Source organism: Dendrobates tinctorius, unplaced genomic scaffold (genome assembly GCF_039654945.1).
Source record: "Dendrobates tinctorius isolate UK_male_01 unplaced genomic scaffold, ASM3965494v1 ptg000098l, whole genome shotgun sequence".
NCBI classification, from domain to species: domain Eukaryota; kingdom Metazoa; phylum Chordata; class Amphibia; order Anura; family Dendrobatidae; genus Dendrobates; species Dendrobates tinctorius.
Genome location: NW_027361766.1, coordinates 31,911,860 through 32,056,038, shown reverse-complemented (window position 1 = coordinate 32,056,038; position 144,179 = coordinate 31,911,860). Strand labels below are relative to the sequence as shown.

General features: G+C 44.2%; 1 long non-coding RNA gene across 3 annotated transcripts; it reads right to left on the bottom strand.

Annotated features, from left to right (window-relative positions):
* Positions 1-49,288: 49,288 nt before the first annotated feature.
* Positions 49,289-143,118, bottom strand: LOC141099199 (uncharacterized). 3 transcript variants are annotated; one of them, XR_012234449.1, is made up of 4 exons: positions 141,545-141,769; positions 95,242-95,359; positions 92,681-93,141; positions 49,289-49,538 (listed from the first exon to the last, which is right to left on the bottom strand). It is a non-coding gene; the product is annotated as an uncharacterized lncRNA (long non-coding RNA). The 3 variants fall into 3 exon arrangements; XR_012234450.1 differs by lacking the exons at positions 92,681-93,141; positions 141,545-141,769 and adding an exon at positions 143,103-143,118; XR_012234448.1 differs by lacking the exon at positions 92,681-93,141.
* Positions 143,119-144,179: the final 1,061 nt, after the last annotated feature.

Here is a 144,179-nt window from a genome sequence, read left to right as displayed (position 1 = left end):
AATAATGCTCCATATATAATCTGCCCAATTTAGAATGCTCCAGTATATGATGGGCCCCAAGGATGATGCTCCAGTGTCTTATGGGCCCAAATAATGCTCCATATATAATGGGCCCCATTTCTAATGCTCCAGTGTATAATGGGCCCCGTAATTGCTGCTCCATTGTCTGATGTCCCCCATTTGGAATATTCCAGTATATGATGGGCCCCATGGATGATACTCCATTGTCTTATGGGCCCAAATAATGCTCCATATATAATGGGCCCAATTTCTAATGCTCCAGTGTATAATGGGCCCCATAAATGCTGCTCCAGTGTATGATGTCCCCATTTGAAATGCTCCAGTATATGATGGGCCTCATGGATGATGCTCCAGTGTATGATGGGTCCAAATAATGCTCCATATATAATCTGCCCAATTTAGATGCTCCAGTATATGATGGGCCCCATGGATGATGCTCCAGTGTCTTATGGGCCCAAATAATGATCCATGTACAATGGGCCCCATTTCTAATGCTCCAGTGTATAATGGACCCCATAAATGCTGTTCCATTGTCTGATGTCCCCCATTTGGAATGCTCCAGTATATGATGGGCCCCATGGATGATGCGCCAGTGTATGATGGGCCCAAATAATGCTCCATATATAATGGGCCACATTTCTAATGCTCCAGTGTATAATGGGCCCCGTAATTGCTGCTCCATTGTCTGATGTCCCCCATTTGGAATGTTCCAGTATATGATGGGCCCCATGGATGATAATCCAATGTCTTATGGCCCAAATAATGCTCCATATATAATGGGCCCAATTTCTAATGCTCCAGTGTATAATGGGCCCCATAAATGCTGCTCCAGTGTCTGATATCCCCCACTTGGAATGCTCCAGTATATGATGGGCCTCATGGATGATGCTCCAGTGTATGATGGGCCCAAATAATGCTCCATATATAATCTGCCCCATTTAGAATGCTCCAGTATATGATGGGCCCCATGGATGATGCTTCAGTGTCTTATGGGCCCAAATAATGCTCCATATATAATGGGCCACATTTCTAATGCTCCAGTGTATAATGGGCCCCATAAATGCTGCTCCAGTGTCTGATGTCCCCCATTTGGAATGCTCCAGTATATGATGGGCCCCATGGATGATGCTTCAGTGCCTTATGGGCCCAAATAATGCTCCATATATAATGGGACGCATTTCTAATGCTCCAGTGTATAATGGGCCCCATAAATGCTGCTCCAGTGTCTGATGTCCCCCATTTGGAATGCTCCAGTATATGATGGGCTTCATGGATGATGTTCCAGTGTATGATGGGCCCGTTATATCATTCTCCAGTGTATAGTGCTCACCAAAAATTGCTCCCAACATTTGAAAAAATTAAATACCTCTCCTCGCTGGGCACTGCTCTACTCTGGACTCCTCAGTGTCGCCATCTTCCAGCTCTCTGCACTTGGACTGTTTAGGCAGAGGGCATACAGATGGGATGTCATCTCGCTCTCTGACCTGAATGTCAATGTCAGGAAACGCGGAAGACGTCACGACGGTGGAGCAGGTATAGGTAAGTATTGTAAGTGCTGTAGCCCTGAGTAAGCAGGGGGGTCTACTCGTGGGCGACGGCACTGGCACAGGGCCCCTCATAGTACGCCGGTGTGTCTGACGGCGAGTGGGCCCTCCCTCCAGCAGAAACACTTTTGCATACTATGAGGGGCCCTGTGCCTGTGCCGTCGCCCACAAATATGCCCCCCCACCTGCTCAGGGAGCCAACACTTTCATCAGCACCTTCCTCTGTGTCACTGTGTAAGGTGGTATAGTATGCGGGAAGGGGCACCTGAGTTTCATCAGGGTCAGATTAAGGCTCTGTAGAGTGCGAGGGGAATGTAGTGCGGTGGGTGAATGTACCAGCAGAATCATCTCAGTGGCTGTGCATCAGTGCACTCCATCTCTGATTCATGTTGGACTGGGGAATTCAGGATTTGACTTGATAACCCAAGCATGGTATGTGAAAAGAGCTCCATGGAGTAATCTGAATTGTGGGCTGCCGCAACCTTCACTTTTGGTGGGGGTGAAGGACACAAAGAAAGGGGTTGTTCCTGACCAGAAGCCTGCACTGACCACTCAGTGCTTTTTAAACTTCAGAAGAGGAGGAGATAGAGCTGGATGCTGTTTTGGCAATGTAAGCCATAACCAGTTCCTGATGCTCCGGCTTTAAAAGCGGTTTACCTACTCCCAGAAAAGGGAGCCTTCCAGGCCTTCCGGAGTCAGACCATGCCGCAGTCTCAACACCTCCTGCCTTAGCTGCTATTGTGCTTTTGGCACTACCAGCAGATGCACCACCACCACCATCAGTACCAGCTGCGCCTCCCCGCCCACATACGTGGCTTCTTCCTCCATACTTCCTCATGTTTGGGAAAATGTACCAAAAATACCAGCAGAGATATGGTACTGTATGAGGAGCGTACAGCTGTAAAAGGTGCATGGAAAAATTAAAATCTCCGTATATATTTCCTTAGTCACAGATGCTCTCCCAGTATGTATTTGACCGTAATCCAACCAGTAGATATACAGTGCTGTATCAGAAGTGTACAGCTGTTTACGTTTTTGGGGAAAATGTCAATCTCCGTATATTTGTTTCCGGAGTCACACACAGATGCTGTGCCAGTATGTATTTGACTGTAATACAACCAGCAGATATACGGTACTGTATCAGAAGCAGACAGCTCTATACAGTGTATGGAAAAATGGAAATATCCGTATATGTATTTCCAGAGTCTCACACACACACACGCTGTCTCTGTATAGATGTGACAGTAATCCAAACAGCAGATATAAGATACTGTTTGAGAAGCGGGCAGCTTTATACAGTGTATGGAAAAATGGAAATGTCCGTATATGTATTTCTGGAGTCACACACACACGCTGTCTCTGTATAGATGTGACAGTAATCCAAACAGCAGATATACCATACTGTTTGAGAAGCGGACAGTGCTATACGGTGTATGCAAAAATGGAAATGTCTGTATATGTATTTCCGGAGTCTCACACACACACGCTGTCTCTGTATAGATGTGACAGTAATCCAAACAGCAGATATACGATACTGTTTGAGAAACGGACAGCTCTATACCGTGTATGTATGGAAAATTTTATATCTCCGTCTATTTTTTTCAAGAGTCACACACACGCTGTCTCTGTATAGATGTGACCGTAATCCAAACAGCAGATATACAATACTGTTTGAGAAGCTGACAGCTCTACTTGGTGTATTTATGGAAAATTTTAAATCTCCGTCTATTTTTTTCCAGAGTCACACACACACACTCTCTCTGTAAAGATGTGACCGTAATCCAAACAGCAGATATATGATACTTTTTGAGAAGCGGACAGCTCTATACGGTGTATGTATGGAAAAAGGTAAACCTCCGTCTATTTTTTTACGGAGTCACACACATATATAGTAGCATGTATTTGTCCATGATACCAGCCGGTACACAATAGTGTGTGAGGAGCGAACACCTCTATACGGTGTGTGAAAAAATGAACGCTCGGTAACTGTGCAGAAAAAAGGAATAAAAATATTTTTGCTTTGAAAAAAGCAGTCTGCACAGCAGTGTGCACACAGCAATGCAGCTATCAGGTAGCCTTATAAGGCAGCCTAATAACCACCAGCGCTGCTGCACACAAAAAATCCTCCCCTGTCACTGCACACTAACTGTACAGTAAAAATCGCTATCAGCAGAAGCACAGATTTTTTTTTCTTTCCTGCCTAAACACTCTCCCTATTGAGAACGAGCAGCAGCAACCTCTCCCTATGCTAAGATCGGCAGAAGTAAGATGGCGGTCGGCGTTCAGGGCTTTTATAGCCACTGTGATGCCACACAAAGCAAGTCAATCACTGCAAGCCCTTCTCTAAGATGGTGGTGGCCGCTGCCCATGTCATCGCGTTGCCCACAGTGTGCGTCCTTGCTCATTGGCAGAGAAAAGGCACCTGAAAGCATTATGGGAAACGCGACTTTGGCAGTCGAGTCGGTGACCGCATGGCCGACCTCACGCTATGGTCGGGTTTCGATCGGCGAAACCCGACTTTAGCGAAAGTCGGCGACTTTTGAATTTGACTCACCTGTTTCTCTCAACTCTAGTGATAATGGATGAGGTGGGAGCAGTAGGACCAATTCACACCGTTTTCAGGCCTATCGTCCAAACATGGCTCGGAGGGTTGGTTACTGTGCCAACAGTGACCAGGGGACAGTTTGGGAGGATGAGAAGGAGGTGTCCGTGTGCTGCTTTCAGTACCACTTTGCTGTGAATAAGGTTGTTCCTCATCCTCCTCCTACATAGAAGTGGGATAGTAATGAGGATGATGGCGTCATCAGTGCTGGCCACGTTTGTGGGGTACTAGAAACAGTGCAACATGGCACACACATCCCTCAAAGAGGCACACTCATTGGTTATGAAATGGTTTGTTCCGCAGAGCGACTCACCCATGCATGCTGCAGCTCAAACTCCAGTATCGCCTGCTGCTTGAACAGTCTCTCCAGCATGTGCAAGATGGCGTTTCAACTTGTTGGTTCTTCACATATGAGGTGGCGAGCACGAGGGCAGAAGTGAAGCTGTAGCACAGAAAGGTGAGCAGCAACAGGATGAAATCGACAAAAGCATACACAGGCGGCCTGCACTTTCAGCAGCAGCTCTAAACTTTATGTGTAATTAAGAAAGCTCTGCACCACCAAATTCAGTACATGTGCCAGGTAAGTGATATAGGCGAAACTGGCTAGGCCCAGAGCTGCTACAAGATTTTGCCAGTTATAGCACACCACCAGGCCGGGTATAGGTTTATGGGTCCCAACCACACAACTCTGTTGTTTGATCCCCATCCATACTGTAGCTCCTGCACAGTCTGGGTTTTTCCCACAAGCAGATGAGTTTCAAAACATTATGATGTAGTTTACTCCTGGCTGAACTGAAGTTGGTGGTACACGTGTTACACTGAATAGATGAAGAAGCATTAGAAGAGGTAGAGTAAGAGGAGGAGGCAACATGGACAGAGATATATCCAAAAAAACTTACAGCAATCTTCTGTGGTGGTAGGACATGCACTCAAACACTTTCTGCCTCAGGCCAACCTGCCACAACATTTAACCAGTTAGCAGTGAGATATAACGTCCCTGCCCATTTCCACAATGTATCCACTTCAAGCTACAAACACTGACCTACTAAGTCGTCCACAGCTAATCTTCTGATATCTTACACCATGTAATCTCTAGTGCTCCCAAGACCTCCTCTCCTCCACAATCATACGTTCCTCATCCAATTGACATCTCCCAAGTATACCCATTCTGTAGAATTCTGTGATTAAACACATCCGATTATCCCCTACATTCGAAAATTCAAGTGGAACTTGAAAACCCATGAATTCAGAAGACCTTGCAATGATCCCACTGCCACCTCACCAACATTAGATATGCTGCAACCCTTGAACCTAGTGGACCGGGCTGCGGACACCTGTACTGTGCCGGGTCCAGAACTGTCGAGGCTGCATCCCAGGATGTGCGGGGGAAAGAATAGGGGACCAGACAGACCTAGTGTCTCTTTCCCCATTATCCTGTAAAATGTAAGGCCGCAAGGCAAGGGTCCTCTTCACTCTGTACCTGTCTGTCACTGTTAGTTTGTTTATTATAATTTCTATGTGGGTGTTGTATTTAACCCCTCCTCATTTAAAGCACCTTGGAATCAATGATGCTCTAAAGAAAAATAATAATAATCCTCCTTCGCATGATGTTGAACCCAGTCCTCACACCTGCCCTCTTTGCCAGACTACAAACAGCAGATAGATGCAGTATTTGGCGCCTGTGTTTCATCATCACCAGAGATCTGCTGTGGTGTGGTTTGCTGACCGTTTGCATTGTATTCCCCCTTCCACATACTCATGCTTTAACAGAACAAGTGGTTGGGCATCAGGGTATAAGGAGGAAGACCAGGCTGCAGGCACCTGTACTGTGCCAGGTCTGGAATTGTAGAGGCTGCATCCCAGGATGGCAGGGGGAAAGAATAGGGGACTGGACAGACCTTGTGACCCGGAAGCGGGGGGCACGGCAAAGACGAAAACGCATGAAGCAAGGGGCAGATTCCCGCCGGCAGAGACAGGGCAGGGAGGTGCGCAGCAAGCTCCGCTGGATGTGCAGCAGCCCCGCAACGTACTGCAGATGGCTGCACACGAGTGCGCTGCTGAGCCTAGCAGCAGAGAAAGAGCCGTGGGCTCCAGTAAGTCTAGTGCCGCGCACGGGCATAGGTACAGGGGCCATGTGAAGGACTGTTCTTTGTGCCCCTCTTTGCCGGACAGCACACCTCAGACCCCCCTTGTTGATGGACTGTAAGCAGCTCCCTTGATTTTGGCTGCACAAGTTTGTGGACTAATTGTCTCATCGGGTAAAAACCGGAGACCGCCCGTTGCAGCCAGAAGATATACCGTGAGCTGTGGAATCTCCCCTGAGGACACTGCACCAGCCATTTCTGGGACTACCGCCCTCATCGGATCATCTGTGACCAAAGAAGCCCCAGACGCGATAAGTTAATTGCGTGGATTGTTGTCGCACTGTGGTTATCTTTTTCCCGATCATTTGCCCCTTTTATTGTTTATCTCCCTGCAAGGAGTATCTTGACTGTTAAATTAAATTGTTAAGTAACCCTTTGCCTTTCTTGCGTTACAGCATCCTGTAACCTGCTTACAAGGACACACAATCTCTTCCAATTGTTGACCAGGGACAGGTATATGGCCCACAGAGACACAGCCATTAGAGTCATAAAAAAGTGAAGTGACTGCTGCATGACTTCAGGCTTAGAGTGTTTACCTGATATGCAAGGGAGTGAGGTGAAAGGAAGATGCACATGGGCCTCAGTTGCAAAATTTGCACTTTCAGCAGGGGCCTGGGTGACAGGCATAGTAAAGGAACTGAAGGCACCATCAGCCAAACAATCTAAAACCACTTCTACTTGTTCTGACCTCACCATTCAGCCAGTGCTACAAAATTACACAGAATATCCTGTTGCATGCTTGCTCCAGAGGAGGGTGTTTAATTTGGGCGCACAGCAGACACAGATAGACCACACTCTCTCTCTCCCTACATCATCACCATCAACAAGGCCATGTCCCTTATTTGAAGCTCTCCTCATTGTTTTCAACCCAAAAATGTGCCAAGTATTAGGCTGCCTGTGGGTCGCCCTCCCAGGGCTGTGGGGTACTCGGTACCGGGCCGGTCTCTCAGAGGAGATTGTCACAGCAGCGGTGACCCGGTCCGTGGCCCTGGGCGCCCATATAAAAGGGGTTGAGTTGGGAATAAAGTTTATAAGTGATTCGTGATGCCACCTGTGGTGTTCGGCAAGAGAGGTGTTAAGCCGACGCTGCAGACAGATCCTCTGGGACAGACGGTGTGGTGCAGCAATGATGTTGTAGCCCTCCACAGGTACTGTAGGGCTGTTGGCCCAGGGCGGTGTAGCGGAATGTTTAGGAAGAGGGTGCAGTGTTTGGCACAGAGATGTAGCAGTGCTGAGGATGTTGCAGGAAGGAGGCAAGGACACAACAGGGTGCAGTTTCTTTACCTTTACTTGGCAAATGCGCAAATGCAGTCCAGGGTCCTGATTACAGATGGCACAGGAGCAGGCTAGCCTGGAAGCAACTCAGGAATCTCTATCAGATGGGTTGTGTAGTCTCCTTCCTAGTGCTGGCTTGAGGTACATGCAGTACAGTGTTACACTGAAGTTCCTCCTTCTTATCGTCTCTTAGAACTACCTCATATGGCAGACAGCTGTAGCCCTCTATCTCTCTTGGCTCACCCGTCTCTGTTGTGCCTCCGAGTCTTAGTTGGGAATAGAGCATTTACAGCTTCCTATTTCTCTGGTTTCTGTTGCAGGACCTTCAGTATCCATACAACTGTGGAGACCAGGCTCCAGATCATGCGCTATCACTGGGAGGGAGCGTTCCTTCCTCAGCTCAACCTCTAGCTTCTCTCCACACGTCTACACTCGTTGCCCTCCTCACACTAACTAATTTCCCTTCCTAGCCCTCAGAGCACACTCCTCCCCCAATTCTGGTTCAGAGCTCCCTCTGCTGGCCTGGAGTGGGAACCGTGTTGCATGAAAATGATTAACTGCTAGACAGACCCTTCATTGCCCCCAAGCATGGCATCACCCTCCCTGGAGGAAGGCAAAGCCATTGTGGCGACCATACTCCTGGGGGCGCCACACCTGTATAGAGAGATAGAGTGGCCAGCACATTATTACACTGCCTGTTTTCAGAGTAACCCCAAAAAACATTAAAAAAACGCTAAAACAGTGTTCGATACCTCCTCCTCCTACACTTCTTCCACTACACCTCCACCTCAACCCCCTCCTCAATCTCCTCCTCTACACGGACCAGTGCCTCCTGGTTCAAGATTATTATTAATTTTTGTATTCTATGTTATTTTAAGTTACTTCCCTATCTCCATTTGTTAGCAGTGCAATTATTCTGCTATTACTCCCATTTAGCTTCCTTTTGCAGCCTCCTAGGCCTTTCTATAACCATTTTAAAGCCATTTTAAAGCACTGAAGTTCGGGTTCCCATTGACTTGTATTGGGTTTGGGTTCGGGGTCAAGTTCACATGTCAAACCGAACTTTTAACTCTAGTTCGGCAGAACCTGATGAACCCGAACATCCATGAGAAGAGTCAAGCAGAGTAAAAAAGGGAATAAAATGGGGGTTGAGAAAAGAGTCAAAACTATCTAGAGGTAAAAGGTAAAACCTGGATTTAAAGTAGCATTAGATTCCAAGATTCATTGTGTTTGTTCTTGGACTGATTTGGCTGGTGAGGAATGTCTTCCCATTTTGTTATACAGAATTCTTTCCGTGTGATTACCTGAACAGGAAATTCTTTGGTCTTGCAGCATCTGTGTGAGAGGTCGGAGGGCCTTGCATAGCTGTAGATTATGGTGTGCAAAATCTTGGCTGAGAAAGAAAAGAGATTGCTTATTTCTAACAGCCTGTAAGGGTTTGTGTGTTTGAAATCAACATGAAAAAATGATTACGAAATGCTATGAAGAATTAACATATGTACTGTCAGGGTCAGCCTTATGCTAACTACTACCCTGTGCAAAATTGCCTTTGATGCCCCATATGCCAATGTTTTCTTTACTCAATATGCCCAAGACACCTGTATGTGATTTATTCCCTTTGAAGCTTTCTTTACATATGGGAGCCTATTCATTGAGATTGGTATTTTGTAGATTTTGTATGCCAGTCACAGTGAAGAAAGAATTAGAGTACAATGCACCTCATTCATTAAAGTGTTGCTCCAATTCTTTTACATTGATAATCCTAAAAATAGGTAATTAATATTAACACTAGAACTACCGCATGTTTCATAATACCTATAACTACCATTAGGGGTCATTTTGACCCCCATTCAAAAGTACTGACTCTGGAGTAAAAATAACTTTTTTGTTGCCAACAAATTAAAGAACATTTATTTTAACTTAGCAGGAACAGTGTTAAGATCAAGTACAGCACGCATTTTCCTTTTACATGGTCATAGCATGCAGTGTCCAACAGTTAACACAAAACAGTACTTTCTTCCACTTTCCCAGTGCATTTTCCACAAACTGGTTTGTTACAGCTTGCGCAAGTTTTAGTTGTTTTGTTTTCGTTGCATCTTCCAACTCCACATTTTCGACGCTTGCGGATTTCTTGTCCTTTTGTTTGTGGTTCAGATGTTGCGGATGATGGGCCACTTCTTCTGACTCATTTTCAGAAAAATTCTGAAGACATTTCAAAATTTCTTCACTTGTCAGACACCTCTGCTTACTCATGCTTCAAATATACATCGCAAAAAGGGACTTGTAAGATCGCAGAAGTAATTAAACGACACTGTACAAACATGCAGAGTTGTAGCTTCAACTGTAATGTTTGCTACTGAAGTGCAGCCAGAAATCGCTAGAAGAAACATGGATCAAACATGTTCAGACAAGTTTAGACAAAACAAAATGCTGAATCATCCCTGATATGCAAAGATACAATTACACTCTACAACTAGGGAGAAGCAATGTGATTTTCTGTACTCTGTAATATTAGGTGGCTTGCCTACTACTACTTTTATGTATGGGGTCAAATTGACTCCTTCAGTACTTATAGGTATGAATTGTAAAATCCGGGCCCCTGAAAAAGTTACAATTCATTTTTGTGTCATAAAATAAACACTACATGAATAAATAAAAGTCACAAAAAGTCAGAACTCATTTGTTAAAATTTTAGAAATTATAGGAAAAAGAAATAGCAAAAGGGTCAAAATGACCCCTCCGGTAGTTCTAGTGTTAAATTCCGGGAGTTCTGACCCTGAGTATCTCCACTGATGAGCTGTTTTCAATGCCAGCAGCCTGATGTTAGTAGTTTTGGAGCGAAACAGCACAACTTCACGGACTGTTCAATATAGTGACCATTGCTGAGTACTGCAGATTCGCTCCTATTAGTTTGAATTGGAGTAGATCTGCAGTACCTGAAAGCAATCTCTACAGAGTTGATGAACATTTAGTGTTCTGTTCTGCAACTGGTAACATTCAGCCTCCGGCTCTGACAATAGCATCGATGGGGATGTTAAACGTTGGGACCACAGTGATCTGATAACAGTAAAAGTAGTGGACAAAACCCACAACAGGTGTGTGCATCTTAATGAATAAGGTGTACTGCTTCACCACAAATATAACTCAATCCACCAGCTGCAGTGCATTTCTTGTATAATTTACCCCTCCTTAATGGCATAAATTATGATAAAACCTGAGCAGTAGGCTTCATCACTTCCCATACACCCCACATTGCAAACATACAGTGCTGTGCAAATTAATTGGGACAAAGCATTTTTTTAAGTAAAATCGTAAGTTGGTTACCAGTCAGTGATTCACACCAGTTTTAATTGCTTTGAACAGGCACTCACACCTGTTTGTCCCAATTAATTTGCAGAGCACTGTACCACTCACATACTTGCCATATATCATGCACAACTCACACACTGATCACATACTGTACATAGTACTCACACACTCACACATATAGAGCACACAGCACACACACTATGACTATATACTGCACACAGCACTCTCACACTGGCCATATACAGCACTCAATCTGGCCATATACCACACAGAGCCCTCACACATTTACTGTTTATCTCACATAGTATTCATACACTGACCAAACATCACACACAGCACACACACTGTGGCCATGTGCCGCAAACAGCCCACCCACACTGGACGTATACAGTCATGGCCAAAAGTTTTGAGAATGACACAAATATTATATTTTCACATGATCTGCTGGCCTCTGGTTTTTATGTGTGTTTGTCAGATGTTTTTATCACATACAGAAATATAATTGCAATCATATTATGAGTAACAAAAGGTTATATTGACAGTTAGAATGAGTAAATGCAGCAAGTCAATATTTGCAGTGTTGACACTTCTTCTTCAGGACCTCAGCAATTCTCCCTGGCATGCTCTCAATCAACTTCTGGATCAAATCCTGACTGATAGCAGTCCATTCTTGCAAAATCAATATTTTTATTTTGTCTGAATTTGAAGGTTTTTGTTTGTCCACCCGTCTCTTGATGATTGACCACAAGTTCTCAATGGGATTAAGATCTGGGGAGTTTCCAGGCCATGGTCCCAAAATCTCTATGTTTTGTTCCCTGAGCCATTTAGTTATCACCTTTGCTTTATGGCAAGGTGCTCCATCATGTTGAAAAAGGCATTGTTGATCGCCAAACTGCTCTTGGACGGTTGGGAGAAGTTGCTCTTGGAGGACATTCTGGTACCATTCTTTATTCATGGCTGTGTTTTTAGGCAAGACTGAGAGAGAGCCCATTCCCTTGGCTGAGAAGCAACCCGACACATGAATGGTTTCAGGATGCTTGACAGTTGGCATGAGACAAGACTGGTGGTAGCGCTCACCTGGTCTTCTCCGAATAAGCCGTTTTCCAGATGTCCCAAACAATCGAAAAGGGGATTCATCAGAGAAAATGACTTTACCCCAGTCCTCAGCAGTCCACTCCCTGTACCTCTTGCAGAATATCAGTCTGTCCATGATGTTTTTCCTGGAGAGAAGTGGCTTCTTTGCTGCCCTCCTTGAGACCAGGCCTTGCTCCAAGAGTCTCCGCCTCACAGAGCGTGCAGATGCACTCACACCTGCCTGCTGCCATTCCTGAGCAAGCTCTGCACTGCTGGTAGCCCAATCCCGCAGCTGAAACACTTTTAAGAGATGGTCCTGGCGCTTGCTGGTCTTTCTTGGGCGCCCTGGAGCCTTTTTGGCAACAAGGGAACCTCTCTCCTTGAAGTTCTTGATGATGAGATAGATTGTTGACTGAGGTGCAATCTTTCTAGCTGCGATACTCTTCCCTGTTAGGCCATTTTTGTGCAGTGCAATGATGACTGCATGTGTTTCTTTAGAGATAACCATGGTTAACAGAAGAGAAAGAATGATGCCAAGCACCAGCATCCTTTTAAAGTGTCCAGTGGTGTCATTCTTACTTAATCATGACAGATTGATCTCCAGCCCTGTCCTCATCAACACCCACACCTGTGTTAATGGAGCAATCAATGAAACGATGTTAGCTGGTCCTTTTAAGGCAGGGCTGCAATGATGTTGAAATGTGTTTTGGGGGATAAAGTTCATTTTCTAGGCAAATATTGACTTTGCAAGTAATTGCTGTTAAGCTGATCACTCTTTATAACATTATGGAGTATATGCAAATTGCCATTAGAAAAAATGAAGCAGTAGACTTTGTAAAAATTAATATTTGTGTCATTCTCAAAACTTTTGGCCTTGACTGTACAGAACACAGCACTCACTGTGACCACATACCACAAATAGCCCTCACACAATGACTGTTTACCGCACATAGTACTCCTACACTGGCCATATATCTTAAACAGCCTTCTCACACTGGCCATATACTGCACATAGTCCTCACACACTAGCCATATGCAGCACACAGCACTCATATACTAGCTGTATAATGCACGTGAGCCATATATCATATACAGCCCTTTCATACTGGCTGTATGCCGCACACTGCTCTCACATACTGGCCGTATACCTTACACAGACCTCATACACTGGCCATTTACTACATACAGAACATATACACTGCACACTGAAATCACATATATATATATATATATTATATATGGTATATATTTATGGTAAATGTAAATAAAAACACACAGCTCAGATATACTTTACATGCCTGCTGCTTAACTGTCCCTGTGCCAGCTATTACATCATGTGCAGCACAAGTTCCTGAGGCTCCCTGCCCCTTTAAGCATAATGCCTTGATGCACTACTATGCCATAGGTCACGCATTATGTGGTGTGCAGATGGTATCATTTTGCTATGGCAGGGAAAAAATTAAAGAAAGCAAAGTTTGTGACGCCAGGGTGCACTCAATTAACCTCTGATTCTGGGTAGTGTACTGTAATGTGGTGCACTCCAAATAGTCCAGAAAACATTGAGGCCAGAGAGACTGTTGATAAACTTTACTTGTTGCATGAATGCACAGGTACATGCAGATAAACAATGATTGAAAAAAATCAATTCCAAAGCAGCAATCACAATTACTTTCCAGTATATTCGTGCAGATATAACAATGGTGCAGTGATTCCCGAGTTTCAACTTCTTCTAATATGCACAATTATTATCACACAGCTGTCTGAAGCAGAGGCTGTGGTTCTCTTTTACAGGAGTTCTGCTCATTTCCTACCTGCTCCTTCAGTTTTATAGGTGACTCACTCATGCGCACAAAGTGTCTCCTTCTCTCTCAGTGCTAAGCCCAGAAACCGGTCAAGTGGTCTAACCATATGACCTTATGGCCAAATATGGAAAGCAGGGCTGCTTTGTTAATTCCTAAGAACCTCTTGATAGCAGAACATAATAAATACATCACTTTACACATATATGAACCACTTCTATGCAACTAGCTCTGGGGAAGAGGCCGATGAGATGCCCGCTAGCACCTTGAGAAAGTCGCAGAACTCAACTCTACATCTTGTGAGTTTCTCACGGTGCTAGTGGGGATCTTACCAAGGTCACCACAGTTCAGCCCAGTTGGGAACACAGCCTCAGTAACATCAAAGCTAGTCACTGAGGCTGCACTCAAAGCAGCTGATTAACCAGTGGTTCTCAGCCTGGAGGGTCACATCTTTGCACCGTCCAGGTTGAAAACTGTTTGTCCCCTAGACATGGATTACAGCGTTGAACAGAATGACAGATAGGTGAGGGATATTGTTGTTTTTTATTTTATTACAGAAGACGAGGTATTCAGTGGAATTAGGTGTTTTGAGCAGCTGAGATGTGCCTGTAACAGCCTTAGGTGGAATCACGATCCACCCGAGGCTGTTAACCTGCTAAATGCTGCTGTTAATCTCTGACAGTGGCATTTAACTCGCGCTTCTGGCAAGCGCGCAAGAAATTCCACTCATCGGTAACCCGTCACGTGATCATGGGTCACTGATGGGTTGGCATGACAACCAGAGGTATCCAGCAGACCTCTATGGTTGTCGTAACCAGATTGCTATGTGCACCGTCCAGTGGTCAGGGCTAATAGCAAGTGAGCATTTCTGCTACACACAGGCGATTGGATCATCGCCTGTATGTAGCAAAGCTGATTGGACAACTGCAGCTTCTAGTCTCCCATAGAGACTATTAAAACAAGCAAAAAGTAAAAAAAAATTAAAAAATATTAATAAAATAGAAAAATATAAAAGTTCAAGTCACCCTACTTCCGCCCCATTTAAAAGAAAACAATAAAAAAATCAAACATACGCATATTTGGTATGTCCGCGTTCGGAATCGCCCCATCAATATAAAAAAAAATTAACCCGATCTGTAAACGGCGTAGCGAGAAAAAAAATTCAGAAAGCTAGAATTATGCTTTTTTGGTCGCCTATACATTGCAATAAAATGCAATAATGGGCGATCAAAAGATCATATATACACCAAAATGGCATCAATAAAAATTTCAGCTGGGTGCACAAAAAATAAGCCCTCACCAAGCCACAAATCATGAAAAATGGAGACTTTTTTACCAAAATTTGGATTTTTTTATTCACCTCACCAGTCACCACTTAAATAAAAAAGAACCTAGACATGTTTGGTGTCTATGAACTCGTAATGACCTGGAAAATGATAATGGCAGGTCAGTTTTATCATTTAGTGAAGATGGCAAGAAAAAAAAAAGCAAGTGTGGAATTGCACTTTTGTTTGCAATTTCACCGCACTTGGAATTTTTTTCTCGTTTTCCAGAACTCGATATGATAAAACCAATGGTGTTGTTCAAAAGTACAACTTATCCCACAAAAAAACAAGCCCTCACAAGGCCATTTTGACAAAAAATAAAAAGTTGTGGCTGTGGGAAGAAGGGGAGCAAAAAATGGAAATGCAAAAACAAAAATACCTCTGGTTGTTGAGGCCTTATAAAGTGGTGAAAAAAATTCCAAAGTCTGTTAAAAAAAATTGTGCCATTTTCCGAGACCTGTGGTGTTTCCATTTTTATTAATTTGGGGCTGGGTGAGGACTTATTTTTTGCAAGCCGAGCTGACATTTTTAATGATACCATTCTGTTACAGATACAATCTTTTGATCACCCATTATTGCATTTTAACAATGTTGCGGTGACCTAAAAAACATATTTCTGGCGTTTTGTGTATATTTGATTTTTTTTATTGTTTTATTTTGAATGGGGCATAAGAGGGGGTAATTTGAACTTTTATATTGTTTAATATTTTTCAAATCTTTTTTTGCTGTTTGCATGCTTCAATAGTCTCCATAGAAAGGAAAAATAAAGGGCGCATCCATTGTGTAAAATCCGTATCAAAGAACACATTAACAGAGAAAAAGGAAGGTGCTCACCTATTGGGGTTGTGAGAAAGTCACAACACCCATAAACGCATGAGAAGCAGCAGCAAGTCTGCACAGGGTCCTAGGACAAAATTGCAAAAACGGAGTAAAAGTGCAATGAGGACTGCGCTTGCTTCTGGTGGAGTAGAATCATAGAATCATAGAATCGTAGAGTTGGAAGGGACCTCCTGGGCCATCTGGTCCAACCCCCTGCTCAAAGCAGGATTCGCTAAATCATCCCAGTTAGATGTCTGTCCAGCCTCTGTTTGAAGACTTCCATTGAAGGAGAACTCACCACTTCTCGTGGCAGCCTGTTCCACTCATTGATCACTCTAACTGTCAAAAAGTTTTTTCTAATATCTAATCTGTGTCTCCTCCCATTCAGCTTCATCCCATTGCTTCTAGTCTTTCCTTGTGCAAATGAGAATAAAGTTGATCCTTCTACAATGTGACAGCCCTTTAGATATTTGTAGACAGCTATTAAGTCTCCTCTCAGTCTTCTCTTTTGGAAACTAAACATTCCCAAATCCTGCAACCTTTCCTCATAAGACAGGGTTTGCAGACCGGTCACCATTCTGGTCGCTCTTTTCTGAACTTGCTCCAGTTTGTTGATGTCTTTTTTAAAATGTGGTGCCCAAAATTGGACACAATATTCCAGATGAGGTCTGACCAAAGAGGAGTAGAGGGAAATAATTACTTCACGTGATCTAGACTGTATGCTTCTGTTAATACATCCTAGAATTGCATTTGCCTTTTTTGCTGCTGCATCACACTGTTGACTCATATTCAGTCTGTGATCTATTAGTATACCCAAGTCTTTTTCACATGTGCTGTCACTTAGCCCTATTCCTCCCAATCTATATATGCTTTTTTCATTTTTATTGCCCAGATGTAGTACTTTGCATTTCTCCCTGTTAAAAACCATTCTGTTAGTTGCTGCCCACTTCTCCAGTTTATTTAAATCTTTTTGAATCCTCTCTCTCTCTTCTCTAGTATTAGCTATCCCTCCTAGCTTTGTGTCATCAGCAAATTTAATCAGTTTACCCTCAATTCCTTCATCTAAATCGTTGATAAAGATGTTGAACAATACAGGGCCCAGGACAGAGCCCTGTGGTACCCCACTTGAGACATTCTTCCAACTGGATGTGCAGCCATTTACGACCACTCTTTGGGTCTGATCACTAAGCCAGTTATGAATCCACCTAACAGTTGCCTTGTCCATTCCATACTTAGTCATTTTTTCAATAAGGATTGTATGAGAGACTTTGTCAAATGCTTTGCTGAAGTCAAGATATACTATATCTACAGCATTTCCTTGATCCACCCAATCAGTAATACCATCATAGAAGGAAATTAAATTAGTCTGACATGACTTATTAGTTACAAACCCATGCTGACTCTGTTTAATCACTTAATTCTTATCCAGGTATTGACATACATGTTGTTTAATAATTTGTTCAAAGATCTTTCCTGGTATAGAAGTCAGACTCACCGGCCTATAGTTGCCTGGGTCCACCTTCTTCCCCTTTTTGAAGATAGGAACAACATTTGCTCTTCTCCAGTCTTCTGGCACTTCTCCTGTTCTCCAAGAATTTTCAAAGATTATGGAGAGGGGTTCAAATTCAGCCAACGCGTTTCCTGAGCCTACTGGCTCACTTCTGCCCTGATGAAGTGAGCCAGTAGGCTCAGGAAACGCGTTGGCTGAATAAAGAACTTTGTACTCCACCAGAAGCAAGCGCAGTCCTCATTGCACTTTTACGCCGTTTTTTCAATAGTCTCCATGGGAGACTAGAAGCTGCAGTTGTCTGATTGGCTCTGCTACATACAAGTAATGATCAGATCACCTGTATGTAGCAGAAATGCTCACTTGCTATGAGTGCTGACCATCCGGCGGCGCTCTTAGCAATCAGGCTATGACAACCATAGAGGTCTGCTGGAAACCTCTGGTTGTCATGCCAACACATCAGTGACCCATGATCATGTGACGGGTCACCGATGGGCGGGTTTAGTGACTCGCTTCCGGTAAGCACAAGTTAAATGCTGCTGTCAGAGATTGACAGTGGCATTTATCTTGTTAACAGTCATGGGTGCATCACAATTTTTGCTTTTGCAGGCACATGTCAGGTGTATATATCAGCTTTCATGTGTCCGGAAAGGTGAGGGCTCAGCACCAAAGCCCGCACCAAACATGGAGTCCGACTTCGGCATACTATTACGCCAAATGTTGGAAAGGGGTTAAAAAAGAAGCCTCTGGAGGCAAAATTGCAGCAAAAATGGCAGACCAAAACCAAAGAAGACACTTTAAGAAAAGCATCCAATATTTTCCTGAAACATTATTTGGTGGCATTTGAATTTGGGAGTGCAGATTTCACGTGATTTGGTTATGGGGAAGCATGTTGTCTTTCAAGAGCCTTTGTGCTACCAGTAGCATGGAATCCTCCTAAATTTCGGTTGACAGATGACAGACCTGTGTTGGGAGTTGTTTTTTCTGAGTTGAAGTCTTTATTATAATTTATTAGTACTAGAGATGAGTGGATCTTTTGAAATTTAAGCTGGCTGACGTTGACAAATTTCATGAAAAAAATTTGATTTACGAGAAATTAACGCAAATTGAATAATTAAAAAGCCTGTAATTGCCTGGAAATATGTTAACAATACAGTAAGTTCCCCTTGAAGTCAATTTAAAATTTAACATGTTTTGAGCTCTGACCAACAACCTAGTGAGAATCACTCACTTAATATTCAAATAGCGTATATGGATATTCATAGGAGATAATGAAAGCCTTCTCAAACACATATGAATAAGCCAAAATAAAGTCCAAATTAATAAAGACTTGAAAAGTTTTTACTTAATTACACAATAAAAGGAAACCCAAACAATTGTATGTAATACAATACCATAATATATCATAGTATAAGGAGATAGTTACATAATGAACACATGGGCCATGAATAAATATAGTGATCATAAAAAATCCATAAGCAATATAAAGTGCATATAATGAACAGACCTAAAGTCTGAAAGCTCAAATAAAGTGCATAGGAAATGTAATAAGATCATAAATACCCATGATCAGTGGCTCAATGTGTCTCAAGGAGTCTCCTTGAGAAAGCCACGGTAGGCGAAATGTACGTTGGAGGGAGCTGGAGACACATTGAGAAGGCTTTCATGTTTTGAGCTCTGTAATGCAAAATCAATCTTTTTAATGCCCAAATTGCTTTCACCTAACTGGCTAGGGAAAACAGATGGTAATTAGAGGTAGCCAACAGCGTTTTTCACAAAACACTGCAGTAAAAGACTTTTAAGGCTACATAAATTCTATAAATAGTCTAAAAATTATCCGTTTTGGAATGGTAGATGTATGCATTTCTGTTGTTTATAGACATTGTAGTGCAAATGGAAGAAGCCTCGGCTTTTTTACACGATTGAGTCCAACAATTTCTTTGGAGTTATAAAGAGCTTTTCACTCTGATAAATGAAGAACTGATAGCTTTTTGATAAGCCATCAAAAAATTATCCCTTTATTAGGGAGACAAACAGGTGCACTTTAGAATGTTGAATGTGAAGTATTAAGGACTTTTCAAGCAGAAAAAAATTGTCTCCTTTTTTGTGGTTCACAACTGGTTTATTAATCACAAAATCAAAAGACAATTACAAAAGCATTTTATACAGCCTTCCAAGAAACAATCCCCTTATTTTTCAAGACAAAAGAGAGGCATAGTTTTGAAAGTAAACTCATATCACAAGATATGGCCTTCCCAAAACCCTGTCTGATGACAAATGCATATATAGCAGGATGCAGCAGGCCTCCACTAATAAAGGCAAGGAGCAGCTCAGGTGCAAACTACTGATAAAAACAGCCACCCCACACCTACCAAACCATGGAGGGGATAGCTGCCTAGTAGAAAAAATGCACATAGATAAGGCTTGCATAGGACGCCAGTGCAAGCCAGACACTTTGCATCACACCTACATGTGTGACTGGCGTCCTATGCAAGCCTTATCTATGTGCATTTTTTCTACTAGGCAGCCAACCCCTCCATGGTCTGGTAGGTGTGGGGTGGTTGTTTTTATCAGTAGTTTGCACCTGAGCTGCTCCTTGCCTTTATTAGTGGAGGCCTGCTGCATCCTGCTATACTTTATGTGCATTTGTCATCATACAGGGTTTTGGGAAGGCCATATCTTGTGGTATGAGCTTTTTTATTTTTTTCTATGTTAATAGTTTTAAAAGTGAATAAGTTCTGCCTTGTTGTCATTAAATCTTTTTAAAAAATTAGCCCTATTTTCAGAATGGTTTCTTGAGAGAACAAAAACATGGATTATGCGTCTGAGCATCATTAGTACAATGAAGCACTATAAGGCAAATGATCAGCCAGGAGGTATGTTGTTGGCATAGCCGTGCAGTGGCTCTGGCAGTAGCACTACAGTAGAGCATTAGACAGGGCAAGCAAGGAGATGCTTGACAGTTTAGAGACAGCAACAGCAGCCCTGGATGCAGCAGTCTAGTCAAGCATCATGATGCACAGTGGGCAGCCATGAGGTAGGTCTGTAGCTGTGCAGTGGCTGTGGCAGGAGCAGCACGGTACATCATTAAGACAGCACATACAAAACTATATTTGGCAGTGTTTCAATTTATAGAGTGACATGTCCAATGTGATGTCAGTGAGCCTGGCGGATTTGTCACACCAAAGTGGATCATCTGCCTCAAGTGTGGAAAACCTAACATTTGTCAAAATAAATCAGACATGGATCAGACAATGGATGCACCAACGGCTGATGCCAATTATTAAATTAGGGTTTCACTGAAAGGTATATGTATCTCTAAATTGTTAGGACTTAATGGAAGGGATGATTAAACATATCTTTTATTCAAAACTAGCTGAAGAGCCTGGCGTTGCCTGGGCATAGTAACCAACTGTGGTTAGTTATAACAAATTATAACAAATTATAATGATTATATTGCACATGAAAACATTTCACATTATATATTCAACACTACAGGTTTGCAACATAAATTAACTAAACGATTACCAAAGTATTGATAGTATTTTATTTTCAACTCATTCAAGATTTTTGGTTTTTGCTTACGGTGCAAAGATGAACAGATTTTTGGCAGTTCCAACTCTTGAACAGACCACGTAAAGTTGACCATGAGAAAAGCATGGCGATTGCAAATCGATCCCTGCTACTTTCAAGGACTGTCCCTGAGCATTGTTAACTGACATTGCAATTAGCAGTTGAACTGGAAACTGGAGGCATTTAAAATCAAAAAACAAATCAGATGGAATGAGTGGAATTCTTGGAATGAAAATGTCCTCTCCTTTGGCACATCCTGTTTCTGAGCTAGGTACAGTGGGGCAAAAAATTATTTAGTCAGTCAGCAATAGTGCAAGTTCCACCACTTAAAAAGATGAGAGGCGTCTGTAATTTACATCATAGGTAGACCTCAACTATGGGAGACAAACTGAGAAAAAAAAAATCCAGAAAATCACATTGTCTGTTTTTTTTTCATTTTATTTGCATATTATGGTGGAAAATAAGTATTTGGTCAGAAACAAAATTTCATCTCAATACTTTGTGATATATCCTTTGTTGGCAATGACAGTGGTCAAACGTTTTCTGTAAGTCTTCACAAGGTTGCCACACACTGTTGTTGGTATGTTGGCCCATTCCTCCATGCAGATCTCCTCTAGAGCAGTGATGTTTTTGGCTTTTCGCTTGGCAACATGGACTTTCAACTCCCTCCAAAGGTTTTCTATAGGGTTGAGATCTGGAGACTGGCTAGGCCACTCCAGGACCTTGAAATGCTTCTTACGAAGCCACTCCTTCGTTGCCCTGGCGGTGTGCTTTGGATCATTGTCATGTTGAAAGACCCAGCCACGTTTCATATTCAATGCCCTTGCTGATGGAAGGAGGTTTGCACTCAAAATCTCACGATACATGGCCCCATTCATTCTTTCATGTACCCTGATCATTCGTCCTGGCCCCTTTGCAGAAAAACAGCCCCAAAGCATGATGTTTCCACCACCATGCTTTACAGTAGGTATGGTGTTTGATGGATGCAACTCAGTATTCTTTTTCCTCCAAACACGACAAGTTGTGTTTCTACCAAACAGTTCCAGTTTGGTTTCATCAGACCATAGGACATTCTCCCAAAACTCCTCTGGATCATCCAAATGCTCTCTAGCAAACTTCAGACGGGCCCGGACATGTACAGGCTTATGCAGTGGGACACGTCTGGCACTGCAGGATCTGAGTCCATGGTGGCGTAGTGTGTTACTTATGGTAGGCCTTGTTACATTGGTCCCAGCTCTCTGCAGTTCATTCACTAGGTCCCCCCGTGTGGTTCTGGGATTTTTGCTCACCGTTCTTGTGATCATTCTGACCCCACGGGGTGGGATTTTGCGTGGAGCACCAGATCGAGGGAGATTATCAGTGGTCTTGTATGTCTTCCATTTTCTAATTATTGCTCCCACAGTTGATTTCTTCACTCCAAGCTGGTTGGCTATTGCAGATTCAGTCTTCCCAGCCTGGTGCAGGGCTACAATTTTGTTTCTGGTGTCCTTTGACAGCTCTTTGGTCTTCACCATAGTGGAGTTTGGAGTCAGACTGTTTGAGGGTGTGCACAGGTGTCTTTTTATACTGATAACAAGTTTAAACAGGTGCCATTACTACAGGTAATGAGTGGAGGAAAGAGGAGACTCTTAAAGAAGAAGTTACAGGTCTGTGAGAGCCAGAAATCTTGATTTCTTGTTTCTGACCAAATACTTATTTTCCACCATAATATGCAAATAAAATGAAAAAAAAACAGACAATGTGATTTTCTGGATTTTTTTTTCTCAGTTTGTCTCCCATAGTTAAGGTCTACCTATGATGTAAATTACAGACGCCTCTCATCTTTTTAAGTGGTGGAACTTGCACTATTGCTGACTGACTAAATACTTTTTTGCCCCACTGTATATAGCCCTATCCTGTGTGATAATGTCTACTGAGCTGTGTACTTAATCCTCTCCTGTGTGATATTTTCTGCTGAGCTGTGTATCTAATCCTATTATGTGTTACTGACTGGTCAGCCGTGTATCTTATCCTATCCTGTGTGATACTGACTGCTGAGCAGTGTATCTAATCCTATCCTATGTGATACCGTCTGCTGAGCTGTGTATCTAACCCTATCCTGTGTGATACTGACTGCTGAGCCGTGTACCTAATCCTATCATGTGTGTTACTGACTGCTCAGCCGTGTATCTAATCCTATCCTGTGTGATACTGACTGCTGAGCCGTGTATCTAATCCTATCCTGGTTGATTCTCACTGCAGAGCCGTGTATCTAATCCTATTCTGTGTGATTCTGTCTGCTGAGCCATGTATCTAACACTAATCTGTGTGATACTGTGTGCTGAGCTGTGTATCTAATCCTATTCTGTGTGATACTGTATGCTGAGCCGTGTATCTATTCCTATCCTGTGTGATACTGACTGATGAGCTGTGTATCTAATCCTATCCTGTGTAATACTGACTGCTGAGCTGTGTATCTAATCCTATCCTGTGTGATACTGACTGCTGAGCCATGTGTATAATCCTAACCTGTGTGATACTGACTGCTGAGCCATGTGTCTAATCCTCTCCTGTGTGATACCATCTGCTGAGCCGTGTATCTAACCCTATCCTGTGTGATACTGACTGCTGAGCCGTGTACCTAATCCTATCATGTGTGCTACTGACTGCTCAGCCGTGTATCTAATCCTTTCCTGTGTGATACTGACTGCTGAGCCGTGTATCTAATCCTATTCTGTGTGATACTGTTTGCTGAGCTGTGTATCTAATACTATTCTGTGTGATACTGTGTGCTGAGCTGTGTATCTAATCCTATCCTGTGTGATACTGTCTGCTGAGCCATGCATCTATTCCTATCCTGTGTGATACTGATTGCTGAGCTGTGTATCTAATCCTATCCTGTGTGATACTGACTGCTGAGCTGTGCATCTAAACCTCTCCTATGGCATACTGACTGCTGAGCTGTGTATCTAGTCCTATCCTGTGTGATACTGACTGCTGAGCCGTGTATCTAATCCTATCCTGTGTGATACTGGGCTCCCCCCTGCAGTCTGTGTCAAAGTGTTGTCTGTGTTGGCACGGTAATAAATTGTGTTATTTCCAGCTTTACAGAAGGACGATAACACCATAGAAATGATAAGAATAATAGGCCTCAGTTACCACAACTGTCTACAAAGAAAACTGTTGCTGATAGCAACCAATCACAGCTCATTTTTCATCTGTTAAACAGCTCTGGGACAGCGTGGTGAGTTTTGAGTGGCGACTTTTGTGTTTCGACTTTTATGTGGCGAGGTTGGTGTATGTGTGGTGAAATGTGTGCTGAGGGTGGTATATATGTTGAAGCACGTGGTAGTGTGTGGCGCATTTTGTGTGTGTGCTCATATCCCTGTGTGTGGTGAGTAGAGTTGAGCGATACCGTCCGATACTTCAAAGTATCGTATCGGATGGTATCGGCCGATCTTTAAAAAAAGTATCGGTATCGCCGATTCCGATACCGGAAGTCCCATTCAAGTCTATGGGACTTCCGGTATCGGAATAAGAAAAACCCTTTCCTGCCCTTGTACAGCCTCTCTGGGGTCTGTACGGGCCTTTCGGGGGGCTGTGCCGGCCTGCCAGGGGGTCTGTGCAGGCTCCGGTGGTCTGTGCCGGCCTGCCGGTGGTCTGTGCAGGCTCCGGGGGGCTGTGCCGGCCTGCCGGGGGGCTGTGCCGGCCTGCCGGGGGGCTGTGCAGGCTCCGGGGGGCTGTGCCGGCCTGCCGGGGGGCTGTGCCGGCCTGCCGGGGGGCTGTGCAGGCTCCGGGGGTCTGTGCAGGCATCGTCCGATGGGACTACAAGTCCCATCGGGCGATGCCTGCTACCATGACAGTGATTGACACATTAGCCAATGATGGGACAGTAGTAGTCCCATCATCCGGCTAATGTGTTAAATGTAAAAAAAAAAAAAAAAAAAAAAAAATTACATGCTACATACATACAACATGCATACTACATACATGCTACATTCATACTACATACTACATACATGCTACATACATACTACATATATACTACATGCAACATACATACTACATATATACTACATGCATGCTACATACATACTACAAGCTACATACATACTACATGCTACATACATGCTACATACATACTACATATATACTACATGCAACATACATACTACATATATACTACATGCATGCTACATACATACTACATGCTACATACATGCTACATATATACTACATGCATGCTACATACATACTACATATATACTACATGCATGCTACATACATACTGCATGCTACATGCATGCTACATACATACTACATACATACTACATGCTACATACATACCACATATATACTACATACATACAATACATTCATACAATACATACATAGACATACAGTACATATAACATAGAGTAACATACTTACCAATACTTGTCACATTGTTCCCCGAAGCCATTGTCGTCTACGGAATAAATATTAACATAACAAACCACAAAAATACTCACCCACGATCCGAAGCAGTCCACGAGTGTGTCCCACGACGATCTTGGGTAGAGAACGGCAGCATCAGATGATGCTGCCGTTCTCTACGGGCTGAAGGAATCCAATGACGGAAGGTAGGTATCCTTCCGCACTGTATTCCTCCGCCACTTAAAAAAAAAAAAGTCCCTAGTCTCACTTTATGCCATTGCTGCGTGGGAATTTCCCACGCAGCAATGGCATAAAGTGAGACTAGGGACTTTTTTTTTTTTAAGTGGCGGAGGAATACAGTGCGGAAGGATACCTACCTTCCGTCATTGGATTCCTTCAGCCCGTAGAGAACGGCAGCATCATCTGATGCTGCCGTTCTCTACCCAAGATCGTCGTGGGACACACTCGTGGACTGCTTCGGATCGTGGGTGAGTATTTTTGTGGTTTGTTATGTTAATATTTATTCCGTAGACGACAATGGCTTCGGGGAACAATGTGACAAGTATTGGTAAGTATGTTACTCTATGTTATATGTACTGTATGTCTATGTATGTATTGTATGAATGTATTGTATGTATGTAGTATATATGTGGTATGTATGTAGCATGCATGTAGTATATATGTAGTATGTATGTAGCATGTATGTAGTATATATGTAGTATGTAGCATGTAGCATGTATGTAGTATGTATGTGGTATGTATGTAGCATGTAGTATGTATGTAGCATGCATGTAGTATATATGTAGTATGTATGTAGTATGTATGTAGTATGTATGTAGCATGCAGTATGTATGTAGTATGTATGTAGTATATATGTAGTATGTATGTAGCATGCATGTAGTATGTATGTAGTATGTAGTATGTATGTAGCATGCAGTATGTATGTAGTATGTATGTAGTATATATGTAGTATGTATGTAGCATGCATGTAGTATATATGTAGCATGTATGTAGTATGTATGTGGTATGTATGTAGCATGTAGTATGTATGTAGCATGCATGTAGTATATATGTAGTATGTATGTAGTATGTATGTAGTATGTATGTAGTATGTATGTAGCATGCAGTATGTATGTAGTATGTATGTAGTATATATGTAGTATGTATGTAGCATGCATGTAGTATATATGTAGTATGTATGTAGCATGTAGTATGTATGTAGCATGCATGTAGTATATATGTAGTATGTATGTAGTATATATGTAGTATGTATGTAGTATGTATGTAGTATGTATGTAGTATGTATGTAGCATGTAGTATATATGTAGTATGTATGTAGTATATATGTAGTATGTATGTAGCATGCATGTAGTATATATGTAGTATGTATGTAGCATGTAGTATGTATGTAGCATGCATGTAGTATGTATGTAGTATTTTTTTTTTTTTTTTTTTTTTTTTTTAACATTTAACACATTAGCCGGATGATGGGACTACTACTGTCCCATCATTGGCTAATGTGTCAATCACTGTCATGGTAGCAGGCATCGCCAGATGGGACTTGTAGTCCCATCGGACGATGCTTGCACAGACCCCCGGACATCAGCACAGCCCCCCGGCAGGCCGGCACAGCCCCCCGGCAGGCCGGTACAGACCCCCACAGGGTGCACAGACCACCGGCAGGCCGGCACAGCCCCCCGGCAGGCCGGTACAGACCCCGGGCAGTCCACACAGCCCCCCGGCAGGCCGGCACAGCCCCCCGGCAGGCCGGCAGAGACCCCCGGAAGGCCCGAAATGACGGCGCATCATGATGCGCACACACCGCGCATCATGATGACGTCAGGCCGTCAATCAACTGAACTTCCGATTCCGATGCCGAATTCCGATATTGAAAAAATATCGGAAGTCGGTATCGGAATTCCGATACAGCAAGTATCGGCCGATACCCGATACTTGCGGTATCGGAATGCTCAACACTAGTGGTGAGTCTCCCATGTCAGGGCCCCACCTTAGCAACTGTACGGTATATACTGTTTGGTGCCATCGCTCTCATTCTTTAAGTCCCCCTTGTTCACATCTGGCAGCTGTCAATTTGCTTCCAACACTTTTTCTTTCACTTTTTCCCCATTATGTAGATAGGGGCAAAATTGTTTGGTGAATTGGAACGCGCAGGGTTAAAATTTCGCCTCACAACATAGCTTATGACTCTCTCGGGGTCCAGACCCGTGACTGTGCAAAATTTTGTGGCTGTAGCTGCAACAGTGCAGATGCCAATCCCGGACATACACACAGACACACACACACATTGAGCTTTATATATTAGGTATTAAAAAACAACCATGGCATGGCGCATGGCAGAGCTCGGAAGGGAAGCAGCGCCATTTGACGTTTTTGGCTGGAATTGAGATCGGACATCATGTCACGATTGGAAAACCCCTGATGTACCAAAACAGTGGAAACCCCCCACAAATGACACCATTTTGGAAACTAGACCCCCTAAGGAACTTATCTAGATGTGTGGTGAGAACTTTGAACCCACAAGGGCTTCACAGAAGTTTATAACATACAGCCGTACAATTAAAAAATCATATTTTTTCCACAAAAATGATCTTTTCACCCTCAATTCTTATTTTTCCAAGGGTAACAGGACCCTAAAAGTTATTGTGCAATTTGTCCTGAGTACGCTGATACCCCACATGTGGGGGTAAACCACTATTTGGGCGCATGGCAGAGCTCGGAAGGGAAGCAGCGCCATTTGACGTTTTTGGCTGGAATTGAGATCGGACACATGTCGCGATTGGAAAACCCCTGATGTACCAAAACAGTGGAAACCCCCCACAAATGACACCATTTTGGAAACTAGACCCCCTAGGGAACTTATCTAGATGTGTGGTGAGAACTTTGAACCCCCAAGGGCTTCACAGAAGTTTATAACTTAAAGCCGTACAATTAAAAAATCATATTTTTTCCACAAAAATGATCTTTTCACCCTCAATTCTTATTTTTCCAAGGGTAACAGGACCCTAAAAGTTATTGTGCAATTTGTCCTGAGTACGCTGATACCCCACATGTGGGGGTAAACCACTATTTGGGCGCATGGCAAAGCTCGGAAGGGAAGCAGCGCCATTTGACGTTTTTGGCTGGAATTGAGATCGGACACATGTCACGATTGGAAAACCCCTGATGTACCAAAACAGTGGAAACCCCCCACAAATGACACCATTTTGGAAACTAGACCCCCTAGGGAACTTATCTAGATGTGTGGTGAGAACTTTGAACCCCCCAGTGCTTCACAGAAGTTTATAACGCTCGGGCGTGAAAATAAAAAATTGGTATTTTTTCGTTGTCCAATTTGTCCTGAGTATGCTGATACCCCATATGTGGGAGAAAACTACTGCATGGGCACACGTCGGGGCTCGGAAGGGAAGTAGTGACGTTTTGGAATGCAGACTTGATGGAATGGTCTGCGGGTGTCATGTTGCCTTTGGAGAGCCCCTAATGTACCTAAACAGTGGAAACCCCCACAAATGACCCCATTTTGGAAACGAGACCCCCTAAGGAACTTATCTAGATGTGTGGTGAGCACTTTGAACCCCCAAGGGCTTCACAGAAGTTTATAATGCCCGGGCATGAAAATATAAAAATCGTATTTTTTCCACAAACATGATCAATTAGTCCCCAATTTTTTTCATTTTCCCAAGGGTAACAGGAGAAATTGGACCCCAAAAGTTGTTGTCTAATTTGTCATGAGTACGCTGACACCCCATATGTTGGAGAAAACTAATGTATGGAAACACGTCGGGGCTCAGAAGGGAAGCAGTGACGTTTTGGAATGCAGACTTTGATGGAATGGTCTGCGGGTGTCATGTGCGTTTGGAGAGCCGCTGATGTACCTAAACTATTGAAACTCCCCACAAGTGACCCCATTTTGGACACTAGACCCCCCACGGAACTTATCTGTGGTGAGCACTCTGAACCCCCAAGTGCTTCACAGAAGTTTATAACGCTCGGACGTGAAAATAAAAAAATCATTTTTTTCCACAAAAATGATATTTTTGCCCCCAATTTTTTTATTTTCCTAAGGGTAACAGGAGAAATTGGACCCCAAAAATTGTTTTGCAATTTGTCCTGAGTAGGCTGATACCCTACATGTGGGAATAAAACACTGTTTGGGCGCATGGCAGAGCTTGGAAGGGAAGGAGCACCATTTGACTTTTTCAACTCAGAATTGGCTGGAATTGAGATCAGACGCCATGTTGCATTTGGAGAGCCCCTGATGTGCCCAAACAGTGGAAAACCCCAATTCTAACTCCAACCCGAACCCCAACACACCCCTAACCCTAATCTCAGCCCTAACCCTAACCCTAGCCCTAACCCTAACCCTAACCCTAGCCCTAGCCCTAACCCTAACGGAAAAATGGAAATAAATACATTTTTTTATTTTATTATTTTTCCCTAACTAAGGGGGTGATAACGGGGGGGTTTGATTTACTATTTATGGCGGTTTTTATTTTTGGCAGCTGTCGCACGCTAAAAGACGCTTTTTATTGTAAAAATAGTTTTTGCATCACCACATATTGAGAGCTATAATTTTTCCGTATTTTGACCCACCGAGTCATGTGAGGTCTTATTTTTTGCTGGACGAGTTGACGTTTTTATTGGTTCCATTTTCGGACACGTGACATTTTTTGTTCGCTTTTTATTCCGATTTTTGGGACGCAGAATGAACAAAAACCAGCGTTTCATGAATTTCTTTTGGGGGGGTGCGTTTACACCGTTCCGCGTGCAGTAAAATTGATAAAGCGGTTTTATTCTTCGGGTCAGTACGGTTACAGCGATACCTCATTTAGGTCGTTTTTTTATGTTTTGTCGGTTTTATGCAATGAAAACTATTTTATATAAAAAATAATTATTTTTGTATCGCTTTATTCTGCGAGCTATAACTTTTTTATTTTTTCGCTGATGATGCTGAGTCGTGGCTCGTTTTTTGCGGGACAAGATGACGTTTTCAGCGGTACCATGGATATTTATATGCGTCTTTTTGATCGCGCATTATTACACTTTTTGTTTGGCGGTAAAATAATAAATCATTATTTTTGCTTCGTTTTTTATTTTTATTTTTTAAGGGGTTCGCTAAAGGGGTTAACTAATGGGACAGTTTTATAGGGCGGGTCGTTACAGACGCGGCGATACCTAATATGTGTACTTTTATTGTTTTTTTTTATTTCCAAAAAATGGATTTATTTGGGGGAATATTTTTTTTTTTTCTAATTTATTTGGCGATTTTTTTTAAATTATTTTAACACTTTTTTTTATTTTTTTTTTTTTAACTTTATTAAATAGTCCCAGGTGGGACATCACTGTCCTGTGACAGATCGCTGATCTGTCACATCACAGATCACTGTGACAGATCAGCGATCTGTCACAGGCAGTGCAGAAGGCTTCCTCATGCCTGCGCTTTGCCGGCACTGAGGAAGCCAGCTTCCTGCAGGCCCCCGAAGGCCCCCGTCGCCATCTTGGATTCGGGGGCCTGCAGGAAAGGAGCCCCCCGCAGCAGCGCTGCACATTGCGCTGCCGTGGGGGGCTCAGGGAAGCACGGAGGGAGCCCCCTCCCTGCCGATGCTTCCCTTTAACCCCCGGTAAACCGCGATGTTTGATCGCGGTGTGCAAGGGGCTAACGTGTCGGGGGCGGTCCGTGACCGCCGCTGACACATTGTGCCGGGTGTCAGCTGTGATAATCAGCTGACACCCGGCCGCGATCAGCGGCGCTCACCACGTGGGCGCCGCTGATCGCAGTAGACGTACTATCCCGTCCATGGGCATAGGGGCCCGGGTCCCATGGACGGGATAGTACGTCGGATGTCAGGAAGGGGTTAAGCCATTCAATGTTTATGCAGCAGCAAATTGGTAAGGTGCATTAATTCAGGAATAGCCCCTAAGCACATTTATCTTTGCACTTATCAGTGTGCCTAAGAGGGACTACACATACATTGCCCCTGAGGGTTCAGTCCCTGAGGGTACCCCACCATTCAGGTAGGGTGGAGACGCCTGACCACGCTCCAACACCTGCATCCCACACAACACAGTAGTGTAGCAAAGCACCCTTTGGTGGATCCCTGCTTGGAACACGAAGCGTGCTGGGAGGCGGGTGGAGTTTAGTTGGCACAAAAGAGTGGGAAGATTTAGGATTTAGTCAGTCAGTTAGTCTGACAGAGGGAGTGGAAGAGTGAAGATCCCCTGAGTGGGATGGATGAAGGAAGTGCTGCAGCAGACCTCAGTGACCTGGGTCCACTGGCACAGGAAAGGAACATTGATGGAAAGCCTGACTCTCTCCATAAGGAAGAAGGATTACTACGGAACATAAGGAGAGGAGGACTAAGGATTAGGGTTAGAGCAGAACACTTCTCAAGTTCACAGCGCAAGGCGAGGGTCCGGTCCCCGAGGTGGTATGGATACTAATGGTCCTGCGACAGACACCGGAGGAATAGAAGTTGTCACCACTTTATTCCCACATAAGACTTGGGCGCACATCAGCAACGTGAGAGAGCCGGGACTTAGTAGCAAGGAGTCCCCGAAGCAGGCTACAGCTGTCTGCCATACAAGTAGAGTTCATAGGAACATCTGACAGGAGGAACTCCAGTGTAACTCAGTACTGTGAGTACTTCACTATAGGCACAAAAGGGAGACATTCAGAAAAGGCACATATGTTGGCGGAGTGTTGGAGCGGCCTACTTCATCTGGCCTGGAAGTTGACTGAGCTCCTGACCCGGAGGACACGGCATGGATGCGGGCACCTGTATGCACAACAGACTGTGAGTAAAGCTTTAGAACTACATGCCCTGGTGTCCTCCGCATATTCCTGCGCCAACACCCTCAGCACTGCTACATCTTTGTGCCTAACACTGCACCATCCACATCTCCCCTCACTGTTGTGAGTTCATTTTTCCCTTCACCAGTGAGGTCTGATGAACTCCCTCTTCTGGCGAAGGAAGGTAGTGAGGCTGATTACCAAACAGCTGAGCAGGTAGATGATGACTGGGTCACAGGAACTGATGACTGGATATAAGGCAGACGACGTCCTGCTGCCTTGCTGGTGATTTTCCTGCTGGATTCTTGGAGACCAGTCTGATTTCTGCTTCTCAAAGCTAAGTTTTGCTCTGCCTTTTGTACACTTTAGTTCTGGTTTTGTTTGCCTTGTTTTTTGGAGTTCAGCCATCCCCGGCCGGGGGTGAGCTGAATTTCATTTTTGTCTCTGATCAGTTTATCTCTGGCTCTGTCTTCAGAATATACCTGAGTGCTGATATAGTCTTTTGAAGCCTAGCGACTTCAGGGCCTGTTTTTCCTATCAGTCTGTTGGTTCATTTTTGGATAGGGTTTTTGCGGATTGCAGACAGCAGCTTTTCTATCCTGTCCTATTTAGTTAGCTTGGGCCCCATCATTTGCTCAACCTATCTTTCTATCCGTGTTATGCAAATTGCCTCTTCAGAAAGAAAGAGGACTTTTACTCTACAGTGCCACCTATTGGTAGTAGCGATCCTACAAGTCACAATCAACCCTTTAACGAGTCTTGTAGTATGACTTAGGATACAAGCCAAATCAGAATCTCAATTTGCAGACACGGTGTTTCGAGCTGTTGGCTCTCGTCAGTGCAAAGTATGAGATCTCCGTGTTAGTGTTTTTCATCTTGCTTCACAGTCATTATATGTTGGGGGCTGCCTATTGCTTTGGGGTCTGCTCTGGGGCAGTTTAGATTTCCCCTTTCTGTCTTTAGGCTAATTTAGTTCTCCGGCTGTGATCGAGGGGTCTAGGGCACCGTAGGAACCCCCCACGGCTACTGCTAGTTGTTGTGGATAGGTTCAGGGGTCTGCAATCCGATAGCTTCCAACTTCTCTGGTTTTCTGGACTTAGCTATTATTTTCGTTTTTTCCTCCTTCGGTGACTCATCCATAACACCTCACCGTCGCTTCACTACTCTGCCCTGGGACTACAGCCCTACCTGTGGAGGGCCACACCATCATTGCTGCACTACACCATCTGTCCCAGAGGATATGCTTGCAGCATCAGCTTAACATCTCCCTTGCCGAACACCACAGGTGGCGTCATGAATCCTTCACTCATAGACTTTATTCCATCACTTCATCCCTTTTACATGGGCACCCAGGGCCATGGACCGGGTCACCGCTGTTGTGAAATTCCCCTCTGAGAGACCTGCCCGGTACCGAGTACCCCACAGCCCTGGGAGGGTGACCCAACTTGGCGTCACGAACAGGATGACGAAGTCCGGTGCCACCGGGTTCTGTGTACCTGGGTTTCATTGGACTTAAACATTGCTGAAAATATGCAGAATAACCAAATTAATAGACTGTAATATGGACTCTCAAAATGGCCGCCGGCGCGGTGAAGAAGGGCGTGACAACATGGGTGGTCCTAAGAAAAGACCGCGAACAGTCGTGGGCCTCCCCTGCCTGAACTTCTGTGCAACTGCAACATGGCCCACCCCCGAGGGGTTCGTATACTGGCCTGGTATGGAGGAGTAGCAAGAAGACGCCGCCTCAAGAAGGAGGAGCGAGAGCCAGTGGCGGGAAAAGAGCCGAGGAAGGAGGAAGAACGCCATGATGGAAGAAGGACGGAGGCCAGGAGAACGCAATGGAGAGAAACCACTCACTCCTAAGCAGCCCCTATGGGGCTTACGGCCGCTGCGATATCATCTACAGCGCCCACCTCCACCTCCAAGCCGATGCTGCCACTGGATGCGGCCTGCCAGGAGGCGGTATATGAGAGTTCCGGAGCAAGCGGTAGAGCAGGGGCTGAGGCCCTACTTGGACTTGGCGCCACCGCGCAGGTCCATCCCGGAGGCTTTGGCAGGCGCCCATCCGGCAACAGCTTTGACTCAGCTGCCGGGCGCTCATCAGGCAGCCATCATCCGCCCCCCTGTGCCTGCGCAGGAGCCCGAGTATCACCGGGAATCACCAGGTAGGATCACTGCCCCTGCCATGATCCTGGTGTTGGGGACTGCTCCTATGGACAGAAATGGACCCGTGATTTCTCGGATATCGAGTAGCAGCACCCAAATTGCGCCATGCCAGCAGCAACAGGCAGCAGCACTGCTAACTGTAGTGCCACCTGAAACTGGGGAACAGCATCCATGGGTACCAGCTGCAACCCCTGCAGAATCATCGGCAGCAGAACTACCACCAGCAGCAGCTGAAATGCCACCCTCACAGTCAGCAGTTCCACCAGCTGCCATTCCATCTGCACAGGCAGCAACAAACCTAACTCTTTGGGAGAAGGAATACCTACAATTTGTGGACAATCAGCAAGAAGAGGATGTCCTTCAGTTCTCCCCTGGAAGCAGCCCAAGCGACCCGCTTCCACCACCCCAGGAGGGGACCATCACTAAGAAGTAATAACTAACTGTTACCCAGGAGGGTATAGGCACCGTTATGCCTTTTTCATTTTTTTTGTGTTGTTCATCATGTTGTTTTTCTTTTGATTCCAGTTTGCCCAATTTCTTAGGCAGCCTTTTATATTTGAACTGCAGAGATCATGGACAATGAATGGTCCAGAACTGTCCTGTAAATAGTTGCACCTTCTCTTGGTTTTACAAAGACCTGCTTTAATAGGGACATTTCAAGACATCTTGGCTGGATCAATGTCCACTTTACATAATTGCACTTAATTTAATGTTTAGCATTTTGATAGAAAAAGAAAATAGTGGTAGTGTTTAATAAAGAAATAGAACAGATTTTATATAGGAATAGTGAATGTTTTACAGAGTTTCGACTCATGTTAATGTGTGAATAAAGATGAAAAATTTGAAAATGCAGGTGACGAACCAGGCATCGGCGGTTGTCACCTAGGGTCTAGAAGTAATAGTAAAAAGGTGAATGTAATGTGCTAATGATGATACTTGAACTGGTAGTGAGTTTACTGCCAATAGCACCTTAATTAGGTATTATATTTCGACATAGATAGTTAAATTGTTTGCAATCTTTAAGAGTCAGTGCCTCCCACATTGGGAAGTTAAGATAAGTATTGTTTATTAAGCATTCAAAAAATTTTGTATGTTCCTGATTTTTGTCTAACTTTGTTTCACTTGCAGCCCGTGGACGTGCTGTGTTTAATGGGGGGGTATGTGGCACCCCTGAGGGTTCAGTCGCCACAGAGGTACTACACCTCCTCCTGAGGTGTGGTACCCCACCATTCAGGTAGGGTGAAGATGCCTGACCACGCTCCAACACCTGCATCCCACACAACACAGTAGTGTAGCAAAGCACCCTTTGGTGGCTCCCTGCTTGGAACACGAAGCGTGCTGGGAGGTGGGTGGAGTTTAGTTGGCACAAAAGAGCGGGAAGAGTTTAGGATTTAGTCAGTCAGTTAGTCTGACAGAGGGAGTGGAAGAGTGAAGATCCCCTGAGTGGGATGGATGAAGGAAGTGCTGCAGCCGACCTCAGTGACCTGGGTCCGCTGGCACAGGAAAGGAACATTGATGGAAAGTCTGACTCTCTCCATAAGGAAGAAGGATTAATACGGAATGTAAGGAGAGGAGGACTAAGGATTAGGGTTAGAGCAGAACACTTCCCAAGTTCACAGTGCAAGGCCGGGGTCCGGTCCCCGAAGTTGTATGGATACTAATGGTCCTGCAACAGACACCGGAGGAATAGAAGTTGTCACCACTTTATTCCCACATAAGACTTGGGGGCACAACAGCAACGTGAGAGAGCCGGGACTTAGTAGCAAGGAGTCCTCGAAGCAGGCTACAGCTGTCTGCCGTACAAGCAGAGTTCATAGGAACATCTGACAGGAGGAACTCCAGTGTAACGCAGTACTGTGAGTACTTCACTATAGGCACAAAAGGGAGACGTTCAGAAAAGGCACATATGTTGGCGGAGTGTTGGAACGGCGTACTTCATCTGGCCTGGAAGGTGACTGAGCTCCTGACCCGGACGACACGGCACGGATGTGGGCACCTGTATGCACAGCAGACTATGAGTAAAGCTTTGGAACTACATGCCCTGGTGTCCTCCGCTTATTCATGCACCAACACCGTCAGCACTGCTACATCTTTGAGCCTAACACTGCACCATCCACGTCTCCGCTCACCGTCGCTTCACCTACTCTGCCCTGGGACTACAGCCCTACCTGTGGAGGACCACACCATCATTGCTGCACTACACCATCTGTCCCAGAGGATCTGCTTGCAGCATCAGCTTAACATCTCCCTTGCCGAACACCACAGGTGGCGTCACTTCATCCCTTTTACATGGGTGCCCAGGGCCATGGATCGGATCACCGCTGCTGTGATTTTCCCTTCTGAGAGACCGGCCCAGTACCAAGTACTCCACAGTCCTGTGAGGGCGACCCACTCGCACTCAAATATCTTTGATAGATAGATTTTGCTTCTAATTCTTAATCCACATATTGCACCTTTACCAGAATAGCCTAATTATATGGCTTCCTATATCTATGGCTTATCCTTGCCATTCCACCTTGATGTCTCTGCTTATCTATGGGTCTCCAACAACTCATATATATTTCCCCTTAAGAGATACCTTCCCCCTGATACACAAGTCAGCAGGATGCTGATGGTGCCTCCTGATAATGTATTATTTTTTATCAAGTTTCGCCGCCAGAACACTTGGCTTCGCTCACACAGTGACATGAAACCCAGCTAATGACCAATAGAATCTAAGAGGTGGGGATTCTCCCATAATGCGTACACTGGGGGCTAGGCTTACTTAACCAATGATAGAACCAAGGGGCACTACACAGGTACATAGCGCCCAAAACAGATCAGAGGTGCTTACGCACTATACTGTAGTTTCTACAGCTAGATAAATACAATAATGCATGCACCAGTATATACATCAAAGCATTTCTAGATATAAAGCAATCAGCATATTGTCTCTGCACATAGATGGAAAAAAAATGCAGTATATCATTTTCATAAGTCTGCATATAGCCAACAAATTATTAAAGATATTCTGTGCATGGAGGGCGTAAAACTAGTAGGAAACAGTACAGTATGTAGGTTACATTGTTGCTCATATGGTTGACGTTATTGAAACTCTGCTCATAGATGGCAAAGCACCAGTAGGAAGCTGTGCTGTATGTAATTTACATTAGTCCTCATAAACCTGACACAATGGACATTATGGAGACTCCTAAACAGACTCCATATATAAAGGATGATACACGAGGAACAGATCAGAGTTTGTAAGCGCATCCACTGACCAGAAATATTAACTGTAAATCATAAGGTCTTGTATACTTGATAACCTGCCCCTGTCCTATTAGGTGGACAAGACAATATGTCAGTTTCATAGAATAATTCTTGAACACATTGGTGACATCAGTAGGAGAGAAGATAAACCTGTAGTCAAACATGTGTGGTCACACCATGGAGCAGATGCTAGATGCCTCCGTTTTCAAGGCATTGACTTTGGCGCCCTAAGCAGATTTATCCAATTGTGCCCCCCACCCCAAAGCAAAGGAATGCTTCAGAGACTAAGGTATCAGGACCCCTACTGCTCATCCCCCCTTCCCCTCCAATAGGTTAGGTAGCAAACTCTGATGACTAATTCCACTAGAATTGTTACCTTTTTCACAAAAAAGAGTTAAACAAAAGTAAACAAAAGCAGTGCACTTTAGGAATGTGACTTAGCAGGGAGTGCAATTTCAAACTTAGATACCGAATTAATCTTTTTTTGTGGACCCCAAATACAGGGGAAAAAATAGCGATATTCATCCCTGACATACTATAAATTAAATGTAGAACCAAAGGATAGTTATGGAACCTAATAAAGCAACTACCCTAATGGAAAATAAACAGACCCCCCATTATAAATAAAGGGATATGTCGGATGTTTTTTGCGTCCATCATGAGACAAATACAGCATGCACAAAACTGATCGTGGTTCTAGTGATGTATTCAAGTTCTAATGACACATTCACGTAGTGATGGTTGTTATAGTTCTGTACTTACAGTATGTTGATGGTGATGATTCTGTTGATATATTCATCACAGAACCATTATCAGTACATGAATATGAAGCCAAAATCATTATCAGCACATAATTAGAGCATCAGAGTCATCAATAGTACATGAATAAAGCACCAGAAACATCATCAGTAAATAAATACAACACCAGCATCACCACCAGTACATGAATGTGTCACCAGAACCACCATCAGTACATGAATGTGTCACCAGAACCACCACCAGTACATGAATATGTCACCAAATCCATCATTAGTACATGAATGCATCACTAAATCCATCATCAGTACATGAATACATAAAAAAAACCATGATCAGCACTTGATTATGTCACCACAACAACCATCAGTACATTAATACATCACCAGAACCTCCATCAATACATTAAAACGTCACAAGAACCACCATAAGTACATGAATACATGACTAGAACCAAAAGAGTACTTTAATACAACAACCAAGCTTAATACAATAATCAATTGTAATATCTAGTCAGCCCCATAAACAATTGTATTGCATGAACCTACAACCCTACAACTCTCATTATATCCTTAACAATGGTAAGGAGATATTGGAAGTCTTTAATAAGAACCATCATCAGACTGACGACCATAGAGGAACCACAGTACTGATGAGAATTAGTCAGTTGCACAAGTAAATATTTTTATCCAGGCACCCTAGAGACTACATCCTACATTTATTTGTTTGAATATGCTAACCCCTCAGCATATTGTGCCTCTATTTCACACTGTCCCCTCTCCATATCCTTTCTGTGCCCATTTTCATATTTTGCCCTCATACTACCCACCAAGCTGCCCTCTTCAAACTGTAACCACTCACTACACTGTCCCCCCTACACAGTATGATGGTCACCACACCCACCCATACGGTATGATATCCACAACTCCCCACTATATAGTATTGTCATCACCACATCCCCCATATATAGTATGATGTCCAAAACAGCCCCCATGTATACTATGATGATCCCCAAAACATTCCATAGAGTATTATGGCCCACAAACAACACTTCAAACAGAATGATATTCACCACATCCCACTCTCTAGTATGGTCACCACAGCTTCTCATATACTTTGCAGAACCCTTCACAGACCCTCATTTTATGACCCCCTGCACAGCCCCTTATTTTATTACCCCCCTCTGCGCAGCCCCTCAGTTTATTCCCTCTCTCTGCACAGTCCCTCAGTTTATTTCCCTCTGCACAGCCCCACATTTTATTTCCCTGCACACCCTTCAGTTTATTCTCCATCTGCACAGCCCCTCAGTTTGTTCCCCCTCCTCTATATAGTCCTTCAGCTTATTCCTTCCTCTGAACAACCCCTCTATTTATTCCTTATATCTGCACAGCCACTCATTTTACCCCCCTCTGAAAGCCCATCAGACCCCTGATAGACATGAATGCAATATAGAGCAATGAGGGAGTGACTACAGGGGCATAGGACAGAGAGAAGGCTGAGTGGTATCAGTGACTTACATTGCTCACTTCCATGCCTACACCTCGGCAGTCACTGTGCTGAATGTCTACAGCAGCAGGAAGATATTGCACGAACCCGCACACTTTCAACTTTTTTTTTTCAAAGTGTACCCCCCTTGGGTAGACAGTAGGTAGTACACTAAGTAGGTGCCTACCTTGCCTAGCCCTCCTCTCAGCCCTAGGTACACTGCTCTACTGTTCAGAGACACCTGCACAAATATGGTCTTCATGGAAGAGTCATCAGAAGAAAACCTTTCCTGCATCCTCACCATAAAATTCAGTGTCAGAAGTATGCAAAAAAACAACTAAGCAAGCCTGATGCATTTTGGAAACAAGTCCTGTGTACCGATGGGGTTAAAGTAGAATTCTTTGGCCACAATACTCATGTGTGGAGAAAAAAGGGCACAAACTTTCAGGAAAAAGAAACATCTTGCTAACCATTAAGCATGTGGGTGAATCAATCATGCTGAAAGGTTGTGTTGCAGCCAATGGCACAGGGAACATTTTACTGGTAGAGGAAAGAATGGATTCAATTAAATTTCTACAAATCCTTGATGCAAACATAACACCATTTATAAAAACAAAAATTGAAGTAGAAAAGAGGATGGCTTCTACAAATAGATAATGATCCTAAGCACAAATCAAAATCCACAATAGGCTACCTCAAAAGGTGCAAGCAGAAGGTTTTTGCAATAGCTCTCACAGTCCCCTGATCTGAACGTCATTGAAAATCTGTGGCTAAAATTCACAAGAGCAGTAAATACAAGACGACCAAGGAATCTCGCAAAACTGGAAGAATTTTTCAAGGAAGAATGGATGAAAATCCCTCAAACAAGAATTCAAAGACTTGCGGCTGGCTTCCAACAGCGTTTACAAGCTGTAATACTTGCAAAAGGGGGTGCTACGAGGTACTAACCATGAAGGGTGCGCAAACTTTTGCATCGCCCCATTTTCCTTTTTGTAATTTTTAAAATGTAAAAGATGAATATATATTGTTGTTTGAAAAAGTGTTTTCACCCTTCCTGATTTCCTATTCTTTTGCATGTTTATTATGCTTAAATGTTTTAAATCACCAAACAAATTTAAATATTAGACAAAGATAACACAATGAAATTCAAAATGCAGTTTTTAAATGCAGGTCTTTATTATTAAGGAAAAAAAATCCAAACCTACAGTGCCGTTTTGAAAAAGTGATCGCCCCCTTTTAAAACATAAATTATCTGTGCTTTATCACATCTTTGGAAGCTGAGTTCAAGTTCCCTAGCCACACACAGGCCTGATTATTGCCATACCTATTCTCAATCAAGAAATCACTTAAATAGGATCTGCCTGACATAGTGAAGTAGAGCAAATGATTCTGAAATGCTAGACATCATGCCTTGATCCAAAGTAATTCTGGAACTAATGAGAAATATTGCAATTGAGAACTATCTGTCTGGAAAATGTTATAAGGCCATTTCTAAAGCTTTGGGACTCCTGCGAAACATAGTCAGAGAAATTATCCACAAAAGGCGAAAAAAATGAACAGTGGTGAACCTTTCCTAGAGTGGCTGGCCGAGCAAAATAACCCCAAGAGCACAGCAGCAAATCATGAAAGAGGTCAGTTAAGATCAGTGTTCATGACTCCACCAAAAGAAAGAGACTGGGCAAAAATGGTCTGCATAGCAGCGTTCCAAAACTAAAACCACTGCTGAGCAACAAGACCATAAAGACTCATCTCAGTTTTGCCAGAAAACATCTTGATGATCCCCAAGAATTTTGGGAAAATACTCTATGGACTAACGAGACAAAAGTTGAACTTTTTTGATGGTGTGTATTCTATTACATCTGGTGTATAAGTACCACAGCATTTCAGAAAAGGAACATGATGCCAACAGTGAAATATGGTGGTGGTAGTGTGATGGTCTTGGGCTATTTAGCTGCTTCAGGACCTGTAAGAGTTGCTCTGGTAAATAGAACAATGAATTCTACCACAAAAACCCAAAGGAAAATGTCCAGCCATCTTTTTGTGACCTGAAGCTGAAGTGCACTTGGGTTATGCAGCAAGACAATGATCCAAAACACACTAGCAAGTCCACCTCTGTAAGCCTTAAGAAAAAAAAAAAAGGCTTTGGAGGGGCCTAGTCAAAGCCCTGACCTTAATCCGTTTGAGATGCTGTGGCATGACTTTAAAAAGGCGTTTCATGCTCGGAAACTCTCCAATGTGGCTGAATTACAACAATTCTGCAAATATAAGTGGGCCAAAATTCCTCCAGAGCTTTGTAAAAGATTCATTGCCAGTAATCGCAAACACTTGATTGCAGTTGTTGTTGCCAAGGGTGGCCCATCTAGTTATTAGGTTTAGGGGGCAATTACTTTTTCACACAGGGCCCCGTAGTTTGGGATTTATTTTTCCCTTAATAATAAAGACCTTCTTTTAAAAACTGAATTTTGTGTTTACTTGTGTTATTGTTGTCTAATATTTACATTTGTTTTTTGTGATCTGAAACATTTAAATGTTAAAAATATGCAAAAGAATAGGAAATCAGCAAGGTGATAAACACTTTTTTCACACAACTGTATATACAGTGGGTACGGAAAGTATTCAGACCCCTTTATATTTTTCACTCTTTGTTTCATTGCAGCCATTTGGTAAATTCAAAAAAGTTCATTTTTTTCTGATTAATGTACTCTCTGTACCCCATTGTGACTGAAAAAAAACAGAAATGTAGAAATTTTTGCAAATTTATTAAAAAAGAAAAACTGAAATATTACATGGTCATAAGTATTCAGACCCTTTGCTCAGACACTCATATTTAAGTCACATGTTTTCCATTTCCTTGTGATCCTCCTTGAGATGGTTCTACTGCTTCATTGGAGTCCAGCTGTGTTTAATTAAACTCATAGGACTTTATATGTAAAGGCATACACCTGTCTATATAAAACCTCACAGCTCAGAGTGCATGTCAGACTAAATGAGAATCATGATGTCAAAGGAACTGGCCAAGGACCTCAGAGACAGAATTGTGGCAAGGCACACATCTGGCCAAGGTTACAAAAAGAATTTCTGTAGTACTCAAGGTTCCTAAGAGCACAGTGGCCTCAATAATCCTTAAATGGAAGAAGTTGGGGACCACCAGAAGTCTTCCTAGATCTGGCTGTCCAGCCAAACTGAGCAATTGTGGGAGAAGAGCCTTGGTGAGAGAGGTAAATAAGAACCCCAAGATCACTGTGGCTGAGCTCCATAGATGCAGAGGGAGATGGGAAAAAGTTCCACAAAGTCAAATATCACTACAGCCCTCCACCAGTCGGGCCTTTATGGCAGAGTGGTTCGACGGAAGCCTCTCCTTAGTGCCAGACATATGAAAGCCTGCATAGAGTTTGGTAAAACACACATAAAGGACTCCCAGACAATGAGAAATAAGATTCTCTGGTCTGATGAGACGAAAATAGAACTTTTTGGTGATAATCCTAAGCCGCATGTGTGGAGAAAACCAGGCACTGCTCATCACCTGCCTAATGCAATCCCAACAGTGAAATATGGTGGTGGAAGTATCATGCTATGGGGGTGTTTTTCAGCTGCAATGACAGGAAGACTGGTTGCAATTGAAGGAAACATGAATACGGCCAACTACAGAGATATCCTGGATGAAAACCTTTTCCAGCGTGCTCTGGCCCTCAAACTTGGCCGAAGGTTCACCTTCCAACAGGATATTTCAGTTTTTCTTTTTAATAAATTTGCAAAACTTTCTACATTTCTGTTTTTTTCAGTCAAGATGGGGTGCAGAGTGTACATTAATGAGAAAAAAATGAACTTTTTTGAATTTACCAAATGGCTGCAATGAAACAAAGAAAGAAAAATTTAAAGGGGTCTGAATACTTTCCACACCCACATTCCACACCCAGGTGTGAGTGCCTGTTGAAAGAAGTTAAAACTGGTTTGAATCACTGACTGGTTACCATCTTACGATTTTGCTTAAAAAAATGCTTTGTCCCAAATAATTTGCACAGCACTGTATATACAGTATATATATATAGATATATATATATATCTATATATATATATATACATACACTAAAACAAAATGGAGAGGAGTCATCTTTAACTTTAGGCCTTTTAGAGATCATTTCATCCTGCTTAATTGCTCACAATAACAGAATTTTTGATCCAAGGTGCCCAAACTTTTACATGCCACTATATATTTAGATATTTAGACATGCGTGTATATACCAGCGTGTGCCTTATTGTATTTAAATAGCTGTAGTAACTATAGTGTGTAGATAAGCACCTCTGATCTGTTTTGGGCTCTATGTACCTGTGTACAGCCCCATCAGCTCTACCATTGGTTAAGTGAGCCAAGCCCCCAGTGTTTTCGTCACGGGGGGGGATCCTGACCTCCAAGATTCCATTAGTCACTAGCTGACCAATCAGGTTATGGCTGGGTTTGCACCACTGTGTGACTACTATGATTACCTCAACTCCATGTTACCCATCTGGTTCCCTGGTTGTCCAACACAGAATCATAATTTTCATATTCATCCATGATTCAGATTACAGGTGTGTCTATGTGTGAAATGGCCAGTGCTCCTTAAACAACCTCTGCCCACCTAATTGTCACCCTTAGTTTTGCCTTGTCTCAGAGTGCTACCACCACGGATAATATTTCTACCACCGCTCGCAGAGCCTGCAACATTAACAAAAGAATGATGTTGTCCATCGCCTCCAGCACCATGTCTTTCATGAATTAAGGTTTAAATTCTCCAACTTTTGGAGAAAAAAAGCTTAACCCTATAAATAGATGTCGCTACATAAGTACTTGAACGGAAAGTAATTTGTGGCATCAACTCAAACGGTTGCAAAACCTTAAGCTCTTATTGTTTTTATCCTTTTGTTTTGATTTGATTTTTTTTAAATAATGACATTCAACCAAAATGAAAAGAAAGTTAATGAAACCTAAAATGCTTGGTTACGAAGCTGCTACACATAGGTTCATGAATTGTAATAAATATGTAGCAACAATGGCAGTGTGGTCGTGGGGGGTTGTACAGTATCCAGAGTAAACAATTAAAACTGGTATTCCAAAAATGAAGAGACCTTTTACATTAAAGTTGAAGAAAGAAAGGTCACGTGTCTTTACAAAATCTTATGGGACCAGAAGATAAAGGTAGAATCACTTGCCCCAACTAAGCACATAAATCTGGCCACTGTACTCAGGCAGAGTGTGTACAAGTCTAATAATAAACTATAAGTGGAGCAATGAAGAGGGCTCAAACAATTATTTTAAACAGCGCACATTAGTAAGCGAACACTTGTGTTTACGTTTCAGAGTTATGTAGGTTTTTTCACTTAAAAAAAATAAAAAAAGTCCTCATGCCAAATAGGCATTTACCAAATAGGATGGACCAGGAAATCTAGGTAAAATCATGTCTCAATAGCAAGATTGTGTAACTGGCCGCTGTACTCAGGTGACGTGTCTAATATTAAACTCTTGGAGCAATGAAGCAGCTCAAATAAATTATTTTAAACCATACAGTAGGCAAACACTTGAGTTTAAGTTTCAGAATTTGGAAGATTTCGATATAAAATAAAAAATTGCAGATCTCAAACACAACAATCTCACTTCCATTTTCAAACAGAAGAAACTCTTGAATACAGATTTAATTGCAAAATCCGCAGTCAGTGGATTAATGGTTTGCTCACATTAGCATACAAATATGCCGAGTGCAATGGGATCAAAAAAATCGCATTGCATTTGCACCAATATTATTCAATGATGCAGTGTTCATCTGCGAGTTTTTCTTCAGCTGCAATTGGGCTGAGGAAAAAATTGCAGCATGCTGCATATGGCCACGTAAATTGGCAGCAGCTTGCCAAGTCAGTGGGTGCAAAAAAAAAAAAATAGACGGCACATGGGCCGTGTGTATGCCGTCCATTTTTTTTCCTCACACACATCTCAAATGAACCACAAAATTTCATCAGCCAAGTAAAGTAAACTCACTGCCTGAACCCTGAGAATAGATAGATAGATAGATAGATAGATAGATCAGAAAACAAAAAGTTTCCACAAAGGTCTAATAAAGTCCTTGGCGTTCCCACGGCAGTCCAAAATCTGATGTCCAAAGGCTATGGAGCCTCATTCAGTGAACAAAACTATATAGGCTGTAGCAGTAGCCACTCCTGGTCTTGCGACTCTGATGAGTTAGGTATAGTTACTGATATCACTACTAATCAGAGCTGCTGGATCTCGAAGAGCACAGAAGGACCCGGAGTGGCTGCTGCTACAGCCTATGCAGCTTTGTTCTCTCCATAGCTCCATAGCCTTTGGACTTCGGATTCGGGGATAGTGAAGGGAATATCAAGAACTACATTGGACCTGCGTGGGAACTTTTTATTTTTTAATAAATTGGTGAATAAGGCACAGTATCTTGTCTTTATTTCTTTCCTTTTATGTTTTTCAGGTTTCCATTTGTGGACTACAGTGGATTCCCAGGACTACAGTGGATTCCCTGGACTACAGCGGACCTGCATGTTTTTTTTTTTAATAAATAAATTTGGGAACCAGGGAAGTGTCAAGGAGTGTTTTTTTTAAAGTATTTTTTCTGTGTCTTTTTTTATTTTTGGATTACTGGGTTAGAAATGTGGGTGTCTCTGCAAGAGAAATTTCACCAATAGAAAGTATTGGTGAAAGTTGAATCCACATGGTTCAGTGCACATATAGTGACCCGGTCCAGGCTTTGTATGTCCCTTTAAGTAACCCTGGACCATGAGTAGCTTCTGTACACTGCAACTAACTCCTAAGTTATCCTTTTACTGTTATATGGTTTAAATGAATCAAAAACTCACTAATCTCATATATTCCTCAGGTAGGTGTTTCAGTGTTCTATTAAGTGCACTTTTCATTTGGTGTGTTCCGGCACTATATGCTGGTGAAATGCATGATTTATAAATTAATTTCACAATGTGAAGTCTGACACAATAATTGAGAGTTATCCTATTGGTCAGTGACCCTGTCACCAAGGTCCAATGAGACAAGACAGAGATCTGGAAAGTTCCCTGAGGAGTCTGGTTCAAGATGTGACCCAGAGCAGACATCATGTGAGGGGTCTTCCGACCCCCTCCAGGCTCATAATGCCTTGGATCTTCCTCTAACTTCTACAGCCAAGATGGCTGAAGACTTTTAACCATTTTTTTACCTTGGATCCCCGCTGTCCGGTTTAAGGCATGCTTCTCCAGCATTAGGTCGCACTAAATGTGTACAGAAGAACCTATTGCTCTGCGTGTTGAGGAAATCGAGGGTCCCCCGCCTCACAGCAAATTATCCGTTATTTACTTCAAGTATATTTCTGCACGTTCCGTGACCAGCTGAGAAAATGAATACAGCATTTCAGGTCTGTACATATTGCCATATATTCCCTCTTCTGTCTTTATGCCACCAAGAGATTTTGAACTCTTATAATTACCTGCAAGTACTGCTCCTAACTAATACAGTTTCTAAAAGCTCCAGAACCTCAATTCTGTGTCAGAATCCAATCCTGAACTATATTGGTCGTGGATTCCCCATGTGAACTATTACCATTACTTCATGTTTTATCTCCCCGTTCTGCTGAAGTAAAGCAGCTGTTATAGCGAGACCTGTTGTCTGTTGTTATTCAATTGGCTATGGACACTGCAGTGAACGGAATGGCCCAATACCAGTGCTGTTGCACACACGAGGATTCACCTGTGTACAATAGTTGGCAGCGCTATCTACACAGTGAACATGTGCTGCGTCCAAAGCGCTGATACTTCCATATAGTATGCACCTGGCCTCATGCTTGACTGGCACCTATCAGTCCTCCACAGTTAAAAGGCAACATTCTGAACCCACTAATGTCTCATGACTCCCATCCTACAGCTCTGTTCCACTGATGCTCCATCTGATCTGTCTCTTGGTGTCACTCCTTACTTCCCAGTTGTACTCTCCTGCATCTATATTTGTTTCTACCCGTCTGAATCTCACTTCTTTTTGAAGGTTTTGCTGTCACTAATCCTTCACTGAATTTCAACTACTAGCACCCTGGCTGGCTATAAAGAACCCTATATCCCCTTTATAATACCCTTATTAAATAGAAAATAACTAGAGCAGTCTACCACAGTCATACAAGCACACGTATAGAAGCAACAGCAACATGGAGGAAATTCCACAGCAGTACTGGGCAGCCTAGATGTGTGGGGAGAGATACTGTATAAGACTTGTATAAAGTTCAGTATGATCATTCTGCGTCTCAGTCTGTTTTCACACTCCACAGAACATAATAGAAGCAGTGACATGATGCACAGATGTCTTGGAAGTCCATCTTGTCTTGAGCAAGGCAAATTTAAGCTGTTTTTTTCCAAGTGGATTTCAAGAGACAGGAGGAGGCGACATAGTGACTTATAAAGTATATCCATTGCCTTTGAGGCCTCTTTGCAGTATTATTGTAAGTCGTGTGTACATCCCCAATCTTTCACAGGCATACTGCGCTCTGCCCTGCTAAGGGCAGAGCAAAGTACTGTAATGCGCATGCGCTGTGTTTACTTCAGGGTCATGGGCACTCTTTGAACTCTCACGGCTCACGTATATTACAGTACTTCATCAGGGCAGAGTGAAGTATGCCTGCATAGGTATGCAATTAGGAGACACTGTGAATGGCATAGGACGCATCATCCACACGAAACAGGGCAGGAGGATGGTGACCGCAGCAAGAGAGGAGGTGCCGAAGCAAGACCAGCTATTTCCATCGGACGAGAACACAAAGTCATTTTTTGCATTATGCAGAGGGTTTTGGTGACTTTACATACAGCTTACGAGAAAGTTGTAAAACAGGCCTTAAAGGTGCCTGCTGAAATTTATATTGGGAAAACCTGGTGACAAGTTCCATTTAAGAAATGAAAGCTGAGCTCTGATTGATTACCGATGGTTTTTCTTTTAGACGCTTGTCATACAATTGTCTTTCGTTTCGCATTTAGACAGTTTGATAAATCTGCCCTTTGTGTTCAATCAAAAAAAGCTCGGGCAATCCAAGATAATTGTACTAATGGTGAGCATGGTTTTCAGGTAGTAGATGCAAATACTTATACATTACAGCTACGGTCAGTGCTATTACTTCAGCATTGTACCTTCAAAACTGCTGTCACACTGGAAAGCGCTTGTACAATGTAATGCCAGCTTCTGTATAAAGTTTAAAACAGTGTTGTCATTGCTCTAGTAATTAAAAGGATCATGATACTATTAATACTTTATCGGTGAATAACTGCAACTTCAATAAAAACCCCATAGGGACCTAACGAACGAAAAGTACATCTGTATTACACTTGCCAACATGGGAGAAATAGTATTGTGGTTTCATGGGATCAGAAGTAATCAATGCTTTAAAATGAGACTCCGAATCTGCAGAAAGTTACAATGTACAAGATCAATATGTTTATTCTCCAGAAAAAGCTATTACTGACATCTTAATGCGCTCTAAATGTGGAGGCCTTTTTCTGAAATGCCACATGAAGTACAGGGAAAGTCTCTCCCAACCAAATCAATGCTGTTTAATCAAAGGTCTCAAAGCGTTGTGGGGAGAGCAGTGAGCTGGAGCTGATACAGTGTAAGAGAACGAAACCCTGGAGACTGGAAAGCACTGTGCCAGAGTCGGAGTCTTGCTTCACCTGCAAAGAAATGAACAGTCTGTAATTTTCTGCTGGCTTGGAGGTAAAATCCCATCATTCAGCTACTTTCCTGCCTGAGAACCCCAGAAGATGAAGTCTATAAATACAAGGTAACCATGGCTCAGGCCTGATATTCCAAGACTAAGGAATAATTGCTCCAACAGATTAGGGTTTATATTTTTATATATTTGCTTATCTTTTGAGTTGGAAAAACCACCTACTGTGTCACGTTTCCAATAGACCTGTGCATTGGACAGATCATGCTATGTGTACATAATCCAAGAGAACTCATTTTTACATTTCTATAGTAAAATATTGTTACAGACACATTTGGTGTGTTCATGCTTATGCTTATAGTTTGAGTACATAAAGTAATGTACGCAGGTAGAGCAGCGCTGTATTGACAGTCCTAGACAGGGTTGCCAACCATACAAAATTTCCAGGACAGGCCATAAAAATTGGCCACATTTTTTGCCCTCTCCATTAAAAAAATGTAAGGTGTCCATGATTTTTTTGAAGCTGAATAAACTTGTAAAGATTAGTTTGACTGTATCATCATCTTGCAGTTTACAGTGAATGCAGCTGATGTCTTCATATCAAAATTATGTTCTGTAGACCTGTATAACTTGTAATCATATTGATTTTCTATTGTCTTCCAATGTGTCTGTAAAAAACATTGTCCGTCCGTGAATTTTTGGTAAGCTGTCCAATAAAAAAAAATACATCAAGTTGGCAGCATTGGTCATAACATAGGTGCCAAGCCAAGGGAAGACTGACTCCAGTGGTTACCAGTTGCAAAATTAAATAACAGTTGATGAAGCACTCCTATATTTAAAGAAACTTGACTGTCACCCATGTTCAGAAAACAAAGTTTCAGCCCTCCGTGCATTAGCAATAACAGAGATACAAACTTGTGAATTTCTTCATATAATTCTCTCTCATCCTCTTGCTCTTTATCATGAAAAATATTTTAATAAGGGCAGAGACAGACTGCCATATTTCTTGTGCGAGAATCGCATCGCAGAAATCGTACTGGCTGTCGGCTCCCCTAATCTGAGCTTGACAGCTGCATAGGAATCCATCACGCTGTCTTGCTCAGGTCAGGAGAGGTGCCTGGCCAGTCTGTGCAGTGCGATGCGATTCTCGCACGAGGTATACAGCAGTCTGACTCTGACCTAACATAGAGTAAATCGACTGATGTGCCCCCTCACTAGATCAAGGAAGTTGGTAGGCATAAAACCTTTAAGTAGCATATATTAACTCTTTATGGCCTAGGGAATTTTTCTTTTTCCTCAACTTCTTCCAAATGCCTTAACTTATTTTATTTTTGTGTTAACAAAGACATTCAGTGGGGAAAATAAGTATACACTGCCTATTTTGCAAGTTTTCACACCTACAAAGAATGGAGGGGCCTGCATGCACAGTGTCCTAAAGTGGAGACAATGAGTAAGAGCAGTTTTTAGCATGGTACACATTACCTTTTGTTCCCTTAACCCCTTAACGACCGCCGATACGCCTTTTAACGGAGGTAATTAAGGGTACTTAAACCACAGAGCCGTTAATTCACGGCGCTGTGGAGTAAGTAAATAGCGACCCCAGTGTCAGATTTTCTCCTGGGTCTCGGCTGCCAAGGGTAGCCAAGACCCCAGAGAACATAAATCGGGTCGGTTTTTACCGACCCTGCTTTTGCGATCACCGTTATTAACCCTATAATGGTGACTGCAAAAAAGCCGCAATTTTGCATTTAATTTCTTTCCTCTGATGTGATCGCACATCAGAAGAAAGAGAAATAAGGTCCCCGATCCCCCTGGTACCTCTCGGTGGTCCAGGGTCCCCTACTGGTGGTCCTGTGTCCCGCCGACGTCCTCCAGTTGGTGCCGCCATCTTGGCTCCGGAAGAAAATGGCGGGCGCATGCGCAGTGCGCCCGCCACGAATCTGCAGGCTCCGGCTGGCAGATTCCATTCATTTATTTTGATCACTATGATAAACTATCATAGTGATCAAAATAAAAAAATAGTAAATAATCCCCCCCATTTATCACCCCATTAGTTAGGCAAACATAATGAAATAAAGAAATTTTTTTTTTCGTTTTTCCATTAGGGTTAGGTTTAGGGCTAGGGTTAGGGCTAGGGCTAGAATAAGGGTTAGTGTTAGAATTAGGGTTAGGGTTCAAATTAGGGTTAGGGTTAGGGCTAGGGTTAGAATTAGGGTTAGAATTATGTTTAGGGCGAATTAGGGTTAGAATTAGGAATAGGGATTAGGGTTGGGGTTAGGGTTAGGAGTATGTTGGGGTTAGGGTTGGAGCAAGAATTGAGGGGTTTCCACTATTTACCAACTTTGGGGGTCTAAAAATTGGGGGCTTAAAAATCACTTTTGCAGAAATAAAAAATGATTTTTTATTTTCACGGCTCTGCTTTATAAACTTCTGTGAAGCACTTGGGGGTTCAAAGTGCTCACCACATATCTAGATAAGCTCCTTCAGGGGTCTAATTTCAAAAATGGGGTCACTTGAGGGAGGTTTATACTGTTTAGGCACATCAGTGGCTCTGCAAGCGCAACATGACGCCCGCAGACCATTCCATCAAAGTCTGCATTCCAAAATGGCGCTCCTTCCCTTCCGAGCTCTCCCATGCACCCAAACAGTGGTTCCCCCCACATATGGAGTATCAGGGTACTCAGGACAAATTGCACAACAACTTTTGTGGTCCAGTTTCTCCTGTTACCCTTGAGAAAATAAAACATAGCAGCTAAAAAATCATTTTTGAGGAAAAAAAGTGATTTTTTAGTTTCACTGCTCTGCTTTATAAACTTCTGTGATGCACTTGTGGGTTCAAAGTGCTCACCACACATCTAGATAAGTTCCTTAAGGCTACTTTCACACATCAGGTTTTCGGCGTCAGGCGCGATCCGGCGTCGTGCCGGAACGCCGGATCCGGCAAATGTTTAGTAAAACCTGATGTGACGGATCCGGTTTTCTGCCGGATCCGTCTTTTTCTTGACAGACAAAACCGGATCCGTCTCATCCGGTTCATCCGTTTTTCTATCCGTTTTTCGACGGATTACGCCGGATCCGGTTTTTAAAATTGACCCTTGTGGCCTTCCGAACGGGATTGGCTACTGGAAAACTATATATAGCATGTTCCTACAGCCCTTCTTTGACAGGTTGTAGATGAGAAAGTGCAGGTTGGAGAGAAGAGCAAGTACTGGCGAAGATGGATGTTGTCATTGGAAATATTTTGAAGAATTTGGCGGATTTTACAGCGGAGGCAAATCGTTTGAGGGTGATTGTTCTGGAGAAGGAGAGAGCGAGACAGCAGCGCATCAGGCATCGTAGACGACGTTTGTGGATCCACCCCATCACAGCCAAGAGAATGACGCGTGGGGTCTATTCTACACTATGCATGGACCTTCGACGAAACCCGGATAAATTTTTTGGATATGTTAGGATGAAAATGGAGAATTTTGATTACTTGGTGGAGCGCATTGCACACCTCATAAGAAAAGCGGACACCTATTGCCGCTTCTCAGTTTCACCCGCAGAGCGTCTGATGGTGACTTTAAGGTAAGCCACATTTATTGGATATGATCGCATCAGAGCACACTTTCACTGCAATCTTGTTGGTGGTAATTTGTATCTCCAAGTGTTATAGGTCAGTTTTGGTATGTAATGCTGTGATTTAAAACTAATTTATTGTTTGTTAATTCCCCACAGATTTCTTGCAACTGGAGAATCCCTTTCGTCACTGCATTTCCAGTACAGACTCGGGATTTCCACCATATCTGGAATTGTGAAGTACACATGCCGTGCACTGTGGGACTCCTTAGCTGAAGAGTTTTTACCAGAGCCCACAACAGAGAGGTGGATTGAAATTGCTGACAAGTTTCAACAGATATGTCAGTTTCCAAACTGCTTGGGCGCTGTGGACGGGAAACATATCCGCATTGTAAAGCCAGCTGGATCGGGATCGGAATATTTCAATTACAAGAAATATTTTTCAATTGTCCTCATGGCCATCACTGACGCGGAATACAAATTTATTGCGGTTGATATTGGGGCCTATGGCCGCTCCAATGACTCTCAAGTTTTCAAACTGTCTGCCATGGGGCGTAAACTGTATGGAAACACCTTCCAGTTCCCACCACCTAGACCGCTGCCGCAAACATCTGGTCCACCTATGCCATTTGTCTGTGTAGGGGATGAAGCCTTCCAGCTGTCAGAACACCTTTTGAAACCGTACTCTAGCAGAGGATTGACAAGACCAAAACGCATTTTTAATTACCGCCTCACAAGAGCAAGAAGAATGGTTGAATGTACCTTTGGTATTCTGACAGCCAAATGGCGGGTCCTATTGACTGCGATCAACCTCAAGACAGAAACTGTGGACGAGGTGATCAAAGCGTGCGTGGTACTCCACAATTTTGTTATCTGCAAGGAACCCATTTCCATTGAGGACACCTCTGAAGAAACCACCTTGCAAGATTACCATGACATTACCACTAGAAGTTCTGTGACGGTTTCAGTAATGAGGGACAATTTTGCACTATACTTTATGTCACCTCAAGGCAGAGTACACTGGCAGGATGACAGAGTGTGAAAGATTTGTGCCCTAACCAAACTTGTGTACCTTCTGTACCAACAGTATATACCTTTGCCAACCAAAGTTGGCTATCTTGTCATGGTCTCTATTTTTAGCTTTAGGCCACAGGTGTGTACCTGGTTGTGTTTTATGCAAAGTATTTCACCTTTTAACAAAAGTTGAGTACATTGTTAGGAAATCACCAACAATAAACACAACTTTTTAGGTGAAATACTTTGCTTCAAACACAACCAGGAACACAACTGTGGCAAAAAGCTAAAATTTGCCCACAGTTATATACCTTGTTTTGAATACCATTTCACCTTTTAAATACCCTGTATTTAACCATTTTCGCCGCAGAAAGAAATGACAGACAACCAGTGTAAAATAATTTAACTTTTATTGAAAAATGTTTTTTTTAGTAAACTTTTTTAAAATTTTAATAAACATGTTTAATAAAAATTTGAAACTATAAAACTGAAACCATAAAACTGGTCATTTTTATTTAAATACACACATTATAATTCGGTGTAGTGTGTGGTGGAAATACTGCTGTAGGGGCTGCGGGACACTTCGACACTGGGAGTGTGGAGAGAGGACTGGGATCGTGGTGGGGAAGGAACAGTTAGAGGTGAAGGTGTGGAAAAAACTACAGAATGGGTGGACATGTGGGAAGCAGAAGAGGTGGTGTGTGGTGGAGTGGAGGGTTGGGCAGGGACTGTAGGAGCAGATGATGTTGATGGCAAGTTGTATGGGGAAGGAGTTTGGTACGGGGCAGGTTGCTGGAAGTGGGGAGATGTCTGGTACGGGGCAGGTTGCTGGAAGTGGGGAGATGTCTGGTACGGGGGAGGTTGCTGGAAGTGGGGAGATGTCTGGTACTGGGGAGGTTGCTGGTACTGGGGAGTTTGCAGGTACTGTGGAGGTTGCTGGTACTGGTGAGGTTGATGGTGCTGGGGAGGTGGATGGTGCTGGGGAGGTGGATGGTGCTGGGGAGGTGGATGGTGCTGGGGAGGTGGATGGTATGTAATAGGAGGGGGAGGATGGAAAGTGGCTGGAGGTGGATGGTATGTAATAGGAGGGGGAGGATGGAAAGTGGCTGGAGGGGGTGTAGATGTAATAGAAGGGGGAGGATGGAAAGTGGCTGGAGGGGGTGTAGATGTAATAGGAGGGGGAGGATGGAAAGTGGCTGGAGGGGGTGTAGATGTAATAGGAGGGGGAGGATGGAAAGTGGCTGGAGGGGGTGCAGGTGGAGGAACTACTGTGGTGGGAGGAGGAGGAGGTTGGGAGGTAACTTGCTGGAGAGCAGCGTGGCATGAATGCATTACATGCATCTGCTGGGCAGGAGAGAGCGTTTCCATGCGCTCCACAACAGACCTGAAAAAGGTGTGGTTTGGCGAAGATCTTGCTTCTGAATGCATGGTTTGCAGAAGTGTCTTCACCTCCAGAATGCTGGAGTTGATCTGCTGATAGCCTGCGGAGATTTGCTCTGACAAGACTTTTAGACAGTTCTGGAAAGATGCATTCAGATGCAAGAACTCTGGCACATAAGTCTTTTCCTGACCCCTCTGCCGCTGCCGCCCAGTACCCGCAGGTGTACTAGAGGTGGCAGGGGCAGAAGGGTGGGGTAAAGGGAAAGCGATCTCCTCACCAGCAGCTTCATGTAATGTAGGCGGCCACGATGCTCCTGTGCTGGTGGATGGGACAGATGGGTCGAATGTGTGGGAAGGCTGGGAAGGTGCAGATGTACCGGGGCGGTCGAAGTGTCCCTCGGTGCCGGTCTCCTCAGGGATCGCCTCAGAAGGGTCCAATCGTGCCGGCTCCCGAGTGCTGCTCACCGTGCTGTGGAATAAAGAGAAAAAAAAACAATTAAAATACTGACATGGTATGGCCCTGGCTGAAAAAAAAATTTACATCTAACATTTTTTTTCACATGTGGTGTGTAATATTTACCTTCTGGTGACCATTGTTTCCCGGAGGAACGACAGGGCTTCTGCGTACTTGTACTTGCTCCTGCGTCCTCCAGATCCACTCGGGGCCCGCATCTCTTTATTGAACTCCTTCTTGAAACGATCCCTCACAGACCGCCACCGATTCACAATTCTGTTCCCTGAAACGAGAAAGGAGTGGTTAGTATACAACATCAGTGTTTCCCAAACTCCAGTCCTCATGGTCCCCAGGGGTCATGTTTTCAGGATTTCCATAGTAAATAGAAATCCTGAACACATGATCCGTGGGGACCACGAGGACTGGAGTTCGGGAAACACTGGTTTAAATCAAGCAACCGGTACTGTATATACTTACGCTCTGTAATCTGGGCCCGAACATCGAGGTCCTCCCAGCGGCCCACAAGGAGCGAACAGATTTCCTCCCAGAGTCGTCGGGTAAAGATCAGGTCAGTGTGGCGGCGGTCAGCCATATTCCAGAGCGGCTCCCTTTCTCTGACGAGATCGATGAGGCGGTCCACATCAATCCCTCCATCCTCAACGTCAGAGTCGGGAGCACGCTGTGAAGGCTGTTAAAGAAAAAGACAAAAATAACATAATTAGCCTCCACAAAAGAAATGAAATAAAAAGTGCAAAAAAACAAAGCAAAAATATTTATACTTACACGCTGGTGACCGCCGCGTTGCTGTCGCCGACGACCCTGGGAGGCACTGCGAGGACCTCTTGGCCAAGCACCAGATTGGGAAGACTAGAGAAGAAAACAAAAAAAGTTATGTCTTTGGATGTAGGCATTTGTTTGCTGTGTGTGGTCTGCAGAACATTGTTTTCTATGTGTTGTGTGTAGTGTGATGTTGTGTTTCTGCGTTTGATGCAAAAAACTTACCAATTGTGAGCCCACTCCAAGTGTCTGTCCACCCCTTCCTTCTTCTTCTGGGAGCTCCTCTTCATCTTGTAAATCCTGTTTTGAAATAAAAGGCAATGAATAGACATATATTACAGAGAAGATGGATTTTGGAAATAAAAACTTACCGTCAAACGCTGACGATGCGAGGGAGGGCTCCCAGAAGATGATGTGCTGTCTTCCTGGTGGCCACACTCCATGCCTGTGGGTGGTGTTCCAGCTGCTGCCATTGCTGCTGCTGCTGCTGCTGCTGCATCTATTGGGCGGCTGTTGAATAAAGAGAAACAAAGGGCCAATGAATATCTTGATATTCAATAGCCCTAGTTTGGAGGAATGGGTGATTTGATAATTACCGTCTCTCATCTGCTGCTGGACTCCCCTCCCGTTGTTCAGCATGCTGCTCCAATTGGGGTGGTGCTGATGGTGCTGCTGCAGATGTCTCCTGCCTTCTCCTGCGCCTGGTTGCTGTCTTGGGTGGCATGTTGGGTGTGGCTGTGGGTCCCACTGTCTTGCTTTTATATATGTCTTGTGGGCAGAGCTACTGAGCAAGCTCAGACCAAAAAACCGGATCCGGCCGCCGGATCAGGCTTTCGCCGGATCCGGCGCATTGCGGCGCTCATAGGCTTTCATTGTGTGAAAAAGCCGGATGCGCCGGATCCGGCGTGTCCGGCTTTTTCGCCGAAGACAAAAAACGTTACAGTAGACGTTTTTTCCAGACGCCGGATCGCGACACATTGCGACACATTGCCGGATCCGGCGAAAACCGGATGAAACGCATGGCCATCCGGCGCTATCCGGCGCAAATGCAAGTCAATGGGGGGGAAACCGGATCCGGCATTGCATTTCGCCGGATCCGGTTTCTGTCAAAACCGCCGGATCGCGCCTGACGGCGAAAACCTGATGTGTGAAAGAGGCCTAAGGGGTCTAGTTTCCAAAATGGTGTCCCTTGTGGGTTTTTTTTCACTGTTTAGGCACACCATGGGCTCTCCAAAAGCAACATGGCGTCCAATCTCAATTCCAGCCAATTCTGCACTGAAAAAGTCAAATGGTACTCCTTCCCTTCTAAGCTCTGCCGTGCGCCCAAACAATTCGCACAACAACTGTGGGGGTATGATTTCTCCTGTTACCCTTGTAAAAATAAAAATTTGGGGGCGAAAAGATCATTTTGATGGAAAAAAATGATTTTTTTATTTCACGGCTCTACGTTATAAACTTCTGTGAAGCATTTGAAGGTTCAAAGTACTAACCACACATCTAGCTAAGTTCCTTAAGGGGTCTAGTTTCCAAAATGGGGTCACTTGTTGGGGTTTTCCACTGTTTAAGAACATCAGGGGCTCTCCGAACGCAACATGGCATCCGATCTCAATTCCAGCCAATTCTGCGTTGAAAAAGTCAAACGGCGCTCCTTCCCTCACGAGCTCTGCCGTGCGCTGAAAAAGTGGTTTACCCCCACATATGGGGTATCGGCGTATTCAGGAGAAATTGAACAACAAATTTTGTGATTCATTTTCTCTTTTAACACTTGTGAAAATAAAAAAAATTGGTTCTGAAGTAAATTTTTTGCAAAAAAAAGGAAAATGTTAATTTTTTCCTTCCACATTGCTTTAGTTCCTGTGAAGCACGTAAAGGGTTAATAAACTTCATGAATGTGGTTTTGAGCACCTTGAGGGGTCTAGTTTTTAGAATGGTGTCACTTTTGGGTATTTTCTGTCATGTACACTCCTCAAAATTACTTTAAATATGATGTGGTCCCTAAAAAAAATGGTTTTGTAAATTTTGTTGTAAAAATGAGAAATCGCTGGTCAACTTTTAACCCTTATAACTTCCTAACAAAAAAAATTTTGCTTCCAAAATTGTGCTGATGTAAAGTAGACATGTGGGAAATGTTATTTATTAAGAAATTTGTGTGACACATCTCTCTGATTTAAGAGCATAAAAATTTAAAGTTTTAAATTTGCAAAATTTTTTTGGTGATGACCTACAAAATGTAGCGTTTGTATAGATTATTACGATCAGTATACTTTCCAGATGAGTTAGATCTAAATACATCCTTATATCTAAATATATCTTATCAAATTGTACCCTAGAAGGAGTAATTGCGCCAACTAAATGACCATCTGAAGTGGCAAGGAGAATGTTAAATGTCGCATGAACTATATGGAAATTGTACATCCAGTCTGTCAGTGGCTTCTTGTTATCTCATCAGAAGCAAGGGGGGTTCATATGTTGGTTGTTCACCTCCCTATAGATAATTTAGTATCAGGAACTGCTTACAATACACAGAGGGGTTATCAACAGCTCTTCTGACTGCTTCTGACCTAATGAGTGAGCTCCATAAAAGCAACCGCAAATTATTTAGAAACGGTGCGCTGTATATTTTATTTCATATAACATTACCCAGCAGCGTATCAGTGATCTTACACATGGCTGCTTTCTTCCAAAATCAGCTACAAAATAGTCCATGGGTTGTGTCAGGTCTATTAATGTAATAAAAAAGCCAAAATACAGACCACAAAATTAATGGGCAGTACAGAAATAAAGTAATAAGCTAACCAATCAGGCAAAGATTCAATTTTGAATAATTAAAAACTGAATAAATTAAGATTTTGATATCATTACAAAGAAACCTATCGGAAGTAGGCAATTTTATGGTGCTGAAACGAAAGTTTTGCACATGATTACACAAAAGTCACATTTATCAATGTGGGGGAATTCCACCAATAATAATAGTAATTCATTAAATTAATAATTTGTGCCAAAACTGTGAAGTGAAAAGTGTTCATGGCTTGCTGCTTGGCCAAGATTTGGACACAATCATTACATACAACTTAAAAAAAAGTGGCAAAGAATTGTGCATATCAGCAAAAAGACAGCTCAAATGTAGCAAAAAAGGGAACTTGCAGGCATGCTGTAAATGTTTGATGTTGCTACATTGTCTTTGACTTCTCTATAATAAGGGCATCTAGGCAGTGGCATAACTACAGTCCGATGGGTCCAGTGCAAAATTTGAATCTGGGTTCTCCCCTCATGTTGCCCCCAGGAAGAAGCACTAGCAAAACGCGCGGCGGGGTCTGGGAGGGACAGTGTGCCACTCGGTATCTATATGCTCAGCGAATCAACAGGTAATATGTATGAAACATAGCCTGGTTCATCTTGCAAAAGGACATTATTATTATGGTCTATTGTATACTAATCACTGGATCTGTGCTGTAGTACAGGGGATCTCTTTTCCCTAGTGACATTTATTTATATACTAGATGGAGGCCTGATACTATCACATCAAGAGGGTGGTAATGTCACGATGGAGGCAGGCTTTGTGGGGCGCCCAGGCGTTCATGAGCGTGACACAGTGCAGGGCCGTGGGGTACTCGGGGGATGGTGTCACGGCGGCGACCTGGTCCGTGGCCCTGGGGTGTCCATTAAATAAAAATGATGAAAGGGGAAGGGGAAAAGTTGTTGGTTGTTGAAGTGTGGTAAAAATGAAGATAAAGTTTATAGATGGTTAAATACGTGACACCACCTGTGGTATTCTGGTCAGAGGTGACCAGCGCTGTGGTGTTGTTCCCCTGAGACTGTTGATGTGGCGCAGCTGAGGTGAAAATAGCTCTCCACAGGTAGAGCAATAGTCCCAGGGCAAAGATGTTAAATTAATGGTCAAAATGGCTGTGAACGTTGGGATGCAGAGAAATGAGAGGAGGACACAGAGACGTGCAGTTTCTTTACCTTTTACTGGTAATTGGTTGCAATCCGGAGTACCACATACAGGTGATGGAATGAGTCCGGCTCGCCTGGAGGCATTCAGGGGATCCACCTTGCCAGGTGGGGGTTTAGGACATTCCTTCTGCGCTTTGTGTGTGGGTCTCCGCTGTTTATAACTAAGCTGCGACCCTCAATTGCGTGATGATTTCACTAACCTGTACGGCTGTCAGCATGAGCCTATTCCACGGGTACCGTCCTTTTCACTGTCAGCCCCGGGCTCCTTATCTGCTGCCGTGCCCTCAGGTGTGCAATGTCGCACAGGAATTTACAATCCCCTGTACTTTCAGATTCGGCGATCAGGACATACAGCTCCTGACCACCAAGGACTCTGACGTCCCTTTTCTCTCTATTAGCGCTTCACTCTGGGGTCTGCTATATGCAGTTTTTTTTAGCTTCCCCAAAGCCTCTTCTCTCTGCTATTGTCCTTCCCTTCCTCGCCGATCAGCTCCCTGTCTTGAACTGACTGGATCTTCCAGAAAGATCTTTTTACCTCACGTTTTAAACTGCCTTGTCATTTTCCTCACAGCTCACAGCTGCTCTTGTTTCCATGACAACCCCCTCAGCTCACTTCTAGCTGACTCACCAACCCCCTCTGCTGGCCAGAATTTATAAGGTAGCTCCCTTTTCTTACCTGCAGTAGGATTTGTGATTTAATCTATGTTACCTGACATGCGGGTCCCCTTTCTGCCTCCAAGCATGACTTCACCTCTTAAAAGGGAGGCAATGTCACTGTGACAACCAGACTCTGGGGTGTCACATTTGCAGCATTGAGAATCTCTTCCCGCATGTGCTTACCCACCTATGCACTCTCTCTTTCCCCATGTGGTGACTTCTCCCATCTGTGCTCTCTTCTTTGACCTGTCTACCCCATGTGCTATCCCCTTGTCATGTTTCTGCAGTAACTTGGAAAGACGTCCTTTTCTTTGATGGTATATTCTTGGTATTTTTTTGATGTTGGCGTTAATATTTGCTTTTTGAAGGGGTTTTCCCATGAATGAAGGTTCATTTTAAAAATTGTCTGTGTCTCACCGTGTACAGAACATACTACAGCTCCTGGGCAGGGGATGAAGCAAAACACAATCCTGACATTACAGCAGCAGATCGCAGAGGATACATTTTGTGAGGTAAAGTATTGTTTAAAAACAGTTAGTGAAATATTTTACATCACAAAATGAATTCTCTGTAATCCCCTGCTGTAATGTCAGTATTGTCTATTGCTTATTCCCCTGCCCAGGAGATGTGGTATGCTCCGTACATGGTCAGACACAGACAATTTTTAAAATAAACTTTCGTTCATGGGAAAACCCTTTTAATGTGACCGGCTTCCTCTGCCTGTAGACACGTTGTGCATCTGCCACCGGGATCAGCCAAATGATTCACTGCGCCTGCGCAGAATTCACGCAATGGCAGTAAATCAGACAGCCGCCATCTTCGTGCAGACAGATAGCGGCGGTCACATTAAAACTGCGAATGCGCTCCTCCTGTACAAAGATGGCAGCGGTCAGTGAATCATTCGGCTGATCCAGCCGGCGGCATGTTCGCGACGGTGTTCCGTTGGTGGTACCATGCAAGAGGCTGCGTACGGCGTATACAGTGTGTGATGAGTATGGCATATACAGTGTGTGTGTGTGGTGCGACGGTGTTCCGCTGGTGGTACCGCGCAAGAGGCTGGTACCACCAGCAGTTTTCATATTGAGATACCCATCACTTGGGTGTCCCAATATGGCAGTCAGTGAATTTCAGCCGCTGGAATTCTGGGATCCGGAGACATCTGGAACAGAATGTGACGACATTACAAGGTAGTTATGTAATAAGATGCACTGCATTTAGTTCAATCATGTTAACACCTGATTTGCTGAACTATTGTTTACTGATTGCTGGATCTGTGTGTTAGTATAGGGGTATTTCTTTTCCCCGGTATCATTTATCTATACTGTATATGCACTGCACTTTAAGTATGTTAACACCTGATTTGTTAAACCATGCTTGCAAGCACTAAAGATTTTGTAGTCATTTTTTGTGTGCCTGGATTTTTTGGAAAGAGATTTCTGTTTGGAGTGATTGCAAATTTGTACTCCTATGCACCTACATGGGTATTTTTAAAATTTATTAGACATGGGGACGCTCTCACGATCACGTGTGTCTGGATGCAGCGAGTACCGCAAGGCGAACCCATATGACACATGTGACCCTGGATACACTGCCTCCAGTGGGGCGAATTTAAATAATAAGACGTGCAGCTGGATACGCTGCCTCCAACAGGCGAATTTAGGTATTACACGTAAATCTGGAAACCCCACCTCCAGTAAGGCGAATTTAAATAATAAAGGGGGAACCTGGGTAACATTAACAATGGTGGGCCCTGCAATAGGGAATGTTGAAGTGGAGACCTCCTGAACTCCCCTGAGCCAGTGTCCCTGCACTCCTAACGTTCCCTATGCCGGTTCCGCATCGGGCGACGCACAGGATCCTAAAAACCCTAGCTCGCCCTGAACCTAAACCCTCACTAGGGAATTAGTCGGTGCGGAAACTAATCCCACCACTGCACTAAACACACATGAGGGAAAATGACAATACAGGGGAAACACCACTTAGCTTTGCTCTGTTGCGTACGCTCCTAGCAACAGAGCCCACCACCTGTGTGCATCTTCTCCTCCACCCGGATCCATCACCATAACTGGATCCTTCACCATAGTGCAGCCTTTGAGCAGAGTCCACCACCAATTGCAGAAGTCCAGTAACAGAGTCCCAAAGATGAGTTCAGCTACTGTCCAAAAAGTCAAGCATGCTTGAGTCCAGCTCTCAGCAACCAAGTCCCGCATGCTGAGTGCAACTCTCACCATCGTCGCCACTCCACCAAGCCATGACAGCACTTCCTGCCGACACCATAAACTGTGACTCCACCACGCCATGCCAGCCCTTCTTGCAGACCACATAGCTGCTACTCGTCCCCTCTGGCTGGGCTGCGCAGGACTCATGTTCAGCTCCTTCCTCACCCAGGCTTGCTTCCCAAATGACGAACACAATATCACCAACAGTGATTGAACAAACCTTGCTCTCTTTTATAGAGCCTAACACCTGATTTGTAATTAAGTGCACATTAAACCAAAGAAACTAAAGTGCACTACTGCTCACCACCACCGGGGCAACTTAGAATGAACGACACCACATGTAATAATTCTAATGGCCACCGGGGGCAATCACATCACTTTGGCACCTAGCCAAAGGAAAAAAAGTTCACTTATCCATTTAATTTGTCAGATCCAGCCTGGATCATGACAGTACCCCTCCTTAATGAGGGGCCTCTGGACCCTCAAGATCACTCCTCATTAGGGAAACACCAACAGCGGGGACGCCCAGACCCTGAGTTCATACCACCACTACCTGACACTTCAGGTTAATGACAAACGTACCGGTGGCATTGGCAATAATGTTCGTTTTGGATGAACCACTCATCTCCACAGTGCTGACCTGGGGAACGAGTTTATGTATGTGTATGTTTGCTATGAGCTGATCAGACTCCACAACACTTCCACAAGATGTTTTTTGATGGCCACCCATACATGCTCGTTCACACACAGGTCCGGACCTGATCGTTTATTGCACACATTCATTTGTCATATATTTGGTGAACTCCTTCTGGACATGACAACAGAGGCGTCCCCCTGCTGTCACCACACTCACTCTCCCACTATTCACCAAGGGACACCACCCTCCAACCTTTTCACCATGAGGTCTGCGCCTCCCAGGGTTGGTTAATGGCGAGAGTTGAGATTTGTCCCTACTCCCCCGCAGCGCACCTGCTGCACACACCTGGAGGAGAAGGGGACAGGAATATGGAGGAAATATACACTCGCTGGTCGCCTTCCTCCACACGAACAGGAGGGGGCGGCTTCTTCGGTGGTATTGAAGATTTGGCGTGAGCCCCGCGGACTATCATTAGTCTGCTCACTACAGGGACGTACCCCTTCACCTCGGGGAACCCCAGACAGCACCATGGGGATCACCAATTCCACCCACCTGTCTGGTTACGTCCGCCTGTATGAACAAGTCCCGCTCCCCAAAAGCGACTCTAGGGGGCACTTTGCCAGAGCCGCAGGGACATGGAGGAAAAATGCACTCGCTGGTCGCCTTCCTCCACACGACCAGCGAGTGTATTTTTCCTCCATATTCCTGTCCCCTTCTCCTCCTGGTGTGTGCAGCAAGTGCGCTGCGGGGGAGTAGGGACAAATCTCAACTCTCGCCATTAACCAACCCTGGGAGGCACAGACCTCATGTGAAAGGGTTGGAGGGTGGTGTCCCTTGGTGAATAGCGGGAGAGTGAGTGTGGTGACAGCAGGGGGACACCTCTGTTGTCGTGTCCAGAAGGAGTTCACCAAATATATGACAAATGAATGTGTGCAATAAACGATCAGGTCCGGACCTGTGTATGAACGAGCATGTATGGGTGGCCACCAAAAAACATCTTGTGGAAGTGTGTTGTGGAGTCTGATCAGCTCATAGCAAACATACACATACATAAACTCGTTCCCCAGGTCGGCACTTTGGAGATGAGTGGTTCCTCCAAAACGAACATTATTGCCAATGCCAGCGGTGCGTTTGTCATTAACCTGAAGTGTCAGGTAGTGGTGGGGTGAACTCAGGGTCTGGGCGTCCCCGCTGTTGGTGTTTCCCTAATGAGGAGTGATCTTGAGGGTCCAGAGGCCCCTCATTAAGGAGGGGTTACTGTCATGATCCAGGCTGGATCTGACAAATTAAATGGATAAGTGAACTTTTTTCCTTTGGCTAGGTGCCAAAGTGATGTGATTGCCCCCGGTGGCCATTAGAATTATTACACGTGGTGTCGTTCATTCTAAGTTGCCCCGGTGGTGGTGAGCAGTAGTGCACTTTAGTTTCTTTGGTTTAATGTGCACTTAATTACAAATCAGGTGTTAGGCTCTATAAAAGAGAGCCAGGTTTGTTCAATCACTGTTGGTGATATTGCGTTCGTCATTTGGGAAGCAAGCCTGGGTGAGGAAGGAGCTGAACAAGAGTCCTGCGCAGCCCAGCCAGAGGGGACGAGTGGCAGCTATGTGGTCTGCAAGAAGGGCTGGCACGGTGTGGTGGAGTCATAGTTTATGGTGTCGGCAGGAAGTGCTGGCATAGCATGGTGGAGTGGCGACGATGGTGAGAGTTGCACTCAGCATGCGCGACTTGGTTGCTGAGAGCTGGACTCAAGCATGCTTGACTTTTTGGGCTGGAGCTGAACTCATCTTTGGGACTCTGCTACTGGACTTCTGCAATTGGTGGTGGACTTTGCTCCAAGGCTGCATTATGGTGAAGGATCCAGTTATGGTGATGGATCCGGGTGGAGGAGAAGATGCACACAGGTGGTGGGCTCTGTTGCTAGGAGCGTACGCAACAGAGCAAAGCTAAGTGGTGTTTCCCCTGTATTGTCATTTTCCCTCATGTGTGTTTAGTGCAGTGGTGGGATTAGTTTCCGCACCGACCAATTCCCTAGTGAGGGTTTAGGTTCAGGGCGAGCTAGGGTTTTAAGGTTCCTGTGCGTTGCCCGGTGCGGAACCGGCATAGGGAACGTTAGGAGTGCAGGGACACTGGCTCAGGGGAGTTCAGGAGGTCTCCACTTCCCCATTCCCTATTGCAGGGCCCACCATTGTTAATGTTACCCAGGTTCCCCCTTTATTATTTAAATTCGCCTTACTGGAGGTGGGGTTTCCAGATTTACGTGTAATACCTAAATTCGCCTGTTGGAGATGGCGTATCCAGCTGCACGTCTTATTATTTAAATTCGCCCCACTGGAGGCGGTGTATCCAGGGTCACATGTGTCATATGGGTTCGCCTTGCGGTACTCGCTGCGTCCAGACACACGTGATTATGAAGCAATGTCCTCCATCCTGGGCCCCTTCCAGGTATATATGTCCCCCATGCTGCTTCCTTTCCTGGTATACATGTCCCCCATCCTGGATCCTTTCCTGGTATATATGTCCCCCCATCCTGGCATATATGTTCCCTTCATAGTAAAATGTCTTGCAGCCTGTTATATACGTCACCCGTCCTGGGCCTATTACTGGTATATGGGTCCCCATCCAGGTATATATGCCTCCCATCCTGGCTTCATCCAGATATATATCTCCCATCCTGAGCACCTTCAAGGTATATATGTCCTGGTATATACAGTATGTCCCCCAACCTGATTATATATATATATGTCCCCATGCTGTGCCTCTTCCTGGTATATATGTCCCCCAACCTGGTATATATGTCCCCCATGCTGGGCATCTTCCTGGTATATACTGTATGTCCCCCATCCTGGGCCCATCCTGGTATGCAGTGGGTATGGAAAGTATTCAGACCCCTTTAAATTTTTCACTCTTTGTTTCATTGCAGCCATTTGGTAAATTCAAAAAAGTTCATTTTTTTCATTAATGTACACTCTTCACCCCATCTTGACTGAAAAAAAAACAAATGTTGAAATTTTTGCAAGTTTATTTAAAAAGAAAATCTGAAATATCACATGGTCGTAAGTATTCAGATCATTTGCTCAGGCTGGTTTCACATTTGCGTTTTTTAGCGCTGGAAAAAAACGCTAACCTGCGCATGCGTTTTTTCCCCTATCTTTAACATGGGTGCGCATACTTGCGCGCTTGTAAGCGCATGTATGCGATTTTCATGCGCTGCGTTTTTTTGGGGTGTGCGATTGGATTTTCCAGACGCATCATGTTGCATTTTTTGGCCCTGCAAAAAAGCGCATGCGCACATATGCGCACGTTTTGCGCTAAAAAGGGCCATTATAGCCTATGGATGCGCATATGTGCGCACTGGCATGCTCATGTAAGCGTTTTTTTGCATATGCGTTTTTTTTTTTTAACCATGGAATTTAGGGGTTTGAGTTAGAGTTAGGGTTAGTTAAGGGGGTTTAGGGTTAGGGTTAGGGTCAGGGTCAGTGTTAGGGTTGGGTTTTGGGTCAGGGTTAGGGTTTAGTATGGTTTGGTTAAGGGTTAGGGTCAGGGTTAGGGTCAGGATTAGGGTTAAGTATGGTTTTGTTAAGGGTTAGGGTCAGGGTTAGGGTTAGGGTTAGGGTTAGGGTCAGGGTTAGGGTCAGGGTTAGGGTTAAGTATGGTTTTGTTAAGGATTAGGGTCAGGGTTAGGGTCAGGATTAGGGTTAAGTATGGTTTTGTTAAGGGTTAGGGTCAGGGTTAGGGTTAGGGTTAGGGTTAGGGTCAGGGTTAGGGTTAGGGTCAGGGTTAGGGTTAGGGTCAGGGTTAGGGTTAAGTATGGTTTTGTTAAGGATTAGGGTCAGGGTTAGGGTCAGGATTAGGGTTAAGTATGGTTTTGTTAAGGGTTAGGGTCAGGGTTAGGGTTAGGGTTAGGGTTAGGGTTAGGGTTAAGTATGGTTTTGTTAAGGGTTAGGGTCAGGGTTAGGGTTAGGGTTAGGGTTAGGGTCAGGGTTAGGGTTAGGGTTAGGGTTAGGGTTAGGGTTAGGGTTAGGGTCAGGGTTAGGGTCAGGGTCAGGGTTAGGGTCAGGGTTAGGGTTAGGGTTAGGGTTAGTTAGGGTTTAGGGTTTGGGTTAGGGTTAAGTATGATTTGGTTAAGGGTTAGGGTCAGGGTTAGGGTTAGGGTTAGGGTCAGGGTTAGGGTTAGTAAAGTCATGGTTTGGGTAGTGTGAGGGGCCACCTAAAAATGTTGGAAAAAAACGCAAACGCGGTAAAAACGCGCTAAAAACGTATACAAACGCATAAAAACGCTGCGTTTTTTTCATGCATGCTCATAAAAATGCTTGAAAAAAACGCAGCAGTTGTATGCTTATGTATGCGTTTTTTCAATGCGTTTTTTTGCGGGAAAAACGCGCTGCAAAAAAAAGCAAGTGTGAAACTAGCCTCAGACACTCATATTTAAGTCACATGCTGTCCATTTCCTTGTGATACTCCTTGAGATGGGTTTTACTCTTTCATTGTAGTCTAGCTGTGTTTAATTAAACTGATAGGACTTGATTTGTAAAGGCACACAACTGTCTATATAAGACCTCACAGCTCACAGTGCATGTCAGACCAAATGAGAATCATGAGGTCAAAGGAACTGGCCAAGGAGCTCAGAGACAGAATTGTGGCAAGGCACAGATCTGGCCAAGGTTACAAAAGAATTTCTGCTGAACACAAGTTTCCTAAGAACACTGTGGCCTCCATAGTCCTTAAATGGAAGAGGTTTGGGACCACCAGAAGTCTTCCTAGACCTGGCCATCCAGACAAACTGAGCAATCATGGGAGAAGAGACTTGGTGAGAGAGGTAAAAAAGAACCTTAAGATCACTGTGGTTGAGATCTAAAGATGCAGTAGGGAAATGGGAGAAAGTTCCATAAAGTCAAATATCACTGCAGCCCTCCACCAGTCAGGCCTTTATGGCAGAGTGGCGCGACAGAGGCCTCTACTCAGTGCAAGACATATGAAAGCCTGCATAAAGTTTGCTAAAAAAACACATGAAGGACTCTCAGACTATGAAAAATAGGATTCTCTGGTCTGGTGAGACAAAGATAGAACTTTTTGGTGATAATTCTAAGCGGTATGTTTGGAGAAAACCAGGCACTGCTCATCACCTGCCTAATAAATCCCAACAGTGAAACATGGTTGTGACAATATCATGCTATGGGGGTGTTTTTCAGCTGCTGGGACAGGATGACTAGTTGCAATTGAAGGAAACATGAATGTGGCCAAGTACAGAGATATCCTGGATGAAAACCTTTTCCATAGTGCTCTGGACCGCAAGCTTGGCAGAAGATTCACCTTCCAACAATACAATGACCCTAAGCACACAGCTAAATAACAAAGGAGTGGCTTCAGAACAACTCAATGACCATTCTTGACTGGCACAGGCAGAGCCCTGAAGTAAACCCAATTGAGCATCTCTGTAGAGACCTGAAAGTGGCTGTCCACCAACATTCACCATCCACCATGACGGAACTGGACAGGATCTGCAAGGAAAAATGGCAGAGGATCCCCAAATTCAGATGTGAAAAACTTGTTGCATCATTCCCAAGAAGACTTATGGCTGTATTAGTAAATATATTTCTAAAACTAGCAATTGCTATGAAATTTTCACCAGATGTCAGTATCAACCCATCCAATTCACCCAGGCAAATCATAGATAACCTGAGACTGGTCTGAAAACTATGTAGGCAACACTATCAAGAAAACACGAAAGTGTCCCAGGAGCCATTTTTCAACACAATAACGTCAGCACGCATGTTACTGGTACTAATGGGAGCAAGCTGCAAGTCCTAAATATGCTCCATACCCTGCAGTGTCTTTGGGCTTGTCTCCCATCAAGCATATCTGGGACATCATTGGTCGGCAATTGCATTGGAAGCTGCCAGTTTCGTACCTTGATGATTTGTGTGCCGAAGTGCATTAAGTGTGGCAGAATATTTGTCAGACAACCATTGATAACCTCATTGATAGCAGCAAAGGTGTGTAAATGCTTGTATTTCTGCGTGTGGCGCCCATTCTTAATGCTCAATAAATCAAGAGGTTTCAAAAATGTTGTTTCAAATATTTCATTATTTCCATATCACTACATGTCTATCACTCCTGCAATTTTTATATTTATAATGGTATGATTTTTTTATTTTGGTGCTATGATTCCTTTTTTGAATGTGTGCACACACACACAAATATATATATATACAGTATATATACATACACACACACATATACACACACTAATATATATGTATATTATATATATATATATATATATATATATATAAATATACACGCAGATACATACATTACTCAGTCGCCTGAGCTATGAGAAACACGATTCATTTACTATTCCATGAATAAATAAGCAAGGATCCTAATGGGGTTCTACAGATGTCATGTATGCATCAGAAACATTGATGGATTAATGGAATCAGGATGCTGTCCTCTAAAAACTCAATAGATTATTATGATAAAAAGTAGAATTGATTTTACAAATTTTCTCAATCCTCCCCCAACGCGCATATACACACAGAACACCAACACAACAATCATACATCATATGGTTTTATTTTTAAAAAAATATATTTTCCCATAATTTTAGCCCTTTTTCAAGCCATTTGTTTTCCTGCAGTGTTTACTTACATGTAGCATGTCACTTGTTTTGACATGACATTGAAAACTACAACTCCAATAATGTCTCTCTTCTACCCCCATAGCTGAATTGAAAAGTACCGATGACGCACTGGACATTCAGCAAGAGGACTCCAAGATCATTCGGATGATGAATAGCACATAAGAAATGACAGCAAAACATATTATGGAGATTGTGTGTCCTGCTGAAAGCAGCACTAATGGCCTCTTTCTAAAGTGCAAGAAAATATCAACGCTCTTAATTTTTAAAGAAAAACACTTAGAAAAGTTTAAATATTTTTGGGCAACCATGACTTTTAGCATTTTCTCACCAGTTTCAGCCAGGATCGCCAAAATAAGGTATGGCAACACCTGTTTGCCAATTCATGATGACTGGATTAATATATGTGGTGACTTCCATGAACAATGCAGCTTTTAAGGATTCAGGACCTATGTGTTCAGTTTCCCTGCAGCTTTACCACAGGCAAAATGGACATTACACAGTTTCAATTAAAAGCTTGTTTGTGGTAGCTCTGACATTTTGATTAGCTGATAGCTGCTTCTGCGCAGATAAGTAATTTTTTTTCTTCTCTAGCAATATAGCGCTGCCGGGCCGTGCACAATAGCAGCTATCAGATCACATCTATATAACTGCTACAGTGCAGGCGTGGCAGGCGCCATTTTCAAATGGATTTTGAAGGGTTTTTTCCCCAGTATGTATATATAATACTATGTAATATAGGGGGCAGGTCACTGAGGGATCAGTGACCTGTCAGCAATCTTCATACCAGAGCACCACATAAACAAAAATGGCAGCACTCTGTAGCGCCATAGCATGCAAATATGAAATATGAAAATTGAATTGCATTACTGCATTAGAAATATGAATAATTGTGAATGCTTAGCCCACAAATTGGCCAATTAATGTGCACCTGGAAGCCACATTAAGGTGATTCTTGATTTCTAGGACCTATCCTAGTGTCAATCCTCTCTTAGACTAAAGTCTTCATCTGTATGGGAACCTAATGTGAATCCTCTCTTAGACTGAAATGTATATCTCTGTGGAGGGGTAGTGGCTCTGCTGTAATTAAAAATGCCTGAGGCTAAGAGACTGCGTGCTCAATCGGAAGGCAAATGAATACAAATTTAAAAAAACTGACCATCACATCCAAACATAAACTAAGTGTGAACAGGTTCTTACCTAGAGTCACCAACTCATATACACTCCCATACAGATGAAGACTTAATTCTAAGAGAGTAGAGATGAGCGACTTTGCCTTTTTTCGGGTCGAGTCGGGTTTCATGAAACCCGACTTTCGCAAAAGTCGGGTCGAACAAAATTGGCCGATTATCGTGAAAAGTCGAAGGCCGACTGAAACACGAAACCGAATGCAAGTCAATGGGCAAGAAAAGTCGGCAGTAAGCGGAGGACAGGAAACACATCCACAGTGCCCATTTTAATGACAAAAACATCAATTCTTATTACATAAGCTTCTCAACCTTAATTTACTTTATAATAATAGTTAGGCATTGAAAACTGGGGGTTATTTGGCTAAAGTTGTGGGGGGGTAGGGCTGGCTCCAGATTTTCGTGGGCCCAGGGCCAAAGAGTGTCATTGGGCTCCTTTAACACATGCCACAATTCATCATCCTCTGATACGGCAGAAAAATAGCGGTATAGTACAATGAAAAATGCTTCACTTCTTACATCACATGACTGATATCCATTTTAAATTCTCCAATAGCTCCAAAAATGGACAGTATATTACTTTTTACAGTATTATGGCCACTGCATAGTGTGCTATACAGAGTAATGAGGCCCATATATTTCACCATACAGAATCATTGGTCCCATATAATGTTCCATACAGTATATGATGAGCTCCACATAATGCTACAGTATATGTTGGTCCCCATGAATGAAGCTCCACTGTCTTATGGGCCCAAATAATGCTCCATATATAATGGGCCCCATTTCTAATGCTCCAGTGTATAATGGGCCCTGTAAATGCTGCTCCGGTGTCTGATGTCCACCTTTGGAATGCTCCAGTGTATGGTGGGCCCCATATATAATTCTCCAGAGTATAGTGCTCCCCAAAAATTGCTCCCAACCTTTAAAACAATTAAATAAGTCTCCTCGCTAGGGAATCCCTGTACTAGTCTGGACTCCTCGTCGTCTCTAACTTCCATCTCTCTGCACTTGGACTGTTTAGGCAGAGGGTGTACAGACGTGATGTCATCACGTTCTCTGACCAGAATGTCAAGCAGGGGGGCCCCACTTGTGGGCGGCGGTACTGGCACAGGGCCCCTCATAGTACGCCGGTGTGTCTGACTGTGGGTTTGCACCCCCACCGTCAGAGACACTTGATTGTACTATGAGGGACCCTGTGCCAGTGCCTTCACCCAAGAGTGGGCCCACCCACCTGTCCAGGGCAATGGCACTCACACGGGTGCGTGCGCCAGGTGGTTACCCCGGCCCAGGGGGGAGGCAACCCAGTTAGGGAGGTTGAAAAAATGGCATATGTTGATGTTGGACATTCAGCAACTGAAAATGGAGGAATTGGAAAAGTCAGAGGAAGAGGAGGACAAAAGCGAGCCATTTTTCTGACAACCTACGTGTCAGCAGAGGAAGGTGGGACAAAATCCTTTGAAACCCATGCATGGTTCATTTTAATGAAGGTTAGATCATCAACATTTTTGTTCGACAGACGGGTCCTTTTTTCTGTCAGGACTGATCCAGCAGCACTGAAGACTCGTTCAGATAACACACTAGCAGCAGGGCAAGCGAGCTCCTGTAAGGCATATTGTGCCAATTCAGGCCAGGTGTCCAGTTTACAGGTCCAATAGTCAAAGGGGAATGACCTGTGAGGGAGAACATCGATATGGGAGGAGAAGTAGTTTGTAAACATAGTTGACAACTCCTGTCTCCTGTCACTTTCAATCAATGAAAGTATTACCAGTCGTGTGAGCGGTACTTGAAATATCAGTCCACAACATGGTCATGAAACCCCTGTATCCAACGCCACTTCGGCTGTGTGCACCACGAACACCTCTTCCATGTTGCCCCCTACGGCTCGTGGGAGAACCATCACCGCCGCTGTGTGCTGGGAATGCCTCAAACAAACGGTTTACCAGAGTTGCTTGCTTGTTAGCCATTATTAGCTCTAGGTTCTCCTGTGGCATGATGTTTTGGAATTTGCCTTTATAGCGTGGATCCAGGATGCTGGCCAACTAGTAGTCGTCATCGTTCATCATTTTGGCAATGCGGGGGTCCCTTTTTAGGATCTGCAAGGCATAATCAGACATGTGGGCCAATGTTCCAGGTGTCAATGATGCACTGCGAGTGCTGGGTGGAGGAGCACTTTCTGGCAAATCAACATCCCTCCAGTCACGCACAAACCCTGTATCTGACCTTGCCACGCCAACATTTTCTCTTGCCCCCTGAGAAGCATCCTCCTCCCCTAAATAATCATCCCCATCATCCTCCTCCTCTTCCTCTTCTTCCTCCACCTCATCCAGGAGAGTTCCCTGAGCAGACAATGGCTGACTGTGATCAAGGCTTCCCTCCTCCTCTTCCTCCTCGGCTGCAGACGCTTGCGCCTTAATGTGCGTCAAAGTTTGCATGAGCAGACGAGCAGACGCACAAGTGGGATGCTCATGCTTATGATGGCGTCGCCTGCGCTTACCAGCCGTGTGCATTCCTCAAAACACTGAAATACTTTACAGAGGTCTTTCAGCATCGACCACTGCACACCAGACAACTCCATGTCTGCCCTCAAACTGCCTGCCCGTGTATCCTCCCACAAATGCATTACAGCCTACCTCTGTTCGCACAGCCTCTGAACCATGTGCAGGTGGAGTTACACCTTGTTGCAACGTCAATAATTAGGCGGTGCTTGAAAAGGTGGAGCAATTGCTGCAGCTTCTGCATACGACTGGAGTGTACGGGCGACCGGCGGATGTGCAAGCACAGTCTTCGCACCTTATGGAGCAGGGCTGTTAACTCCGGATAATTATTTAGGAAGCACCAGGTTCAAGGTGTGAGCCAGGCAAGGTATGTGTCTGAGTTTTGAAAGGGCTATGGCTGCCACAAAATTACGGCCGTTATCACTAACTACCTTGCCTGCCTCAAGATGTAGACTGCCCAGCCATGACTCAGTTTGTCGCTGCAAGTAGTCGGACAGTACCTCCGTGGTGTGTCTGTTGTCGCCCAAACACATCATCTTCAACACAGCCTGCTGACGCTTACCACTAGCTGTTCGATTATGGGACACCTCGTGTCCAACACTGGCAGCTGCGGATGGAGTGCTCGTGCAACTGCGCTCTGTGGATGAGCTTGGCAATGTGGACGTTCAAACACTGTGTACGCGGATGAGAGGATGAGTACTATCTTGTCCTACTGAGAGTCTCTGGTAGGGTCAGCTGGACTTGAGAGCTGCATATGGTGGAACTAGCGGTGGACATGACAGACTGAGAGAGGGGTGGTGATGGTGATGGTGTTGGTGGTCTTGCTGATGGCCTAGATTCAGTCTTTCGTAGCAATAACATTGTGATTCCCTGACTGCTTTGGCCTTGCGATGACAACTCAACATTTGTTGCTGGTGGTGTGCTAACCGGTGGGCTTACAGTGGGGGAAGCGATGTAGCGTTGCTGACTACCTTCATTCGGAGCAGGTGCACATGTGGTGCGTGAGGTTTGGTAGTCCGTCCACGCTTGCAAGTGCATGGTGGTTAAATGTCTAAGCATGCAACTGGTATTCAAATTTCTCAGATTTTTCCCTTGGCTAAAGGTCTTTGCGCACCTTTGCCTAATAATTAGGATTTTGTTAAAAAAAAGTGCCACACTGCACTCTTCCTACTATGGAAGACATTTTGAGGCCTTGCATGCTGTGCTAATTTGACCGTCTGGCCAAGCTGTCCTGCAACTCTTTTAATTTTTGTAAACCATTTTTGGACTGCTACGGGCCTGCCAGATAACAGCTGTTGCGATGTCGATGCCTGCTGCGGATCCTCCTCCTCCTCTTCTGAGCTATTGGCAGCGGCACCCTCTTCCCCCAATGAATGCCAATCTGGGTCAACAACTGGGTCATCCATCACCTCCTCCTCAATTTCATGTGCACCTTCCTCTGTGTCACCATGTAAGGTGGTATAGTATGCGGGAAGGGGCACCTGAGTTTCATCAGGGTCAGATTCTGGCTCAGTACACTGCGAGGACAATGTAGTGCTCTGAGTGAATGTACCTGCAGAAAAATCTAGCAGTGGCTGTGCATCAGTGCACGCCATGTCCAATTCATCTTGGACTGGGGAATTCACGATTAGACTTGATAACCCAGGCATGGTATGTTAAAAGAGCTCCATGGAGTAATCTGTAGTGTGGCCTGCTGCATCCTTCACTTTTGGTAGGGGTGAAGGACACAAGGAAAGGTGTTGTTCCTGACCAGGAGCCTCCACTGACAACTCAGTGCTTTTATTTTTTGAAACTTCAGAAGAGGAGGTAATAGAGCTGGAGGCTGTGTCAGCAATGTAAGCCAAAACTTGTTCCTGAAGCTCCGGCTTTAAAAGCGGTTTACCTATTCCCAGAAAAGGGAGCCTTTGAGGCCTTGTGGAGCCAGATGATGACGCAGGCTCAACATCACCTGCCTTAGGTGCTATTGTGCTTTTGCCACTACCAGCAGATGCACCACCACCCCCACCACCATCAGTACCAGCTGGCAATCCCCGCCCACTTCCATGGCCTCTTCCACCATACTTCCTCATTTTTGGAAAAATGTACCCAAAAAGTGCCTACAAGTAGTATTCAACCCCCTGCAGATTTAGCAGGTTTACACATTCGGAATTAACTTGGCATTGTGACATTTGGACTGTAGATCAGCCTGGAAGTGTGAAATGCACTGCAGCAAAAAAGAATGTTATTTCTTAGTTTAATTTTTTTTTAAATTGTGAAAAGTTTATTCAGAGGGTCATTTATTATTCAACCCCTCAAACCACCAGAATTCTGTTTGGTTCCCCTAAAGTATTAGGAAGTATTTCAGGCACAAAGAACAATGAGCTTCACATGTTTGGATTAATTATCTCTTTTTCCAGCCTTTTCTGACTATTTAAGACCCTCCCCAAACTTGTGAACAGCACTCATACATGGTCAACATGGGAAAGACAAAGGAGCATTCCAAGGCCATCAGAGACAAGATCGTGGAGGGTCACAAGGCTGGCAAGGGGTACAAAACCCTTTCCAAGGAGTTGGGCCTACCTGTCTCCACTGTTGGGAGCATCATCCGGAAGTGGAAGGCTTATGGAACTACTGTTAGCCTTCCACGGCCTGGACAGCCTTTGAAAGTTTCCTCCCGTGCCGAGGCCAGGCTTGTCCGAAGAGTCAAGGCTAACCCAAGGACAACAAGGAAGGAGCTCCGGGAAGATCTCATGGCAGTGGGGACATTGGTTTCAGTCAATACCATAAGTAACGTACTCCACCGCAATGGTCTCCATTCCAGACGAGCACGTAAGGTACCTTTACTTTCAAAGCGTCATGTCAAGGCTCGTCTACAGTTTGCTCATGATCACTTGGAGGACTCTGAGACAGACTGGTTCAAGGTTCTCTGGTCTGATGAGACCAAGATCGAGATCTTTGGTGCCAACCACACACGTGACGTTTGGAGACTGGATGGCACTGCATACGACCCCAAGAATACCATCCCTACAGACAAGCATGGTGATGGCAGCATCATGCTGTGGGGCTGTTTCTCAGCCAAGGGGCCTGGCCATCTGGTCCACATCCATGGGAAGATGGATAGCACGGCCTACCTGGAGATTTTGGCCAAGAACCTCCGCTCCTCCATCAAGAATCTTAAGATGGGTCGTCATTTCATCTTCCTACAAGACAACGACCCAAAGCACACAGCCAAGAAAACCAAGGCCTGGTTCGAGAGGGAAAAAATCAAGGTGTTGCAATGGCCTAGTCAGTCTCCTGACCTTAACCCAATTGAAAACTTGTGGAAGGAGCTCAAGATTAAAGTCCACATGAGACACCCAAAGAACCTAGATAACTTGGAGAAGATCTGCATGGAGAAGTGGGCCAAGATAAATCCAGAGACCTGTGCCGGCCTGATCAGGTCTTATAAAAGACGATTATTAGCTGTAATTACAAACAAGGGTTATTCCACAAAATATTAAACCTAGGGGTTGAATAATAATTGACCCACACTTTTATGTTTAAAATGTATTAAAATTTAACTGAGCCACATAATTTTTTGTTTTTTAAGATTTATGCATCTGTTAATAAATCCTGCTCTTGTTTGAAGTTTGAAGGCTCTAACTTATTTGCATCTTATCAAACCTGCTAAATCTGCAGGGGGTTGAATACTACTTGTAGGCACTGTATATGGTACTGTAAAACAAGGTACAAGGTGTATATAGTATTGTGGAGAATTTGAATCTCCCTAGAGATTTTAGGAGGCTGAACTATTATCTCAGGCCCACTATAGATTACACCTCAATTTAACAGGCTGAAATTGGCTGGTGTATGACAAAGTACAAGGTGTGTATATAGTATTGGGGAGAATTGGAAGCTCCCTAGAGATTTTAGGAGGCTGACAATGATGCTCTCAGTCCAAGTATGGCAGCAGGCAGCCTAATAAGCAGGACTGTTGCACACAAAAGTGTGGAAAAATGAACGTTTGGTAACTGTGCAGAAAAGAGGAAGAAAAGTATTTTTGCTTTTAAAAAAGCAGTTTGCACAGCAGTGTGCAAACAGCAATGCAGCTATCAGGAAGCCTTATAAGGCAGTCTAATAACCAACAGAGCTGATGCACAAAAAATATAGCCTCCCCTGTCACTGCACACAAACTGTTGTGTTGTACAGTGGAAATCGCTACCAGCAGAAGCAGTTTTTTTGTTCTTCTTCCCTGCCTAACGCTCTTCCTTATTAGAATCAGCAGCTGCAACCTCTCCCTAATGCTAATATCGGCAGAAGTAAGATGGCAGTCGGCGTGCACGCCCATTTATAGCCCCTGTGACGCCACACAAAGCAAGCCAATCACTTGCATGCCCTTCTCAAAGATGGTGGTGACCGATGCCCATGTCATCGCGCTGCCCACAGTGTGCGTCCTCCATCATTGGCTGAAAAAGGGCGCTGAAAGCATCATTTGAAACGCGACTTTGGCGCTCTGGTCGCCGACCTCGTGGCCGACCTCACGCTATGGTTGGGTTTCGTTTCATGAAACCCGACTTCAGCGAAAGTCAGCGACTTATGAATTTGACCGACCCGTTTCGCTCAACTCTATAATAGAGGATTGGCATTAGGTTAGGTCCTGGAAAATGAGAATCGCCTTAATGTGGCTTCCAGGTACACATGAATTGCCCAATTTATGTGGTAAAAATTCTCAGTTTTTCATATTTCTAATGCAGTAATGCAATTCAATTTTCATATTTCATATTTGCATGCTATGGCGCTACAGAGTGCTGCCTTTTTTGCTTGAGTGTATATGAGTTGGTGACTCTAGGTAAGCATCTGTTCACACTTAGATTATGTTTGGATGTGACGGTCAGTTTTTTGAAATTTGTAGAGCACCACATAAAGACACCCCCACAGGCCACCTCAAAGCATGAGCATATCATTAACTCAAAATCGAAAATAAAGATTAAACAGCAACCACAAAATGGATTTCATTAACAAAGGTATCATTTTAATCAGTATAACGGCGCCGACCTGACCCTGTCTGTTGGTTACTGTGCACAATCCTGTTGACAGGTTCCCTTTAAAAATGCCAGAAAATTCCATACCAATACTCCAATATAGACAGATAGAAAATGACAGTGAACAGGAAATATGGAAATAAACTACCAATGTCAGCAAAGAGCTTCAATCATTTTCAGAAGCAATGGCTCAGAAATTGGTGTTGTAATGTTCAGCTCCAATAATCTGTAGAAAATCATGTCAGTGTCCCCCTCCCTCTTCCATTCCCTCACGCTCCTTGGAATCAAATGCCTTAAAAAATCATTATCGATTGACCAATGGACTCATTATCCATCATCTTTTGTACATAGGGTAAGTACTCCACGCCATCCATTAACACCATCTAGACCCCAGTCAGGCTGTGCAAGAGTTAAAGGCTACATGTTCACAGGAGTGATTTACATTGTACCGAGCTCATTTTTAACAGGATCCTATGTGGTTGGATTTGGAATAACGGCTATTAAAATAAATACCATAATCATTGCTTGTTTCAGCTTAGAACCCCAGACTTACTGAAATGTTCTCTCTCTGGGGATCCTTTCTGAACAAATAGTGAAAGAGTTTTGTTTTTTTTCTTAGGAAAAAACCTTATTATACTTAAAAAAAAAATAATGAGGGTTTTATTCAGTAAAATAAGAAACTAAGTGCTATATAAGAAGGATGCTTTGTAGTCTCCTGTGGCTTAATCAACAATGGGTTACATAAAAGCAGTTATCATGTTGTTATACTGGCATTAAATTGGTTGATTTGAAGTGAAGGAAATATGTGTATTAAAAAGAAGTGTAGAACTTGTATGCCTGGATAAGATTGTAATGCAATAGTGTTCTCTGTACCGGTACCATTATAGCGTTGTCTGAACGCAAGACGGTAATTTAATCTCTACCTTTAAAATACATGTTCAAACGATTAGAGTTATAATCACTGCTAGATAGATAGATAGATAGATAGATAGATAGATAGATATACGCTACACTTATTTACATTTACAGTGTTTGGAAAAAAATCTATTGAGGCACACCTCTTAATCATTAAAGCAGTTTTTCCAGGCAATATGAGAGTCTAAGGCCAGTTTGACGCTACGTGAAACACAACAGACCAACCGCCGGGTCTTCCGATGTGACAACTGTTTCATAGGACTGTGAAACTGGACTAACATTTGCACTGTTGCACAGCTAGGATTTCGCTCTGTCGCCTGCTCAAACGACATGAACACAGTGTAGAATTTGAGTACTGCCAATCATGTGCTGATTAGCTTCTAATCCACTTCGCTCTTGATAAAACATTGAGATAAGGAGGAAAAGTTGCCAGTCAGCACTTGACCTCCAGTATGCAAATTGCCTACATGTGATCACATGCCAATTGTTACAGCAGGCAACAAAGAGGAATAGTGACAGTGTGCATGTGGCACAATGCTGTCACCTTTATCCCCCAAAACCTGTTTTCACTTTCTTGACTGGGTCAAATTTTACAAATCTGACCAGTGTAATTTTACGTAGCAATAACTGTGGAACGCTTCTATGGATCCCACTGATTCTCAAACTTTTTTTCATGACTTTTTGTATTTCATGATAGTGGTAAAATATGTTCAATATGACTTACATTTACTTGTGAAAAAATCTGGAATTTGGTGAAAGCTTCCAAAATTTAGAAATGTATATGCTGCATGTGTACCAACTCAAACCAAGCTCAATTTTTGTGTTTTTTCTTTGTATTTTTACATTCTGTGCAAGCTGGGGTGTGGCCTCCCTCTCCTGAGCTGGAAATTGTATTTTAAGGCTTCCCCTGACTGGTGTCCAGTGGTTGGGTCCCGGTCCTTGTCTGCCCTTATTCACACAGACGTCAACTTTGACACATGATAAGGTTTTAATACTAGACAGTGTAGGACCACCCCGACCACAGAGTCACCTTGTCGATGGTGGGACGGCTTTTATGCTATGTTTGATCAAATACACTATTACTAAGAACTCTGTATGATTTAAATGCACTTTTGCTTTTTACTTATTTAATTATAGCAGAGTTTTTTTCATTTTGTCTTTTGTAGGTTTTGTATGCTTTTTGGCCATGTGAACATGCATTTATATGCTGCATGTGTACCAACTCAAACCAAGCTCAATTTCTGTGTTGTGTCTACTTTACATCAGTACAATTTTTGAAACATATTTTTTTTAAAGGAAGTTAGAAAGGCTAAAAGTGATTTCTCATTTTTACAACAAAATTTACAAAATCATTCTTATAGATACCACATCAGATCTGAAGTGACTTTGAGGGGTTTATGACAGAAAATAGCCAAAAGTGACCACACTCTAAAAACTGCACCCCTCAAGGTGCTCTAAACCACATTCAAGAAGTTTATTAACCCTTCAGGTGCTTCATAGGAATTAATGACATGTGGACGGACAAATGAACATTGAACTATTTTCACAAAAATTTTACTTTAGACCCAACTTTTTTTTATTTTCATAAGGGTAACAGAAGGAAATGGACTCCAAAATTTATTGTGCAATTTCTCCTGAGGGTTACAGGGCTCAGAAGGGAAGGCGTGCCATTTGACTTTTTGAATATAAAATTTGCTGAAATAATTAACAAACGCCATGTCACACTTGAAGAACCCCTGATATGTTTAAACAGTGGAAACCCCCAACAAGTGACCTGGATTTGGACACTAGACCCATCAAGGAACCTATCGAAATGCTTGGTGAGCACCTTGAACACCCCAGGTGCTTTACAATATTTTAGAACTTTGAGACATAAAAATAACACATTTTTCCGAACAAAAATCTTCATTTGGCCCAAATTATTGTATTTTCATACAGTTAACAAGAAAAAATGGACCAAAAAATTTGTTGTGCAATTTCTCCTGAGTATGTGGAAGAAAACTACAGTTTGGGCGCACAGTAGGGCTTGGAAGGAGTGCTAATAGACTCTTTGAATGCAAAATTTGCTGGAATAATTAGCAAAAGCCATGTCACACTTGGGGAGCCCCTGATGTGCCTAAACAGTGTAAACCCCTGACAATTGACTGCATTTTGGAAACTAGACCCCTCAAGGAGCTTATCTAGATGTGTGGTGAGCACCTTAAACCCCCATATGCTTTACAGAAGTTTAAAACATTGAGCCGTGAAAGTAAAAAAAAAAATCACATTTTTCCCACAAAAATATTATTTTAGCCCCATTTTTTTTTTATTTTCACAAGGGTAACATGAAAAAATGCACAGTGCAATTTGTTGAGAAATTTCTCTTGAGTACACCAATACCCAAAATCTGTTCGAAAACTACTGTTTGGATGCATGGCAAAGCTCGGAAGGGAAGGAGTGCCATTTGACTTTTTGAGGTCAAAATTGGCTGGAATAATTAGCAGAGGCCATGTCGCATTTGGAAAGCCCCTAATGTGCCTAAACAGTGGAAACCTCCCCCATAAGTGACCCTATTTTGGAAACTAGACCTCATAAGGAATGTATCTAACTGTGTGGTGAGCACTTGAATTCCCGGGTGCTTCACAGAAGTTTATAACTTTTCCCCACAAAAATTGTTCTTTTAGCTCCATATGTCCAAATTTTTTATTTTAACAATGTTAACAGGAGAAAATGGACAGTAAAATTTATTGGGCAAATTTTTCTGAGTACACCGCTATCCCATATGTGGTCGAAAACTACTTTTGAAGCACAGGACAAAGATCAGAAGGGAAAAAGGGCCATATTGGAGTTCAGATTTAGCTGGACTGGTTTGAGGGTGTCATGTCACTTTGGCAAAGTCCCTGAGGTGACAGAACAGCAGAACCCCCATAAGTAACCCCATTTTACAAAATATGCCTCTCAATGAATTCATCTAGAGTTGCAGTAATCATATTGACACAACAAATGTATCACAGAATTTTATACCATTGGGCTGTGAAGAGAAAATAATTACATTTTTACCATCAACATTTTGTTTTAACCCCAGATTTTACATTTTAATACCAGGAAATGGGTAAAAAAAATAGCAGAAAAATTTGTCCCACAATTTTTGCTGAATATAGAAATACCTCATATGTGGCTATACAGTACTGTTTAGCCATATGGAGGACGCCGGGAGCGATGGAGCGCTATTTGCATCCTGGAGCACAGGTTTCCATAGAATAGTTTATGGACTCCATATACAGAGCCCATAAGTGCTAGAAGAGCAGAATCACCCTCAAGTGACCCAATTTTGGAAATTATGCCCCTGTGGGAATTTTTCTACAGGTGAAGTGACGATTTTGACTCCATGGGTGTTTTCCAGAAACAAGCAGAAGTGGATGTTACGGAGTGAAAATTGCAAAATGTCATTGTTGTGCTCAGGATGTTGTAGCGCCCAGTGCGTGGTAGCACAGAATTTGCTGAATTTCTTTTGGGGGTTTCCAGAGCCTTTGTACCACCAGTAACATGCAAGTCCCTTGTATTTCCATTAACAGTTGACGGACCTGAGCTGCTTGCTTTTTTTGTGGATTGAACTGAAGCTTTTATTGGAACATTTTATATAATGTTTGGGATCACATTAATTCTACGCTCTACATTGATCACTTACTTTGGGATCTCCATCTAAATCTCTGAGTGACGTGATTCAGATTAAACCCCCGAGGGATTCATGCTCTATAAAGAGGCAGCAGTTACTTTGGACTTCTCTGGCCTCTGTTCAGTGTTGTAAATCTTTTTGGAAGTGCACAAAACTGTGGAAAACTGCGATTTTATGCTAACCTAAAAAGATGGACAGCGCCAGATCATATTAAAGACGCTTTTTTTTTGCAAAAACAAGTTTTTGCATCCCGATCTTTTGATAGCTATAATTTTTCCATATTTCAGCCGAAAGTGTCATTTGAGGGATTGTTTTTTGTGGGACAAGTTGACGGTTTTATTGCTACCATTTTCGATCATAGTTTATTGTTTAAAAGCGACAAAACATAAAAAAAACTATGTAAATGTGGTATCGCTGTAATCGTACTGACCCGAAGAGTAAAGCGCCTTATCAATGTTACCACACGTGGAAAGACATTAAAAAAATGTGCAATCTGTATTTAAACAAAATTTGACCGGTGAAAAAGTATGGGCACCCTTATCATTTTCTTGGTTTGAACAGTCCTAACTACTTTTTACTGACTTCCTGAAGCACTACATTGGTTTTGTAACCTCATTGAGCTTTGAACTTCATAGCCAGGTGTATCAAATCATGAGAAAAGGTATTTAAGGTGGCCACTTGCAAGTAGTTCTCCTATTTGATTCTCCTATGAAGAGTGGCATCATGGGCTCCTCAAAACAACTCTCAAATGATCTGAAAACAAAGATTATTCAACATAGCTTTTCAGGGGAAGGATACAAAAAGTTGTCTCAGAGATTTAACCTGTCAGTTTCCACTGTGAGGAACATAGTAAGGAAATGGAAGAACACAGGTACAGTTCTTGTTAAGCTCAGAAGTGGCAGGCCAAAAAAAATATCAGAAAGGCAGAGAAGAAGAATGGTGAGAACAGTCAAGGACAATCCACAGACCACCTCCAAAGACCTGCAGCATCATCTTGCTGCAGATGGTGTCACTGTGCATCGGTCAACAATACAGCGCACTTTGCACAAGGAGAAGCTGTATGGGAGAGTGATGCGAAAGAAGCCGTTTCTGCAAGCACACCACAAACAGAGTCGCCTGAGGTATGCAAAAGCACATTTGGACAAGCCAGTTACATTTTGGAAGAAGGTCCTGTGGACTGATGAAACAAAGATTGAGTTGTTTGGTCATACAAAAAGGCGTTATGCATGGAGGCTAAAAAACACAGCATTCCAAGAAAAACACTTGCTACCCACAGTAAAATTTGGTGGAGGTTCCATCATGCTTTGGGGCTGTGTGGCCAATGCCGGCACCGGGAATCTTGTTAAAGTTGAGGGTCGCATGGATTCAACTCAGTATCAGCAGATTCTTGACAATAATGTGCAAGAATCAGTGACAAAGTTGAAGTTACGCAGAGGATGGATATTTCAGCAAGACAATGATCCAAAACACTGCTCCAAATCTACTCAGGCATTCATGCAGAGGAATAATTACAATGTTCTGGAATGGCCATCCCAGTCCCCAGACCTGAATATCATTGAACATCTGTGGGATGATTTGAAGCGGGCTGTCCATGCTCGGCGACCATCAAACTTAACTGAACTGGAATTGTTTTGTAAACAGGAATGGTCACAAATACCTTCATCCAGGATCCAGGAACTCATTAATAGCTACAGGAAGTGACTAGAGGCTGTTATTTTTGCAAAAGGAGGATCTACGAAATATTAATGTCACTTTTATGTTGAGGTGCCCATACTTTTGCACCGGTCAAATTTTGTTTAAATGCAGATTGCACATTTTCTATTAGTACAATAAACCTCATTTGAAGCCAGAAATATAACTGAGTCCATCAGTTATTAGATATATGAAACTGAAATAGCTGTTGCAAAAACCAAAATTGTTATAAAGAAAAAAGGTTAACATTAATAGGGGTGCCCAAACTTTAACATATGACTGTATCTCGGACGAGACTCGCCAATGCAAGCCAATGGATGCGAGAAAAAAAAAACACACAGCACTCGCACCCTGCAAGTGCTGTCCAATTTTTACGCACTGGTGTCCTTTGAAAAGCAGGCAATTCATATGCGGCTACAGTAAAATCACACTGAGAGGTTAGAATACAATAGATAGAATAGATATATACACATAGAATACATACATATATATATATTTACACACACACACACACATATATATGTATTTATAATTTATATTACATAGATAGAAGAAAAGCCGGTAATTCAGCGGCCGTGGTAGTGTAAAATCACAGCAGGAGCCGACAGGATAGATGAGATGGATTACATATAGTAAATACATACAGAAGAGGTAGATATATAGATGTCAGTGACAAATGCAATTAGTACAGTGTGTGCAGCTTACTGTACATGTATTCAATTAATTAAAGATTATTTTTTGGAAAAAAATGGCATTGGCTCCCATGCAATTTTCGTAACCAGCAGAAGGTAAGCTGAAGGCTGGGGGTCAATGTTTATAGCCTGGGAAGGGGGTAATACCCATGGAGCTTCACAGGCTATTAATACCAGCTCACAGTTATATACTTAGCCTTTACTGGCTATTAGTATGGGGGACCCTAAAATAATGAGGTGGAGTCCCCCTATAATTAATAGCCAGCAAAGGCTATGCAGACAGCTGTGGGCTGATATTAATAGCCTAGAAAGGGGCCATGGATACTACCCCCCTGGCTAAAAACATCAGCTCTCAGCCACCCCAGAAAAGGAGCATCTCTAAGATGTGCCAATTCTGGCACTTAACATCTCTCTTCCCACTTGCCCTCTAGTGGTGGCATATGGGGTAATAATTGGAGGGGTTGATGTCACCTTTGTGACATCAAGTCCCGAGGCTAGTAATGGAGAGGCATCAATAAAACACCCCCATTACTAACCCAATAGTCAAATTGTATATAAAACAAAGACACCCAGTAAAAAATCCATTAAATTGAAATAAAGACACAGAAGACTCTTTTAATATTCTTAATTAAACCATACTTACGACCTCACCTAGTTCCTGCGAAGCCCTCGATCTCCTGTAATAAAAGTAAAAAAATAAACCAACCATATACCATACCTGTCCATCATTGTGTCCCACACAGTAATCCATATCTGGGGGGAAATACAGTTTTCAACCTTGACGGTGCCAAGATGGGACCACCCCAGATGAAAACCACTGGTCAATGAAGAGATGCTACAGCTTGGAAAACTGCATGGGAGCCCAGGTCATTTTTTCCCCGAAAAGATTATTTTATTAAATGCACACATATCCCATAATTTGCATACACACACTATACTAATTATATTGGTCACTGACATCTATATATCAAACTATTATGCATGTGTTTACTGTATGTAAACCATGTCTCCTATCCTGTTGGCTCCTGCATTGATTTTACATAAGCCGACAAATGAATTAATGGATAATTTTCTATCTATATCACTATGCAATATAAAGATATAATATATATATATATATATATATATATATATATATATATATATATATATATATATATATATATATATATATATATCTGTACCCGGCTGACCTCCTAGTGTGAACACGTGCAAGCTGCAAAAACTGTACAATACAGACAAAAAGAATACAGCAACACATGTGCATGAATCTAGGCCATGAGAAAACACAGCAAAACATTAAAATCATTCAATTTAGATAATAATCCTCAAAAATGTTTTTTTCAAAAAAAGTTTTTTAAACTTACAGTAAGATGAAAATTAAGGTTCACTTCTTAGTGCACAAATTGACCAATTCATGTAAGCCCATCAACCACGGCAAGGTGACCTCCCCCTGATGGGTCCCTTCTCTACCGTACATAAGCCACTTCTGGGCCACCAGCCTACAATTTTGGACAAACATGTCACTACCAGGCTAAGCATACAATTTATCGGCAGGTAGAGCTGATTGCTGTCACCTGCAAGGCCAATGGGAGGGGTGCAAGATCAGACTGGAGGCAGCTAGCACCAGCAACTAAATAGACAAAAAAAAACGACCAGCACCTCCTAGTGTGAACACGTGCAAGAATCCTCAAAAATATTTTTTTCAAATTTTTTTTTAAACTTACAGTAAGATGAAAATGAAGATTCTTAGTGCACAAATTGGCTAATTCATGTAAGCCATCAACCATGGCAAGGTGACCCCCCACACACTGCTCAAAAAATAAAGGGAACACTAAAATATCACATCCTAGATATCTCTGAATTAAATATTCCAGTTGCAAATTTTTATTTATTGCATAGTGGAATGTGTTCAGAACAATAAAACATAACAATTATCAGTGTAAATCAAAATGAATATCCCATAGAAGTCTAGGTTTGGAATGATACTCAAGATCAAAGTGGAAAATCAAATTACAGGCTGATCTAACTTCAGTGGAAATGCATCATGACAAGGAAAATTTTTTCAGTAGTATGTGTGGCCTCCACGTGCCTTTATGACCTTCCTACAATGCCTGGGCATGCTCCTGATGAGGCAGCAGATGGTCTCCTGAGGGATCTCCTCCAAGACCTGGACTAAAGCATCCGCCAACTCCTGGACAGTCTGTGGTGCAACGTGACGTTGGTGGATGGAGCGAGACATGATGTCCCAGATGTGCTCAATCGGATTCAGGTCTAGCATGGTGTAACAAGCTTGCTAGCTCTTGTGACCCGAATGTCCTCATGATGACATTGGGTCACCATGGTAACGATCAGGCCCCCACAATGACGACGCAGAGGCGTCGATCAGAGAGCAGAGGGAGCTCCCTCCCTCTGCCTACCTTCTAAATGCTGTGACCGAAAGCATGGTTCAGCATGGTTCTGCATAAGATGCTGCCAAAGTAACAAGTCATTTTTAAACAGCAGTAAAAAAGGCAGCAACACTTACCTGCCCAGGACTAAGAACAAATGCACTGCAGGGTGCAGCCATCCCATAAAGCAAGATGTTAGCAACACAAGTGCAAAATACCAGATTAACAGCCACTCTCCAGCTACCCATTCCTGGAGGGGGTGACTGCCCAGTATAAAATTGCACAATAAAGGCCCGCATAGGCCGCCGTTCACACAAGGGAACTACACAGGGTCTGGCTCACAGCCTATTAGTCACGCCCCTACTATTCGAATAGGCGGGCTGGTTTTGCAAGCGTTCAGAGCAGAAGGCTCTGCAGAGCCAACCTGTGTGAAGCAACCCAGAGACAAGCTGAGCCAACAGGCCTGGCACCCCTCAACATACACGGCAGTGCAGCCGCCTAAGGCAACCGGTCCCGGTTATGGACGATCTTGTTTTCCCAGCTTTGATACCAAGGATATCTTTGAGTTCCAGTTGTAAGTTGTTTTTTTTAACATTAACCCCTTCATGACCAAGCCTATATTGACCTTAATGACCTGGCCATTTTTTGCAATTCTGACCAGTGTCCCTTTATGAGGTAATAACTCAGGAATGCTTCAACAGATCCTAGCGATTCTGAGAATGTTTTTTCATGACATATTGGGCTTCATGTTAGTGGTAAATTTAGGCTGATAATTTTTGCGTTTATTTGTGAAAAAATCAGAAATTTGGCAAAAATTTAGAAAATTTTGCAATTTTCAAATTTTGAATTTTTATTCTGTTAAACCAGAGTTATGTGACACATACTAAATAACATTTCCCATATGTCTACTTTACAACAGCACAATTTTGGAAACAACTGTTTTTTTTGGAGACCTTGAGTCTTCCTTAGTGGCTTTGCTATTTAGTTTAGTGTAGGGACCCGTAAGCGTGAGGAACTTTGGCACAGTTTACGAGCTCAAGTATTTTGGCCAAAATATCAGCTAATACCTCACTAATTGTGTACTTTTTGCACTATATTAATTTTCAGGGTGCAGCCAAGCCCAAACACGTTTGGTCTCGTATGAGGGGTGTTCACACTGGGATGCATTGAGGATGTGCTGGCCAGCCCACCTACTCGAATAGTAGGGGCGTGATTAGGCTGTGAGCCAGACACTGTGTAGTTCCCCTGTGTGAACAGCGCCCTATGTGGGCCTTTATTGTGCAATTTTATACTGGGCAGTCACCCCCTCCAGTAATGGGTATGTTGCTAACATCTTGCTTTATGGGCTGGCTGCACCCTGCAGTGCATTTGTTCTTAGACCTGGGCAGGTAAGTGTTGCTGCCTTTTTTTCTGCTGTTTAAAAATGAAATTTTGGAGACCTTGAGTCTTCCTTAGTGGCTTTGCTATTTAGTCCAAAGTAAAAAGTCAGTTTGTGAATTGTTTTAATTCCTAAGTATTCCAGATTATGAGAGTGGAAGTATTTAGTGGCAGACCAAGGACACAGTTCTAAACCTTTCCTGGTATTAATATTATCAGAAATATTGAATGGAATGACCACACATGGTTAAATCACCAAGCTTCAGATGAAGTTGTGGCAATCACACCTCCACTGGACTTTGAAGCAGTGGAAATGTGTACTATGGAATGACAAATCACACTTTACTATCTGGCAGTCTGATGGACAAGTCTGGGTTTTGCAAATGTTAGGGATCTAAAGGATATTATCTCTCCTTCTAGATTGTGACATGCCTGACATGCCAGTGTGAGGAGACTTATAGGCGATACAATGCTGCTCTAGTAAATTAAATATACAAATTGTCAATTCAGAGAAGAGAGTCTCCATTTTCTGGCAGGTCAGGCACTTTCCTTTTACAACAGACCTCTCATCCAGCCAAATCAGATAATTTGCTTTGTACTGATGAAGGTAAAACACACTTAATCATATTTTTGCAAGTAGAGCATACGGTTTTGCTTTTTATCATATGTCATATGGCATGTGTGACATGCATGCTTCAAAAGCATCCAGCAACTAGAGGGGTTAACACAGTCACAGGAGACAGGGAGTTGTTAGCAGAGTCCCAGGGGGATTGTGGGAAACTTGTTTACTATTCTGGCAGCAGGAAGGGACTTGTAGTGTTTGTCTGTGATCTGTCTCAAAAACCTTCAGGCAAGTGACTGAGAGGGGTACAGTATTCCAGTACAGAGTGGAGATGGGGTAACTCCTCGACTGCTAGCTGAGTAAGTCTATAAGGAGCAGGAAGATAAGAACTCTAAAGGAGGCTTCACACATAGCGATATCGCTAGCAATATTGCTAAAGCGTCACCGATTTTGTGACGCAGAAACGATATTGCTAGCAATATCGCTATATGTGACACTTACCTCCGACCGGCTCCCCCGCTGGCTATCGTTGATCGCGCGAGAACGTCCTGGGCCGTTTCTCGGCAGCGGCTTCTTGCTGTGCTTCCTGCTGGTGCTGACGAGCGACGCGTGGATGCGGGCGGGAGGACGTCTTCATCACCGCGTCTGACAGGTAAGTAACGACCGCCAACTGCCGCTGCATCGCTGGTGAGATTTGCCTGTTTGGCAGCTCACTAGTGACCATTTAGTGATGCACCAGCGATCCTGACCGGGTCGTATCATTGTCGGGATCGCTGGTGCATCGCTAAATGTAACGGGACCCTTAGGAATCATGTCCCAGGGATAATCTCCCTCAGCAAACCCTCCCCCTCCTCCATTACATTGTGCTAAAAGGAATGCTGTGTACTGCTGTGCTTTTGCAAAGAGTCTTGATCTGTGCTACACTGTGCTATCAAAAGAGACTGTTAGTCAATGTGCCTCTAATAAGAAGCTGTACTGTTTATGAAGCCTGTGCTTAAGAGACTTGAATTGTTCTGAATGTGCTGTGACATTAAACTGTTCATGAGGACTCTATCAATTGTATCTGTGTGAGCAAGTGGATCCATCTTGCGCCTGAGGAAGCTGCAGTACATGGTCGCCCTGAGTAACGGTTCCCCCAAAGTTCCAAAGAATTCATGAGACCTGTTCCGTCCCTATCTGAACCTAGCGGCATGCATGCAACACATGACTCATAAAAGGGTCGATATTGATATTTAGGATTACTACTTCCAATATATAGCACTAGACTTCAAGCTCTCCTTTCTGAAGAGATAATTTGCAAATGCAAGAGAGAGGATGTTACCTGCCTGATTGCATTGTGCCAACTGTAAAGTTTGGCAGAGGAATGGGCTTGTTTTCAGTGGTTGGAATAGTCCTCTATCAGTGAAGTAAAATCTTAATACTTCAGAATATTAAGATATTTTGGACGATTACATATTTCCAACTTTGTGGGAAAGGGGAATAATGTCTTGTCCTTGGGAATCCTACTGCTGGGATCCCAACATTTACTAAAATTGGGGTCCTTATTTCATGTAATCCCTCACTTTCTCTGTTAATAAATCATTATAGTTGGACATGTGCAATGACGCTCCATTGTTTCTCTGAGGGACTGCCTGAAATAGATCGGTGCTGTACTTATTCATTTCTGTCAGTCATAGACAATGAATGGAGGTGCATTGCCATCCCTAACCATGCCTGTTCTAATTATTGTGGGAGATGTCTGCTCTAGTGATTGTGAGGAAACAGTTGTAAGGTGCACAAAGTGGTAGTCATGGACGAGGAGCTGTTGTGTTTCTACATCCTGGCACATCACAAGTAAATAGTGTCCAATTTACCTTATGCAGTGGGTATAAGTTATTACACTCACGGTTTGGCCGGAATCCTCCGCTGACTCCATGATCAGGAACACCCGCATATTGAACAGGAGATGCTTGATCCTTTTCAGTTTATCTTTACTGAACAGTCCTAACGCCATCCTATTGACAGCACAATACGATGATACATTCACATTCTTTTCAGAGTTATCCCTTGTCTGGCAGTCTTGGCAGCTCTCATGGGTTCCAACCTGCCTTTCTGAAACGGTTCCCGTTTATTCCCTTCTGGAAAGTGATTAATGCACGCTCCTCTGTACCTAATTCGGGCCATATGTTCTGGATGTCCCAGGAAGGTCCACTTAAGTTTGTGGTTAGCACTGCAGTCTGGCAACTCTGGGGTCCTTGGTTCAAATCTCATGAAGGACAACATCTGCAAGCAGTTTGTATGTTCTCCCCGTGTTTGCGTGGGTTTCCTACAGGTTCTCTTGATTTCCTCCCACCATCCAAAGACATACTGAAAGGGAATCTAGATTGTGAGCCTCATTGAGGATAGTGATGATAATGTATCTCAAGTGAAAAAGATAGCACTATATAAGCAAAGCATAATAATTAAAGTGGTGGTTGTCCACATGCTGCCCAAAAGTTCGTACCCACTTGTGCTTTTTTGGCCTTGGGCTTTTCTTACCTTTCTTTCTATCTAATCTTATCTCCGTGAAACAGGAAGTGTTCTCCTTTTTAACTAACCCTGCACATCCCATGTTGAGGCGGTTCCCAAACACTTTAACATTTCCTATACTGTAACTATCAACTTCCTGATTTTATTGTGACCTCCACTGCACTTTTGGAATCCTTATACTGTATATATCTAATGCTTTATCCTATTTCTGTACCTACAGTATGTCCTAATTTCTTACCCCTACACTTTCCCTATATCTAATACATTAACACATTCCATTCCATATCACTAGTATTTTAAGCATTCTATGAAATTGTTCTTATTATATTATTCACATTACCAACATACATTTGTTCACATTAGGGCCCATAATATTCTTTGCGCTTAAAATACATTTTTAATACACAAAATCACACCCATTTTATTAGAAATGAAAGTGAGCATGAATTTCCCTGACACGTTCTTAAACAGTCGTCCAAGGACTTTGGATTTTCCAATAGCCAAAGTCTTTGGGAGACTCCAGGACATATGACAGGCTATACTAACATTGTACATGAACTAGTTACATTTATTCGTAAAACATTTCACAAAAAAAAAGAATTTCTGGCCTCTATAGGCTCCTTCTTCAATTTCAGTAGAGACAATCAAAACCGGTTATGTTGGTCTCTTCTGAACTCGAAAAAGCAGCCGACAATATTAAGAAATGCAGCGTTTACAGAATTAATTTAATTTTCTGTATTTATTTAATGCCACATCACTACCTACTTGCTTTAATTCTCTAAATGCTTTATTTTTGTCTCTTATTGCACCCCTTACAGCTCTATTTAGCCATAGTGGTTTCCTCCTATTTCTAGCATGTTTATTCCCATATGGTATATATTGTGCACAGGCCCTATTCAGGATGCTAATAAACGTCTCCCATTTTCTTTGTGTATTTTTATGTCTCAGGATATCGTCCCAGTTAATTGCACCAAGATCATCTCTCATCCGTTGGAAATTTGCCTTCCTGAATTTAGTGTCCTTGTAACCCCTCTACTACACATCTTATTAAAGGATACATGAAAACTTATTAATTTGTGATTAGAGATGAGCGACTTTGCCTTTTTTTGGGTCGAGTCGGGTTTCACGAAACCCAACTTTCGCAAAAGTCGGGTTGAACGAAATCGGCCGATTATCGTGAAAAGTCGAAGGCCGACCGAAACACGAAACCCAATGCAAGTCAATGGGGAAGCAAAGTCGGCAGGGAGTGGAGGACAGGAAACACACCTACAGTGCCCTTTTGAATGCCAAAAACATCAGTTCTTATTACTGAAGCATTTCAACCTTAATTTATTTCATAATGCTAGTTACGCACTGAAAAATGGGGGTTATTTGGCTAAATTTGTGTGGGGGTATCGGCCGATTATCGTGAAAAGGCCGACCGAAACACGAAACCCAATGCAAGTCAATGGGGAAGCAAAGTCGGCAGGGAGTGGAGGACAGGAAACACACCTACAGTGCCCTTTTGAATGCCAAAAACATCAGTTCTTATTACTGAAGCATTTCAACCTTAATTTACTTCATAATGCTAGTTACGCACTGAAAAATGGGGGTTATTTGGCTAAATTTGTGTGGGGGGGAGGGCTGGCTCCAGGTTTTCATGTGCCCTGGGCCAAAGAGCGCCCCCTTAACACATACCACAACTCATGATGCTCCGATACGGCAGAGAAATAGCGGTTTAGTACAATGAAAAATACTTCATTTTTTACATCTCATGACTGATATCCATTTTAAATTCTCCAATAGCTCCAAAAACGGACAGTATATTACTCCATACAGTATTATGGCCACCGCATAGTGCGCTATACAGAGTAATGAGGCCCATATATTTCTCCATACAGAATCATTGTTACCATATAATGTTTGAAACAGTATATCACAGTAATTTAACTCCTTTACCTGTTGACGATTTTCCATATCTTTTTTGTTTTTCCAACCATATAGCCATATGAGGGCTTCTTTCCTGAGGTCTGAGTTGTATTTTTGAATGACTCAATTCATTTCTCCACATAATGTACTGAAAAACAGGAAAAAAATTCCAAGTATGTTGAAATTGCAAAAAAGTGCATTTCCACAAATTTTTTTTTTTTAATTTATTTTGTTCAATATATTGTAAAACTGACCTAGCAACACGACTCCTAAGGTCAGTAAGAGTACACAGATTCCAAACGTGCATTTATTATTTTGTTATTGTTTTATTTATAATGGAGTAAAAAGGGCATAATTGCAACTTTTTTGGTGTATTTTTATTTTTTTCTGTATTATACAGAAACCTGAGATCGCCCGATCACCTGTGCTATACATAGCAGTGGCCAAGCACTGCTATGTATAGCAAAAATCACGATCCCCAATGAACACTGGCATAGGAAAAGCATCATGAAAGGCAAAGGGTCTTTAGCAGACACTCGGCTGTAATGACAACCCATCGGCGCCCCTTGATCACGTGATGGGAGCGCTGATGAACGGGATCAATGATGCACTTCCTGTTTGCACGTGTTAATAGCTGCTGTCAATGATTGACAATGGCATTTAACCGGTTAACAGCCACTTGTGGATGGATTAAATTAGCCATCAAGTGCAAGGAAAGTTTTCATCCTCCTAATATGTTGCAATGATCATATTACATAGCACTGTGCTCATTTTGCCTTTCTACCCATCTAATTCTTCTCTCTTCCCTGCTCTGTGGAAATAGGAAGTCTATTTTCCTTGCATAAATCATCCCACTTTTCAACTCCTGACCAATTGGCTCTGCCCCTCCCTTCTGCCATTGACTTTTGCAGTGACTTATGGGAAAATTGATCTCTGGATTCTACATAGAGCTTAGAAGGATTCAGCTATTCAGTTTTTAACCCCTTCCCAACATGCGCTGTACTAGCACTGCTCTGCGGGAGGTGTGTTACGACAAACTTCAGTACTAGTACTGCTATTTCTGGTCACGGCACTGCATCACGCAATGAACGGGTTATGATGGCTGCTGTCCCTAACAGCAGACCATCCTGGCACGTCTCCACGGGGGGCTGATCTGCCCCCCCTGCATCGGCGATCGCTGTGATTGGCAGGTGAACTCTGAACACCAATCACAGCCATCACAATGGGTGGGGTAATCGTGATGCCACCTCACCTGATTAACCCATATGGCGCGAATTGGCTGAACAAGAGTTTCTAGCCTATCAGCACCAAAGGGGTTAATCTAAAATAGCGATCACCGCCCTGCACGCCATCTTTACCTCAGATTTGCCATGCAGAGTGGCCCTCCAGCCTCTCTGTGCCACCTGAGAAAATAATTCATTGGTGGCCAGCGTGATCTCCCCGGCGATCTCCTACCTCCTGTTAGCCCCCCCCGTAGGATGAAATTTAATACAGGGGGGGACTCATGGCCGCTTAGGCCCTGAATTTTCCTTCAGTGTTTTCTATATTATATGAACAGGTGATACTGGGGTCAATTTGAGGTCAAGTGACTGTTTCATGGCAAGCACGTACACAAAGAAAAACTGGTTTTATCCAGTTCTTGGCGCCTTATTTAAACTGTTTCTGATTGGTGGTGATGCATTTTAGCAAGGCTAGTTCTATTTAGAAATTGCCCTGTCACCAAGCTCAGCTCCATTACGTTGCTGGATGTAGAAAGAAGATAAGCCAAGTACTTCCCTCAATGGAGAGCCTACTGCAGCAGTTGGTAGCCAGGGCCGGAGAAAGTGATGGAGAGGATTGGCTGAGGAGCTGTCTGGCTATGAAACCTATATTGGCAGCTCCGGAAGCCATCCCTCCTTTACCTGAACGGCGCTCCTCGCCGCTACCGCAGACCGATGAACAGCCTGCCACTCTGAGGTCGACCAGTGCCTAGAGAGTGAGGAAGCCACGGACGTCATTCTCACCGCCGGTGACCCCGCCGAGAGCCTCCAGGCGCGCACAGGAAGAGCGCGCGTCTTCTGCCCGCCCTGCAACAAGGAAGTCTCGCAGCCCAGCGCGAGACATTCAGTGCGACCGCTGGGTCTCGTCTGTGACAGAATCATCAGTCTCCGGAGGTGCTGGTACCTGCTGCGGCTATAAAAGCGCTGCGGCAGCTAGGCCGAGCGGCACCACACTGTCTCCGAACTCCAGACGCCCGCCTCCAGCTCATCTGGAGTCAGCAACATCAGGGGAAGAAGAATGCCCGGCATCCGGCGGGTGTCAGCTGCCCCTCCCCGTGTCTCAGCGTCCGAGGGCGGGCTGTTCTTCAGATCAAGAGCAAGCGGAGTCCACTTCTGGAAGGGGTGAGAGCTTGAATGTCCCCCTGTCTGTCCTTCAGCTTATTGATTTTAAAACAATGTTCAAAAATTTGTTCACTGAGGCTTTGGGTGAGGCTGTCAGTGCTTCCAGCTCACTGGCTAGCACCGCCAGTGCCGCTGTTGGTAATATTGCAAAAGTTAACACCTCCCCTCAGAACCCATTTAAAGAGGAGCTCACTTGTGAGCTGTCTCCATTAGGTTTTCACCTCAATGCTTCAGTTAAGGAGCTTATTTGGGAGAACAAATATGTAGATTGATTTTCATTACTCCCTTGCAGGGAACAGCCGGGTAGGTTCGAGAAGGACAAAACAGAATCTGACGATTCAAAACGTGGCTCTTTGAAGTCTTTCAACAACTGGGTCCAGGCCTTCTCGATTTACTCTGCTGTTGTCGGCGAAAAGTTTCCGCACCTGTGTAGCAGTTTGCTTCAGCACATAGACATTATTCTAGAAGCTTACAGGAATTTTGGTGGCTTCGCATGGCTCAGCTATGACTAGGCTTTTAGTCAGAAATTAGCAGTACATCCGGAACTTAAATGGGGTGTGAAGGACGTTGGATTATGGATCAACCTGATGCTTCCACAGCGTCAATACGCGAGTAAGCAGATGTCTTACCCATCTGTAAAAAGAGGTTTTTGCTTTGCATTTAACGAATCCTCCTGTAAATGGCGCAATAGCTGTCGATTTTGTCACGAGTGTTCCTTCTGCGGTAACACTCACCCAGTGTCCAAATGTTTTAACCCCTTAACCCCAAAGGGTGGTTTGCACGTTCATGACCGGGCCAATTTTTACAATTCTGACCCGGTGATTCTGACATTGTTTTCTCGTGACATTTTGTACTTCATGCTAGTGGTAAAATTTCATTCATATAACTTGAGTTTATTTGTGAAAAAAATGGAAATTTGGCGAAAATTTTGAAAATTTTGCAATTTTCCAACTTTGAATTTTTATGCCCTTAAATCACAGAGATACGGCACACAAAAAACTTGATAACTAACATTTCCCACATGTTTACTTTACATCAGTACAATTTTGGAACCAAAATTTTTTTTTGTTAGGAAGTTACAAGGTTTAAAAGTTGACCAGCTATTTCTAATTTTTGCAACACCATTTTATTTTTATGGACCACATCAAATTTGAAGCCACTTTGAGGGGTCTATTTGATAGAAAATACCCAAAAGTGACACCATTCTAAAAGCTGCACCCCTTTAGGTTCTCAAAAACACATTCAAGAAGTTTATTAACGCTTCAGGTGCTTCACAGGAATTTTTGAATATTTAAAAAAAAATGAACATTTAACTTTTATTCACAAAAAAAATACTTCAGGTTCAATTTTTTTTATTTTACCAAGGGTAACAGGAGAAATTGGACTGCAAAAGTTATTGTGCAGTTTGTCCTGAGTACGCTGATACCTGATATGTGGGGGGAACCACTGTTTCGGCGCATGGCAGAGCTCAGAAGGGAAGGAGCGCCGTTTGACTTTTTCCATGCAAAATTGGCTGGAATTCAGATCGGACGCCATGTCACGTTTGGAGAGCCTCTGATGTACCTAAACAGTGGAAACCTCCCACAAGTGACCCCATTTTGGAAACTAGACCCCCCAAGGAACTTATCTAGATATGTGGTGAGAACTTTGAACCCACAAGGGCTTCACAGAAGTTTATAACGCACAGTCGTACAATTAAAAAATCATATTTTTTCCACAAAAATGATCTTTTCACCCCAATTTTTATTTTCCCAAGGATAAGAGGACCCTAAAAGTTATTGTGCATTTTATTCTGAGTACGCTGATACCCCATATGTGGGTGTAAACGACTATTTGGGCGCATGGCAGAGCTCAGAAGGGAAGCAGCGCCATTTGACTTTCTTGGCTGGAATTGAGATTGGACACCATGTCGCGATTGGAAAACCCCTGATGTACCAAAACAGTGAAAACCCCCCACAAATGACACCATTTTGGAAACTAGACCCCCCAAGGAACTTATCTAGATGTGTGGTGAGCACCTTGAACCCCCCCCCCAGTGCTTCACAGAAGTTTATAACACCCGGGCGTGAAAATAAAAAAAAAATCGTAATTTTTCCACAAACATAATCTTTTGGTCCCCATTTTTTTTATTTTCCCAAGGGTAACAGGAGGAATTGGACCCCAAAAGTTGTTGTCCAATTTGTCCTGAATACGCTGATACCCCATATGTGGGAGAAAACTACTGTATGGGCACACGTCGGGGCTCGGAAGGGAAGTAGTGATGTTTTGGAATGCAGACTTTGAAGGAATGGTCTGCGAGTGTCATGTGCGTTTGGAGAGCCCCTGATGTACCTAAACTATTGAAACTCCCCACAAGTGACACCATTTTGGAAACTAGACCTCCCACAGAACTTATCTAGATGTGTGGTGAGCACTTTGAGCCCCAAGTGCTTCACAGAAGTTTATAACGCCCGGGCGTGAAAATAAAAAAATCATTTTTTTCCACAAAAATGATATTTTTGCCCCCAATTTTTTATTTTCCTAAGGATAACAGGAGTCCTGAGTAGACTGATACCCTATATGTGGGGGTAAAACACTGTTTGGGTGCATGGCAGAGCTTGGAAGGGAAGGAGCACCATTTGATTTTTTTCAACGCAGAATTGGCTGGAATTGAGATCAGACGCCATGTTGCATTTGGAGAGCACCTTATGTGCCCAAACAGTGGACACCCCCCAATTCTAACTTCAACCCTAACCCCAACACACCCCTAACCCTAATCTCATCCCTAACCCTAGCCCTAACCCTAACCCTAACCCTAGTCCTAGCTCTAACCCTAATGAGAAAATGGAAATAAATACATTTTCTTCTAATTTTATTATTTTTCCCTAACTACGGGGGTGATAACGGGGGGGTTGATTTACTATTTAAAGTGGGTTTTTATTTTTGGCAGCTGTCACACGCTAAAAGACGCTTTTTATTGTAAAAATAGTTTTTGCATCACCACATATTGAGAGCTATAATTTTTCCATATTTTGATGCATAGAGTCATGTGAGGTCTTATTTTTTGCGAAACGAGTTGGCGTTTTTATTAGTATCATTTTCGGGCCTGTGACATCTTTTGATCACTTTTTATTCCGATTTTTGGGACGCAGAATGAACAAAAACCAGCGTTTCATGAATTTCTTTTGGGGGGTGCGTTTACACCGTTCCGCCTGCGGTAAAATTGATAAAGCGCTTTTATTCTTCGGGTCAGTACGGTTACAGCGATACCTCATTTAGGCCGTTTTTTTGTTTTGGCGCTTTTATGCAATGAAAACAATTTTATATAAAAAATAATTATTTTTGCATCACTTTATTCTGCGAGGTATAACTTTTTTATTTTTTTGCTGATGATGCTGTATGGCAGCTCATTTTTTGCGGGACAAGATGACGTTTTCATTGGTACCATGGTATTTATATGCGTCTTTTTGATCACACGTTATTGCACTTTTTGTTTGGCGATATGATAAATCATTATTTTTTGCTTCGTTTTTATTTTTATTTTTTAAGGGGTTTGCTAAAGGGGTTAACTAATGGGACAGTTTTATAGGGCGGGTCGTTATGGACGCGGCGATACCAAATATGTGTACTTTTATTGCTTTTTTTTTTTTCCAAAAAATGAATTAGAGAATATATTTTTTTTTTTAAATTAGCGCATTTTTAAAAATTATTTTTACACTTTTTTTTTTAATTTATTACATTGTCCTAGGGGGGACATCACTGTCATGTGACAGATCGCTGATCTGTCACATCACAGATCACTGTGACAGATCAGCGATCTATCACAGGCACTGCACAAGGCTTCCTCCTTACCTGCGCTTTGCAGGCATGAGGAAGCCAGCTCCCTGAAGGCCCCCGGAAGGTCCCCGTCACCATCTTGGATTCGGGGACCTGCAGGGATGGAGCCCCCCGCAGCAGCGCTGCACATTGCGCTGCTGTGAGGGGCTCAGGGAAGCACGGAGGGAGCCCCCTCCCTGCCGATGCTTCCCTTTAACCCCCGGTACAACGCAATCGAGTTTGATCGCGGTGTGCAAGGGGTTAACGTGTCGGTGGCGATCCGTGACCGCCCCTGACACATTGTGCTGGGTGTCAGCTGTGATAATCAGCTGACACCCGGCCGAGATCAGCGGCGCTCACCACGTGATCGCTGTGATGTACTATCCCGTCCCTGGGAATTAAGTCCAAGGGCACATGGACGGGATAGTACGTCACATGACAGAAAGGGGTTAAAAAACAGACCTCTCAACAACAAGCTTCCAGAGATTTTGTTTTCAAGGGCTCAGACACCAGTGAGAGTGGAAAGAATGCTTTATTGGCTAAACAGCTACCCAAACAGGGAGACTAGCGAACTCTTATTCAAAGGATTCTCTTTTGGCTTTCTCATTCCCACTTTCAATGGTTTGAGTTGTATTATTCAGAAGAATTTAATTTCTCCATTATTGTGCCCTGAAGTAGCTAAGGAAAAAAATTTTCACTAAGTTTCATTAGGTAGAGTAGCAGGCCCATTGTCTTCCCCTCCTTTCACTAATTTCCGTATTTCTCCCCCTAGGCGTAGTTCCTAAAAAAGAACCTGGTTCTTTTCGGCTAATTCATCATTTGTCATATCCAAAAGGTTTTTCGCTGAATGATGAAATAGACAAATCGGCATGTACTGTATGTTATGCATCTTTTGATCTAGCCATTGATTTGATTAGGAAGTTTGGAAGGAATGCTCTGTTGTCAAAATCAGACATAAAGTCTGCTTTCAGAATCCTCCCGGTTCACCTGGCCAGTTTTAATTCTTTATGATTCGCTTTTGACAACAAGTATTTTTTCGATAAATGCCTTTCTATGGGTTTTTCCCTATCATGCTCTTACTTTGAGAGCTTTTCAACTTTTTTGCATTGGGTAATTGAGTCAGTTTCCAGCGTCTGGTATTTTACACTATGTGGACGATTTTCTTTTTATTGGTCCCCCTGATTCCCAGACATATTTAATTACTCTTAAAAAATTCTTATCTATGTGTGAATTTTTTTGGGTTCCAATTGCTAAAGAAAAAACGGTTCTCCCTTCCACTTCTATTGAATTTTTAGGCATCTCTTTGAACACTGAGAGGATGGAATGCAGCTTGCCTATGGAAAAGGTATTGAAACTCCAGAAATCCCTGACCAGTATATTGTCCAAGGAAAAGATTACTTTGAAAGAGCTACAATCAGTACTGGGATATTAACATTTGCCCTTCGCATTATGCCTATGGGTCGTGTGTTTTCCAGATGCCTGTATGATGCAACGTCGGGCCTTTCCTCCCCCTTTTTCCACATTAGAGTCACTTCAGAGATGAAAGCAGATATAAAAGTTTGGCTAAGATTCCTCTCAGAGTTCAATGGGAGATCCTGTTTACAGTCTAATTTTGTATTAACTGATTCTTTGCCTCTCCTGTTCGCTGCAGACATTTTTGCGGGATGCTCAGTTATTTTTCTAACCCACTGGTCAGTTCAATCGTGGCCTAAATCTTGGATTGACTCAAAAATATCCAAAAACATTGTGGTACTTTTTACTATTTTATTGGCAATTCAGCTATGGGGGTCCTCATTACAAAACCGCAGATTAGTTGTTTTATCCCCTAATCAAGGATTCGTTTTTGCTGTCAATACCCTATCTTCTAAGAACTCTTGGGCGGCCATGATTTTAAGACAATTTGTCGTCTTTTGTTTTAAGCATAGCATTTGGATTAAAGCAAAATTGGGTTGCAGCGAAAAAGCTTTGCTTGCTAAGTCTTTATGTCTTGGTGAGCGGTTGAATTTTTACCAACAGGTTCCCAATGCGGATACAGAAGCAACACCCTGCCCTCAGTCAATTTGGTACATAATCTCAGTATAATCCCGCATTTCATTGAACATTCTGTATCAAAGAGAACATAGGCTGATTATTCAGCCACATGGCAACGATGGATAGAATTTTGCATATTGCATAACTTTAATCATATGTCTGCTAGTCCTAATGCAGGCTTGTGATTCGTAGAATCGCTAGTACAAAAAGTCCTTTCCTTTTCGGCGGTTTCTAAATACTTGGCAGCGGTTTCCTTTTTCTTAAAATTATTAGGTAACCCTCCTCTAACAAGAATTTTTCCCATAAAACAGTTTTTGAAGGGAATCAAAAGGGCAACTTCAGTCCTGATTCTCGTAGACCTATATCTCTAGCTTTACTAAAAGAGCTATGATTGTCTCTCCAAGTATGTTTGAACCCCTTCGAGACTACACTTTTTTGCGCTGCATTTTCTCTTGCCTTTTTCGGTGCCCTCAGAGTAGGGGAATTAGTCTCGGCTACTAAAAAGGAACCCTCAGGTCTCTCGCTTTCAGACATTAACGTTCATGATTCGGTCCTTTTTCTCTTCATAAGAAAATCTAAAACATATCAGTGGGGCAGAGGTGCCAGATTGCAATTAGATTCAGTTCACGACGACGTGATATGCCCTGTAACCAATGTTAAAAAATGGCTTGATATTAGACCGAACGGTATGGGCCCCCTTTTCTTTCATAGGGATAATTCTCCGGCCACCATTTTTCAGTTTAATAGCATCCTTAAAAAATGTCTTCATTTGTTGAATTGGGAAAATTTGAACATAACATCACATTCTTTCAGAATTGGAGCAGCGACGGAGGCAGCGAGATCCGGTTTGTGCAATTCTGAGATTATGAAAATGGGAAGATGGGAGTCCAAAAGCTATAAGTTGTATGTTAGACACGATTTATATGATTATTAATCCTTATTTGTTTCTAGGTCCCATGATTGTATGGATCATCGGGCACTCATTTATTTACTGGGCCCAGAAGAGGGCCAGCCAGAGATCGTATTCTGAGAACTTATGTTCAAATTTTTTGGCACAGTGTTCGTGGGATGAGATGGGTGAATTTTATTTTAGAATTCAAGAAATGTTGTGACCATCTACCTTACCCGAATTTAGTTATTATACTTGTCACTGGCAATGATCTTGGAAAAATGAAAACTCTGGATTTATTAGCCTTCTTGAGATCAGATGTAATAAGCCTGAAACAATCCTTCCCGCAAACCAGTTTCATTTTTTCTGAAATCATTCCCAGATTGGCTTGGGCTAATAACAAGTTTCTTTTTTTAAGAAAAAATACGTAAGAGAGTTAACAGAGGAATGAACAAGTTTTTCCCTATGCTTGGTGGTTTCTCCTTTAGACATGTGGAGCTCGAAGGTTTCGTGCCAGGACTTTATAGAGGCGACTCGGTCCACTTATCTGACATAGGCTTGGATATATTCAACCTGGACTTGTAGTCTATGGTGGAGAAATGGCTGTGTGGTTTTGGGGAGCCATGACTCTTCGAGCCTTGGCATTTGGGAAATCACCCTTTGTTTAGGGTGGATTGGTTATGTCTTGGTAATATGGTTTAAGTGATATGGTATTTATTTATTGAAATTATGTATTAAAATTATCTTATGTAACCCAAATAAACGTCACGGCCATTTCTGCTATCTTTTTGGTGCAATGTATTTTTTGGATGAATGGGTCTTATGCGGCCATGTTAGCCCTCCCCCCGTAGGACAAAATTTAATATAGGGGGGACTCATGGCCGCTTAGGCCCTGAATTTTCCTTCAGTATTTTCTATTTTATAGGAACAGGTGATACTGGGGTCAATTTGAGGTCAAATGACTGTTTCATGGCAAGCACGTACTCAAACAAAAACTGGTTTAATCCAGTTCTTGGCGCCTTTTTTAAACTGTTTCTGATTGGTGGTGATGCATTTTAGTAGGGCTAGTTCTATTTATAAATTGCCCTGTCAGCAAGCTCAGCTCCATTACGTTGCTGGATGAAGAAAGAAGATCCCTCCCTCCCTCCCCTTTATTTACGATTCCCTGTCGTAATGTTAATGGTGGGGAAATCGCCCTTTGTTTAGGGTGGATTGGTTATGTCTTGGTGATATGGTATTTATTTTTTGAAATTATTTATTAAAATTATCTTATGTAACCCAAATAAACGTCACGGCCATTTCTGCCATCTTTTTGGTATAATGTATTTTTTTGGATGAATGGGTCTTATGCGGCCATGCTTCAATGCTCTCTGTTCATCTGTGCTGTGCTGTGCTCTGCCTGCTGTGTGACTCATCCGTGATCACAGCAAAGCGGCAACATCTCCCCCATCCCTTTCCCAGTCCCCTCCATCCCTTTTCCAGTACCACCCCTCGCCCCTTCCAATTGAATTTGTAGTGCACTTTTTTGCACTTTTTTTTCGCGTGGGCAGCATTCCGCGCAAATCATTCTTGCTCATGCTGTGTCTGCAGTGCTCTGATCAGTATCTCTGCTGATCAGAGACTGTGCCACAGGACTTTTTCTTTTTTTAGCTAGTTGGCGTAGTGAACGTCACAGTGTAAGCAATGTCCGATTTTTTTTTTTTAGAAAAAAATAATAGTTAGTACAGCGTAGTTTAAGTCGTAGCAAGGTAGCGTAGCCAGCATCACAGTGTTAGTGATGACCAATTGGTTTTTTTTAGAAAATAATAATAATAGTTAGTACAGCGTAGTTTTAGAGGTAGTATAGCCAGTGTCACAGCGTTAGTGACGACCGATCATCTTTTAGAAAGGAAAAAAAAGGAATAGAGTATTAGTTGCATTATCTAAGTTTTAGCGGGTTCATTAGGGAAGCGCACGTCTCATTGTTGGTTTAGTTCGCTTTTCTTTTGCAAAAAAAATTATTAGTTGAGTCGTCTAAGTTTTAGCAAGTGCATTAGGGGAGTGTACGTCACATTGTTGGTGGCGTTCGTTTTTCTTTTGTAAAAAAAGAATTACAGTGGAGAAAAAAAGTATTTAGTCAGCCACCAATTGTGCAAGTTCTCACACTTAAAAAGATGAGAGAGGCCTGTTACTGACATCATACGTAGACCACAACTATGAGAGTCAAAATGAGAAAACAAATCCAGAAAATCACCTTGTCTGATATGGCAAGATTTATTTTTCAAATTATGGTAGAAAATAAGTTTTTGGTCACCTAAAAACATGCAAGATTTATGGCTCTCACAGACCTGCAACTCTCCTGTCCTCCACTCATTACCTGTAGCAATGGCACCTGTTTGAACTTATCAGTATAAAAGACACCTGTCCACAACCTCAAACAGTCACTCTCCAATCTTCACTGTGGTGCAGAGCTGTTGAAGGGCATCAAAACCAAAATTTTAGCCCTGCACCACGCTTTGAAGACTGAAACTGCAATAGGCAAGCAGCTTGGTGTGATGAAATCAACTGTGAGAGCAATAATAGGAAAATGGAAGACATGCAAGACTACTGCTAATCTCCCTCCATCTGGGGCTCCACGCAAGATCTCACCCCGTGGGGTCAAAATGATCACAAGAATGGTGAGCAAAAATCCCAGAACCACACGGGGGGGACCTAGTGAATGACCTGCATACAGCTGGGATTACCGTAACAAAGGCTACCATAAGTAACACACTATGCCACCAGGGACTCAGATCCTGCAGTGCCAGACGTTTCCCTCTGCTTTAGCCAGTACATGTCTGGGCCCGTCTGAAGCTTGGTAGAGAGCATTTGGATTATCCAGAAAAGTATTGGGAGAATGTCATAAGGTCTGATGAAATCAATGTAGAACTCTTTGGTAGAAACAAAACTTGTCGGGTTTGGAGGAGACAGAATGCTGAGTTGCATTCAAAGAATATCATACCTACTGTGAAGCATGGGGGTGGCAACATCATGCTTTGGGGCTGTTTCTCTGCAAAGGGACTAGGACAACTGATCCGTGTACATGAAAGAATAAATGGATCCATGTATCGTGAGATTTTGCGTGCAAATCTCCTTCCATCAGCAAGGGCATTGAAGATGAAATGTGGATGGGTCTTTCAGCATGATAATGATCCCAAGCATGCCGCCAGGGCAACAAAAGAGTGGCTTCATAAAATGCATTTGAAGGTCCTGGAGAGGACTAGCCAGTCTCTAGATCTCAACTCCATAGAAAACCTTTGGAGGGATTTGAAAGTCCGTGTTGCCCAGTAACAGGATCAAAACATCACTGCGCTAGAGGAGATCTGCATGGAGGAATGGGCCAACATACCACCAACAGTGTGTGCCAACCTTGTGAAGACTTACAGAAAACTCAGTCATTGCCAGCAACGGATATATAACAAAATATTGAGAAGATCTTTTGTTAATGACCAAATACTTATTTCCCACCATAATTTGAAAAATAAATCTTGCCAAATCAGACAAGGTGATTTTCTGGATTTGTTTTCTTATTTTGACTCTCATAGTTGTGGTCTACCTATGATGTCAATTACAGGCCTGACATGCCAACTAAATACTTTTTTTCCCCACTGTATTTGCGTCGGATAAATTTATAGGGAGGGCATTAGTGTAGTGAACTTCTGTATTTTTTATACAAACTATTTTTTACATCTGATTTTTCTTTTCATTTTTTTTCTTCTACATTTTATATCTACTTTTTTCATTTTTTTTTATAATAAATTGTACCCTATACACAAGCCCCACACATTACACATGTTGAAGCACCACTTACATGCTCATCCCCAGGGTTTGGAAAAAAAATAAAAATAAATGGCCCATTCGTCAAGAAGACGTTATTCACCAGAGGAGGCTTACGCCTTGCTTGCGTCTGACACGGATTCAGCCAGTGAGAAAAATCCCACATTCCTCTATTTCTATGCTTCCTCCTCATCTAGTGAGGAAGGACCCCCAGCAAGGCGCCCTAGGACTCAGGCAACTCCTTCATTAATCGATCCCATATGGATTGCACCCCCCCGAAAATTATCAGCCCGTCGTTCAGGAGTTCATCGGCAACTCATGAATCCAGTTTGACACCTCTGGCCTCATTGAAATTGACTTCTTCAAATTATTTTTCAGTGATGAAACAATAAAGCTTATGGTGGCCCAGACAAACCTGTATACCCAACAATTTTTCACCCAAAATCCCACGTCATCATGCGCCAGATGGACTCCGGTAAATTCAGCAGAGATGACAAAAAACAGAGCTTCGGCAATACTGGAGTACTGATATTCTACACAGTACACCGGTATTCTGCATGGCCATGAAAAGGATACTTTTTGGAGCAATCTAAAAATGTAAGCATCATAGTGATAATGCAGTGTCCTCCCTGAGATGATCCAAACTTTGATCATCTATATAAAATTCTGCCAGTGGTTGACCACTTCAGCAGAAAATTTGCTGAAGCGTATATACCCCAGAGGGACATCGCTATTGATGAATCTCTGGTTCATGTCAAAGGGCGGCTAAAATTCTGACAATACCTGCCCAGTAAGAGGGCCAGGTACAGAATAAAACTGTACAATCTGCGCGAGAGTACCTCACGGTACACCCACAGATTTAGGGTTTACGAGGGGAAGGACACCCAGATTAACCCCCCTCAATGCCCCCTGTCCTGGGGGTGAGTGAGAAAATTGTGTGTGAATTTCTGCACCCACTGCTGGAAAAGGTTTATCATCACCTCTACATTGATAGCTTCTACACCAGCATCCCGCTCTTCAAGACCCTCTCTGCCAGAGGTACAGTTGCATGTGGCACCGTGCAAAAAAGAAAAAAAAAAATCAGCGAGGCCTCACTAAACCGCTAATTGGGCAAATGCTGAGAAAACGCGAAAGCACAGCCCAATGCAGCGACAATATGCTGATGGTCAAGTATAAGGACAAAAGGGATGTCCTTATCTTGACCACCATACACTGTGAAAACAGCTCCATTGTCACTGTTCATGGGACCACAATAGCAGTCCCAAAGCCAGATTGTGCCTTGGTTTACAATTGGTACATGGGGGGTGTAGATCTTTCAGATCAGGTCCTCAAACCATACAGTGCCATGTGAAAAGCCAAAGTATGGCACAAAAAATTGACCATGCACATTGTACAGTTGGCACTGTACAATGCTTTGTGCTGTTCCAATCTGCAGGCAATACAGGGAGCTTCCTTCAGTTTCAGGAGGAAGTCATCAAGGCCCTAATGTTTGGCACTCAGGGAGGTGAGAGTCCCAGTTCTTCTGAATTTGATAGTGCCCGTATTGTCCCAGGTCAACATTTCCCAGGAAAGGTTCCCCAAACATTGAGGACAGGACGATCGCAAAAACGGTGGAGAGTATGCTCCAAGAGGGGAATCCGAAAAGACGCAATTTACCATTGTGAAACCTGCCCTGAGAAACCTGCCCTTTGCATTAAGGGTTGCCACAAAGCGTACCACACATCCACAAATTAGTTTGTACTCTGTTGACACAACACACTTTTATAATCTGATGTACCCCGCACATCTTACACATAACACCACATTATAAATTCATACACCAGTAAAAGCATTATAATCATTACTATAAAACTATACCTAAATAAATTCCTTCAGGGGTGTAGTTTCCAAAATGGGGTCACTTGTGGGGGATTTCCTCTGTTTAGGCACATCAGGGCCTCTGCAAACACAACATGATTAGAGTTGAGCGATACCAGCCGATACTTGAAAATATCGGATCGGAATGGATCGGCCGATCTTAAAAAAAAGTATCGGTATCGCCGATTCCGATACCGGGAACCAATGCAAGTCAATGGGGCCAAAATATCGGAATTAAAAAAAAACCTTTCTTTCCTTGTAGGTTAATTCTACATGAAGAAAAACAACTAAGAATAATGTAGAATGTATTGTGGGAGGTGGAGGAGACATTAAAGCCATAGAGGTTTAGCCCAATCAAATGGAATAGCAGGAATTAAACTTTTTTTTTTAAAGATGTTAGGAGTTACAAAGATATTGACTATGTTAGCCTCATTTATATTTTGCCAGACATGTATGTCTTCTTCTTCTACTTCCTTTTTTTACATTCTTCTTCTTCTTCTTCTACTTCCTTTTTTTACATTCTTCTTCTTCTTCTTCTACTTCCTTTTTTTACATTCTTCTTCTTATTCCTTTTTTTACATTCTTCTTCTTCTTCTTCTACTTCCTTTTTTTACATTCTTCTTCTTCTTCTTCTTCTTCTTCTTCTTCTTCTTCTTCTTCTTCTTCTTCCTTTTCTTACATTCTTCATATTCTTCTTATTCAACAATTATTATTCTACATATTCAGCTTCTTCATCTTCTTCCTATTCTTCTTCATCATATTCTTGTTTGTGTCAGGCATTCCTGTAGTTGTTATCTAGAAAAGTTAGAAGTTTACACCTTCCGTTCTGCCTGTCACAAAAGATTTACAACAGGATTTGTCCGCGTTCAGTTTGGCCTGCAGAAGCAGGCCTTTTCCAGGGGCACCACGAGGAGGAACGGACTCACCCCCATACACTGCTTAGTCTTCTTCTGCTTATAAATAAGATAATATCATTTGCTCAGAGTATTAGTCTTATGCTTAATGTTCTTCTGCTTTGTTTTTTTTATGCTTCTTTGTCTTCTCTCTCTTGTTGTTCTGCATCTTGGTGGTTGTCTTCCTGTTCTTTGTCCTCTTGAACCAGCTGACGGTACTGGCACCCGGAGGGGCAGCAGAAGGAACAAGAGCCAATGGCACTACCGAGGACCAGCTGACGGTGCTGGAACCCGGTTACTAAGCAGGAGGTACCTGTGCTACAAAGCACTACCAAGGACCAGCAGACGTTGCCGGAACTCGGATACCGAGATGGAGGCACCTAGGCCAAACGCTCTGACGAGAACCAGCTGACGGTGCTGGAACCCGGAGGGGTAGCATAAGCTGCAAGAGCAAATGGAAATAGCGAGGACCAGCTGACAGTGCTGGCACCCGGAGGGGCAGCAGAAGGAATAAGAGCCAATGGCACAACCGAGGACCAGCTGACGGTGCTGGAACCCGGTTACTAAGCAGGAGGTACCTGTGCTACAAAGCACTACCAAGGACCAGCAGACGTTGCCGGAACTCGGATACCGAGATGGAGGCACCTAGGCCAAAGGCTCTGACGAGAACCAGCTGACGGTGCTGGAACCCGGAGGGGTAGCATAAGCTGAAAGAGCAAATGGAAATAGCGAGGACCAGCTGACAGTGCTGGCACCCGGAGGGGCAGCAGAAGGAATAAGAGCCAATGGCACAACCGAGGACCAGCTGACGGTGCTGGAACCCGGTTACTAAGCAGGAGGTACCTGTGCTACAAAGCACTACCAAGGACCAGCAGACGTTGCTGGAACTCGGATACCGAGATGGAGGCACCTAGGCCAAAGGCTCTGATGAGAACCAGCTGACGGTGCTGGAACCCGGAGGGGTATCAGAAGTTACCCCTGAAAAGCAAAGTTGGCATGCCGCAAGCTGGCCGCAGTTACCGAATCACACAGTCCTACAGGGGGTGCTTGTCCTACTGGCACTATGGAACAAACCTTTCTTACCAGAACCCGCAGTCCACATAGGAAGCACCTAAACTGCTGGCACCCTAGCCTCGGCTAACCCAACCGCAACACGACATGGCAACTTGGGGTGGCAAACTGACATTGACACTTCCCGGAAACAGCAGGCAGGGCTGGAACCAAGCTGGGCAGGAGGGAGTACCCGTGCCAAAGTCAGTTATGAGCAGCAACTGGCGATGTTGGAGCCCAGGACAAGCACTTAGCAGGCTGAGGCCTGATGTGCTGTCAATTGGGAGGCAGCAGGACAGATTGCCATCAAAACAGCAGGGGAACAGCTGACGTTACTGAACCCCACAAACACAGGAGCTAGTGTTTTACTCTGTGAAGACGGCACTTCCGAGCAACAACTGGCTGTGTTGAAGCCCAGGGACAAGCACGGAGCAGGCTTAGGCTGCATTGAAGAAATTTTAAGATCGGTTGTAGACTACTAATTTGAACCAAGCTCCACTTAGGCCTGTGGATTCACTGATTTTCGTATTTCCCCTGTCCTCCAACCCCGCCAGTTACAGCTCCGAAGTGGCGTCTGCACAATCCACACTTGTTCCTGTGTTACAGGTGTTCAGTCCGGTCAGTTAATCCCCTGATGTGTGTCCGGCAATGTCGCCTGCTCTGTCCACATTCCGATAATGGGAATGTGGACAGAGCAGGCGACATTGCCGGACACACATCAGGGGATTAACTGATCGGACTGAACACCTGTAACACAGGAACAAGTGTGGATTGTGCAGACGCCACTTCGGAGCTGTAACTGGCAGGGTTGGAGGACAGGGGAAATACGAGAGACAGTGGAGCCACAGGCCTAATTGGAGCACGGTTAAAAATCAGTAGTGGTACGACTGTGTAGGCAGCAGGAGACTTTGCCATCCACACAGCAGGGGATCAGCTGACATTACTGAACCCCACTGAGACACGGGAGCAAGTATCTCTTTCCGTGTGGACGGCACTTCCGAACTACAACTGGCTGTGTTGAAGCCCAGGAAATAGGAGGGTGTAGGCAGAGGCCTACTGAATTTTGAATGAGGTGACAGCAGGAGAGACTGCCATCCACACAGCAGGGGATCAGCTGACGTTACTGAACCCCACTGAGACACGGGAGCAAGTGTCTCTTTCCGTGTGGACGGCACTTCCGAACTACAACTGGCTGTGTTGAAGCCCAGGAAATAGGAGGGTGTAGGCAGAGGCCTACTGAATTTTGAATGAGGTGACAGCAGGAGAGACTGCCATCCACACAGCAGGGGATCAGCTGACGTTACTGAACCCCACTGAGACACGGGAGCAAGTATCTCTTTCCGTGTGGACGGCACTTCCGAACTACAACTGGCTGTGTTGAAGCCCAGGAAATAGGAGGGTGTAGGCAGAGGCCTACTGTATTTTGAATGAGTTTACAGCAGGAGAGACTGCCATCCACACAGCAGGGGATCAGCTGACGTTACTGAACCCCACTGAGACACGGGAGCAAGTGTCTCTTTCCGTGTGGACGGCACTTCCGAACTACAACTGGCTGTGTTGAAGCCCAGGAAATAGGAGGGTGTAGGCAGAGGCCTACTGTATTTTGAATGAGTTTACAGCAGGAGAGACTGCCATCCACACAGCAGGGGATCAGCTGACGTTACTGAACCCCACTGAGACACGGGAGCAAGTGTCTCTTTCCGTGTGGACGGCACTTCCGAACTACAACTGGCTGTGTTGAAGCCCAGGAAATAGGAGGGTGTAGGCAGAGGCCTACTGAATTTTGAATGAGGTGACAGCAGGAGAGACTGCCATCCACACAGCAGGGGATCAGCTGACGTTACTGAACCCCACTGAGACACGGGAGCAAGTATCTCTTTCCGTGTGGACGGCACTTCCGAACTACAACTGGCTGTGTTGAAGCCCAGGAAATAGGAGGGTGTAGGCAGAGGCCTACTGAATTTTGAATGAGGTGACAGCAGGAGAGACTGCCATCCACACAGCAGGGGATCAGCTGACGTTACTGAACCCCACTGAGACACGGGAGCAAGTATCTCTTTCCGTGTGGACGGCACTTCCGAACTACAACTGGCTGTGTTGAAGCCCAGGAAATAGGAGGGTGTAGGCAGAGGCCTACTGTATTTTGAATGAGTTTACAGCAGGAGAGACTGCCATCCACACAGCAGGGGATCAGCTGACGTTACTGAACCCCACTGAGACACGGGAGCAAGTGTCTCTTTCCGTGTGGACGGCACTTCCGAACTACAACTGGCTGTGTTGAAGCCCAGGAAATAGGAGGGTGTAGGCAGAGGCCTACTGTATTTTGAATGAGTTTACAGCAGGAGAGACTGCCATCCACACAGCAGGGGATCAGCTGACGTTACTGAACCCCACTGAGACACGGGAGCAAGTATCTCTTTCCGTGTGGACGGCACTTCCGAACTACAACTGGCTGTGTTGAAGCCCAGGAAATAGGAGGGTGTAGGCAGAGGCCTACTGAATTTTGAATGAGGTGACAGCAGGAGAGACTGCCATCCACACAGCAGGGGATCAGCTGACGTTACTGAACCCCACTGAGACACGGGAGCAAGTATCTCTTTCCGTGTGGACGGCACTTCCGAACTACAACTGGCTGTGTTGAAGCCCAGGAAATAGGAGGGTGTAGGCAGAGGCCTACTGTATTTTGAATGAGTTTACAGCAGGAGAGACTGCCATCCACACAGCAGGGGATCAGCTGACGTTACTGAACCCCACTGAGACACGGGAGCAAGTGTCTCTTTCCGTGTGGACGGCACTTCCGAACTACAACTGGCTGTGTTGAAGCCCAGGAAATAGGAGGGTGTAGGCAGAGGCCTACTGTATTTTGAATGAGTTTACAGCAGGAGAGACTGCCATCCACACAGCAGGGGATCAGCTGACGTTACTGAACCCCACTGAGACACGGGAGCAAGTATCTCTTTCCGTGTGGACGGCACTTCCGAACTACAACTGGCTGTGTTGAAGCCCAGGAAATAGGAGGGTGTAGGCAGAGGCCTACTGAATTTTGAATGAGGTGACAGCAGGAGAGACTGCCATCCACACAGCAGGGGATCAGCTGACGTTACTGAACCCCACTGAGACACGGGAGCAAGTATCTCTTTCCGTGTGGACGGCACTTCCGAACTACAACTGGCTGTGTTGAAGCCCAGGAAATAGGAGGGTGTAGGCAGAGGCCTACTGAATTTTGAATGAGGTGACAGCAGGAGAGACTGCCATCCACACAGCAGGGGATCAGCTGACGTTACTGAACCCCACTGAGACACGGGAGCAAGTATCTCTTTCCGTGTGGACGGCACTTCCGAACTACAACTGGCTGTGTTGAAGCCCAGGAAATAGGAGGGTGTAGGCAGAGGCCTACTGTATTTTGAATGAGTTTACAGCAGGAGAGACTGCCATCCACACAGCAGGGGATCAGCTGACGTTACTGAACCCCACTGAGACACGGGAGCAAGTGTCTCTTTCCGTGTGGACGGCACTTCCGAACTACAACTGGCTGTGTTGAAGCCCAGGAAATAGGAGGGTGTAGGCAGAGGCCTACTGTATTTTGAATGAGTTTACAGCAGGAGAGACTGCCATCCACACAGCAGGGGATCAGCTGACGTTACTGAACCCCACTGAGACACGGGAGCAAGTGTCTCTTTCCGTGTGGACGGCACTTCCGAACTACAACTGGCTGTGTTGAAGCCCAGGAAATAGGAGGGTGTAGGCAGAGGCCTACTGTATTTTGAATGAGTTTACAGCAGGAGAGACTGCCATCCACACAGCAGGGGATCAGCTGACGTTACTGAACCCCACTGAGACACGGGAGCAAGTATCTCTTTCCGTGTGGACGGCACTTCCGAACTACAACTGGCTGTGTTGAAGCCCAGGAAATAGGAGGGTGTAGGCAGAGGCCTACTGTCTTTGTAATGCGGAGACAGCAGGAGAGACTGCCATCTCCACAGCAGGGGAACAGCTGGCAGTGCTGAACCCCACTAACACTTGAACGAACGTGTTTGGTTCTGTGGAGACGACACTTCTGAACACCAACTGACGCTGTTGGAGCCCAGGATTAGGCGAGGAGCAGGCTGGGGCCTACTGGATTTTGGCAGGTGAATGCAGCAGGAGACTTGCCATCTCCACAGCAGGGGAACAGCTGGCAGTGCTGAACCCCACTAACACTTGAACGAACGTGTTTGGCTCTGTGGAGACGACACTTCTGAACACCAACTGACGCTGTTGGAGCCCAGGATTAGGCGAGGAGCAGGCTGGGGCCTACTGGATTTTGGCAGGTGAAGGCAGCAGGAGACTTGCCATCTCCACAGCAGGGGAACAGCTGGCAGTGCTGAACCCCACTAACACTTGAACGAATGTGTTTGGCTCTGTGGAGACGACACTTCTGAACACCAACTGACGCTGTTGGAGCCCAGGATTAGGCGAGGAGCAGGCTGGGGCCTACTGGATTTTGGCAGGTGAATGCAGCAGGAGACTTGCCATCTCCACAGCAGGGGAACAGCTGGCAGTGCTGAACCCCACTAACACTTGAACGAATGTGTTTGGCTCTGTGGAGACGACACTTCTGAACACCAACTGACGCTGTTGGAGCCCAGGATTAGGCGAGGAGCAGGCTGGGGCCTACTGGATTTTGGCAGGTGAAGGCAGCAGGAGACTTGCCATCTCCACAGCAGGGGAACAGCTGGCAGTGCTGAACCCCACTAACACTTGAACGAATGTGTTTGGTTCTGTGGAGACGACACTTCTGAACACCAACTGACGCTGTTGGAGCCCAGGATTAGGCGAGGAGCAGGCTGGGGCCTACTGGATTTTGGCAGGTGAAGGCAGCAGGAGACTTGCCATCTCCACAGCAGGGGAACAGCTGGCAGTGCTGAACCCCACTAACACTTGAACGAACGTGTTTGGTTCTGTGGAGACGACACTTCTGAACACCAACTGACGCTGTTGGAGCCCAGGATTAGGCGAGGAGCAGGCTGGGGCCTACTGGATTTTGGCAGGTGAATGCAGCAGGAGACTTGCCATCTCCACAGCAGGGGAACAGCTGGCAGTGCTGAACCCCACTAACACTTGAACGAATGTGTTTGGCTCTGTGGAGACGACACTTCTGAACACCAACTGACGCTGTTGGAGCCCAGGATTAGGCGAGGAGCAGGCTGGGGCCTACTGGATTTGGGCAGGTGAAGGCAGCAGGAGACTTGCCATCTCCACAGCAGGGGAACAGCTGGCAGTGCTGAACCCCACTAACACTTGAACGAATGTGTTTGGCTCTGTGGAGACGACACTTCTGAACACCAACTGACGCTGTTGGTGCCCAGGATTACGCATGCCGCATGCAGAGGCCAATGGGCAGCGGTTTTTATGGAGGTTGTGGACTACTACTGATTCTAACCATGCTCCACTTAGGCCTCTGGCTCCACTGTCTCTACTATTTACCCTGGCCTCCAACCCCGCCAGCTACATCTCTGAAGTGGCGTCAGCACAATCTACACTTGTTCCTGTGTTACTGGTGCTCAGTCCCATCAGTTGATCCCCTGATGTTTGTCCGGCAAGTTCGCCAGCTCTGTCCTCATTCCCACTACTGGTTATGGGAATGTGGACAGAGCAGGAGACCTTGCCGGACACACATCAGGGGATAAACTGATGGGACTGAGCCACAGGAACACAGGAACAAGTGTAGATTGTGCTGACGCCACTTCAGAGATGTAGATGGCGGGGTTGGAGGTCAGGGGAAATAGTAGAGACAGTGGAGCCAGAGACCTAAGTTGGGCACGGTTAAAAATCAGTAGTGGTTTGAATGTTGATGGAGCTGGTGACTCTGCCGTCCACACAGCAGGGGATCAGCTGGCATTACTGAACCCCAGTAACACAGGAGCTAGTGTGTTTCTCTGTGCAGACGACACATCTGAGCGACAACTGGCTGTGTTGAAGCACAGGGATTATAGTTCAGGTGGTAGAAAAATGAACACACCAGCAGACCTGGATACAGTTGCCAACCACTAATTTAGTCTGTAAGAGGAATGGCAAAGTCTTTGGAGATCCAGGCCTTGTTCATTTTCAGAAAAGTCAGCCGGTCAACATTATCGGAAGATAGTCGCGTGCGACGGTCTGTTAGTACACCACCTGCGGCACTAAAGACACGTTCCGATAATACACTGGCAGCAGGGCAAGCCAGCACCTCCAATGCATACTGGCTAAGCTCTGGCCATGTATCCAGCTTAGAGACCCAAAACTTGAAGGGGGAAGAGCCATCTGGGAGTACAGCGACAGGGCAAGACATGTAGTCTGACACCATCTGACGGAAGCGTTGCCTCCTGCTGACTCGAGGCGTCGCTGATGGTGTAGACAATTGTGGTGGACACACAAAACTTTGCCACATTTGGGCCATAGTGGTCTTGCCTTGTGCTGCGGCACTGCCTCTGCTCCCTCTTTGTGCAGAGTTTCCTCCACTGCCTCGACGCACAGAGCTGCTTTGTAAAGCACTTGCAACAATGCTGTCGGGTGGAATGGAAAACATTATGGACTGCACCAGTGACTCTTCGTACTCCCGCATTTTACGCTCCCGGTTCAACGTTGGTATGAGCCTTTGTACGCTGTCCCGGTAGCGAGGATCTAGGAGGGTGTACACCCAATAATCAGCCGAGACGAGAATGTGGGCGATGCGGCGGTCGTTTCTCAGGCACTGCAGCATGAAATCAACCATGTGCTGCAGACTCCCAACTGCCAAAGAACCGCTGTCCCCTGTTTGAGGCGTGACCTCGACCTGCTCTGCATCACCCCACCCTCGCTGTACATACTGAGTAGAGGTTTGTGTACCTCCCTCCTCTGGAGAGATGTCTTCCTCCTCCATCGACTCCTCCTCATCCTCCTCACAAAGTGTCCCCTGCCTAGGCCTTTGTGAGGAAACACGTAGCGCAGACTGTCCAGAAGCAGATGGCATTTGGGACTCCTCATCCTCCACCTCTTCTGAAACCTCATCCCTTAGTGCTTGCAGTGTTTGTTGAAGCAGGCAGATAAGGGGGACAGTCATGCTGACTAGTGCATCATCTGCACTCGCCATCCGCGTGGATTCATCGAAGGCACGCAAAACGAGGCAGATGTCCTTCATAGAGGCCCACTCAATGGTGCTGAAGTGTGAACGGCGCACAGTGCGACTTGTTTGCGCCTGATGCAGCTGGTACTCCATGACTGCTGCCTGCTGCTCACACAACCGCTCCAACATATGTAACGTTGAATTCCACCGGGTGGGTAGGTCACATATGATGCGATGTTCTGGAAGGCCAAATCGTCGCTGCAGAGCAGCGAGGCGCGATCTTGCCGTGCTGGAACGTCGCAAGTGAGCGCACTCTATGCGGACCTTGTGCAACAGTGCATCAAGATCCGGATAGTCCCTCAGAAAGCTCTGCACGACCAAGTTAAGAACATGTGCCAGACATGGGATGTGTGTGAGGTTGCCTAGGCCAAGAGCTGCCACCAGATTTCGGCCATTGTCACACACTACCAAGCCCGGCTGGAGATTCGCTGGCCCAAACCACACATCGCTCTCCAGCTTGATAGCATTCCAGAGCTCCTGCGCTGTGTGGCTTCGATTCCCCAAAGAAATTAATTTGAGTACAGCCTGTTGACGTTTGGCCACGGCTGTGCTCATATCGGTCGTAACAGGCTCCTGCTCTGCTGTTTCTGAGGAACTTGAGTAGGAGGAGGAGTCTATGTGTACAGACTGGAGTCCTGCAATCCGTGGCGTTGGAAGAACACGTACAGCGCCACTCTCCAGATCCGTACCCGGCTCCACAACATTGACCCAGTGGGCAGTGAGGGAAAGGTATCGTCCCTGTCCATGGTTACTGGTCCACGCATCGGTGGTCAGGTGGACCTTGCTACTAACGGCGTTTAGTAGCGCATGTTTTATTTTGCCCTCAACATGTTTCTGCAGGGCAGGGACGGCTCGCCTGCTGAAATAAAAGCGGCTGGGCACGTTGTATTGGGGGACTGCCAATGCCATTAAGTCCCGGAAGGTGTCAGTGTCCACCAGCCTGAATGACAGCATTTCAACTGCCAGAAGTTTGGCAATGCCAGCATTCAGAGACTGTGCTCGGGGATGGTTTGCCGAGTAAGGGCGCCTTTTATCCCATGCCTGTGCTACCGATGGCTGTGATGGATGGGAACGTGCTGTTATGGGTGGAATCTGACAGGGTCTCCGGACAACAGTGGCAGAGGTTCTTCCTTGGCGATCCTGTGAGGAAGCCGAACCAGCAGTGTGTGAGCTGGAGGAAGAGGGCCCAACACGAACTGAAGAGGTGGTAGGTGGTGCTGTACGTTGGCCTACGTCTTGAGGGTGTCTATGCAACTCCAACTCGTGCTTGGTGCGCACATGTTTCCACATATTTGTGGTATTGAGGTTGCTGACATTTCTCCCTCTTTTGACTCTCTGATGACACAGCTTGCATTTGACAAAGCAAATGTCATCTGCAACTGTGTCAAAAAAGGACCACGCACTGCAACTCTTGTGAGCGCCCGGTTTGCCTTTGGAAGGAGGAATGCTCCTAACGGGTGCCGAAGTGGAGGGTACAGGCAACCAAGTCTTCCCCCTCCCTCTGCCTCCTGTTTTGGCCGGTAGGGGAATCTCTTCCTCCGAGCTGCTCCCACCACCTTCCTGTTGCTCACGCCATGATGGGTCAAGGACCTCATCATCTTCCCTCCCCTCTTCAAACAGCTGCTTCTCCGGGGTTGTCTCGCCAGCACCGTACGCACCAGAAAGTGGCAACTGAGTCTCGTCATCATCTGATGCGTACTGAGGTGTGCTGACCATAGGCACTGGCCCACTCGCCTCTTCAGATTCAGAGGGACAAAGAAGTTGCGCATCACTGCATACTCCCTCTTCTTCACATTCAGGAATGCTGCTTGGCTGGCCCCCTCTTTCCAAGCCAACAGATTCCGAGAACAGAAGTAGAGATTGTGATGGCTCCTGTCCATGTCTCTCTGACTGCCTGGGCACTTTGGCAGGTGGTGAAGAGACAGATGGTTGCTCTTCGGTGCTCTGACCCTGAGAGGATGCGGAAGTAATTGAAGTCGATGCGTTAGCTGCCATCCATCCGACAACGGCTTCAATTTGTTCCTCCCGCAGCAGTGGGGTACGTTGAGGTCCTACAAAGCTGCGCATAAAGGACTGTTGCCTGCTAAAACTGGGGGATGCTGATCCACTGGTGCCCGCAGCAGGCCCAGAATCCCCACGTCCTCTACCTGTAGAATCCCCACGTCCTCTCCCTGCAGAATCCCCACGTCCTCTCCCTGCTGAAACTCCACGCCCACGCCCACGCCCCCGCGCCTTACTCCCTGCCTTCTTCATCTTGCAAGACTGCTTAAGATAGGCAAAAAAGGACAAAGGGGGGCCTTAGTGTGCTTATTCCTGAACAGCTGGTTACAGGTACAAGAAACACTAATTTTATGAAGTGTGTGTGTGTGGACTAGACTTTAATAGGAGCTGATGTGGCCTACACAAGTTCAAAATGTAGTGTTTGGTGAACTTTTTATGTGGTTTCTTTGTTTGAAACAAACTCAAAGTATGAGAACAAAGAATTGAAACTGATAGTATCACCAACTTTTTGGAGCTATTACAATGCAGGCAGGTAACCTACAATGCAAAAGATGAGGCTCCAAAAAAATTGGGTAGTACTAATCTGGCTGCGCCGGCAGGGCACAAGCCAGAAAAAAAGGCTCCTCTATCTACTCCTATATAGTGTTTGCAACCAACCAATGTTGATGGATACGGATGGATGCACACTAATAGGAGAAGAAAAAATGAGCTGCACTCAGAGACAAATATGTGTGAGGCAGTGACGCACGTTGAGCGTCCTACAACCAGACATAGCTGCAGGACACTCTACTCAGCGTGAGCTGCACTCACACACAGTCAGAGACCTCTCAGACAGCCGTCAACAGTGCAGCTAAGTGGGCACTGGCACTGACAGGCTGCAGAAAGGCTCCGCTGTGTACTCCTATATAGTGTTTGCAACCACCGTAGATGGAGACGGATGGATGCACACTAATAGAAGAAAAAATGAGCTGCACTCAAATAAAAATATGTGTGAGGCAGTGACGCACGCTGAGCGTCCTACAGCCAGACGTAGCTGCAGGACACACTACTCAGCGTGAGCTGCACTCACACACAGTCAGAGACCTCTCAGACAGCCGTGAACAGTGCAGCAAAGTGGACACTAGCACTGAAAGGCTGCAGAAAGGCTCCGCTGTCTACTACTAGTGTTTGCAACCAACGTATATGGATACGGATGGAAGCACACTAGATTGAAATTATTTAAAAAATGCAGCTCAAAAAATAAAAGATGTATGAGGCAGCAGTGATCACACTGGGTGGCCTACAGCCTGACGTGGCTGCAGGACCCACTCCACAGCGTGAGCTGCACTCACACAGCCCTTGCAGACAGCTGTGAAAACAGCGCTGCTAGGGAAAAGCAAGCTACAGTGGTGGTTTATGTAGCCTGGATAAAGCACAATATTGTTTTTAGAATCGCTATTTCTAACTGTCCCTCACAGTCTTCTACAGCAGCCTGTCCCTAACTGAATTCACAGCAGAGTGACCAGAAATGGCGGCTGCGGTGGCTTTTATAGTGCATCATGACATCATTTCGGCAGCCAATCACAGCCATGCCAATAGTTAACATGCCTACATGCCTAACAGGATGTGCCCACACTTCGGAGGATTCCCATTGGCTTAATCAAAGCAAGCAGGCTCATAGCATGATGGGAACTTCCTATTCCGATTCCGATCCCGGAATCCGATATGAAAAAAGTATCGGAATTAAGTATCGGAATTCCGATACCGCTGATATCGGCCGATACCCGATACTTGCGGTATCGGAATGCTCAACACTAAACATGATGCCTGCGGACCAATCCATCAAAGTCAGCAATCCAAAATGTCACTCATTCCATTACGAGCCCTGCCATGCTCCCAAACTGGTTTTCCCCCACATATGGGGTATCGGCATACTCAGTACAAATTGCGCAACAACTTTAGTGGACCATTTTCTCCTATTACCCTTGTGAAAATAAATAAATTATTGGTAAAATATTTTTGTGGGTGGAAAAAATGTGATTTTTTTATTTTTATGGCTCAACGTTATAAACTTCTGTGAAGCACCTGGTGGTTCAAAGTGCTCACCACACAGCTACATAAGTTCATTGAAGGGTCTAGTATCCAAAATGGGGCACTTGTGGGGGGGATTTCCAGTGTTTAGGCACATCAGAGGCTCTTCAAACGCGACATGGCGTCCGCGCTCAATTCCAGCCAATTTTGCGTCCAAAAGGTGCTCCTTCCTTTCCAAGTCCTGCCGTGCGCCCAAACAGTGTTTTTCCCCCATATATGGGGTATCGGCCTACTCAGGAGAAATTGCTCAACTATTTTAGCAGACTATTTTCTCCTTTTACACTTGTGAAAATAAAATCATTGCGAAAACATAATTTTCGTGACTGAAAAGTTAAATGTTCATTTTTTCTTTCCACGTTGCTTCAGCTCCTGTGAAGCACCTGAAGGGTTAATAAACTTCTTGAATGTGGTTTTTAGTACCTTGAGGGTACAGCTCTTAGAATGGTGTCATGTTTGGGTATTTTCTGTCATATAGACCCCTCAAAGTGAATTCAAATGTGAGGTGGTCCCTAAAAAAATAGTTTTGTAAATTTTATTGAAAAAATGAAAAATCGCTGGTCAGCTTTTAACCCTTATAACTTCCTAACAAAAAAAAAGTTTGATTTCCAAAATTGTGCTGATGTAAGCTAGACATGTGGGAAATGTTATTTATGAACTATTTTGTGTGACATATCTCTCTGATTTAAGAGCATAAAAATTCAAAGTTCAAAAATTGCTAAATGTTCAAAATTTTTGCCAAATTTCTGATTTTTTCACAAATAAACGCAAGTTGTATCACCTACAGAATGATTTCTACATTACTTCCTTTTGGGAAGCACTCTCAATTTTTATGTTCATTATCTACAGACTAACGCTGCTGAGATATTTTTATGGGTTATGACTATCCTTACTATTTAGCAAGACTTATTTTTAGATCTAGACTCATTGTATTCTTGGGGTATGCAACATAAAAAGTAGTAAGGGAAAGTTAGTGAAATTTTGCAACATTGCCAGACGACATTAAAAACTTTCCAACAAATTATTTATATACCAAAAAATAAGTTCAGTAATAATATAGAAAATAAACAAACTGATTCTTGTAAAAAGCTGGCATTCTAAGCCCAGGCATGTATGACCTTTCTTGCACAAATACAATCCTGACATTAATGCAACTGTATAAAAAAAGTTTTCTAGGCATAGCCAACTTTTTAAACATACGATTATAATTGAATTCTATAGCGCAAGCCTATTTTTGATAACTATGGATATAGTAGACCTGAACTCAACTACCTGAAATATAATCATTTCTCAATTGACCTGCAATAATTTTTACCTTTGCTGCTGTGTGAGCTAAAAAGTCCCATCTATGTCCAAAGCAGTAAATAATTTATATCCCATTGCTGATAATATTTTATCTGTCAGCTTCATCTCTATCATTGCATTAGCATTAGCCTATTCTAGCTCTTAGAGAAATACTAACAAGGCAACAGGTGGTTTGCTGCATGGAGTCACAGTGACGGTGTACTCATTGTTTATTACCTATGATGCCAATTATGTTTCCAAGAAATGAAGATGATTGGCTTCAAATTTTGCAAATATAAGTAGAATGATTTCCTGAGAGATGATATGATTAAATAAAGCCACATTTAAAAGGCAAATTCCAAAAAAACCTTTATTTTCCCTATAAAGTATGTATGCTTAGTGGCAGAAACCCTGCTGCTTATTCTAGTCCTCTATTTCAACATGTGAATGGTGCATTATTGGTAGAAATGCATCACATATTTCTTGTTTTGTTCAACTCTCTTCCTAGATGTGCTGTGAAAAGTTAAAGGGGTTCTCCAGTAATATGACATTGACAACCTATCCATCAGATAGGCAATTAATACCAAATCAGTCAGAATTAGAGATGGGTGAGACCTAGCTGTAAGGTTTGGGGTCCATACTGAACACGTACTCCAGGAAGTCTGTCTTAGTACTTTTGGTTTGGCACCCCGAGTATCGGGTTTTTCCCACCCTTCCATCTATATGACAGTGCTAGAAACACTGGCAGGACTGATCCGCAGTAAGATTACTACCACAGGTCAGAGTGCCAGCAGCTGTGACTGGCAATAAAAAGGTTACCTCCGGTCACAGGCATTGGCTGATGAGAGAGTACTACTTCCATCAGTGTTATGAACAGGTCACCGAGGAGGACGGCAGGAATAGGCTAGGCCACCAGGAAACCTGAAAGGTTGGTCACTTAGCGAATTGCAGACCTCTAATCCTAACAACACAACTAACAGTAGCCGTGGAGTGTACCTACGATGCCCTAGACACCTCGACACAGCCGGAGAACTAACTAGGCCTAAAGCAAGAAAGGTGAAATCTAAACTGCCCCAGAGTAGAACCCCAAAAAAATAGATAGCCCCCAAACATATATTGTCGGTGAGACCAGATGAGGGACAAACACAGGCAGAAAATAGACTGAGCAAAGGATGGGTCCCAAACTGTCTAGATAGGATAGGAAAGGAAAGACACTGTCTGCAATCATGCAAAAACCCTAAAAAATACAACACGTCTGATGTACAAAAAACACTGAGGTCTCACGACATCTCCCCCACTATATCAGCATTCTGGTGTAAACTGGCAGCAAAGCAAAAGAGACTAATATAATAGGGGACTGAACAAACTGACACAAGCTGTAACATATGGAGCGGGGTCCAGCACATCCCCAGCAGGGAGCACGCTCTACCCGCGCAGCAAAGCAGAAAGAGGCAAAACCTGTTGTGAGTTCATTTTCCCCTTCACCGTCGATGTCAGATGAACTCCCTCTTCTGGTGAAGGAAGGTAGTGAGGCTGATTACCAAACACCTGATCTGGTGGATGATGACTGGGTGGCAGGAACTTCTGACTGGATATAAGGCAGCCGACGCCCTTCTGAGTCGCTGGTGATTTCTCTGCTGGATTCTTGGAGACCAGTCTGATTCCTGCTTCCCAAAGATAAGTTTTTGCTCTGCTATTGAACTTATTAGTTTTGTTTTGTTTACCTTGTTTTTTGGAGTTCAGCCATCCCCGGTCTTGGGTGTGCTGAGTTCCATTTTTGTCTCTGATCAGTTTGTCTCTTTGCTCTGTCTTCAGAATTTACCTGAGTGCTGATATAGTCATTTTGAAGTCCTAGCGACTTCAGGGCCTGTTTTTCCTATCAGACGGTTGGGACATTTTTTGGTAGGGTTTTTTATGGATTGCAGACAGCAGCTTTTCTCTCCTGTCCTTTTTAGTTAGCTTGGGCCCCATCGTTTGCGTAACCTATCTTTCTATCTGTGTTAGTGTTTTCATCTTGCTTCACCGTCATTATATGTTGGGGGCTTCCTATTTCTTTGGGGTCTGCCCTGGAGCAGTTTAGATTTCCCCTTTCTTTCTTTAGGCCTATTTAGTTCTCCGGCTGTGATCGAGGGGTCTAGGGCATCGTAGGAACCCCCCACGGCTACTGTTAGTTGTTGTGGATAGGATCAGGGGTCTGCAATCCGATAGCTACCAACCTCTCCGGTTTTCTGGACTTAGCTTGTATTTTTGTTTTTTCCTCCTTCGGTGACTCATTCATAACAAAAACCAGATTATAAGCAAAGGATTAGCAAATGAGCAACTTAGCTGAAAAATGCAGGATCAGGCAGAAGACAGCAGACCTCAAGTTGCACGGGAAGAACTAATCACCAGCAACAATTGAGGGAAGCCTGCTCACTTAAATACTCCAAATCAGTAACCCCAGATCTCCAATCATCATCAGGTGGCAGACCTCTGTCAATCCGGCCAGCTCCACTACCCACAGTAACCACCAGAGGGAGCCCCGACTCAGAAGTAAGAGAATTCACAACACACCAGCCTACACCTGCTGCCACTAATAACAGTGAGAGCAGGTGCCACCGATGAGAGTATTCGTCAGCCAGCACTGCACTATAAATACATTTTTAAAAAATGGCATGGGTTCCCCTCTATTTTTGATAACCAACATGGTAAAACTGACATCTGTGAAATGCAGCCCTCAGCTGTCAGCTTTATAATGGCTGGCTATCAAGAAGAGAGAGGTCCCCATGCTGTTTTTTCAAATTATTTAAATAAATAATTTAAAAAAAATGGTGTGAGGTCCTCCCCATTTTTGACAACAAGCCCAGCTGAATCAAACACCTGGGGGTTGCCATTCTTAGGCTGGTAAGGGGCCATGGATGTTCCCCCCAGCCTAAAAATAGCAGCCCGCAGACGCCCCAGAAAAGGCGCATTTATTAGCTGCGCTACTTCTGGCGCTTTGTCCTGCTTTTCCCGCTTGCCCAGTGGCAGTGGCACAAGGGGTTAATATTTGTGGCGTAGATGTCACCTTTTATTGTCAAATAACATTAAGCCCTCAGATGTAATGGAAAGGCATCTAAACATGCCTATGAATTACTAACCCCAAAGCCATATTATAAATAAACATGAAGCCAGAATAAAGTCCTTTATTTGAAATAAAATTAGGCACTGTTTTATGTTTTTATTTAAAAATAAAAAACAAAGTTATACTCACCTTATGCCCATTCCATTGAAGCCCTGGTCCCCTGCAAAAAAAAACCATATTCCTTACCTGCCTGATGTTCTGTCCCATGCCATAATCCATGTATGTGAATAATAGATAAAACCAGGGGAGAATAAGCTGCTGTGAACACAGCTTCAGTGACTAGCAGGGAGTATTATTGTTATTATTTTCTGTTTTTTTACAGGGTACAAGGGCTTCAATGGAATGGACGTAAGGCGAATATAACTGTTTTTTTATTTTTAAATAAAAAAGTAAAATGGTGTGTATTTTTATTTAAAAAAGGACTTTATTCTGGCTGTGTGTTTATTTACAATATGACTATGGGGTTATTAATTGTTATGTGTCTCATAGATGCCTCTCCATTACTAATCTGTGGGCTTATTGTCACATGACAATACAAAGGTGACATCAACCCCACAAATATGGACCCCACTTGGTACCACCACAGGACTAGTGAGAAGAGCCAGGCAAAGCACCAGAATTGTGACATCTAATAGATACACCTTTTCTGGAGAGGCTGCGGGCTGCTTTTTTTAGGCTGAGGGGCCCAATTTCTATTGCTCCTTACCAGCCTTAGAATATCAGCCACCAGCTGTCTGCTTTAGGCTGGCTGGTTGTCAAAAATAGAGGGAACCTCTTGCCATTTTTTAAATTATTTATTTAAGTAATTTTTAAAAAATAGTGTGGAGACTGCTCTATTTTTGATAGCCAGCCATGAGCAAGCTGACAGCTAAGGACTGCAGTCCGCAGCAGTCAGTTTTGCCATGCTGGTTATCAGAAATAGAGGGGAACCCCCTCCATTTTTTATGTTTATTTATAGCGCAGGCATCGGCTGATGAATACTTCCATCATCTGCCGCCTGTTCTCGCAGGTAAACTTTTTACCTCTGGTCATAGATGCTGGCTCATGCTGTCATCTGATAGCATGGGAACTGCAGCTCTCTGACTGGTGGCAGATGACAGGAGGGCAAACAGTGGATTTTCGTGCTCCCCATTCATCTGAATTGGGTTCGGGTTCAGTTACCATTCTGGTACACGAACCAAACTTTTTTTTTACTTTTTGGCCAAACCCAGCAGACCCGAATTTCTAGGGGTTCACCCAACACTAGTCAGGATGCAGAGCCCAGCACACTCATCAATCAGCCATTATATTCAGGAGAAACCAGATGTAACTATTGAACAGAGTTGTATTGCGCAGCTACATTCACAGTGTAGTGGCTGCTGTCAAGTCCTGCACATCAGCTCCACTCGAGCTAATATCAGTTCATCTGTGGGGATCCTGGGTGTTGGGCCTGCACAGATCTATTGTGGATGATCTATCCAAAGTATCAATATTATATGACTGGTAAAATTCTTTAAAAGGAATTATGTGGGATTATTTTATTTTTTCTCATGGAGCTAAGAACTGACAGTCAGGTATTTACTAACTACCTGCCTGTTCTTCCCAGCGCCAGCTCAGAGCAATCACAGGCCACTCCAGTCAATGATTCTGCTGTCTTATGTTAGCAGAGGTCTTCCTCTTACGTGCTCCTCTGTCTACATGGCATGACTGCCGACATCATGGTGATTGCCAGCCGGCTACCCACAGTTATGCAGCAATGAGCCGGCTGTCAATCATCATGACATTGGCAGTCACATCATATCAACATAGCAAAGCAGAAGAGAGGAAGCAACTCAGTTGATGTAACATCAGCAGGAAAAAGCAGAATTACTAGCAAAGAATTTACTTTTACTTTATACCATTCCATTCAACCCTTTGCACTCTGTTTGGTAAGGTTAGTCTTTCTGGGCAATGAATATCCAAGGCATGAAGCTTCCGGAAGACAGTTTTCTGGCTGACTTCAATGTCACAGGGAGTTTAGAATTTTGCATCTATTGAGCATTGATGAGTAGTGATGGGCGAACCCCCTGATGTTCGGGATCAGCGGGTTCGCCCGTGTTTTTTGTAAAGTAAGAATTCGGGGCCACAGATGTCGCGAACTTGTGTACGAACCCCAAACTTGGACTTTAAAGATATGGGATGGAGCGGGGGGGGCTGTACAAAAAGGCAGAAAATTAATATTAAACATTATAATTATACTTACCTGTCCAGTGACGAGTCCTCCCCTCCCGCATCTGCTTCTGGGGCCGCTCATTAGCTTCCGGCGGTATTCACTTCACTCAGCAGCAGTCGGCGGCTTTTTCTGGCAGTGTTCGTGCGGTGACGTCACCGCACGAACACTGACGGAAAAAGTCGAAGACTGCCGAGTGCAGTGAATACCGCCGGAAGTTAGTGAGCGGCCCCAGAAGCAGATGCGGGAGGGGAGGACTCGTCACTGGACAGGTAAGTATAATTATAATGTTTAACATTAATTTTCTGCTTTTTTTTTTTTACAGCCGGCCCTGGACCTGGACCCGAACTGTAACATGGGTTTCCCATGGAAGCCCGTGTTCGGGACCTTGTGACCGAACACCATGTGTTCGGTACTGGTCCCGAACTTTACAGTTCGGGTTCAGCTGTCCCTAATGATGAGTTTGATGCTCTTGGCATCTAAGCTCTGCAATCATTCCAGATCTATCACTTCATGGGTTAGTTGATGGGGTCCCTAAACACTTCAGGTATTATTACCTCTCATGCCTCTCACAAATTACCATTGAATAACTAGGAAGTAAAAAAAATGTCACAATCTGACTTGTTGGTAAGGAGACATCTTATTATGGGACCATGCTTGAATTCAGTGAGTTCTTATCAATGAGGTATTTTTTCATAAACGTTGAGGCCGATTGCATGGCTAGGTGTTAGATTTTATACACCTGCGGAAATGGGACTGAATGAAAAACCTGAATTTTGTGATTAAGTAGTGTGTCCTAGTACTTTCGTCCATAGATAGTATCTTATTAGAGAAAAATGTCTGTCCCCCAATTAGCAGTCATTTTTTTCTCACCCCTCTCACTTTTTCTTTTTTATTTACTTTCAAAAACTTTCCAAACCTGTGTTCTAATTTATCTAGTAATAGATTACATGCTGCCTATTGTAGTTGATGGAGAAGGGAGGAAAACTGAGGGAGACAGAGGAAAACAGACACAGAGAAAATCTGCTAAAGCTTCTAGTAACAACACCCTGCTGAGCGGAAAACAGTCAACAAAAACAAATAACATTGGCCAGGAATAGCTTTATTTAGCATAGGTTAAAATCCTAAGTTCTTCAGTTTCTTCTAGTACTCCAGAGACATACTGATAAGAAATTTGTTCCCAAAGGGAACAGTGATGTGAAGCTCAGTCTGTGAAGCTCTCGTGGATCTCTTGCTGCTATATAAGCAAAGCAATAAATAATCAATAAGTAATTCATAAATAAATACACACGACAGCTTATTCTGAAAAGTCACTTGAAATGATAATATGTTGTAAGGTTCTTTTGCATGCACTCATTCAATAATTACAAGGTTTGCTTAGGGCAGTTTCACACGTCAGTGTCTCCGGTACGTGTAGGGACAGTTTTCTCACGTACCGGAGACACTGACACACGTAGACACATTCGAATGAATGTGTCTATGCAGATGTCAGCGTGTTTTCACGGACCGTGTGTCCATGTGCAAAACACGCTGACATGTCCGTTTTTGTGCAACAGCACGGATCACACGGACCCATACAAGTCAATGGGTCCATGTAAACACGTCCCGCTCACGGATGCTGTCTGTGTGCTGTCCGTGTGCGATCCATGTGCGTTTTTTAAAAGTCAAAGGGTTAACATTGAAAATAATTTCTCAAAAACACGGACACACGGAAAGCATACGGACAGCACACGGATGGTACACACGGACACACGGATGGCATACGTATGCACACGGACATGGATAGCTCCGGTACCAGTTTTTCCGGTACCGGAATTACCTGGACGTGTGAAACTGCCCTTAAAGTGAGTAGAAACTAGTCCTGATGTTGTGGTGGACACACAAGTGCTCACTCAGTTACAATAACACATCGCAGGCAATTACTATAGTTTTAACAAGTCGTCCATCTTACATAATGCATAAGGGAACATGGCAAGATATTACAGCATTTTAAACCGAAAGGCACAGCAATATTTCTCTTAAGGGTATGTGCACACTTTGCGGTTTCTGCTGCGTTTCCGCAGCGGTTTTGGCTCTGCAGAAACGCAGCAGATTCTGCTGCGTTGTACCTTTATTTCCTATGGAAATAAAAAAAAGCTGTGCACATTCTGCGTTTTTTTCTGCGGTTTTCAAAACGCAGCATGTCAATTGTTTGGTGCAGAAACGCTGCAGTTTTACACCTCATCCATTATGAGGTGTAAAACCGCAGGGCAAAACCGCAGATAAACCACAGCACTTTGTCCTGCAGATTTACCTGCGGTTTTCTCTACAAAATCCGCACACCAAAAAAACTACGCGTGCACATACCCTAACAGTGTATTACAACAGTATATAACATGAAAACTTGTAAAAGGACAGAGTATTGGTGTTTACAGACAACTCACCTATGCAGTATGTGACAATGCAATAATAACATTGTAAAACTAAAAGCAGTTTGTAAAATGCATTTCACGAGCTATGAAACAATTAGGAATAGACATTGCAAACTGTAATTTAGTGCAACTTTTTTAACTGAAGATAATTTATCAGCGTATGTTTACATGGAGTTTTATGTGGATTTTGAAGGTGATAGTCTTCAAACTACACGTCAAAGAACTTCACGTGGATCTACACTTTCAGGTGTCAAAATAATTTTGCCCATGTCCATGGTATTCATAGCTATAATGGGAATCTGTCAGAAGGGTTTTGCTATTTAATCTGAGAGCAGAATAACGAGGGTAAAAAGAGCCCGATTCCATCGTTGTGTCACTTGCTAGACTGTGTGTTGTAGTTTCAATACAATCAGTATTTTATCAGCAGGAGATTATCAATGCCGGACTACAGCTCATGTGACCAGCAGTCAGGCTAATCAGTGTAACCCCGCCCCACACCACTGAGCAGCAGCTTGCTCACAGTGCACACAGGGATCTGCCAGGTGGGGTTATAGAAACAGCAGAAGACTTAGCTCCTCTACATCTTCTATGAAGATTGCCCAAAGTAGGCCAGTTAGTGACACATCTCTGGAATCAGGTTTTCTTGCTCTATGTTTTGTTTCTCTCAGATTATATAGTAAAAACCTACTGACAGATTCCATTTAATTAGACATGAAAGGAAGAAGGAGTAGACTGCAGTTATACAATCTGTTAAATCTTTTAGAATAAGAAATAACATTAAGAAAAAGCTGTACAAACACATATGCAGACTATGCTCATCAAGTCTGGATTATCCATTCCCTTCTATTGGGTTTGAATAAAAATAGAGCCTGTTTTGAGTGTATACAAAAGTAAATCTAATATACCGTAATCAATATATTCACATATGTACAAGAGATCAATCAAACTCCAAGCGATGTATAATTCAAATGTCAGTAGTCTGGCCAGTGTTCCATCTGTAATTGCATGACAAAAATCAGGAACGGAACCTACAGAGAGAAAACAAAAATTCTGTTCTGTGGTTTGGAGCCACTCCTGCTTTTGGCTTACAAATAATGATGAAATGCTGATGTGTGAATAATGCACAACTGTGACTCTTGCAATAGTATCACACAGTATCACAAACATGTTTGTAACACAAATTGCTCTGTGACATCCTGCAAACGATCAGTGAACCTTCATGTTAAGTTGACCTGTGAGATTAAGGGTTCGCTCATACTAGCACATAAAAAAGTCGCTCCCGTTCTCATTCAGAAAAGTGGTACAATTTTTGTTCTCACATGTCGTCTGGGTGCTCTCCGTACACAATCAGTATTTTACTCAGCAGTAATCTTTTACAGGACCATTTACAGTTTCCTATGTTGCAGAATTGTAATGTGTCCGTAAAAATCAGATGTCATACTCATGGTCCATATGGCATGCGATTTTTTTTCTCACACCCATCAGATTTCAGAATGAAATCGCAGCATGTTATGATTTTTTTTCTCATGCCAAATACAGCTGAGGAAACATACGCAGCTCTGCACTGTCTCACTGAATAACATTGAAACTGCGATCTTTTGAACTAACAACTGCAATACGACTGTAAATCATAACCTCCTATATAGCTCAGCCAGTGGCTAAGCTTCACAGAGGTACTAAGATGACCTAGTTGGGAGTTTCTGCATGCCCCAGGCTGTCATGGTAACCCATCATATTTGTTGATAGAAGACTATGTAAGCGAGCAACGGCATCTGTGCCATTTTGCTGCTGACAGAAGCATCTAAATGGCTAACAGCAGTAGAATGAGCTTATCTCCAGAGGGAGATTTTTAGACACAGATATCGGCTATTTAATTTCTTAAGAATCTGCAGCATATGGAGCGCGCTCAGTTTGTGAGCCCACTCCATACATGAGGACCTGCTCCATGATGTCCATCACAGGGCACCAACGGGTTAGGCCAAGCATAGCCATGTGCATTATCACACAATTGGAAACTGATTTTCTCTGGGCTGCACTTGCGTTATAAAATTGGTCCATATTATACCGAATACACACCCAGTATTTATGACTGTATAACTAATGTACATTTGGCTTACAAATGATAAATCATGCATTGTATTTGATGAAGACAAAGTTAGTGGTTGAATGTGTTGGGTGGTGCAACTGTACCCTCATCTTGGCTGTGTTGACCACTCTTGATGCTGTCACACTGTCTGTCACGCCGCGCTCACCTGGGAGCGGGACCGAGGTCCCGACGTAACCTCTTCCGTAGCCGCAGCTGCTCAGGGTGTCCCGTCGGGTCCGCACGTGCACCTCTCGTGCTTAGGTTCATGCTTGCACCATGTTCTTTGTGTGCACGCACGCTCTTATCAGCTGTCTCCGGGCCTGTCCTCTCTATGGTACTGGAGGACTTGACCCTGAAGTCCTAGTGATCATGTGCTATATCAGGCTACATCTTCCTATGGGAGGTGCCTGATTATTGTTGTGCTTCCTTGCTTGGACTGCCTTGTCCTTGCCTGGCTGTGCGCTGTATTCGGGTCCTCTGCCTTGTGCTCAGCTGTGCCTCCTGCACGCACTCTGATCCTGTACTCTGCCTTATGTTCAGTTGTGTCTCCTGGCACATGCTCTGATCCTGTACTCTGCCTTATGCTCAGTTGTGCCTCCTGGCACACGCTCTGATCCTGTACACTGTTGCACCTCCTGGCGCACCTGCTGCCTAACTCAGTACTCTGATGTGCTCCTTTGCACGTGTCCTGCTTTGCTCACACCCGGGCGTGCTAGTTGGTGCACGCCATATGTGCTCTCGTGTACCCGCCTTGCACTATCCTGTATCTAGCGCACTCCTGTGTAGACGCCTTGTGTTCTCCAGTACTCTGTGCCTCCATACACTCACCCTGTACCGTCCTGCACCCGGCATGTCCCTGTGTCAACGCTTTGCACGTTCCTGCAGACACACTCGTGTCTCCTGCGAGCCGGCCACCTGGTGCCAGCAGTTGTGGTACCTTACCCCCTTGGGCATGCCCCTGACACTCCCTATATAGGGGGTGGTCCTCACTAGGTCAGTTCGACCTGGGAGGGTTGGTGCCATGACCCAGAGGGTCCACTCCAGATGTCGTCACAGTATAATCAGGCCATGGACCCCGCTAGTACCTCGGCTCCCGTCCAAAAGAAGCTGGTGTTCCTCCGGGAAAACCAGACTAGGATTATGTCTTTTCTGAAGTCCATGGAGTCCCGTTTATCTGCCTTACAGTCCTCTGACCCTGGGAATGCTCCCCAGTTGGCCTGCATCCAGCAAGAACTCAAGTAGCAACACGACACCCAGGCCCATATTCTCAACTATATGGCGTCGGTAGATAATCGGCTCCTTTCCATACAATTCGTTTCTGCCCAGGCCTCGGCCCCGCACCCGCTGCCGCGCTTATGCAAGCCACCCCGGTATAGTAGTGACCCTAAGTTTTGTCGAGGATTTTTGTACCAGTGCCGGTTACATTTTGAGCTTTTGCTGCAGCACTATTCCACTGAGCGCGCTAAAATAGCCTTTATTGTTTCCCACTTAGAGGGGGAGGCGTTAGCATGGGTGATCCACTCATCTCTCAGCTTTCCACCTTTTTGGACACCTTCAGCAAGGTGTTCGATGAGCCGGGTCGTCTGACTTCCAACACCGAATCCCTCTTTAACCTCCATCAGGGTACTCTATCGGTGGGACAGTATGCCATCCGTTTTTCTTACCTTGTCCTCTGAACTCGTTTGGAACAACGAGGCCCTCGTAGGGGTCTTTTGGAGTGGTCTGTCCGGTCGGATCAAAGACGAACTGGCAGGTCGGGATACCCCCACCTCTTTAGAGGGTCTGATCTCTCTGGCAACACGCATAGACCTGCGGTTCCAAGAGCGTGCCCGTGAATCAGCCAGAGAGAAGGCCTTCTCATCTCCCTTCGACTATCTGCAGACCTCTCCACTCGCGCCCCATGCCTTCTGCGATCTCCGTGGCAGAGCCTATGGAGGTGGACCATTGCAAGTAGGCCGAACAGTGTCGTGAGGAGAGGCTTACTCTTGGTCTCTGCTTTTACTGTGGGAGTGCCTCTCATCTCCTTCGTTCCTGTCCCAAGAAGCCAGGAAACTTCTCCACCTAGGATTGTTAGGAAAGGCCTCCCTAGGTGTATGTGACTCCTCTCCCTCCCTTGTCATGTCTGTTTTACAGAATCTTTGTACCAAGCGTTATTCAGAGGAGGCTTTTCTAGATTCTGGCGCAGCTGGGAATTTTATCACACTCGAGTTGGCTAAAAAATACCGGATTCCTGTCAGATCCCTGGAGACTCCTCGGTCAATAGTTTTGGTCAATGGTACATCCTTGCAGGAGACCGTTACCCAGGCCACCGAAGAGATCGAGCTGCAGATCGGAGCCCTGCACTGAGAGAAGATCTCCTTCCACGTCTTGTCTACTATGTTTTATGACTCACACACTTCTTCTAGGTATCCCTTGGCTACAGACTTATGAGCCAACCCTGGACTGGCGGTCGGGCGATATACTCTGCTGGGGACCATTCTGTCAGGAGAAGTGCCTTTTGCCCGTCTATCCAATGAAATCTGCCAGTCCGTCCTCAGCACCTACAGGTCTGCCATCAGCTTACTGGTCCTTTGCAGATGTCTTCAACAAAAAGGAGGCCAAGACTCTGCCTCTCCATCGGCCATAAGACTGTCTGACCTCGTTCCTGGATCTACTCCACCCAAGGGTAGAATATATCCGCTATCTCCTGCTGAAACCCAAGCCATGTCTGAGTATATCCAGGAGAACCTTGCGAGAGGTTTTATCCGTAAGTCCTCCTCGCCCGCGGGAGCGGGATTTTTCTTTGTAAAAAAGAAGGACTGCTCCCTTCGTCCTTGCATAGACTACCGAGGCCTGAACGATATCACGGTCAAGAACAAGTACCCATTGCCATTGATCCCGGAGCTCTTTGACCGGCTTAGAGGAGCTCGAATTTTCACCAATCTGGATCTTCGTGGGCCCTTCAACTTTATCCGCATTCGTTCCAGTGACGAGTGGAAGACCGCCTTTAACACCCGAGACGGTCACAACAAGTACTTGGTCATGCCCTTCGGCCTCTGCAGTGCTCCAGCAGTGTTCCAGGAGTTCGTGAATGATGTCTTCCGGGCCATGCTCTTCTCCTGTGCGGTAGTCTATTTGGATGACATCTTCATTTTTTCTCCAGATATCTCTGTCCACAGAAAGAACGTGCATCAAGTCCTCCAGCACCTGAGGGAGAACCACATTTACACCAAGCTCAAGAAATGTGCCTTCGAGCAGACGTCATTGCCAATCCTGGGGTACATTATCTCAGACTCTGTTCTATGCATGGATCCAGCAAAGGTGTCCACCATTCTCGATTGGCCACGGCCCCATGAGGTGAAGGCAATCCAGCGCTTCCTTGGTTTTGCGAACTACTACCAACAGTTCATTTCCCATTTCTCCTCGTTGGTTCGCCCCATCTCATCCCTTATCTACAAAGGAGCTGACCCAAATGCTTGGCCCCTTGAGGCTGAAAATGCCTTCCAGTCCTTGAAACAAGCCTTCACCTCTGCTCTGGCACTTCATCGTCTGACTCCTGAGGTTAGTAGACCTTTCACTCTCGAGGTGGATGCATCCTCTACCAGGGCCGGCGCAGTCCTTCTGCAGAAATCTTCTTCTGGACGCTTAGTCACCTGTGACTTCTTTTCTAAAGTATTCTCCTTCACTGAGCAGAACTACTCCATTGGCTACAAAGAGCTATTGGCCATTAAATTGGCCTTGGAGGAAAGGAGATACTTACTGGAAGGTGCCATACATCCATTCAAGATCTTCACGGAACATAAGAACCTGGCGTACATCCAGTCTGCTCAGAGGCTTAACCATCGGCAAGCCAAGTGGTCCTTGTTCTTTGCCCGCTTTGACGTGAACTACATTTTCGGCCCGGCGATAAAAACGTTAGAGCGGATGCGTTGTCAAGATCTTTCCTGTCATCTGATACGGAAGAAGAACCTTCTCACATCATTGACCCGTCCAAGGTAATTACCGTGGCTCCTATCAAATTAACCACATTACCTCCGGGAAGAACCTTTGTGGCTGAGAACAACCGAAAATGAGTGTTAAACTGGGGACATTCGTCCAAGATTGCCGGCCACTTTGGTGTCAAAAAGACTTTTTCACTAATCTCTCACTACTACGAGTGGCCTTCCCTTTCCCAGGATGATAAAGACTTTGTGGCATCTTTCCCTTCCTGCGCCCAGAACAAGCTACCCAGACAACAACCCTCCGGTCTTCTGCTCCCACTTCCTGTACCGTCGGCTCTATGGCAGCACATAGCCATGGATTTCATTACCAATCTGCCTCCTTCCTTCAGGTGTACTGTGGTTCTAGTGGTTGTAGACCGATTCTCGAAGATGGCCCACTTCATTCCTCTTCCCGGTCTACCCTCTGCTCCTGACTTGGCGAAGATCTTCATTTCCCACATCTTCAGAATTCACGGCTTCCCTCTGCACGTTGTGTCGGAAAGAGGGGTCCAATTCACCTCCCGGTTCTGGAGAGCTCTATGCGGACTCATGAAAGTGTCATTGGACTTCTCTTCCGCCTATCACCCCCAAACCAATGGGCAGGCAGAACGTACCAACCAAATTCTTACATCCTATCTCTGGCACTTTTCAAATGCTCATCAGAATGACTGGGTCGGTCTACTTCCTTGGGCTGAGTTCGCCTACAATAACCACGCCAGTGAATCGTCCACCAAGTCACCTTTCTTCATCGTCTTTGGACAGCATTCCAGTGTGCCTCTACCGGTACTTCCTGTCTCGTGGGTACCTGCTGCCGATTCTCTGTCTGTGGAGTTCTCCAGGGTATGGCAGGAGACCAAAACCGCTCTTGAGAAAGCATGAGACAGAATGAAACTACACACTGACAAGAGGCGTCTGGACGTTCCTCCATATCAACCTGGTGACAAGGTGTGGCTTTCCTCCCGATACATCCGCCTTAAGGTACCATCCTACAAACTGGGTCCCCGTTACATTGGTCCTTTTGAGATCCTTAGGCGTATTAATGATGTTGCATACAAACTGAAGTTACCCCCTTCGCTCCGTATCCCCAATTCCTTCCATGTGTCACTCCTTAAACCTGTGGTACTTAACCGGTTTCATCCTTCTCCAAGCCTATTAGCATGGGGGATGAGTTTGAGGTGAATGACATTTTGGCCATGAAGAAGGTAAGAGGGAGAACCCTGTTCTTAATTGATTGGAAGGGTTTTGGTCCTGAAGAAAGGTCATGGGAACCCAGGGAGAATATCCACACACCCCAGATTATGTCTAAGTTCCTCTCCAGCCTTAGAAAGAGGTGGCATAAAGGGGGGGTATTGTCATGCCGTCTGACACGCCGCGCTCACCTGGGGGCGAGACCTCGGTCCCGACGTCACCTCTTCCGGAGCCGCGGCTGCTCCAGGGGTCCCGTTGGGTGCGCACGCGCACCTCTCGTGCTTAGGTTCATGTTTGCACCATGTTCTTTGTGTGCACGCGCGCTCTTCTTAGCTCTGTCTCTGGGCCTGTCCTCTCTATGGTATTGGAGGACTTGACAGGGAAGTCCTAGTGATCATGTGCTGTATCAGGATACCTCTTCCTATGGGAGGTGCCTGATTATTGTTGTGCTTCCTTGCTTGGTCTGCCTTGTCCTTGCCTGGCTGTGCGCTGTATTCAGGTCCTCTGCCTTGTGCTCAGCTGTGCCTCCTGGCACGCGCTCTGATCCTGTACTCTGCCTTATGCTCAGTTGGGTCTCCTGGCACATGCTCTGATCCTGTACTCTGCCTTATGCTCAGTTGGGCCTCCTGGAACATGCTCTGATCCTGTACTCTGCCTTATGCTCAGTTGTGCCTCCTGGCACACGCTCTGATCCTGTACTCCGCCTTGTGCTCAGTTGTGCCTCCTGGCACACTCTGTTCCTGTACTCTGTTGCACCTCCTGGCACACCTGCTGCCTAACTCAGTACTCTGACGTGCTCCTTTGCACGCGTCCTGCTTTGCTCACACCCGGGCGTGCTAGTTGGTGCACGCCATATGTGCTCTCGTGTACACGCCTTGCACTATCCTGTAACTAGCGCACTCCTGTGTACACGCCTTGTGTTCTCCAATACTCTCCGTGCCTCCATATACTCGCCCTGTACCGTCCTGCACCCGGCGTGTCCCTGTGTCCACACTTTGCACGTTCCTGCAGACACACTCGTGTCTCCTGTGAGCCGGCCACCTGGTGCCAGCAGTCGTGGTACCTTACCCCCTTGGGCTTGCCCCTGACACTCCCTGTATAGGGGGTGGTCCTCACTAGGTCAGCTCGCCCTGGGAGGGTTGGTGCCACGACCCAGAGGGTCCACTCCAGGAGTCGTCACAGATGCATTTAAAGGTGGTTAAATGTCCTTCACTAATGTAATAAACCTAAATAACTTTTGTAACACAAGCCAGTGTGCACTTCTGACAATGTATATTGCATCAGGTTTAAACTCCATTTCAGAGACAGAGAATGAAGGGTTATTCCCATCTGGGAATAATTTAAAGAGGATCAGTCATGAGTTCAAAAGTGCAAAAGTGGCAAGTTGCTGCACTTATATTATTCCTGTTGCTCCCCTGAGTAATATGTTGTTTTTTTTCTCTTTTGTTTTTTTTGTTTGTATTTTAAATATGGTTCTACAGACATTAGCCTTATTATTTTGGGTTGTTATGGTGCTTACCAAGGGGACTTTGCTCGCTAGATAATAATGCAGAACTTTCTAAAGAAAAGCCCCCAGAAAAAAAATCATTTTAAACTGATATTACAACTTACAAGTCTTCTTTAAGGCATAAGCCATAGCATATTAGTGAAATACTATAGATTTCGGTCCAAGCACATCAGTCAAGCAATTATGGCTTATCTTGTGATTATGCCAAAAATATCTCACATTAGACAACTGCTTTTAGCTGAGGTGCCAAAAGGTAGTCAATTCAACAAATTACAAATAAATTCTCCTGTAAATACTAGGACATTCATGGTCATCGGCTGCTGCTGCTGAAAAATCTATTTATTTCATAATGGGCATTCATCTGAATGGTAGCTGTCCATTCTAGATAATTGACAAGGTCTCCTTTGTCCTCGATGACCTTTGCATGACCTTAAAAGATGTATTTACACTGAATGATTACTAGGAACCAGCATTCTTACTAAAGATTCGTTCACAATAATCTTGCAGGGGCTTTGAAGCAATGCACAAAGAGGTGCACAAAATATCTTGTGTATATAGGACTCACAATGCCAAGAATAATGGAAGCCAATACGTTCTGAACAATCTATAACAAATCGCACAGAACATATTGCACAAATTTTTAACAATCATTGGTCACTTAATGGCAAAAACTGGCTACTGTAAACCGATGGAAAGACTCTATATATTGTGAGGGGTTGACTCACTCAGCTGCTTTCAGTGGTAGACACAGGAACCCTTCTTAGGTAAGTCACCTGCTGGTTTATTATTGGACAGCATAAACCATGGCAGGCTTTAACAAAATAAACATGGCCATTCTGGCAATACGGCAAAACAAAAGATAAAGTATAGCAAAGTTCTTATCTCTGCAGGATTCGCCTGCTCAAACCACAAGTCTTCAGCTCCTCCTGGAGTCAGCCACCTTCTGGAGACTTTCCTTTCCAACAACACAACAGAGGAAAAAAACAGTGGCTGCACATTTTACTTCCCAGCCACACCCTTGAGGTGGAGACTTGGTGAGTCCTTCTCTCACTTACTCACAAAAGCTAAAACTCTTGTAATGGTTGGTTAACCCCTTCAGCATATAGCATGCTGGAGAGAAACATGGGTTTCACATCATGGAAGAAAGCAATCTTCATAACACATATCTCTCCTCACAAACATAGCTAGTGACCCTGTCACAATAGGTAAGTAAGTAGGTAAGGCCAGACATCAGATTTATGACTGCATTGTGCATTGTACTCTTTCTACTGATTTATTGTCCAAATAATAGAGATGATCAAATTAAACTGTGGTGTATCGTAATTGAGTAGTCTCTGTCTCTTCTTTCCATCTCTTCTCTTATTCTCGCTCTCTTCTCTCTCCTTCTTCTCTTTTTCTCTTTTCTCTCCCCTCTCAAGTATAATTACTGTTTGTTTCTGGCCAAATACATCTTAGAAATAGCTTACTTTCCTTGTTTTGTTTTGTTTTACTGCTCATTTTAAGGAAAAACAAGAATAAAAGTTCCAAATGGCTTTACAACTTATAAAAGAATCATCTCAAAATGATCTTCAAAATGTCTCTATTTGAGAAACCAAGTGATGTTCCAAGATCACAACATTTATATACGTAATGTAATATACACACGTGGTTAAAATTGTTGGTACCCCTCATTTGATGACAGAATAACTGTTAGGGCTGGCGGAATGCACCAAATTATAAAATAATAGTAGGTGCGTTCGCAGCCCGGGGTCCACCGTGCAGAGGTGGTACACTGCTGCTAGGTAATGGCGGGAGTATAAAGCGGTGTGGAAAGGTCACATGTGGGTTAACATCACCCAGTGTGAACAGGAGCGAACTCTGTTAACTCACGGAGCCGCACTACCACTGAACATAAATGCCGGAGCCTATTTAGCTCACAGAGCCTGGCCAATGAGCGCACAGAAAGCAGTCACAGAACTCTGCCCCAAGGACACAGGGTCAGAGTCCCTCTAGACCTTCTGAGCGCGCAGCGTCGCAACTGCGGATGCCGCTATAGACGCTGACTATGGAGTGTAGAGCACGTGCACTGAGGCGTGCCGTGTCACTGATGGAGACTGATGCCTGTCTCAGACTCTGTCCTACCTGCACCTAAGCCTGGGTGCTTAACAGGCTAGGCTGCACAACACATGCGTACCAAGGGTAGGGAGTCATTCCCCAGAGACATTCATACATGCATACAACACTCACTCCTCATAGTCTGATAATGCAGTCTATACTAGCGCATGTCCGAGCGGCCATACAAACCTTTTATAGCTGCGTGCTTCCGGGATCTTACTGGCTTTTCGGATGGATTTATCTGAGCTGGAGAAGGACCTGAGCACATGACCTTCGATCTCCAATGGGAGATCACTCCATGGGCATGCTCAGTGGACCGACAGGAGGACTTAGCTCCTGGAGAGACTCGCTGCTGACCAGCATGCGTTGCTATAGTTGGGCCAGAGGTGACAGCAGCAACCAAACCCATGGAGCTAGTCTGGGCAGAGCGCTGGGACCGACGAGTCTGCTGAGCAACCTCCTCTGCGGCTGGAGAGGAATGGGAGACCGCCGCAAGCAAGGCTCGGGATTCCCGCTGTACAGCAACAGGAACGCGATGCCTAACATTACCCCCCTCCTAGAGCCCCCTCTGTTATGATTGAGTCACCGTAGGAGGCAGACACAAAAATAGAAGCTACGTCCAGAAAACCAGAGAAGTTGGCAACTATCAGATTGCAGATCCCTGAACCTGTCAACACAATTAGCAGTAGCCGTGGAGGGTTCCTACGGTGCCCTAGACCCCTCGATCACAGCTGGAGAGCTAAATAGCCTAAAGACAGAAAAGGAAATCTAAACTGCCCCAGAGCAGACCCCAAAGTAAAAGACAGCCCCCAACATATAATGACGGTGAAGCAAGATGAAAAAACACTCACACAGATAGAAAGATAGGCTGAGCAAACGATGGGGCCCAAGCTAACTAAACAGAACAGGAAAGGAAGGTTGCTGTCTGCAATCTGCCAAAACCCTATCAAAAACATAAGCCAACAAGCTGATATGGAAAAAGACCCTGAAGCAGCTAGGCTTCAAAAACTAAATCAGCACTCAGGTATTTTCAGAAGACAGAGCTAAAGGAATTCAGCTCACCCCAGCAGGGAATGGCAGAAATCCAGAAAAACAAAGTCAAAGCACAAATGCAAAAAGCCGAGCAGAAAACTTAGCTTTAGAAGAGCAGGAATTCAGACTGGTCTCCAAGGATCCCACAGAGAAATCACCCGCAGGGCAGAAGGGCATTGGCAGCCTTATATCCAGTCAGTAACTCCACTCAGCCAGTCATCATCATTAGGCTCA